At 48.4% G+C, this 143,221-nt stretch overlaps 4 protein-coding genes and 1 long non-coding RNA gene across 5 annotated transcripts in view; 3 read left to right on the top strand and 2 right to left on the bottom strand.

Annotated features, from left to right (window-relative positions):
* LOC135241687 (L-lactate dehydrogenase A chain-like) overlaps nt 1-3,966 on the bottom strand; it is a 10,483-nt gene extending 6,517 nt beyond the window's left edge. The window contains exons 1-4 of the mRNA XM_064312255.1: nt 3,807-3,966; nt 3,028-3,174; nt 2,345-2,462; nt 47-220 (exon numbers count right to left, since the gene is read on the bottom strand). Coding sequence (XP_064168325.1) covers nt 47-220; nt 2,345-2,462; nt 3,028-3,156 — 421 coding nt within the window. The 5' untranslated portion in view covers nt 3,157-3,174; nt 3,807-3,966. The remainder of the gene's footprint in view (nt 1-46; nt 221-2,344; nt 2,463-3,027; nt 3,175-3,806) is intronic.
* A 3,396-nt stretch (nt 3,967-7,362) lies between these two features.
* On the top strand, nt 7,363-29,409 carry zdhhc13 (zinc finger DHHC-type palmitoyltransferase 13). Its single transcript, XM_064312246.1, has 17 exons — nt 7,363-7,517; nt 10,543-10,760; nt 12,481-12,603; nt 13,824-13,901; nt 14,069-14,213; nt 14,963-15,027; nt 15,161-15,323; nt 16,968-17,093; nt 18,195-18,328; nt 19,686-19,792; nt 22,127-22,245; nt 23,619-23,681; nt 24,126-24,219; nt 24,506-24,589; nt 25,399-25,556; nt 27,384-27,481; nt 28,132-29,409. Exons 1-17 carry the CDS (start codon nt 7,494-7,496, stop codon nt 28,268-28,270), a joined length of 1,938 nt encoding a protein of 645 aa, XP_064168316.1. The 5' UTR covers nt 7,363-7,493; the 3' UTR covers nt 28,271-29,409.
* Nucleotides 29,311-37,037, bottom strand: csrp3 (cysteine and glycine-rich protein 3 (cardiac LIM protein)). The gene is made up of 6 exons (XM_064312247.1): nt 36,915-37,037; nt 34,966-35,108; nt 33,133-33,304; nt 31,987-32,116; nt 31,264-31,357; nt 29,311-30,522 (listed from the first exon to the last, which is right to left on the bottom strand). The coding sequence occupies exons 2-6, from the start codon at nt 35,075-35,077 to the stop codon at nt 30,449-30,451; spliced, it is 582 nt and encodes a 193-aa protein (XP_064168317.1). The 5' UTR covers nt 35,078-35,108; nt 36,915-37,037; the 3' UTR covers nt 29,311-30,448.
* Nucleotides 37,038-43,091: 6,054 nt separating this feature from the next.
* Nucleotides 43,092-106,545, top strand: LOC135242104 (uncharacterized). Its single transcript, XR_010326221.1, has 3 exons — nt 43,092-43,250; nt 45,057-45,667; nt 106,119-106,545. It is a non-coding gene; the product is annotated as an uncharacterized LOC135242104 (long non-coding RNA).
* Nucleotides 106,546-128,802: 22,257 nt separating this feature from the next.
* LOC135242613 (neuron navigator 2-like) overlaps nt 128,803-143,221 on the top strand; it is a 139,392-nt gene continuing 124,973 nt past the window's right edge. The window contains exon 1 of the mRNA XM_064313763.1: nt 128,803-129,839. Within this exon, the coding sequence (XP_064169833.1) occupies nt 129,606-129,839 (234 nt within the window). The 5' untranslated portion in view covers nt 128,803-129,605. The remainder of the gene's footprint in view (nt 129,840-143,221) is intronic.

Raw genomic sequence — 143,221 nt, 5'->3', positions numbered from 1 at the left:
GGAGAGCAGGCGGTGAGGGCGGGTGGCGGCGGCGGCGGCGGCTCACCCGGGTTCGAGACCACGAGCAGGATGGCGTTGGGGCTGTGCTGGGCCAGCGGGGGGACGATCTGCTTGAACACCTCCACGTTCCTCTGCACCAGGGCCAGGCGGCTCTCGCCCTCCCTCTGGCGCACCCCCGCGGTGATGATGCACAGCTTGGAGTCGGCCGTCTCCGAGTAGTCTGCAAAAAGGGGGCGGGGCGAGATTCATCATCGGGGTCTCCTGGGGGCTTTCTGAGGGGCGGGGGGCTCAAGGTGAGAAAGGGGCACACCGACCCAGACAAAACTGCCTAACCACACCCAGTTATTTTACAGAACACACTGTACCAAAATTAATGAATGAAAATGAATGACGGCAACAATAATACAAATATTACTTTTTCAAAAATCAAATCAAAAGGGAATATTGGGCACTTGAGGCAAAAGGGGCAAGTACCCCCCCCTCCCCCCACCACATCTCACCCCTCCGCATATGGAACTATTATTCCTGAAATTCATTTTCATTTTAATCATTTTTCTGAATTTAGAGGCTCTGTCATATACATAAGCCTGTCCAGTCAATGCAACGTCTGCCTTCAATCTAGGAAGGAAAGTGAGAGAGAATTGTGCCAGTGCATTACATCACAGCAGGGGTGCCAGACTCGAGTGCTGGAGGGCCACAGCGCCTGCAGATTTTCACATTTTTGTCCCTGTCAATTAACAAGAGATCTAGGCCTTGGAAACAAGGTGCACAGACTCTTTAGATAGTAAAATAAGCGTTTTAAGCGCTGAAATACAGCAAAAACAAACCAACTGACACAGTGGCCCATTGGGACTGGAGTCAATTACTCGCATATTTATCCTCCTGGGACCTGTAACCCTGTAGCTTGAAACTACCCCCCTCCCCCCACCCTTATTTATTTTAAAGCTGTAAACATGTCTGTATGCCTACTTTATAATGAAACATTTGAATCCATCCTGTTATTTGTGAAATCATTTGGCAGAAAAACTAGTATAAAGCATCTTGGTGCTACCTTCTAATGTTTGAATTCTACACAGCCCGCCCCATTTATTTTCATGTTAAAATGAGGTACGTTAGCTGTAGTCTGCAATGTGAAAAGAAGCAGCTGGTGACACCACGTGTTTGGGAGGAGAACTGCAGATATCTACACTCTCCTGAATCAGCTGTGGTGTTTGTGCTTGAACACAGCTGCAGTTACAGATTGGACATGTGCAACCCCAAGTTCAAGTAGGTTCCAAATATATATATATATATATATATATATATATATATATGCAGACATATACTGTAAATACATATAGTACTGTATGAACAGAAAACAAGGCCTACAAGCTCCTCGTTTTATCAGAGCACTGTAGTTTCCTCCCTGCCATTCCCCTCTCTTTTCTTCCTCTTTTATGCCCCCCCTTCCCCCTCCTCTCTCTCATTCCGACTTCCTCTCTCTCCCTGCCCTTCCCTCTCCCCTTTCTGACCCAGCCCCACCCCCCTCCACACGTGCAGGCATTCAATGAGAGCTGCAGCACTGAGTCACAGGGGAGACCCTCTCCCCTCGAACACGCTCATCTCATCCCGGCTCTCTGCCCCTGCTGTGATCGACCGGTCCAACGTTCCAAACATGCGCCCCGGCTCTCCCCCTAACGCGCCGACAAGGCCATCCACCGCAAGACAAACACGAGCACTGCGCTAGCTCCCGCGAACCGCGGCCGACACGCCCGCTCTTCTGTTCCGAGGCAGGGCTCCACCTCCCTGAGGAGGATTCCCCAGTAGTCCAAAGTACAGCGCAGTACCGTAATGCTCGCTGTAACTCACTGTGCAACAATAATGGGATGGCAGGATAGGTTGGGGAACTGGACTTGAGAATGCGGGGGCTTGCAGGTTTGATTCCCACACTACCGCTGTACTCTTGGGCAAATTGCTTCAGTAAATATCCAGCTGTATAAATGTATGTGAGCTGTGTCAGGGGCCTTGTATAAGCGCATCTCCTGAAGGTAATGTATTTACAATAAGAATTTCAACCGATTAATTATTTACTTAATTCAATCATTTACATTACTGGCTATAAAATAAGACCAGTAGCCCTGCTCAAGTGCATCTGTTCATTTCTTTAATGGGGAATTCACTCCATGGATTACGTAAGTTAACTCTACCATGTGATTGAGCCTTAAAAGCACAGCAAAATGCGGTACAGAGTGCTTCCAGAAGGCATATCCAGCCAAAGCAGTTAATTGCAATTTCACACGTCACGTGACTATTCGTCGCGTACGGCCCGGGCCCCGGGGACCGTGCACGGTGTCCTTCTGCTAACCTTTAGCCGCTCTGATCTTCGCGGTCTTCAGGAAGAGACTGCCGTGCTGCAGGTCCATCACCTCCCCCTGCAGCTTGTCCACCATTACGTCAATTAAGGTGACATCATCGGCGACGCCCTAAACAAAGATGGCGGAGTGACCACTCGGTTGGGCCAAGCGGGTTTGTCAAAGCCAAAACCTCCTATGTTATATCTAGGTCTACATATTGGTCTACATCTTTTTTTTTTCAGAAAAATAACTAAAAATGTATCCACAGCTAGATAGGGCTAATGTGGCGTGTTAATAAAGTAAGGTGGTCTTTCTGCCGTGAATCTGCAAACACTGGTCAAATCTCCATAATGCCTGGAGAGAAACAAAAAAAAAAACTGAAAGGGGTTTAATTATTTAAAACATTGAAATATTACTGACCTTAAGTGAAACAACAAAATACTTTTTCAATACCATATAATTTTGCAGAGTGAGAAACATTTACTTGCATTGTTTTTTTAACCAATAATTCTTTGTTTAACTGATGGCTCCGGTATTTCACGTGGATTTTCAAGGCATACTACACCAACAAATACACGCAATATTATCAGTATTTCTGTAAATATGCAGCGCACAAAAAAAATTATAATACAACACCGAGAATGTCCAATAAGTAACATGTGTGTAAACCGTCCTCGCGGAACGCTAGACTTACCGACTGCAGGATGCTGAAAGCGCAAGCCATCCCCACCTGCCCCACCCCGACGACCGTAACTTTTGACCTGGGCACTCCCACCGCGCCAGGCTGAGCAACGTGCAGCAGTTTCTCTCTCACCGATGCCATTGTCCCTGTCCAACACACCTAAATAATGGCAATTATGAAATTACAATTTTTGGGAATCACAGATGTATTGATTAAAATACAGTAAATAACGCTTACACTACTAGTAATGAGAAAAATGCGGACATTACATAACTTTACATCACGTAACCGACGTCCTACCAACCTATCTGCGAAGCATAGCCTAAGTGGAAGTTGTCCGAAGATAAATAAAAGAGATACATCCAGTCGTGAGGTTTATTTTCGAATTTAGACAATACTCTAGCAGACACTTACATAACATGTTACTATTCTGCTTTGATTGAAAATAGGCGTTTTAATACCGTTTTAAAGCATCTTATGTAGGCTATTCCAAGTTTTATCATGCGCACGCAACTATTACTTTTGTCGTTAGTGATAATTTTACAATAGCCAGGGATCGTTTTACATTCATAATGTCATGTAGCCTAATAACTATGTGATCATTTTACAATCGTCATGTCATAAGACATAGGTCAATGTTGTTTTACACACGGTAACAGCTACAATTTCAGTTTCATTGACAAGACTATTTGCGACAAAGGGTTAAAGCGTGTCTAAGAGCCGATGTCGAGGGACGAAACTGGGGCTAAAGTTCCGTTTAAATTGCGAAAAGCAAATAAAATCTGACCTACCTCGCAGCAATTGAAACCTCAGCGCCCCGTAGACATGTATATACAAGACAGGAAAGCACACCCTCAGCCTACCTAAACTGCGAAGTATCCGGAAGTAAGTAGGCTATATAGGCTACTGTCTGTGCTGTGCTCGCATAACGTCGAAGCTCCCCATTCAAGTCAATTAAGAATATCGGATTTTTAAAAGCAAAATAAACTTCCCTGGTGGTAGTCTGAACTTCGATTTGTGATTGTTACGTTTTTTTAAAGCAGATTGTGAGAAGATTTAGGCATATCTTCAGTAAATAAATCATTTTAATCGCCTATCTTTCCCCCCATGGGTATTTGCACCAACCATTTTCTATGGGTATGGAGTTTCAATAAAACGAGTTTAATAATTAATCGTAGGCATCACTGCTGTACTTAATCAGTTTTCTAATAGCAACAAAGTTAATAATTTGTGTCTGTTAAACCGCTGAATTTTATGATTTATGTTTGGTTTGCATTATGGCTATGATTAATCGTTTGAATAATGAAATTAGGATCACAAACACGTGAAATGAAGGTTTATTGTCTAGGCTCTATTTTAGGCCAGTGGTTCTCAAACTCGGTCGTTCACTTTTGTTTGCTGTAGTCATTCCAACCGCAAATGCACATGCGTTCAATAACCAAATTAGGAGTCTATTCATTAACCTCAGTCTTTAAATTTGATCAGTTAAAAAAATAGGTTTTTTTATGTAATATGTTTTTTTTTTTATGTTTCTTTTATGTAATCGTTTGCAATATAGCACAATAAGCAAAATGTAAACATGGAACTTTAATTCTTCATGACATGCATAGCTATTTCTGCATGGCTATCACTTTTACCAATTAGAAGACTATTGATTCACTTCAGCCTTGCTACACCTAATGAAATTATGGATCACAAATACGTGACTGACAAGGTTTTATTTGGTTGTCAAAGCAAGTATCTTGATTGGTTTCTACATTAAGTTTCAATGAGCAGCTAAGTTCTGTTGCACTCAGCATGCACACTCCCTGGGTGTGTCACTTCCTAGCCTCTCCAATATCTACATACGCTCCACGCTACGCCCTCACCAAAGAGTCATGACACATCACTTTTTATCATTACCATAAACGTTGCCAGGCGGATTTCACAATCCCGGAAACACGATGCGATCAATCACCCCAAAAAAAAAATCATGACATTAATCAGGATAAAAGCCAGCCAACACCCAATTTTGGGGAACAATTAAAACAAAATGCAGTATACTGTACTAACAACAACAAAATACATAGTAGAAACAGAAATGCTCACATCCATGCTCAAAGATCATCAAGTTCATCTTTCTGTTCATACTCAACAAGTGTTCTTCTTAATTTAAGAATCTAAATAAATAAATAAGCCAGTTTAAAAATGCCAGCTAGTTTTCAATGCCACAGATCAATACTAGCAAAAACAAACTTGCCAGCTTAAGGCAAATCATGTCAGCCCTGTTCACCAGAGGCCAACGACCTCAGATGTACCGTGAAGTGTCATCTTGGCTTTGTCTTGAGGGCAAAGTCTGAACGTGATGTTTTTTCTATGTTTTTTTTTTTTTTTTCATGGCTGGTTGACCTCTTTTGCAGTCAACTACAATTAACTGACCAGAATATATATATATATATATAATTTTACCAAAACACAATTTCAACAGCTTGTGACACTAACACACCTCTGCCTTTAAGGAACATTGGCATTATGATTACTGCAAATTTGAAAAGGATTGTTATTCTTTTTTTATCTTTCTATCTATGGTTTTATTTTGTTTATAGTTTTTACACTTTGGAATTCCCAAATGTATTTGCCTTCCTTGGAAGATAAGCAAGTCGGGGCATCATTATGACATCAACAGTCCTCCAAGCCAATGGATTCACAGCTTAGCATGTGGACCGTTGGTGACTTTTACTAACCCAGCTGAGCTGTTTTTGTGTGTGCCAGAGGAACTTCGTCCAGAGCTGCTGCAGGCAGACTTTAGGCACCCGGTTGTGCAGAGGAGACACGTGTGTGGTGAGGAGGGGAAATACGTCTGCAACAACCTTTCCTTCCTGTGCAACTCACATGCAACCCCTCCATAGCTGACACTGGCACACCATCCTGTGATGGGTTGGGCAGCATTTCAAATGTGCACATTTCAAATATGTATGCAGGTGTGTGTGTGTCACACGTAGTATGGGTTGCTTGCTTCTTTTTGTATGGCTGATTTAGTACCCCTCTGCCACCATTTTGAGTGTAGTTTATAGCTGTATATATTTGGAAGGCATTCTTTGCAACATTTTAGTGTGTATTTGCCTATCCTTGGGTGCACCACTGCACTGAGAATGGGTGCTTTAAGAGGACATGATGATAACTGATAGGCCAGCTCAAGATTGGTGCTTCCGTGCTTCTGGAAATAGTGTTTGGTTGGCCTGTAGAGGGCAGTCCTCTGACTGAAAGAAGCAGAGAAAAAAAAAAACACTTTTTTTGTATGAGATGTCAAATGGGAAATGGACTGCATGTATATAGCGCTTTTATCCAAAGGGCTTTACAATTGATGCCTCTCATTCACCAGAGCATTTAGGGGTTAGGTGTCTTGCTCAGGGACACTTCGACACGCCCAGGGCGGAGTTCAAACCAGCAACCCTCCCACTGCCAGACAATCGCTCTTACCTCCTGAGCTATGTCGCCCCCTATATGTCAAGGATACAGTGTGACTTCCTGGATCTGCTGTCTGTAACCCTGTCCTCCACCCTACCCATCACCCCTGGACCACCACCTCCATACCTGAAGATATTTAGACTTACTGAAAAAAAAAAAAGACTTGACCATGACTTTCCCCAATTGAACCCACAGTCTGAACTGCCCAGAGGAGGATGGGCTTGCTCTATTGAGTCTGGTTACTCTCAAGGTTTTTGTTTTGTAAAATTCAATACATAAATATTATTTGATTTCGGGTCACCGCTCTTTCACTTCCAAGTGCTTCTAGATAACGAGCTGAAAGGTGCGACGTAAATACAATATATTTTTTCGCTGACGACTTTCTCCCGGTTTCACAAATCAGGTCTACCTGTCACAAAGGCAGACTGCTACAGCCCTCTCAGCCACGGTGTGAAAACAGAAGTGAAGAATGCTGCCCCTCAGGCACCCTTCAAATGGCTACTTGAAAGGTAATACCTCTAATACCTCACAAAAATTACTGGAAACCCAACTTGTTAAGCGTATGAATACAAATGCACAAATTATAATAAGAATGTCCCTATATTTCACGTATCTGTTAATACTGTCAAAAGTGGACGACTAAATTCTCGTGTATTCTACAATTCATTTCAAATGGTTAAAATTAAACATTAACATACAGTATATCCGAGTACACAACTCACAGGCAAGGGGCATTTTTAATTTTTATAAAAATCTAAACTGTACTCGCCTCGACACACGGAAACTAACGTTCACAATGTTTTCACAAAGTACAATTGATCGTTTTCCAGAAATATAAACTGAGAATAATTTCCTTTAGCCATTAGCCATTCGTTTTCCTTCACCCTGCTATGAACCTTGAAGAAGAATTGTGTGTCGGAAATTGGCCAATCAGCGCATACCTTGTGCGACTAGTATCCAGGAAGTTCTGGTTGAAGGGAGGGAACGCTCTACTCAAAAAGGTTTCGTTTTCTGTACTTTTTTTGAGGATTATGGACTGGAACGAGGGACATGTGGTAAGTTGGAAAGTAGTTATTTTTCAGTCCTTATTCAATGAAAATGTAAGTACATTCTGCATAGTTTCGCTGGGCGTCTTAACCCAAAAACTGCTTTGATTGTAAACGTGGTTGCTTTCGATAAAGCTTAGCTACCTCTCTAGCTAGCTAACATTAGTTTGCCACATCTGTTTCTGGCGTAAAGTTTCCAGGCGCTAGCGTTGGCTAGAAACAGTTCATATGTTGCGGCAAAGCTGACATTTGATAGAACTTCGCCTAACAAGACAAGAAGTGACGTCTAACTGGATAGCTACTGATTAACTAGAGCTAATATACACAGTGATGTGGTAGTTAACATTAATTCAGCCAGATGTTTTCCCGATTTAGTTCCAATTTAAAGAGTTAACCGAGGTTGTGTTACTATGGATTGCTTTGACGTCAATTAGTTATTGTTATGTTAAGGTTAAGTAAGTTAGGTGGTTTTATTAGTTAGTTGACATTACAGTTAGGCAAACAATCTAATGTATAGTCCTAACGCAGAATGTCAACTAGCTAACCAATTTGGAATGTCGCTGTTTCTATGAGAATAGAGAATGAAGGTGTCCGTGTTGAGACCTAGCTAGAGAAACAGGTCAGATGATGTATCTCCCCTTCATTCAGCAAGCTAATTTAATGCTATCCGGACGACGTTAGCTAGCTAACCATCGTTAGGGCTAGCTAACACCAAGTAATGTGAAATATGTGGAAAGGTTGTTTGTTAACCGTCTACATAACTTAAATTGACAAGGATTTGGCACGCGTGGCGAGTGTTTGAATATGCATGTTAGATGTAGCTAAGCAGCCTGCTTGCATAATGCCTGGAGTAGTACTAATCTATTAGCTAAAAGCTAGCGAACAAGCGTCTGTCTTCATTTCGAGACACAGGATCTATAAAGACTGGTTATCTCAACCAAATGTGCACCCCGCTCCCGTTTTATTATAGTAAACCTTAAGACATCCCGTTCAACATCACACTGTCCATGATAGGGGCGTCCAATCTTATCCGAGAAGGGTCGATATAGGTATAGGTGTTGGTTTCAGTCCAGCACTGAGACACCCGATTCCACTCATTAACTAATCATGATCTGTTCTATCAAGACCTTGATAAGTATAATTATTAGATGTCTTAGTGCTGGGCTTAAACATAAATCTGCACCCACATCAGCCTTTTTCGAATAAGATTGGACAGTCTGGTATATAACTTTGGCCCGTTGGTGACAGGACAATTTGTCAACTGCTTGACTAGACCAGTCAGTGCTGTTAAACAGGAAAATTATATGGAAATTCCTACGACATTTTTTTCCACGTCACTCTGACAAGTTATGTTAGCAACACCGTGCATCAGTGTAGGTACTATTTTAGAAATACTGGTACTGGTGCCTTTGTTGGTGCGCGTGGAATTACGAAAGCAGGGGGTTTCCTTTGAAACTGTACGCTGTATGTTGTTTACAAGGGTAAGGACAAATATAAAGAATAGATGTATATCTGTTAAAAAGCAGTTAACTTGTGGAATAGTTGTGACAAGGAATTAAGAATGTGTAGCTCACCTTGCAAATTAAAAAAAATGTTTAAAAGTAATGTGGTAAACATATAAAACGGAGGTATGATGTGTATGAAACGTTTGGAACTTTTGTTTTTGTTTCTGATTTGTTTTGTTTTTGTATAGCCTAAACCTAGTCGTGAAAGGATTGCCTATTAGAATATGTTATGTAAAAAGGGTTGGTATAATAAGCTAAAGCTTCAGCCTACTCCTTTTTGGTCAATATTTTTTGTTTTCCTTTTAATTTAATGCCTTATTGTTATTGAATTATTTCCTTGTGCATTCTTTTTTAATTGTTAATAAGGACCGAAATAAATTACTACTACTACTACTACTACTACATAGAGCTATAAAAGGAATCTGCTTGAACCAGTGCATCGACCCTGCGCGTTTATCCTTGGCGTGAACTTCAACCTGAAGTTGGAATCTCGCCTTGGCGATAAGTGCTACCAAGAATGCAGATGGAAATTTCATTTCTAAGAAACTGAACCTGTTTGAAAAGGCGTGCAGGTGTCAAATATACCTAAGCAAAACAGTTACAGACAAGTCACAAGTGACTTTTTCAGTCAAGCGCTCCTAAACCCTTTTGTGCAGCCATGTTATGTTCATAGGAACAGATTAGTTTCATAGCATTCACAATTCAGCATATCAAGTTTTAGCCCATTTCGTGGAAGCTCTTCACTCTTAAAGACACGTGTAATAATGTTTGATATAGGAAGTTATGTCACTGTTTCCTTAAGTGTTGGGTGCATTCAGCATAAGAAATGCTTCCAACCAAAAAGAAGGTAAAGTTTCATTTTTTTGCAGTATAATTGGGCAATGTGCACATGTACAACCTGTGTAGGTATAATGTTGCCGTTCAAGCTGCTTTGGTGTAACTTGGAAATTTATGTTCCTGTTGAAGACGACCCTATATGAATGGCCCATAGCAGACATTAAGTCAGCAGGACACAAAACTGTCCTGGCCAATCAAGAACGTACAATAAACCTGAAATAATATATCCATCCGTCCATTATCTATACCCGCTTATCCTGAGTAGGGTCGCGGGGGGTGCTGGAGCCTATCCCAGCGTGCATCGGACGAGAGGCAGGAATACACCCTGGACAGGCCGCCAATCTATCGCAGGGCACACACACCATTCACTCACACACTCATACCTATGGGCGATTAGGGTCTCCATTTGGCCTACCTGCATGTCATTGGACTGTGGGAGGAAACTGGAGTACCCGGAGGAAACGGGGAGAACATGCAAACTCCACACAGAAAGGCCCCAAGCCGAGATTCAAACCCACGACCTTCTTGCTATGAGGCGACAGTGCTACCCACTGCACCACCGTGCCGCCTGAAATAATATATCTTAAAAATAATTTTAAAATGACCAAAAAGTGAACCATTTTACCATATACCTGTGTATTGATGCTCCCGTGCTTTTATTTACGTTGTTCACTTTTTTTTCACAATGGCAGCCTCACGGTCACATGGAGGACCACTGCCACAACCACGGAGCGCACGGACACGATCACGGTCACGGTCACGGACCAGGCGGGATGATGCACGGGTTCAGACCTGGTTTCCATGGGCAGTTCGGCCCCAGGGGTGACATCAGGACAGACCCCACACAGCAGCCAATGAAACGCTCGCATATGGATGACAGCAGCAGCTGGGACATTGTAAAAGCAACACAGTAAGATGTCAATATTGTTTTCCATTCACTAATTGCTTTGTAATGGGCATTAAGGATGAGGGCACCATCATATTCTATTGGTAAAATTAACCCTTTAAGGTGTAAGATTACAAGTAGGTCATTAGAATGTTCTTAACTGAACATTCTAATGCTGATGTAACAATGACTGCTGGTAATGGGGAAATAATGGAGTTGTAGCTAACTGACTTAGAATTAAAAAACTACAATTAACATTTCAACTTTTTTCTTTGACGGAGTGCTTTGAGATAAGAATGACATTAGATTGGCGTGTGTCAGCTTTTTAAAATTATTTTAAACAAAGCATAATGTTGGCCCTGAGGATGAATGTTTATATGCTTGAAGGGGCTCTTACCAACAACTGTTCAAAATCTGATGAATGAATGTAACATGTAACGCAGTTGGTAAGCTACCACCTTAAAGGCACTGTAGTTGTCTTTCAGGTAGAGGTTAGTATGTTGAATTTTTGTTAGTATCAGATAAACAGGAACTATGCCATTGCTGGAATGTTTCCGTTTAGCTTTGAAACCTTACGGTGACCTTAAGCTTAAAAAAAATAAAAATAAATAACTTTCCCCAGTCGGAATTTAATTTCCTCAAATTACTTAAAATGATGCAGCATTCCACCCTGCCGCCAGTTCACTGTGGTCATATTTCCAGTTTTAACTTAGCTTTTTTTAAGAACCTCTATTTCCATTTCTCATATTGAGCTTTGGCTGCAGTTCCTGTGTTGGAAAGGGTCTTACTGTCCATGAAATAAATTCCTTGAGTTTATAAATGGTTTGGCTGCCTTCCACAGCACCACTCTTTGGTGGAAACAGCTGTGTCTGGAGTGGCCTGTTTACAAATGAGAACTCTGTTTGCTTGTGTCCTGGAAAGTTCTGAATCCTGGACCACTGAAAAGGTTCTCTAGTCTAACCAGACAGTCAGCTCCTGTGTTCCTTTAGTCCGCCCTACTTCTTAAAGGTAAGAGGTTCCGGGAGCTGAGTATCTGGTGACATCGGTGAGTCTTTAAGCAGCGTTTCTCAACCCTGGTGCTGGGGACTCTCCGTATGCTGGTTTTTGTCAAAGCCAATCTCTGGATCCATTAAGTTTGTTGAAGATGTGTTTAAGTTCTACTCCAATTGTGTAGAACCTGGAGTAGAACTAGTGAAACTTGTTTTAACACGATACAGGTTTGGCCTATTGCCATCCGTCAGTTCCATTCATTTTCCACAGGTGGTTTCAGGTTCCCTCAGCAAATGGGACCCAACTGATTTCACCTGTCAGTTTGTAATTCCATTAAAATTGGAACCTCTTTCTATTGGAATTATGTGCCATATAGTCTGACTCACAGGATATAGACTGTGGGTATAAGCCTGCCATTGGCCGACTATTTCAGTCGGAATTCTCCTCCATTTCCGCTATCTGCGTGTTACCATTTTTGCAAGGGCGCTGTCGCTGCATCCTGAGCTTAGCGCCGCCCAAGACGATTGTGATTGGTTTAAAGAAATACAAACAAGCCAGAGAGTTTTTGTTCCCCTATACCAGAATGATAATGGGTTGAACCAGACCTTCCTCCAGCGCTGGCTCAGCACTGAAACAAAGTGTGGAGATAGGCCTAGCCTCGCATAGCCAGTCCTATGTGCCGTATAGCGCATACAGCACAGTACCTGAAAGCATAAGCTGGTCTGACCGACTGAAATTCCTGTTTCCGGAAAAGGTTCGGAGTGCTGGCGCGCTGCAGAGAGCTGGTGGAGGCGGGGTATGACGTCAGGCAGCCCGACAAGGAGAACGTGTCCCTGCTGCACTGGGCCGCCATCAACAACCGCGCGGAGCTGGTCAAGTACGGTTCCGTCTCATTACATTACATTACAGGCATTTGGCAGATGTTCTTATCCAGAGCGACTTACACAACTTTTACATTGTATCCATTTATACAGCTGGATATATACTGAAGCAATGCAGGTTAAGTACCTTGCTCAAGGGTACAACGGCCGTGTCCTTACCCGGGAATCGAACCTGCGACCTTTCGGTTACAAGTCCAGTTCCTTACCCACTGTGCTACACTCCGTCCTCTCACCGCCGCCGTTTATCCGGATTTACCGTCCCGATTTGCATGTTTGTTTTTGGCACTTTAGTCAAAGATAAGTGGGTATGAGGTAGTTTAGCACGGGACTTAACCTGCACTGCTTCGGTATATATCCAGCTGTCTGAATGTGTATAATGTAAATGCTGTTTTAAAAAAAAAAAAAATTGTGTGTGTAAGATGCCCTGGATAAGAGCATCTGCTAAATGCCTGTAATGTAATGTCAGATAATGTAATATATTTGAAAAAAATATATCATTATGATATTATTTCAATTTTGTGCATATATGTTTGATTGGCCCCAGATAGTTTTGTGTGTGTGATGGAGGATGTTTTACATATTTAGGTTTCTGTTTGTGGTTGTAAGTAAGAAAGTACAAGTAATTTCAGAGCAGCTTGTACGGTGATGTTAAGCTTGTTCTTTTGAACACGTTCATTTTATCATGTTTATTCACAGTAAGATTAATTTATCCATGGTCTGAGTGAATACTTGAGACTGATTGGCTGGAAGGTGTGCATTAAAAACTTGTATTGCACTAGTAGTTCAGGTCAAGTTTAATCACCATTCTAAATTCATATGCTGCCTGGCCCACTAACCAACCTATGTAACCATAGCAACATGATGATGAACGGGAGCAAGCCTAGTAAACAACTTTGTTGGTTGCTAGTGCCATCGAAGAAAAGTTTATATTTTGAGGGCAGTTTGCCTCAAAATATTAATGACCCCTCCCTATATTTTAATATTTTTTCAAATGGCCTTGCTATAAGCTGTATAATCCACTCTGAGGTGTGTGTTAATAAGCCTGCAGTCTATCAAACAAACCATGTCAAGAAAGCAGCATGTAGAAGCCTTTTCTAAAACATCTTTTATAAAAAGGGCACAGGGTTGGGGTCTGTTTCGTGCCAGTTCAACCAGTCTTGGAAAATATATTTGGTCCTAAATAATAATACGCTATCGTTGTCACTTTTCATTCTAGGTATTATATTTCCAAAGGTGCTATTGTTGACCAGCTCGGGGGCGACCTGAACTCAACTCCTCTGCACTGGGCGGTGAGGTAAGCGTTCGCAGCCCGTTCCCCGGCAACCGCGTTCCCCGGCGACCGCGTTTGTTGTTGTGCGTAGCGATACGGGAGCGGGCTTTAAGCGCGTTGTAGCGGGGAGGCTTCCCGGCAGGCGGATTAGTGCTAATCCAATCGTTTCCTGTCGTTTGAACGCGTGTCAGGCAGGGACACCTCTCCATGGTGATCCAGCTGCTGAGGTACGGCGCCGATCCCTCGCTGGCGGACGGAGAGGGCTTCTGCTGCCTCCACCTGGCCGTGCTGTTCCAGCACATGCCCATAGCGGCCTACCTCATGGCCAAGGGACAGGTGAGTCCCCCAGACGTGAGTCTAGCATAGGGGCCTACCTCATGGCCAAGGGACAGGTGAGTCTCCTAGTCATGAGGCTAGCATAGGGGCCTACCTCATGGCCAAGGGACAGGTGAGTCTAGCATAGGGGCCTACCTCATGGCCAAGGGACAGGTGAGTCTAGCATAGGGGCCTACCTCATGGCCAAAGGACAGGTGAGTCTCCTAGTCATGAGGCTAGCATAGGGGCCTACCTCATGGTCAAGGGACAGGTGAATCTCCCAGGTGTGAGTCTAGCATAGGGGCCTACCTCATGGCCAAAGGGACAGGTGAGTCTAGCATAGGGGCCTACCTCATGGCCAAAGGACAGGTGAGTCTCCCAGCCTCAGGGCCACACAGGCTAGAGAGGAGATGGATGCAGGGGGTTGACTGTTCTGGTCGGGTGAAACAGTCTTGTAGAAGCCTTTTAAAATTGAGTGGGATTTATGCTAGTCTGAGATAATATGGTCTTTCTGGTTCTTGCTGATTCTGAGGTTGAGCTATAAATCTGGAAACAAATGTGTGTCAAGTGTGTAACATCTTACACACCTTACAGTCCTTTTGGAGGGTTGTTGAGACCTTAGTGGTTTCTCGAGTTTGAATTAAACCAGGTTCTATTTTGGAATGTAACATGACATCCTGAGATGTGTCCTTTAAGTGTAAAGCTTTTATATAAATGCAAAATTGATCCTGAAAAGTAATGTACTTGAGTCTTTTTTTCTGCCATTTCAGGAAGTCGATAGTCCAGATCTAAATGGGCAGACTCCTTTGATGTTAGCAGCTCAGAAAATTATAGGGTAGGTACTCCTTCGCCCAACGTTACCTGAAATAGACTCCTTTGAAACTTTCCCATATCAAACAGTCTAAACAGTCTACTTTCCCTCTGCAGAGGACGGTTTCTAAAATAGCAACATTGTGGTTTGCTTGCAGGCCTGAACCCACTAACTTCCTTATCAAGTGCAATGCCTCGGTCAACGCCGTGGACAAGGTGAACGGGAACTCGCCGCTCCACTGCGCGGTGCTGGCGGGCAACGTGGACGCGGCCCACCTCCTTCTGGAGGCGGGAGCCAGCGTGAGCCTGCAGAACGCCAAGGTGCTTTCCCTCGCCATTTTAGGTGTCAGTCCTGTGAACGGAAGGCGGTTTCGGTGTTCCATAATGCGTCTGTAAAAGTGGAGCCGTGTTTGGTGTCTCTCCTGTTTGCGTGTGGCGACCATGTTTGTTCTATCCTGATGTTTGTGAAGGACGGGCATCTTCGGGGTTAGCGCAAGATCACACGGAGTGAAAGCACTGAATGCCATGGCTGATTGGTTATCATGCCTGACCAGTAGATGCCGTTAAAGTTCAAACCACTCTCCGCTCTCTAGTACTGTACTAGCTAGGATTCCGGAAACAAGGAAAAGTATCCAGTACCAACTAAATTTATTGGTTGAGATACCTGTAAAACTGCTGCCTATTGGTTAGACGTAACAACCAGCTTCAGCCTACCATGTTTCTGTACTTCCACTACGTTTAATCTCGCGCTGTTTGTGAAGAGCTGCTATCTTTGGTGTAACTCTGATGTGAGCAAGTGATAGTCCGTGCAAGCAACTCCCAAGTTAGGAAACACTAGCGGGCGCTGCCAGCCTTTTACACATGATGACCCGTGAAGACCGCAGCTTTCTGAAGGTCACACGAGCGTCAGCTGCAACTCAGTGCCTAGATTCTGTATTGCAGAGCTGTTGCTGTATAGCTTGCGAACGACGTCGGCAGTTATGTGGTTTACTCGATAACACAGAAATGACAGTTTTGCAGGTTTGTTGACATGAGGTTTTTAAGCTTGCTTCCCATGGCACAATTTGAATCAAGCAAACTAGAAAATTTGCAACCAACAGTGAACTGAAAGTTTGCAAGCTAAAACGGTTAGGAGGCTAACAGAGTTACCTCACTGATTTGCAATTCATATCAAGTAGATAACTCAAGAATGTAGTGAAATAATACATTTATTAATTGGCTCAGTACGTGAATAGCTGTCAACCCTTAAATTGTTTGGTCTTGCAGTAGCAGAACGTCATATTAGTCTGCCTGGTGTCTTTGGCTGAGAACCAAGATGCAAGGCTCCTCCTCCATGTTGGCGAAGAGCAGCCATGTTGGGAGTCACTTCTGTGTTGGTGAATGTCAGATCATGTTAAATGTGTCTGCTGGGACCAAAGGAAGCTTTTGCTTTAGCAGTCTATCCTGGCATGTTTATCCTAGCATTGCTACTCGGGATACTGGACCTGTCAGCTGTAGTGATTGAGCAGGTCATGGTCCAAGGATGTTCGGTTGTTTTTGGTTTACTTTTTTTTTTTGGTCACTTGCAGTTAGAGCTTGGTGTTGGATAGTGCAGTTCAGGAAGACGGCTAAGGTCTATGGGAGTGAAATGTGACTGCCATGCCTGCCATTGGTTTTACCACTGTGTAAATATGGAAACGCACCACTGTGGCACACGGCTTTATTCTCCAAGGGTCGACCGAAGAGAGAGTGTGTTAGTGAGTGAGTGAGTGAGTGAGTGAGTGAGTGACTGAGTGAGTGAGTGAGTGAGTGACTGAGTGACTGAGTGACTGAGTGACTGAGTGACTGAGTGACTGTCTCCTTGTGTCAGCGGTTGTTTCCTTGTAATTTAATGCCAAGCAATCAGTCATGAAACACAAGGGTTTTCTTTCTTTACATGTTTCTGCCCAGCTCAGCGTGTTATGCGTGCTCATTTCCTCATTCCAGGGACACACTCCCATAGACTTAGCCCACCAGGTGCACAGTCCTCTGCTGATTCACATGCTGACCCACATCAAGGAGGAGAGGATCAAGTCGAGTTCGCCCTGCTTCAGGATAGTCGCCAAGTACGAGGTACGGTCCGCCATCTCCTCTCCTGTTAAAAAAACTTGACCGTATTGCGCAAGCGAACGCTAAACGGAACCGTTCTTTTAAAAAACAAACGTTTTTAAGAGGCGGTTAATTGCGGAAGGCAGACATCCTGTCCTCGGTCGGTTGCCGTGGCACGCGTGGCTTCCTGTGCCGAGGAGGGGGGGGTCGTTTGCGGTCTCCGTAACGAGGGGTTCGTTTGCGGTCGCCTCCGAGCTCCGGGGGAACGATTGACCTTGGAACGAGAGGGAAGCCGAAAACAATTCGGGATTCCTTTACGTCCGGAGCCTCCACAGGAGAATAGCCCGTTCGCTGCTCGATCTTGCATCGTTTGAGAAAATGGCCGCCGAATCCGTCTGACCTATATTTCTAACGGCTTTTCCGAAAAGTGGTTTGAATTCTCTTCGGACAACCGGTGCTGTTAATCCTGAATTTAATTTAATTTTGAAATGGGTATCGTTAGCGAAATCACTTTAGGCAGTTAAAGGAGGCTTTGTTATTCGCTGGATCGTTTGCTTGGTTGTTAAAATGTGTGCGGGCTGTTGTTTGTAGCTGATAATGCTGTGCATGTGGTCTTCAATGACTTCTGCAGATAAGGATGGAGATGCTGTGCAGGGTTTAGCATTATTCGTACTGGCCCAGTCAGGCAAGTTGGTAAGGAATGTTCTTGCCCAAATTAAATTTACACTTGCCCGGGTAAGTTCACTTGTGACACGAAGTTCATAAAAAAACGTTTCGCAATTCAGCAAACTGTCAACCAGCCCAGAATCCAGAGTTGTCTTTCGGTTTTACCTTCAAAAGGACGTGTTCTGCCATCGAAACAGACAGGACCCGAGCAGCATAGCGCGTCTTCTTATACGCCATGTCAGTTTGCACAATGTCAAAAGTCCTTAATTGGATACTGTTGATGCGTCCTGGCGGGTTTTCGTTGAGCCCTCCATTTTAAGTTGCGTTAGGCAGTGTCGCTAACGCTGAAGGGATTCTGGGTAGGCTAAGTGTTTCGGCGGGTTTTTTTGAGGCTTCCGTTTTAAGAGGTGTAGGGCAGCGTCGCTAACGCCTAGCGGACTCCGTTTTCTCCGTGCGCAGTTCCACCTGCAGCTGGCGTTCAGCGCGGTGGTGATGTGGGTGGTGGGCGCCATCGCGGACATGCGCTCCGAGTCCTGGCTGCTGAAGGGCCTCCTCCTGGGCTGCGTGCTCGGCGCCGTCAACGTCACGTCCCGGTAAGAGTCCCGCCGCGCTCACGCACGCCCCCGCATACGCGTCATTACGGGCATTTAGCGAACGCTCTGATGCACAGCGACTAACACAATGTCTTATGTAGCATTTACACTGCATCCATTTATACAGCTGGATATATGTACTGAAGCAATGCAGGTTAAGTACCTTGCTCAAGGGCACCACGGCGGTGTCCTATTCAGGATTCGAACCTGCAACCTTTAGAATACAAGGCCAGTTCCTTCTGTTTGGTGCTCTTAATTTGCCTTTATTCAGCTCAGTGAATGCACTGAGAATTCCCATTGAAATTCACAGTGACGACTTCCAGACTCACAATGGGGAGGAATGTGAGTGATTGTGTTAGCCAATCACAAAATAATGCTTTAAATAACGTTAAGATATATTTTATATATTTGTGGCGGTAAGCTATCACCGTTTCCTGTGTATACCTCAAGACCGCACTACAGCTCATATATTCATTTTCCACTTAGAAGTATACGTGTGAAATCTGTGTGAATTTCCAGTGAGCTGTGTGCCATTTATCCTGCTCAAATGGCCTGTGGGTTTTTTTTCCCCTCATAGGAATTAGCCTACAGTAACACCCTCTTCCTCTAGGTGGCACTGTGGGGCTGAATGAAAAACCATGCCTATGATTGGAAAGGCTGCGTATCATTTCTGTGGCATCTTTCCGTGCATTACTTTACATGCAATTCAGAGTAGATGGACTTACAAGCTAATTAAGACCACAACAAAACATTATACAACAAATTTATTGTTTTGGCAGGCTCATTTTCTTTCACAGGCAAGGAAGTTAATCACAAAATGCTATTAAAACATAGGCATGCCCTGTAAAAATTATTTTGCAGTATTCGAATGAAAATTTAATTTGAAAGGAAAGATTTGTGTCGTGGATAATGAATTACTTCTACTACATGTAAAAATACATTTAAATAATTGATGAAGGCACTTTGCTGTTGTGGTTTTTAAAAATTAAATCTATTTTGTGAATATACTGTGTGGCCCTAAGACTGTATTCAATTGAATGGGCCTGTACAATTATCTTATTATCAGTACTGGACACTAGCCATTACTGGCCTTTTTTAGCTATTTTCAAACCTGAGCTTTTCATTTCAGTTGGACTAACAGCCTGATCGGACATTTTAGGCTTTTAAAACTGTGCCTGTCAAATCATGTCTGACTGCTCCATATTTTAACATGCAAAATGGCTAATGCAGTGCAGCAGTAAACCTGCTTACATTGAATAACATTGGAGTTGGTGTAATTAAATAAATTATGTGTGTGCTTATTATGTGCCTCTGTGCGTGTGCGCGTGTGTGTGTGTCCATGCGTGTGTGCATTCAGGCAACTGTCTGGACCCTCGATGCAGGAACTCCGCCCTGCCTCCGCCCTCATCGCCTCCCTCCTCTGGATGGTGGTCACATGGTGCCTGTGGTTCCTGCCTGATATCCTTTACCAAGCTCTTCAGCTCCCACAGGGCCTCACAGGGCCCGCTTCGTCTTACCATGGGCCACAGGCCAAGCTTCACCTGTTGCTCGTGGCTCCGCTAGCTTCTCTGTACTCCTGTGGCCACACAGAGCCCACTCAGCTTCAGCTCCTGTAGGCCTCACAGGGCCCAGCTTCACTCTGTTAGCTCCTGTAGGCCTCACAGGGCCACAGCTTCACTCTGTTAGCTCCTGTAGGGCATCACAGGGCCACAGCTTCACTCTGTTAGCTCCTGTAGGGCATCACAGGGCCACAGCTTCACTCTGTTAGCTCCTGTAGGGCTCACAGGGCCACAGCTTCACTCTGTAGCTCCTGTAGGGCTCCAAGGCCAAGCTTCATCTGTTAGCTCCTGTAGGCTCACAGCCACAGCTTCACTCTGATGGCTCCTGTAGGGCCTCACAGGGCCACAGCTTCAGTCTGTTAGCTCCTGTAGGGCCTCACAGGGCCACAGCTTCACTCTGTTAGCTCCTGTAGGGCCTCACAGGGCCACAGCTTCACTCTGTTAGCTCCTGTAGGGCCTCACAGGGCCACAGCTTCACTCTGTTAGCTCCTGTAGGGCTTCACAGGGCCACAGCTTCATTCTGCTAGCTCCTGTAGGGTCTCACAAGGCCAGAGCTTCAGTCTGTTAGCTCCTGTAGGGCCTCACAGGGCCACAGCTTCAGTCTGTAGCTCCTGTAGGGCCTCACAGGGCCACAGCTTCACTCTGTTAGCTCCTGTAGGGCCACACAGAGCCACAGCTTCAGTCTGTTAGCTTCTGTAGGGCCTCACAGGGCCACAGCTTCAGTCTGTTAGCTTCTGTAGGGCTTCACAGAGCCACAGCTTCACTCTGTTAGCTCATTTCACAGCTTGATGCGTTTTACATAATTGAACGGTCAAGGCGTACCACCTTCTGTGTAAGCTTGTACGTTTTCATTAGCAATTTTAATCATCGTTCCAAAATTCAACGATGTCACTTACAGATTTGAGTTTAATTTCTTCGTCCGTCGGCCGCGTTCCGTACCGCGGAACCGTCTCAGCCGGCTTACGTTTCCTTTTTACGTTTCCTGACCGCCGAACGGCCGCGGTCGTTTGTGCGTTATCGCTATGGAAACGACCGGGGCAGGGATGAGGTAATTGAATCCCCTTCGCGCGTGACTCGGGCGCTTGTCTTCCTGTCCGGCGCAGCCGCACATTGGAGCGGGCTCTCGATTGAGAGATACGAAAGCAGCTTATTTAAAAAGTGAACCTCCAGACAAACGAACCCCTTTACAGAAAAATAATTAGAGATGGCTAACTTAAGGGGCATTGAGGTGGGGTGGCGGGTGGGGTGGGGGAGGGGTTGGGCCTGCCAGATGCGAGTTTCGTATGACTGGCACCGTACTGACGAGCTGAGCTCACCTGCAACAAAAGCATCGCGGTAAATCTCTGCACTTCCTGTTAGAGATAAGATGCAGTTCCTGTCCTGCTTTATTGTCTGTTACAGGACCATTCACACTGGATATGTAGCTGTTTGTGTGTGGAGGATATCCCCATCCTTATAGTACTGAGCTTCTTTAACTCAGGTGCTGATATCCCCATCCTTACAGTACCGAGCTTCTTTAACTCAGGTGCTGAAACCCCCTCCTTACAGTACCAAGATTCTTTAACTCTGGTGCTGATATCCCCATCCTTACAGTACCAAGATTCTTTAACTCAGGTGCTGATATCCCCATCCTTAAATGTATGGATGGATGGCAATAACTCAGGTTGATATACCTTTATCCAAAGCGCTTCTAATCTGTGCTTCATTCCCGCATTGGTTATGCTGTCAGGACACTTCACATGCCCAGGTGCGGTATACCCACCTCCGATGCCAGACAATCTTAACTCTGCTGAGTATCCCCATCCTTAAGTACTGAACTTCTTTAACTCAGGTGCTGATATCCCCATCCTTACAGTACCGAGCTTCTTTAACTCAGGTGCTGATATCCCCATCCTTACAGTACCGAGCTTCTTTAACTCAGGTGCTGATATCCCCATCCTTACAGTACCAAGATTCTTTAACTCAGGTGCTGATATCCCCATCCTTAAATGGTAAATGGATGGATGGTAAATGGACTGCATTTATATAGCGCTTTTATCCAAAGCGCTTTACAATTGATGCCTCTCATTCGCCAGAGTAGTTAGGGGTTAGGGGTTAGGTGTCTTGCTCAAGGACACTTCGACATGCCCAGGGCGGGGTTTGAACCGGCAACCCTCCGACTGCCAGACAATCGGTCTTACCTCCTGAGCTATGTCGCCCCTTACAGTACAGAACTTCTTTAACTCAAGTGCACATATCCCCAGCTTTACAGTGCAGGTTCTCTTCAGCCTCAACGCCATTGGTCTGGCCTACTACTACTTACGGAGCTGGAGGACGGACCCCGGGTACATCAGGGCCACTGAAGAGGAGAAGAAGAAGGTAATCATACCGTCCGTCTCCAAACGCTGACTTTGCTCAGTCACAGAAAAAGCTGAGAATTCAACTCAAAATTTAGTAAAGATTTCAGATAATTAAGGAACAAGAAATGAGAGATTTAAGGAAGTAGCATGCATGTGACAGGACTTAGCTGCCGGTTATGTGTATGAAGTGAGTAAAGCAAACTATTGCAAGATGCAAGGATGCCGTTGTATAATAAAGAACACAGGTCGAGATGAAACTTTCCAGTCGAGACCTACAGCATATCTAGCAGGCTCAGGTATGGCCAGGTAGATCACAGGTTAAATGACTGTCCCAACGGGAATGTAGAAAGCTTCCAGGAAACGTATACAGACAGAGTAAAGTGTAACGCTGGGTACGGTTGTAACGGTCAGCCATCTTGTACACAGGCTGTGTATACTTGGGCTCTCCTCCACTATGAATCTCTTTAGTCGACTGTAAGACATCCATGTTAGTGTTAATCAGTTTAACCTTCAGGGTCCAAGTTACATTACATTACATTACATTACAGGCATTTAGCAGACGTCTCCACGTATCCAGAGCGACGTACACAACTTTTACATAGAATTTTACATTGTATCCATTTATACAGCTGGATATATACTGAAGCAATTTTGGTTAAGTACCTTGCTCAGGGGTACAACGGCAGTGTCCTTACCCGGGAATCGAACCTGGGACCTTTCGGTTACAAGCCCAGTTCCTTACCCACTATGCTACACTGCCGCCACAAGTTGAACTATGCGGTTGTTCCCTGCACTTCTCTCTAGGGTTTTCGTCATACTTGTTCCTGGTTATGGTTATACACTTTGTTGTACGTCGCTCTGGATAAGAGTGTCTGCCAAATGCCTGTAATGTAATGTAATTTTTGCTATTAAGTTGACTATAGTCATTAAATTTAAACATTTTTTTCATATACATAGCCTATTTTGATAAATGAAATCATTCTGGCTCTCGGTAAGATAAAATTACTCAATGGAGACTCAAGAGGGCACATTATTAACCTGTAAGTTAGCGATCTAAGGCCATTATCAAGGTATTTGCACAAATAAAATAATTTAAATTAATTCAGCCGTTAATGGTTGACAGAGTGAACTCACTGACTGTCCGACTAGAAATTCAGCACCAAACACGTCTAAATTAAGAGCCCAATGACTAATTAGTCGACTTATCTACTAAGGAGGGTCCGCCCTACCGTAAATATTGTAGAAGGCGGGTAAGCAGTGGGTACTGCCCCTGCTCATTCATATCCTCCATCGCTGGCTTTGCTCCGTCGCGCTGGTAAAACCGAGAGGCTCCTCTCGGCGCGAGCGCCTGTTTTCCTGTCGGTGACACGCTCGCCTTCGCTCTGACCGCAGAACGTGGTGCTGCTAGCCGAAGCGGGCTGCCTGGACCCCCGGATCTTCTGCACCTCCTGCATGGTGAGTGATGTCATCGATCAGAACCGAGCGATGTCATCGATCAGAACCGAGTGATGTCATCGATAAGAACCCGAACGAACGTTCGGTTCACCCTGAAATAAAGGGTTTATACGTTCATTTCCTTTCCCCAGGAAGTGTCTTTTGGTCCTGCAATTACAGCTGTTTTTTTCTGATTTGGTTTGCCCGTCAAAAAACCGCCCTAAAGCCTGATTTTAAAATGAAGGAAGCTGTGGTTCTGCTTTAAGGTAATATGTGGGAATGTGAACGAGAATATATATTGTCCCTTCGTCACGTTTAGTTCAAATTTTTTGACCTTAAAAGCAAAATTATTCGTGATGAGATCAGGCCGTTCTACTGCAGCATTATCTTGTTCGGTTGGCTGTAAATCTTGTTATAGTTGGAACGGTGACTCAGGTTTGCGTCGTCTTGTGTGCCGTTCCGTAGATGCGGAAGCCCGTAAGAGCCAATCACTGCTTTTCCTGCGACTCCTGCATCGCCAAGCAAGACCACCATTCCATGTGGATCAACGGCTGCATAGGTAACCGCGTGGCGCTCGGCGTGAGAAGCAGACGTCCTTGGCCTGCTGCCCAGGAAGCAGCTGTGATAACAGAAGACCTGTCAGTATTAAATTTGGGGTGGGGGCAGGGGGTGGTCAGGATGAAGGCACATGTATATGCAACAATCTCAACACATACACACACACACACTCACACAGTGGCATGCACACACACACACACTCACACAGTGGCATGCGCACACTCACACACACACACACCAGAGTCAGAACTGTTGTATTGATGCGTAGCGTGGCGCTGTCATTCCAGGGGCCAGGAACCACCGCTACTTCGTGATGTTCCTGCTCTGCCTGACGCTGATGGGCGGCTGGATGTTCTACGGCAGCATCGTCTGTAAGCCACCGCGGCGCTCGGCGGGACCGACAGCGGCGAAACATCGCTGCTCCGTCCTGGAGGGAATTTGTACCGAAATCCTACCGGGCTCATACCTGCTAAACCTGCCATCGATGCTACCCCTCGTTTTAAATTCGATGTGTTACTTTGTCTTTCAAACAAGGTTTTGTGGTTGCTCCAATGACCGTGATATGCAGTTTTGTACGTCGCTTTGGGTAAAAGCATCTGCCAAATAAACGTAATGTAATATAAGGTGCATGCAGGCGACAGTTGCCCATAGAAAGCAGACTGTATCAGCAGTTCCCAATAAGATTATTGTGAATCGGTTATGAATGACTTGAGAAGTGAATGGAGGACACTTATTGGGGGTGTAATGAGTGTCATACTCCACTGGTGCTCTTTAAACACAGGAGAAACTGCAGATATAAAATGCAGTGAAGGCAAAGTTAAGGGGAGTCAAAGTTTTAAAAGGCTTTCATTCGGTGACCTCATCATTACGACCTTTACACGAGTGACCGTGAAGGTGAATGTCTTTTACAAAACAGTTAAAAATGTATTTTTTTTCAACCTTGGATGTTGGCTTCGGCTCCAAGTTTTTTAAAAAGTTGCTTCCTGCTGCAAAATGGCCAACGTGAGGTTGACCAACGGTCGACTCTCTGCCAAAAAACCGAGATTATCAGATTATTTATTTATTTATTTTTTTTATTTTTAAGTCAACTCATTCAACCAGTTATTTACATCAGCTCTTGACAGTCTCGTCCAATTGCGGCTGAGCTGAGGTGAACCCCCTGCCCGTTTCCTCCTTCCAGATTGGTCGAAGCGCTGCTCGCTGAGCTACCGCGAGGTGGGCGCGTGGGGCGTGCTGACGGAGCTGGTGGGCTGCTCCCCGTGGGTGCTCTACGTGTTCGGCATGACCTTCCTGCACACCTCCTGGGCCTCGGCCTCCCTCCTCATGCAGCTGTACCAGGTAGGGCGTGGCCTCTGCGCGTTCCCCGGGGGTTACGGGAAGCGCACTGCTGCAGCGGGTTTCTGACATCGCAGCTGCATTATGTTGTAATGTAGCGCGTTGTGTCGTTCAGAAAATCGGCTTTACTATTGGAGTATCGTTACATGAGGGCGGCGCGGCGGTGCAGTGGGTAGCGCTGTCGCCTCACGGCAAGAAGGCCCTGGGTTCGAATCCGGCCGGTTTGAATGAACGGCGCGTGTGCCCTGCGATAGATTGGCGGCCTGGTCCAGAGTGTATTCCTGGCCTCTCGCCCAATGCACGCTGGGATAGGCTCCAGCACCCCCGCGACCCTGACCAGGATGAGCGGGTATAGATAATGGATGGATACTCAGGATAAGTGGGTACAGATAATGGATGGATGGATGGATGGATGAATGTCCCTTGTAGTGTAGGTTTCAGCATAGTAGAATATAATGAGATTATGACCAGGGACTTAAATGCTGCGTCTTTGGAGGTTAAGGTTTGAACCCTGTTACCTGGCGTCAGATAAGGATGGATGCAGGATAGGGTATAGATAGGATGATGCCAGGGTAGCGTACAGATAATGATGATGCCCAGGATAAGCGGTACAGAATGATGATGCTCAGGATAGGTAATAAAGATGGATGCGATAGCGGCATAGATAATGGATGATGCCAGCAAGCGGGTATAGATAATGGATGGATGCCAGGTAAGTGGGCATAGATAATGATGATGGATGCCAGATAGCGTATGATAATGATGGCTGTCGATAAGGGCATAGATGTTGGATGGATGCCCAGGATAAGTGGGTACAGATAATGGATGGATGCCCAGGATAAGCGGGTATAGATAATGGATGGATGGATGGATTATATTATGAGTTGGGCTGCCAGTTGGCCTCATATGCTTGTTTGCGCATATGGGCCTCATTCTTCCAGTTAGCCACTCGGTTGTGTAATTAGCCACTTCACTGTGCCATTTAAGTGCCTGCAAGGACCCCTGGAGGATAACGGTTGTAATATTGGTTTATATCCCTGTGGGTCTTATGATAGAGACAAAATGGCGGACCTAATTATGAGCAGCGCCTTCCCAGACGATTCAGTACATCGTCTGTTAATTATTTTGACAAAAGGTCTTTATAATAGTCATTTCATTTCTCCTCTGCCAGAGTTCTTGGGACAAATTGTGATTTTGCTAGAGGCAGTGTTGACTGCACCTGTTTGTGTTTTGTCATTGTGATTGTGTCATTATAATATGACAGGTCCCCCTAAAAAACAGATGTGTATCTCAATGGGGCTTTCCTGGTAAAATAAAGGGTAAATAAAGGTTTAAAAAGTAAAGCATATTACCGAGATCAGATATTGCAAGTTTATTACTTCATAGTGTATGAACAAGAATATTGCTGCTTTCAGATGTTACAACACGTTTGTTTTAAATACATTTTGGTGAACTATATTGACCATTATATTTTCCAGAAAGTGCATGTTCTTGCAGTAGTGTAGTATAACGGGTAAGGAATTGGTCTCCTCGTAACCTAAAAGTCACAGGTATGATTCCCAGGTTAACGACTCACCCGAATTGCTTCAGTGTATATCCAGCTGTATGAATGGATGCAGTGTAAATGCGATGTCAGATGTCGTGTAAGTCGCTCTGGATAAGAGCGTCTGTAAATGCCTGTATTGTAACGTTGCAGTTATGTTCCGTTTCCTTGAGGATCGTCTCTAAATGATTTTGGGAGTATTGGAATGCCTGGCTGCCAGGGAAGGAGACAGTTTTTTTTTGCAGTGCTGTGCTGACAATGTAAAATTAAATTTCTGTTTTTCCAAGATCGCCGTCTTTGGACTGACTACGACTGAGAGGATGAACCTCATTCAGCGAAGAAGAAGACACCAGCAGCAATTCTCACTCCGAGAAAACCCATACAAGTAAGCGCCCCTATTTCTGGCCAATCAGCAAACGCCTGTCAGGCTTTGTCATTTTCTTTACAGTCTGCATCAACAGACAATGCCTTCAACCCCCTGCAACAGCACTAATCATTAAGTTGTCAAAAAATATGGTGTCTTTTACCCAGTATCAAATGTCCCTCTTCACTTTGGAAGATATTGCTTGATGTTGTCATTGATATTGGATTTTTCTTATCTTCAAGACTTTGTTGCTCTAGTTAGGTTTCCTGATCTGTATAAAAGGTGCGATTAGACGTGAAGTCTGTCACTTACTTGTGTGAGCCAATCAGAAACTGTGGGCTGTCCACAGGAAAATATAATGACTTATCCAAATTAGTGAAGTCTTGCCTTGCAGATGATGGCTCTGCCCATTTTTTGTGACTGAGAAACCACATCGGATCGCCAGCTCTATCACCACGTTTTCAGTTGGAAGTGTTTTAAATAACTAAGGGTCAGATGTACTAAGACCTTCGCCTTTTAGCAAAACTAATAACACACCCAACGATCGGTGCAAAACAAGTACCGTGACCAATCGCCGGTCGTGTTATTGGTTCTGCGTGTGCTTGAAAGGTTTTGACTGTGCTGAAGGTCTCAGTAAATCGGGGCCCTAAAGCGCTCTTTTCCTCCGGCAGTTTGGGTTTGGTGCGGAACCTGGTGAACTTCTTCCAGCTGCGTTGCTGCGGGCTGTTCAAGCCGGCCGTGGTGGACTGGACCCAGCAGTACTCCTCCGGGCTCGACATGGCCGCCGGCGAGGACTTCCACACGGTCTGAGCCGCTCGAAGTGCACCCCCCATCCCCCAACCACCACCCGAGCTCGGACCGGCTCAAAGTCCCCCACCCCCGCCCCCACCCACCGCCCGTGCTGGGACCGGGCCAAAGCCGCTCGGGGGGGGGGGGCGGAGAGCTGACGCTCGCGTGGATCTGAGCCAAATGGCATATTTTACTTTTTAAATAATTTTTCGTAACTTCTTTTCCGCTGTTAATGAGCATCCGCCTAAAAAAAAAAAGATCAGTTCAAAAACGTTGATTTGAGAAAAGTGAACCGGAGGACTTATTTTTGTTTGCACAAACAATTGCCTTGTACCGGAATACGTCCAGCGAAAGATCTCGATAATTTTGGCGGTGGAAGTTTTGAATGTCCCTTGTCACCGTTTGTTAAATTATGTGTAAAGTGTGTAGAGAACATTGTTTTATACATAGCTCTATTTTCCTAAATAATGTTTTTTTTTTTTTTTGCAAGAGATAAGGGAACAATTATATACAAACTGAATATAATATTTTTGTTTTTATAAAGTTATAAATGAATGTTTTATATGAGCTGGCAAATACATACAAACATAACAATAACATAGCATACAGTTATCGCACTGCTTAGAAAGTATATGTTCGCTCTTCATGCCGAGCTTTAAATTCTTATTTATTGCCTGTTTTCAGTGGAATGGCAACATTATGTCTTCTCGGTTACATTGGATTCATTTTTGGTTTGTTTGTTTCTTATTACGCTCTCCATACTTAATGAGGCGTCTACTTAAGTGCCCATTTCTGCAAGTCTAAAGTATGGGACAGAATATTAGTATATCAGGTAGCTTCAAAGGAAAAACGGAGAAAGCCATAATATAATACGCCAAGTGTAAAACTCGGTGATAAATTTTTTCTTTAAGATCTGTCAGGATTAAATTGGGACTGGTGGGTTTCTGGTCAAAGTTTCACCAAATAGACATCAGTAAGCAATCCTTTAATACCACTGGTACAACTTCATGTCAGTATGGAAAATTGTTGTTTTGTGTGGAAACAATTCTCATGACACTCCCTTGGGTTTTGTACTTTTTAATTAGAAAACGATTAAGCTTGTCCAGACAGCTGTGACACACGAAGTAATGGCTTCAGATTAATACAAATGTATTTGCTAATCGGTGCTGTGGTGTTTATTTTGATTATGCTCGCTTATTCATGACAACAGATTGAGTCTGATGAATAATGGATTAAAAACTGTCTGTGCCGTGACTGTGATCTCCCCAAAGTGCCTGACACGTCAGGGAAGACTGAATTTGGTTCTCCTTCTTTTGTACCCTCTCAGAAAAAAAGGATTCTTTGGCTTATCTCCATAGGGGAACGTTTTTATTTCTTTAAGGAACCCTTTATGGTTGGCGTGAACTGCAAAAGCTCCCAGATTGAACCATTTTGCCTGACAAAGAACCCTCGAACTAGACAGGGTTCCTCTACGGAGACACATAAAAGCCTTTTGGACCCATGTCTTTCTGAGAGTGCAGTGCAGAATATATGCCTGTTTGTCATCTTCTGAGTGGTTTAAACTAAACTAGAACTGGTGGTTACGCTTAACAAGTAACATTCCTTTGTCCTTATTATAGTGGCTTCATTGCGTAAAAATGATGTCATAAATAATTAGAGATCTGACTATTGAATGTCATAGGGCCTAGATCAGGGGTGGGCAAGGAGGGCCCTATCTTGTTCTGGATTTCTTGCCAGCTTCTGGTCTTTATTATTAGCGCTAACAATGACGCCATCTGATATTTTAGCTACATTTAGCAACGCGAACGAAGCCTGTTCCTGTGTCCCTATATGAAACGTTTTACTTCGACCTAATCTATGAGTCGACCAGTGTTGGGAGGGTACAGCCAATTAGCTCATTTAGACAGGGTAACTGTGGAAACAGAAACCCGCACACACACTGGCCCCTCCAGGACCAGAATTGCCCACCCCTGCTCTAGGTCTACCCTATTGTAAGGAAGGAACAAAGAACATCAAAGGAACTACTTCATGTCTGCCTAATAAATCTGAACTAGGTACTGTACTAGCTGCTTTTTGACCAAGTATTTTTCCAACAACTTAACATTTAGCGATAACCAGCGATTAGTGTGACTTTAATAAGATCATCTTCGTCCCGAAATGGCTGAACGTTGGATTCCTCATGGCGCGCCTCCACAGGCTTCAGCCCCTGTCCTCCACCATTCCCAGATTCCCGAGGCCCATTCCCTTCGGTCCAAAGTTTTTGGCGTAACAAACTAAAAGAAAAAGAAAAGACCGGAAAATGAAACGGTTTAAGCACGGCCGTGAAGATGTCACTCCATCGTTACAGCTTTCTGAATAGCACCACTGTGGTTTCGCAGTCTTGTGTTACCTGTCACTGTCCACTTTAAGGGATCTGTTAACCCCCAGATTATTGCACTAGTGTTTAATAAATCCCATCAGACCAAGGTACAAAAATATGGATAGTTTAGAAAGTTTTCTTCTGTTGATGTCCCATTGCTTTCTCATACTGCCATCTGTAATGCATTGTTCCGACAGTATTCGAATGCAAAAGAGCCTTCAAGGACCATTTTTAAGCATGGTATTGGTAAGTTTATGATCTTGCACTTAAGTGAAAAGTTAAGACCGTTTAAATTTAAATTGCACCCTCTAACAGGTTTATCGGAGGGTGCTTCTATCCTTTGACGTTGGAATCGTCATGTTATCAAATTCAATGGGGTTTGTACTGTAAACGTTAAGGATTACGTTCTGTATTACGTAGTTAGAGAAAAGGGTTTTCTTGTCACGCAGGTCATCAGAAAATATGGTCAACGGTAAGCCAGAGTTTTTAGCCGTCAGCTACAAGCGCAGCGATTTAATCGCTAAAAAAATGAGTGCCTTCCAGTGGCCCGGTAACACCGCCTCCGCACCGCCGTTAGGGGCCGAAGGTCGCGGGGCGATGTCGAGCGCTTGAAGAGGACGCCGGGGGCGGCGCGGGCTTTCCGCGCTCGTCGTACCTTTGCAGTAGATTTCCCCGTCCTTGTCCGTCACGGTCGTGGACTCCAGGCTCTTCCCACACAAAGCGCAGCGGAAGCAGGTCTTGTGCCAGGGCTGTGGGCAAACACTCGGGTAAACCAGCGAACGTTCAATTCAGTTCTATTCAATTTTATCTGTACGGCACGTTCTACAGGGGCGCTGTTACAACGACGCTTTACTCAGGGGAAACGAAGGAGAATTGGGTAAAAACATGTGAAGATGGTCCCGTTGGGGCGGCACGGTGGTGCAGTGGGTAGCACTGTCGCCTTACAGCAAGAAGGTTGTGGGTTCGAATCTCGGCTTGGGGGGCCTTTGTGTGTGGAGTTTGCATGTTCTCCCCGTGTCCATGTGGGTTTCCTCCGAGTTCTACGGTTTCCTCCCACAGTCCAAAGACATGCAGGTAGGCTAATAGGAGACTCTGAATAGCCCATAGGCATGAGTGTGTGAGTGAATGGTGTGTGTGCCCTGTTATAGATTTCCGGCCTGTCCAGGGTGTATTCCTGCCTCTCGCCCAATGCATGCTGGGATAGGCTCCAGCACCCCCCCGCGACCCTGCCCTGGATAAGTGGGCATAGATAATAGATGGATGGATGGATGGATGTCCCTTGTAGTGCAGGTTTCAGCATAGTGGAATATAATGAGATTATGACCAGGGACTTAAATGCTGGGTCTTTGGAGGTTAAGGGGTCGTGGAATACCGTTACCTGGCCGCCGCCCATGACCTTCTCGGCCGCGTACACTGCCTTTGAGCACCGCGGGCAGCGGTCCGACCCCCCGAACTTCTGCGCAAACTTGCCGGAGTTCGGGCTGGACGACGGACGGTGGGGCTTGGATCTGAAATGTGAAAATAGGAGTGAGACGTTTCTCTTTGACGAGATTAGATGATGCCATTTTGGTCTTTTCAGCTGTAGCTATAGTGACATTGAAGATACACTCTAGCGTCCGTGTGCGACCCTTATTAATAATGAACTTATTCAATTAAAATTATAATTAAAATAATTAATTATTCCTCAATTAAAATTATAATTAAAATAATTAATTATTCTTTTTGGGAAGATCGGAGGTACCTCCATTTAAAGGTCTTTACAGAAACATTTTCATCCTGCACTGCTGATGGCAGTAATTAATTGGGATGAATATTTGAGTGCCAGTTGAAACGAGAGATTTGGATGATGTCCTTGTCTGTCTTGCCCTTGTTGCACATGCCCCTCTGTGTTTAGGTTCTGTAAACACGGGGTCTCGGGGAAAATGAATCCAGACATGACTACATGAAGCCAAATTTGTGTTTTGACTGCTCAATGGCATATTTTTGCATGTTTTCTCCAAGGTTAAGATGTGGTTCCATCCCTGGAGGGCCTGTGTGTTTGCATATGTTCCAAACAGTTGTCCCAGCATTGTTTTGTAAGCTGGTCTAGTCTAGGCAGGCCAATGGTAAAACGTTTTCACCAAGGTGCAGGGAGTTGTTGTGTGGCTTATCCTGTTAAGGTACTGTTCTAGTGCATGGATGGGCCCCACAGTCTGGTATCTGTTAAGGCACTGTTCTAGTGCATGAATGGGCCCAGTCTGGTATCTGTTGGCACTGTTCTAGTGCATGGATGGCCCTAGTCTGGTATTGTTAAGGCACTGTTCTAGTGCATGGATGGGCCCCACAGTCTGGTATCTGTTAAGGCACTGTTCTAGTGCATGGATGGGCACCACATTGAAATTGTCCTTTCGAATCGATTGCGCGGGTTGCAGCTACGAACGCTCATGATGGGCAGTTGCCATGACATCCAAAAACAGATCTGCCCTCATTGTTTTCCCTCCTTGGTTAGGAGTTAATCCCTAATACGTGGGATCGTGACACCTACTCTTGCTGCTGAAGGTCCAGGTTCCTGGAAGGAGGGTCAGAGCTCAGTGCGCCGGCTCCCTGCCCGTATCCGTAGCCTTTGGGCCCGTACTTCTTGCCGTAGCAGGACTTGCAGTAGATCTCGGACTCGTGGGCGGCGACCGTGGTGCTGTCGAGACCTTTCCTGCAGGCCACTGCAACGTGAAACACGGTTTCAACGGAAATAAACAGAGCAGACCCACAGCCACACGACTAACGAGCGTTCTTCCTCAGTTTTCTCAGGATTTACCACCTGTTGACCACCGCGGTGCTGTCGAGAGCTTTCCTGCAGGCCACTGCAACCTAAAATATGGTTTCAGCAGAAATTAACGAAGCGGTCCTAAATTCACGTGACTAGCGAGCGCTCTCCCTCGGTTTTGTCAGGATTTACCACCTGTTGCCGTGCTTAATTTCTGAGGCGAGGCGGGAAATGCGACCTTCGGATATGCGGTTGCACGATTCCGCTCGACAAATTTCGAGGCGGGCGGCGAGGAAGGAGCAGGAGAGGGAGATTTACGAGCTCACGAGCGGTTCGACCCAGCCGCTCGGAAGACGGACGTAGCCGTTCCACGGGGCGCTGGAGCCCCGCGAGGCGAGGTTTTTCTGAACGCCGGCTGTAAATCTGTTGACAGAGCGATGTGGCCCCCGGGGCCCCGGGCTGGGTTAATGGCGCCGCGCGTTTCCATCAGCGGGGCCACTTTTCTGGGCCGCTGCTTCCATCAGCTGTTCCAGCCCCACCAGGGGTGTGGGGGTGGGGGTGGGGGGCAGGACTCGGATCGTGATGGGAAACAACCGGAGCCTATTTCTGTAGTCCTAGGTAATGGACGGGGGGGGGGGGGAGCTGGGCGGGGAGGGGTGGCTGTGGAAGGCTGGTGGAGAATTCCAAATTTGCCAGACGGGAAAGCACACCCAGTTGGCGGCTTTTCGCGCAGACGCTAGGGGTTTCCTGGCGGCAGTGCCTACCCGTCACCGCTCCTGAAACCCGCCCCTGACCTTTTTGAGGTTTACAAAGCGCGACTGACAAGTGGCATTTGCAGAGGGCAGTTTTTTGAGAAAAGCTACCGTTTCAAGAACCTGTCAAATGCTTTGTTTTCAGTTTTAGCCTTTTTACGCTGTTCAAGCCGCTCAACTTAGTGCAGCAGTTGGCCTTCATTTCAGCAAACGATCTCTTGTTTCAAGTCTTAAACATGAAATGCTTCCCTCAAGCTACACTGCTGTATCCAGACCATTTGCAGTGAATGAGTATGGTAACGGCAGCCAGCTAAAACAACATCAGAAGAGAATCAGTAATTATGCCACTAGACTTACTGATTAAAAAAATACCTGTTGCGTTGCTACCATTATTCCCTCAAATACAATACTTACTTCAAACTGGCTTCATCAGAATCATGCAGCATAAAAGGTCATTAAAAAGCAAAAAAGATTTTAAAATACTGACATCATGGGCTGCCCCTTGTTCAGAGGGCAGAGGCTCAGGTACTGCTGGTTGGTTTTCACCTTAAAATCAGCAAATCAGCAACCAATCCAGACCCGGGTATCGACACAACCCTGTACCAGAGGTGGAACATCCAGGTTCAGAAAGTCCTCCCCAGTGTTTTGTTCCAATCACTTGGATTTGCTAACTAGCACAGTTCTTCAGCCAGAAGGTAGAACTGATTAGTGAAATCAGCTGGGCTGAGTTAATGGGAGGAAGAAAAACATGGCAGGACTTTTGCTTTCTGACCCCTGGACTTTCCGCTTCTGTCCCATGACCAGCCATTGGCCGGCTCCCCGTTGCTATGTAACTGCATCGGCCCCTGCGCCGCCGCTCACTCACTGCAGACGAAGCAGGTCTTGTGGAAGCTCCTGCCATTGCACTGGATCTCCTCAGCGTGGTAGACGGTCTTGTCGCAGGCCCCGCACTTGGCTCCCCCGCCCCAGTTTGGCATCTTCACCCCTGGCCCGTTACAGGACACCGCTCTGTGGGGGGGGGGGGGGGGGAGAGAGGGGACGGTCATGTTGAGTCCAATCCGCCAAAGGCTGTCGGTTCGTTACAGGTCATCGGGATTACGTGGCAGCTGCGCCCAATCGTTGATATTTATATTGTCGAGTTAAGCTCGTCTAATCCTATTGCTGCTGTCGGTCTATATCAGGGGTCTGGAACCCTGGCCCTAGAGAACCACAGGGTCTGCCAGTCTTGGTTTTTACTCTAAAATGAGCAACAAGTTCAAACCCAAGAAACCAGGTAAGGTGGGATAACTGAGTGCCCAACTGCTTTATTTGATCGATTAACTTATGAGGGACTATGAAAACTGGCAGACTACACCAGGGCTAGGGTTCTGATCATTTAGATAAATATCTAGACCTGACAGAAAAGATTCAAGTATTCTTATTTTCTTGACATAATACAAGTGTCTTGGATAAAAAAAAAAGCAGTGAAAATATTTTTTATTTTGCAGCATATTGTATGTTTTTTTGCAGTGTAGTAGAATGACTCTTGAAATTAAGACTACAGGAGACATGGATCTGGGTTAGCTTAAATAAGAATTTAATTTTTTCTATTAATTGATCTTATCTTTATTTAACCTGGGTGATCAACTGAGAACCAACTCAGCAGTATTTAGTGAGAATAATCAACACTATTTTGTGCATATTCAAAATTCACAGTATAAACCTAAAAGTGACTCACATGTTTTTATTAGGTTCATGGTGATAGAGCTTTGATGTTAAGCGGTTGTATCGTTTCGGCTGGTCCAGCAGTTTTTGCTAATGAAATTATGAACTCCCAAGCAGAACAAAATCAGTAAGTCATAAAAGTTTCGCTGACCACAAAATGACAGTTTTGCAATGGCTATCTGAAACCTGATCGTTCGTAGTTTGAATTGAAGAGGGCAGTTCACAAGCAAAGACTGAAGGAGTCTGTTGGATAAAGATACTATATGAAGGAATGGTCAAAGATCCCACCCAGTATATTCACCAATCTCATAAAACAACATAAACAATGGCTTGGTATTGTTATCCTTCCAGAGGGAGGGTGCAGGAAGTAAGAGTGTGAGTAATACTGAGGCATATAGTTTTTTGGGGAAATATCAGTTGTTAATCAAGAAGAGCAATTGTATTATATATCATAAAAAGAATATAATTTTCCAATTTTTTGATCAAACAAAGTTACTCACTACCAATACAGCTCCTCAAAGGGTTTTGGAGGACAGTATTTGCATGCGTATTAACATACCTGGTGGCAGTCAGACAGGACCTCCCCCCCCCACACGCACGCACGCACACACACACACACACACATTGATTACAGTGACATTCTCACACGTGATTCCAAGAGTAGTGTCACCAGTGAATGTGTGCCTGACCAATCACATTCCAGAGATGATCAGATATCTGTTTTTGAATGGCTACAAAATTGTAGGATCCTTTTTGTCAGTTAAAAAGACATAAAATTGACCCACACAACAGGAATGTGCAAATACAGCAATACAAATAACAACGTATAATATCACCCATATCAGACATGGCAGATTGGGCAAACTCAACAGATTAATTTACACCAGGAATACAAAATAACAAAAACACCAAATTATCTTCTGGTGTTCAACATCCCTGTGGACTTTCCCAAATCACGCCTCTGTAGTCTCTTCAGCAAAGACTTAATTTCTCAATTTTTCTGACAGGGATACATGTCCATTCAGAATGTGAATCGAACAGCCATCACCACATTTGTACACTGCTGACCTTAATCGAAGAAACCAGAGGAGTTTTTTCGGACGTACTTACCCAATCGGAGATGTTCACGAGACGTGTTGCTGAGTCAGCAGAGTCGAAGTGTGTGTGTGTGTGTGTGTGTGTGAGTGTCTGGAGGGACTACGGGGGCCTTTAAATACCAGCCACCTTTCATTCACAGCACTTAGGACACAGAAACGGGGGTGACGTCGAGATTAAACCATCTTCCCAAAATAAGTGGTGACAGGGACCCGGGCGGGCCATGAAGCACAGAGAGGCCCCCCCCACCCCTGGGCCTAAACTGGAATCTCGGCCTTAAGACAAGCATCTGTTCCGGACTTAGCATGATTCATGGAGGGGTGGGGGGGGGAATCACGAAAGATCTCAGCTAAGAGTCACAGCTATTTCAGCTGGATGTATGGGAACAATTTCTCCGGAGAAACATTTGTTGACGCACAAGTGTGCCAGAGAGATGGGAGGACAACAACTCCTCATGCGCAACGACGACTTGCCAGTTTGTTTGCTTGATGTTTAAAACTGCATGTACGTTTTGACAAGAACAGGTTTTTAACTTGGTATATTTTTTTATAACTCGGGTTTCAACATGGTCTTACTTCAACCAGTCAGGATATTCCCTAATTTATTCCCAATCCCAATATTCCCAATCCTGCTTTTTGAAATCCCGAGCAAACTCAGCTTGACCGCTCATTGACCTAAGAACCTTACTCGTTACTTTAATTCAACACATAGCTCTCTGACAGTATAATCAGTGCTTGTGGCACTATCAGTTGTCAGACATGAAAAAAGTCAGTTAATGTTCTAATGTCAAACTAAAATTAAACCATAATGCCTGCTAATTGAACAATTTGTGATGCAATCTTGTCTAATTCCATGCCAATTTCAAACCTGTCTCAATACATATCATTTTTGAAGTGGCACATGACATGGTTATAGTTCCGTGTTCAGTCTGCATGAACAGTGTAAGGATATCTCAATCAATGACAGTGCCGGTTCAAAAATATTTTTGAATCAGTTGTTTTTCCGTAATTTATCCCTGATAAAATAAGACCGATTAGCCTGGAATAAGAAAGAATCGTATGATTCTTACAACTTATTATGTGCAAATATGATGACAGTAGAATAGAGTTTGCACTATATGGTATATCTACCATGGTTATCAAACTGTTATTTTGTTTAGGAGTCCTTAACATTCAGCATGAGGGGCAAATTCCAAACAGCTCAACTCAGTACTTCAATATCCACCACTAAACCCCAGCTTTGACCCCGTAGTTTTATTCATCAGAATAAGATATTTGCCATTTCCAAGCCTGCAGTATGTACAATAGCACCCTTTCACAACACAAAATCTCACAGTGCTGATTGTAGCTGTCATGTTTTTTTTTGTTTGTTTTTTTTTTTTAAACCAGGGCCCCCCAGTTTGAAAGGACATTCATGTTCAGGTCTGACTTCACAGCTGGTATCTCTTAGGTCTATATTAGGAGGTTACTGCAGTTATGACACACGAGTCTTATTTGTGTCGGTAGTTCTGTCCCAGACGACGTGCGATTATCTGCAATCATGACCGTGTCCAATCAGCTCCAGAGCCAGCAGGGACCCTAACTGTACAATCAACAGAGCATCAGGGCCGCCCGGTGTTGTACGCAATCAAATCAAACGCAGAATGTGGGGCACAGGCACAGGTTTAACGGCGGCCTTCTAGGAGTCTCCTGGGCAGATATGTGGCTTCCTCTAGAGAATATAGACGGGCTCCTGGATGGCGGTATCCACCATGGTTGCATGCGCAGCGGCGGAAGAGGCCGCGCCGACCGGGGGCGGGTCCCTTCGGGCGTGGTCGTCTGGTCGTGGTCGCTGGACCTGAAGCGCGAAGCTTTCGGGTTAGCCGACCGCACCTCGGTCAGCCGACCGCACCTCGGTCAATGCAAACAACAAAAAACCAAATCCATTTACCCCCATTCCTTTCGCAGAATGGACCATAAAAATGAGTCTGTTTGCAATTCTTTGTGCCCCATCTTAACCATTAGGAGATCACGTGATTAGAGTTCTTAACCCCCTTTCTGTTCATTTTAGGTTTCGTGATATACATAAGGGTTGCAAAGAATGACATTCTTAGAATTTGATTACACAATTAGGCCAGTGAAGGTTCCTGAAATAATTTAGATTCGATTTCACTTTAATATTGACTCATAACGAGGTTAAACGAACATTCTAATGCTGATGTCACAGTCACTACTGGTAATTGAAATCAATGGAGTTCTAGAACACTGACTTTTTGAATTATGAATAAACATTCCAAAAAACTTACTCCTCAAAGGGTTAAAACAGATCGATTCTGTCAGTTTAAATCTATTAATTGAAACCCCCTTAGCAATAGGTTTTGAAGAACCTCTGAAAATCACACAGCAATGAACAGTAAGCTGACCAACTGAAAGCAAAATGGCTTTGAATATTTTATACAGGTGTTTCTGAAGGCTTTGTGAATGGTAATGGACTCATTATAAGCTTTATCAGTTAATGATCTCATTCACCAGCAGTTAGGGTTGGTTCTTAGAACCGACACCATCGAGATACGCACTCCATGCAGACATCACTCTGACTATGTCATATCAATCATTAGAAACACAGGTCTTAACATTTCATGTTACTAATTAAAAGACACAGAGCTATTTGAGACGTAGTATACACCAGGCCTGCAGTAAGTTGGTAAAAATGTTTTTTTAACATTGTTTTGGCTGTGTGAGAGCCTTTAGCCTAAGGGGATGTGTTAGTGAAAACATTTGGCACTCTGCTAATATGGTCCCAAATAATTTGTTTTCATTTTAATCCACCTAAACCAGGAACCTGTTTCACAAAGCTGGGTAAAGCCCGGAACCGTCTCAAATCTGGAACACGGACTGAAGTAAAAAGGGCTGTTCCGGGTTTTACACGGCGCAGTTATCCAGCTAACTCGCTAATCCTGCTTCGTGAAAATACCCCCCCAGCTCTTAAGCAAAACACAGACACTCTGCTATTTTTGGCAGCTGTGCTACTGCTCACAGATGAATGCTGAGCATTTGGGGTAAACAGGCACTGTCTGATGAATGCTGACTGCAGGCATAAGGTCAGCCTTCTACCACAGGGAGAAAATGGGTTCAATTAGGAGGCGTCTATGGACGGAGTGTAGCACAGTGGGTAAGGAACTGGGCTTGTAACCGAAAGGTCGCAGGTTTGATTCCCGGGTAGGACACTGCCATTGTACCCTTGAGCAAGGTACTTAACCTGCATTGCTTCAGTACATATCCAGCTGTATAAATGGATACAATGTAAAATGCTATGTAAAAGTTGTGTAAGTCGCTCTGGATAAGAGCGTCTGCTAAATGCCTGTAATGTAATGTAATGTCTATATGCTTCAGTTTGAGGTATGGTGTGATTTGTTAAGTATGTTGTTCAACCAATTGAGCATTCAAATGTAAAAATGCTGTGAAATCAAAATAATAATTTTTAATAATATAAGTTGTGGGTAAAGAAAATAGATACTGAAATAGTCAGGTATGTTTCCTTAGCAGAGATTTTAGACTAGTTTTGAACCGGAAAGCTAAAAGGTTCTCGCAGGGAAATTTCTGATTGAAGTATTTTCTGAAATTAAGTGTTCTTGCAATATTGTATTTTTTTAATTTATTGTCCATAGACATTTGGAAGTTATTTGATAACACTTATCATTAGTAGCGTTTGTATTAATGGGCTAATGATGAAACCGCATTTTTACAGTGCTTATCAACTACCAGCTTACTCTCTGAGGCTTTTTCATCACTTACACATTTAAAAAACATTTAAGTCTGTATCCTAGAACAATATCTTGTGCTAAACCTTGTATATAAATTTGTCTTCACAAATAAGTAAATTTTGAACTCACCAAACTGTATGGTCTTGTGATGGGGTTAGGGTTAGGGTTAAAGAAAATTCTTTTTAAGCGTGAGCCAGATCCAGGCCCATTTGCACACCCTTCCACTTGTGTAGACAGAAGCCTTTGAAACACAGGGAGCACCTGCAGGTTTTTATAGGTCACCTCCGTGTGCAGGAGTCAGAGAGGCACGGAAGTCTGCAGGTACACAGCTGGGACCGGGGCATGCCCTGCGTCACTGTCTGGGAGCGAGACTTTCGCCTCCTCCTCCTCCTCCTCCTCCTCCAGGAGGCTCTCCGCCCTCAGGTGTTGCTTCAGGGCCACACTCTAGGGGGTGCTCATGAACTCTGACTCCAGGTGCAGCATGCGGGGGAGGGGCGGTTGGACGCCAGGCTCCTGCCCACCTTCAGCGGGGTCCGGATGGCCTCGCTGACCCCCACAGCCCCACTGAGGATTTGGTCAAAAGAGAACAATCGCCACCGGGCGAAATTAGCAGCAACATCACCATTCGGAGGCTTTGTTCCACTTCTACCGGGGAACTTTCCAGAACTGACACAAAAAACTATACGGTGAGAGGAAAAGTGAAAACCAACATTTACAGTAGAGTTCTGACACAATGTCACTCCAGCAATATATATATATTTTAAATTCAAGTTAAAAATACCGCACAATGTTCGTGAAATTAAAAAAAAAAAAACAAAAAAAAAAAACACTTCCTTGACAGAAATACAGAAAAAAGAACATATTTGATAGGCTACGTAGTGTCCCTTACTAAATTGTCCACCGACGTCATCGAGGCAGATAGGCTACCATTGTTGATGGCAACGTTTGGGTAATCGGGAAACCGTGCAAGGCGTTTATAGACTTTTCTCTTTTCGGATTATTTCCGGCTCCTGGCGGCAAAACGGCAAACTTAGAACATGTTCAAGGTCAGCTGTCACAATAAAAGTATTCTCTGCAACTGGGACACTAATTACAACTGCCATCCTCCTTAAATCTCTGCAGCCCAGTTGCGTCAACTACAACAACTTCAAAGGGACTAAGAGAAAACGGAAGCCAATTAAGTTGGGTCCCTGCGGAGCGGAGCGGGGCAAAACGCATGTTAATCACAAAGACCCCACGTTAAGCAATGCATTGTGGGAATAACATTCTCAGATCTGATCGATTGTATTTTTAAATTTTTTTTTTCCACCTGGGAAATGTTGGCAGACTGATTGCAGGATTGTCAACACGCAGTTCCTTCTCTCTGTTCCCGATCTCACGACTGGCAGCACAGATCAGAATTAAGGGTAGTGGTTGGAGTCCAAGGTTTACGAGCAGGAACGTTCACTCTTTTTGAGGTAAAAGAACCCATGTTTCGTTGGGAACCCGACGATACCGTCTGAGACGTTTTTCTGAGACGCTTCTGTGAGGGACAACGGCTTTTTAAAGGCTTCATCCAGTTTTATGGCAACATAGGTTGTTTTTTTAATGTTTGTCATTAGTTTGTATGGTAATGCAAATACTCCCTTTTATATGACTTTAATTAAAACTGTTAGATTATGTTTTAAAGGGAAGGTCCACAGTGTTAGATAAATTGGCAATAAGTGTACTTTATCTACTTGTTTGCAATAGTCTTATCTGCGCGTATTACAATTAAAGTCGGAAAAGGAACATAGATGCCTACCTACATAGACAAGAATATTCGCATACATGGCTACAAACCTTCCATCCACTGTCCTCCAAAGTGGACACCAAAGCGCAATATAACACTTGTCATTTTCGTCTACATGTTAACAAAATTCAAGTCAGGCTGGTATGTTCTTGTTCGTGAATGTGATAAACAGTGAAAAAATAACAAAAAAAATCAAAAGCAACCTAAGGGAAAAAATCATTATATTACCTACATATTTCCTTTTTGTGATTATGGTTAGCTTACTGTATGTTATGTTCAATGGCATACAGGCATGTATATAGACCTGAGTGTGTATTAAAGACATTTGCTTTAATTTAACTTTTACAGAGCAAAATACACAATGGAAATAAATATCAAAATATACGTTCCGATATTAGTGTTTGCACTGACAGTCAAATGTAGCCTAATCTTAAATCCTGTGTAGGCCCCAGATCGTGGATGAATGAAATATTCTGCACAGGCTATATGTTGTTCCTTTTAAATTTTTGCAACCCCTACCGTGTCTTGATTTATGTCCAGTGTCCTACCCAACATCGGGAATAAAATTTATTGTTGAAAGCTAAATTACTTTTTCTTTACAGCATGAAATTCTATCTATGGGACACTAGATGGCACCAAATTCATTTCTCCAAAAAAGTTTCCATGGAAACGCACATCGCCAAAAACTGGGGAAACGACTGGCGCGCGGAGCAATGACGTAATGTGATCAATTGAAAGAGGGGGTTCGAGCTGGGCAATAATGCACCGACTGCAGAGAGAATAGATAGCATGTGCTGGGTAGCTGCCTGTTCTCAAAGGGGATCTGTGGTTTTGTTTGGTGAGTAGTTTTCACGTTATTTTCTGGTTAAATGCCTCCATAGATTTGCGAGTAAAGGTGTAAAACGAACCTAAATGCCTACATATCTATATAGCTAGATGTCGGGTATGTCTTAACTTAATGTCTTTTTACCCCACCCATTCATGTTGAGGTGAACTGGTGATGCTGAAATTGGATTTATTTTCGGGCAGCAGCTTGCAATCTCGTAGCCTACTGATGACCGATTGTTATCTCAGGATAGGTGGCACGTGAGACTTGGCTAATTAATTGGCTGTGAGTTCTGTACTGGGATTCTCAATTTGGGAGCTCTGGGGTGCAGAACAGTAGTGAATGCGTCTGTGGCTTGCATCTTGGGTGATGCTTTTTCTGTTTTCTCGCGAGCTACATTTTTGTACAGGTCCATTAAAGTTCAAATGAAATGGGTTCCTATAAATGATTATAGAGTCAAGTGGTATTTTAAACCTCTTGTCATGCTCAGCATTTATGAATCTCTTAAATCATTTGGTCAAAATTGGGCATAGTTTAGTTTTAGTCAGTTTGGTTTTGTAGTTAGGCAACCTGCCTTGCAATAGGTTCCCGGCTAGTTGGCTAGCTAGCTAGTTATCTACCTTGCTAATAAATGTAATGTGCATTGCGCGATTTGTATCTTGATTGGGAGGAGCACTCGTTTCTGGACAAACTGACAGAAAGGCTTAATGTGGCAAGCTAAGTTACAAACATTAAACCATCCATTGCAGCCATGCTTGGTCCATGCATGAATTTTGTGTAATCAACTGAAAGCTATGAAGTGAACTAACGTTACCTCCGATAGATGTGGACACCTGGGATATCCGAATTGATAACCTTATTGCTTGATCTTGCATTTCATCTAGCCTAGTAATTATTGATTACCATTTAGGTACACCAGTTGTATCAAAATGCATAGTCGCCAACCATCGTAGTTTTTGGCACTTTCAGAGACCTTACGACCAGTTTCACAAAGTTATGTATGCAAACCACTCTCCTGTTAAGTGACACGGCGGGATCACAGAGCCTCCGCCGGCGCTTCGAAATGAGGGGTGAAACTAACTGTCAATTAGCCGGATTGTTTAAAACCGTCCGTTTTCAGGTTTGGCTTAAAACCTCGTCATGTGCTGAAAGGGTTGAAGTTGGATTCTATATCTAAAATCTGTTAAGCACTTAAATTGGAAACGCTAGTATTTTCAGAAACGGGAAACGTGCTAATTTCAGAACTGGGAGACGTTGTCTGAAATGTGTCGGAGTAGGCCTATGCTGACTATTTGGTGTTGTCTTTAAATAATGACAAAGTATTAACTTAAACTAGACTACTTAGCAAATAATGGCTTTTATTTAAGAATAAAATACAGGAAAGACAAACCCTACCATTTTCTTCGAGTAGCCTACTATTTTCTCTTACATTGCCTATTGCCTGTCTGTACAGGTGGATATAGGCTATTAAAAAAATCGATTTCATTGTAGGCCTACCACAGCAGTTTCTTGTTAAAGATTTGAGCCGGTGGCATTCTGACTGCAAGCCAATGTTTCCTAAACAGCATATTTCAGCCCTGGGTTTCTAAGATGAATGAAAATGGTCAGCACTCAGAAACACTTCTGAGCATGCACGTGCCACGCAAGAACATCATTATCTCTCCGTCTCCTAGGCTATTTATTGAGTCCCAGCGTTGCCAATTCAAATGTTGAAGCATCACATCATCCTCAGTCAGTTTTTATTCCAAATGCAAACACTGCAAGTGTTTTGAATTGTTTTTTGTTTTCTTTCTTGAAACACATCCGGTGTGTAAGCAGGGGAGTTCAGTCTACAGAGCGCTGAATCTCGGCGCGCTTTTGTGGGATATACCTGGCGCGCGGAACGCTGTCGCTCGCGGATTCACAATGGGAAGAAATTTAAACCCGTGGAAGAGGCCATGTTGATCTTATCTCCCAAGTGGATTAAAAAGCACACTGTTACCATGAAGGCGGCGAGGTGCAAGCGGCCCTCGCCATCATGAAACAGAAACGGCCTCATCCCGGGACCAGACTCTCCTCCGCTACCTCTCTCAGGCCGGCACTCTCGGACTGCATCTGAACTGACGGAGTCATGTCGGACGATCCGACCGACTGAGCCGAGAGCCGCTCTGTTTGAGATCATCGATGAGATTTCCTATTTATTTATTTATTGGAGAAGGGCGATGAATTGAGAACTTTGCCAATGGAAGAGACGTGGGCCTGAAGTACTTGGGGATTTCCCTTAATTTTGGGAGATACACTGGTTGGATTAGTCAAGGGGATAAAGACTGAGGATAGCAAGGAGGCAGAACCTGTGATTTTTAAAGGACATGGAATCAGGAGCCGAGGCGACCCCACATCAGCAACCGAGGCGGAAGGCGGTGGCTCACGGATTAGAAGACCAGAAACGGGTAAGTGGAGGAATATTTATGTCTTTTCTTTCTAGTCAGTGAAGGGGATCTTTGATCGGGTTATCTGAAGAAGTGGAGATTTGTAGATGTCAGGTCACCAACGCGTTGTCCCAGTTTCTGAGTACAGTGGCCTTCCTTTAAGAGCTTAAGGAGTGCGTCATAGATGCAAGTGATGAAATCGTGGAACCCGTTGAAGAGGTGCTGCCAGTTCACAGTGGTCTTTACTTGAAAGTGGTTCTGTTCGTCTTCCAGCAAGCTTTATGACTGTGCAAAAAAGCTTTAGACAAGCTGCTTTGGAGTTACTGAAGCGTAGGCCTATATTATTGGCTTTCTTGACCAAACAACCCGGAAATCCACACGTCCCCGTATACTAGGCATTGTAAAGATGCGAGGTCATCACCGACTTCTGAAAATATAGGCTATAAATTAACGCTAAAGTGAAATATCATCAACAACAACAAAAAAATCCAGGAAGCGAACTGTCCCTTTAAGGTCATAGAACATCACAATACTGAGACACGTTTGGGAATCAAATTCATGTCAAATTTACTTCTATTGTCCGAGGTCCCTTTCTGTGGCTAAATTGCCTTTTAAACCACCAATTAGAGACGGGCTCATGCTCCCCGGCACAGAGAAACCCTGGCTATTGTACTAGTAACAATAACATTAATATGCATTTGCAAAGGGGGGGAGCTGTGTGTGTGTGTGTGTGTGTATGTTTGTGTGTGTGTGTGCATGTGCGCGTGTGTGTGTGTGTGTGTGAGTGAGTTGGGGGCAGGACTCTGTTGTGGGAGCACACATCACCCATCTGTTCTGGCTTTTGACCAGAGAACGCGCCGGTGCGGTGCCGCCAATTGGTCACGCTTTAACGGAGCTCGCTTTAACTTGACCCTCGCAGCCGTCGTAGAGATTTAGAAATTTGCAGCGATTTAGCCCGATTTGCGATTGGCCGCAATGTCAACTCAGCCAAAGAGCGGCGCAACCCCGACGCGTCTCACCAGTCTCCGTTCCTTTTGCCTTTTTTGAATTTAAATAAACTTATCCTACGTTTTGAATATGAACTTAATATGTAAATGGATCTGTCTCCAGGTTCGAGTGGTTTCCACTATTGCAGCCTTTCTCCATTGTTCCTTATCCACAGAATGGTAATATTGAATATCTAGGGTGCGTTTCATGGATCGGGTGTGTCTCACGCGTATTGGGTCGGTAGTACAGACGAAGTTGGAAGGTTGTATGTTTTCATACTGAGGATCATATTTTATGGATTTTAGATCTGCAGTGTTAGAAAGTTCGTCTCCCACTAAATTATTGCATTATCAGGTTCGGTAAATTGATCACCGGGGATTCCGATGGCATAAATATTAATTATTGCGACAAAAATCACAGCTGTTGTTTTCCGATTTTCCAGATTAGTAAACCCTTGTGGAAACGTTAAGTGCCGGAGCCTCGCACACGAACCACATTGGATGGTGAAATGAGGGGAAAATTCCATTTTTAATACCGTTGCAATAAAAAGTTAGGCCACATTGGGACAGCAAGTTATACTGCAGGCTGTATATTTACTTCCCAACTTTCACAGAATTCACAGAATAGAATTGGATTTTGACGCGCATATTTTGCCTACTGAACATTTTCTGAATAATCAATATGCCGATGATAGACCCGTATTCATCATCAAAAAGGTCATCTGCCACATCTGTGCACAAAGCATTCAGCGTTTGGCACAGCATTGTGGGAAAGTTTTGAACCGGACAATTTCACATTGAGTTGGCCTGCTTCACAACTGAATAGCAGTGCTGTACTATAAAAGGGAATCCTACGACTGGTGATAAAATTGGGGGCCTGTTGCAAAATGAACTGCTTGTAAAAAGTTCCGTTGTCAGAGAAATTGGCAAACCATCCGTTTTATAGACTGCTTATTCCTGGTCAGGGTCATGGGGCGCGTGGGGGGTGGGGGTATACACCTTCCACAGGTCACCAGTCCATCACAGGGCAGACTATTTATTTCTTTATGGAAATATTAATGATGTATTAAGAATGAATATAATCTCATTGTAAGGCGTTCTGGATAAATCTGCCAAATGGCTATGCTGTAATGTAATATTTCCTAGCCTGAACTATAATTGGATTCTTTTGTTGGTGATTTTTCAAGTATAGAAAAAAATGCATTAAAGACTCTCACAGACGCGAGTTGGAGGAAGACACTTTGTGTGCGGTTCAGCAGGAGGACCACTGTGGGTGTCTGATTGACAGGCAGGGGCTCAAAAGTGCATGGTAAGACTTGGGGGGTCATCCTGTGACTCGGTCTGAATGTTTCAGCATGCTGGACCAAAAGCAATGCCAGCACTTTGATTATTTATTTATTTTCCTTCTTGGCAGCTGCTAAGTTTTGGTCAAGCGTACTGCACAAACGAGCATTCTCAGGACTGCTCCGGCTGTAGCCTCTGACGTTTAGTACGAATGGCTTTCCAGAGTCGCCGAGCGCTAACGGCGCGCTGCTAACGGTAGCGCCCGCCCGCCAAAAACCCAGCCCGCCGCACGAGGGTCCTTATTCAGCGTTCAGTGTCTTAATCTGCCTTTGGTAATGCCTCCGCCTTCACAGCTTGCAGCTGACAAGATTTGAGTCGTGCCATCTCTTCTAAGAAGTGCTTCTTGTATTGGACATGGTTTCAGTTTATATGGGAGCACTGTCATAAGCTGTAATTGTGTTCTTTGTTTGTTTTTTTTGGTCTGCTAAGGAGCTTTGAATTGCAGATTTTAGTTGGAGGTGATGTGGTCTGTTTCTGTCCCTTGAATAGAATAGAATTTAATGGAGTAGAATAACCTCATTTCCCATGGGGAACCTCAGGTATACAAGACGAGAGGAAAGCCCACGGTGGACGATGGTATTTTGGAGCCGGTGTTAAATATATTAAGTATATTCATGTCACACCTCACAAGCTGCCTTGTAGATAATTTACTGTGAGCTTATTTTCCTGAGGTGAAATATAGTCTAGCCAGTATTGACTTTGGTTCAGGAAGATTATGTATAACTGAGTAAATGTAATTCTTCATTACATTTCTTGTTTTCGTTGTGAGCACAGAAAGAAAGACAACCAGCCACAATGAATCAAATCCAAGTGTTAAAATGTTGAGTGTGTTTTTTTGATTTCCCACATTGTTATTTTGTTCCTCTACATCGGTGTTTAAAAGTTTAAACAATTCGCCGCTTCTCCATTCCGCAAACGTTAACTTTTTCCACGGTTCCGCGTCCGGTCTTGAACGATATCGAAACGTTGCAGCCGAAGGGGCTCTAGCATCGAAAAGCAGAGCGACGATCCTCGGCTGACCTCTATTGAAAGGCACAGATGGATTCCTCAATTAGCCAAGGTTAACAAATTAACCCAGCGGTTAGGGACCGGAGAGTGAATGCTAATTGCTAAATCCAAGCCTTTGCCGGGAGTGAGAGTGCCTCCTGATTGGCCGATTCGTCCCTGGCTTGATTGTGCAGTGTCACGCGCTAGCCTGCTCGGTTTTCTCCGACCGCGTGCCTGGGCAAGGAGGACGTGCCTGTAGGTTGCGGTCCAGCCTCTCGTTGTGTTAGACCACTGCGCCGGAGGGGCCGTTAATAGCAAGGGGGGGGCGACGAGAGCTTATTTTTTGTGTGTCCCCCCCCCCCCCCCCACCCCCACGCAGAATGGAGCAGAACTAATATTCCTCTAACATGCGGACGCGATCATTTAGGCTCCCTTCAACCGAGGCCGTGAATATTTATGGCGTCTGCGTCGAGCCGGAAGCTAACGAAAAGGGCTCCCGAGCGGAGCGGCCCTGATTTTTGGGGGGGGCCGTCGTTCGGCTCGCGGACGGGCACGTTCTCGCGCGGGACGGCGCCCTTCGCGTTCCTTACGGAAAAGGCTCGCGTTTCAGGCTAACCTCGTCGACGTCCGCGCGCGACCGTTTAAAAAAAAAAAATCGATTTCAAACCGATCTGCGTCGCTTAGCGCCTTTCTCTCGAGACTCGTCGACGGCTCGCGGTGTCCCCGGCCGCGTTCGCTCCCGGGGAGGAGGCTCCTGGGACGCCGTTTCGCGCGGCTCCGTTTTGGCGCGATTCGTCGCTGGCCGGGTTCCCGGAACGCGGCGAGGGCTGCGGCTCGTCGCTGACGGCTGTGATCGATTGCGCCCTCTCCGGCTGCCAAATGCCCGCATTTGAAGCCAGTTTAGCGTTAATATCTAAAATTGGTGCCAGAAATTCAAAGACACCTGACCCTCTTTTGTTTGATTACTGAAAACTGCCCGTTCGGTCACCAGTTAGCCTCGACCTGTTCGGATAATATGAAATTCTTGATTAGTCTTGATTAATACTCTTCTCTCTCGCGTCTTTGGTTGTGGAATTGCTGCTAATGTCCCATTCTTCCGAAGGTGCGATTCGTTAATGTTCGCCTCGGTTGGCACGTCGTCTGAGAGACCGCGGAATGTGCGATGTCGTCGTTCCAGAGGCGTGGCCTCTGCCTTTACTGCGGAGTTAACAGTCGGGTCGTAGGGCATGTGGTTTGGGCGGAGGGGTGCAGCATGCCTTTGCTCAGTTGAGTTGCTCTTGTTCTCAGAGCTGCTGAGCCAGTGGGTTGGTATGTGTGGGGCTGGGTGTCATAGGTTGGTCTTTACTTAAGATTGGGGCGACATAGCTCAGGAGGTAAGACCGATTGTCTGGCAGTCGGAGGGTTGCCGGTTCAAACCCCGCCCTGGGGCGTGTCGAAGTGTCCTTGAGCAAGACACCTAATTCCTAACTGCTCTGGCGATTGAGAGGCATCAATTGTAAAGCGCTTTGGATAAAAGCGCTATATAAATGCAGTCCATTTACCATTTAAGAGAGGAAAGGGGCGTGTAGGCCAGCGGGGGTTTGGTCACTGGCTTTCCAGAGGGCTGAGCGCGATCCGTCAGTCCTCCCTGTTTGAGTGCGGGTTAGGGCTGGGGAGAGCGAGGTACGGGACCCTGGGGTACGAGGAGGGACGCCCCAGACTGTGGCAGGAGACAGTTTAGGCTACAGAGGAGGGAGCAGAACAGCAGAGTAGGGGTCCCTGAAGCGCGCCTCTTCCTGTACCCCACAGAGCCTCTCCTGGTTCTCAGTCCCATTGGGGTTTTCTAGAATAGTGCTGGTCTGCAGCGCTGCGGTGAACGTCCGAGTCTCTGTGGATCAGAACCTGAGTTAGGACGGAGTGTAGCACAGTGGGTAAGGAACTGGGCTTGTACCGAAGGTGCAGGGTTCGATCGGTAAGGACACTGCCGTTGTACCCTTGAGCAAGGTACTTTACCTGCATTGCTTCAGTATATATCCAGCTGTATAAATGGATACAATGTAAAATGCTATGTAAAAAAAAGTTGTGTAAGTCGCTCTGGATAAGAGCGTCGACTAAATGCCTGTAATGCTATGTAATGTAATGAATGAGGGGCGTATGCGATGTTTCTGGTGGACATCTCTGCGATATACTGCGTGTCTGTGAACAGGTGGGACTGCTCGCTCCACGCTGCGATGGGATTCGCTCCTGGCTCGCGGCCCTCTCGCCCCCCCCCCCCCCCCCTTTCCCTTACGGCCAGACAGGTGGACAGGTGTCCCCCTGGCTGTCGCCTGGCAACTGTCTTGCTTGACGTGCTGTAGAGCGCACGATGGCCAAGGCTTCGACGCGATGATTTCAGGCTGACGATTCCTTCGCTGACTAAATATTTCTCGGTTTTCAGTTTTCATTCTTGAAGGACACGGCTTTCTATTATGTGTTTATCATACTTTTTTTCCATTTGAAGTGTAAACCTGAACCTCAGCTAAAATGTCAAAAGAAACAAAAAAAAAAAGGAAATTTAAAGAAACCTCTGAGAGATTTAAACCTACCTCAGCAGACGTACATTTGTGTAGTCCGTGATGAGAATACGGCCTGCGACCGTTTGCTAATTCCTCAGCATTGTCTCCCTAAGTTTGCGCACATTCAAACTGATGTCCTTACGGCTGTTTTCGCCGTCTTCCGGTGAGTTTCCTCTGCAATGCTAACTGGAAGCTAGCGCATGAGTAACCTGAATCTCCCTCCTGTCCCATATTTGCTCCCAGTGGCGCGTGACGGTGTTTCACTGGCGAAACGCCGTTGGCTGGTTGACGGCTCGCGCGCAGCGACGACTAACAGGGGCCTAACTGGGGCCCCCGCGAAGGCCTGAGGATGCAAGGGCCTCCCGGGGGCCCTCGGCGGACGGAGAGGGACCTGGAGAGCGAACGCTCCGCGACTCTCGTCCGTCTGTTTTTTTTAAAAAATTATCTCCGGACGCCCCTAGCAACGGGCCCGCCGGAATTCAATTTTACACTCGAGGGAATTTTTTCCCGTGATAAGGGGATCAGTGTTGAATGCTGCTTTTTTTTTGGCCTAAGCCGCCAAGTGTGGAGGTAGACAACTACCCCCCCCCACCCCCCACCCCTCCACACACACACACACACACCCTCTACGGCCCTCACACGCGTTGGGAATCTCAATTGCCTGGCTGCAGACCTTCTAGCCCGGACAAAGGGGAGCGGTCGAGCCCGGGGGAGGAAGGGGTTAACTGAATATTTTGAGCCGCTTTGCCGTGATGTACGTTTTGCGATAGGAATCCTGGGAAGCCTTGTCTGACGCTGGGGTGGAGAGGTGGTGTGGGTTGGGGGGGTGGGGAGGTGTGGGTGGGTGGGAGGTGGTGGGGTTGGGGGATGTGCTTAGCGTGGCGACAGTGAGGAATTTCCCACACGGAACGGGGGGGGAATTTTTATTATTTTTTTTTATCCCTACTGTTTTTCCCGTCCCTGTTCCTTCGGTAGTGGGGAAAATGGATACGTGTTATTTTTTACCGTTACGTAGCCTCTAGTCGTTTATGGATTAATGTATATCCTGTCACAAACATCGATTGTTTAATAGCAGAATAACACAAATCCTTCGGGTTGCTTCAGGTTTCCTTTCGAAGGCTATCCGACTCGGGTGACCGGGCGACGGGATTTCTCCCGCTTAGCGTTAATCAAAACCGGAAAGGCTCCGCCCAATCGGAGCGGGCGCTCGGCGATTAAGCCGTTCGTATCGAAGGAGCGCGCCGGTTAGCCTAGCGCACCCTGCCCGGATGCGGTTGGCCTTCGTTCGAAGCCCCTCCAGAGGTAATCCCATCCCATGCGGGCTCCGGGCTCCTCTCTGAGTGAGAGATCCATTTCAATTAGAAAAGCCTCCTGCTTTTTTTAATTGAACGGCGCACGGCGAAGGAGAAATAATTGTCTGCGCGTCGCTCTCGTTTTCTGATTTTTTTTTTCCCTCCCCCTCTCTCTCCACCGTGTAATATGCCGAAAATGAAGGCAATGCATCATCAAATGATTTTCTGCCACCGGGCGTGCCCGTTCCACGCTTTGCATTTTGATGCTTGTTGGGTCGGGGTGTGGGGGGGTGGGGGGTGGGGGGTGTGGAGGGGAGGTAGTGGAGGGGGTTTAGGGGACGGGCGGGGTAGAGGGGGTGGAATGAGAGATTCCAGCAGAGTGCCGGAGCACTGCACTGTGGAGTAAGCTCTGAGATGCCCTGCAGTGTGTTGTTGGGGGCCCTGGTTTACATGTGTGTGTCGTGTGTGTGTGTGTGTGTGTGTGTGGTGTGTGTGTGTTGTGTGTGTGCACTGTGTGTGTGTGTGTGTGTGTGTGTGTGTGTGTGTGTGTGTCTGTGTGTGTGCACTGTGTGCATGGTGTGTTCTGTGTGTTGTGTGTCTGTGGTCTGTGGTGTGTGTGTGTGTGTGTGTTGTGTGTGTGTGTGTGTGTGTGTGTGTGTGTGTGTGTGTGTGTGTGTTGTGTCTGTGTCTGTGGGTGGGTGGTTGTGTCTGGTGTGTGTGTGTGTGTGTGCGCGTGCGTCGACAGGAGGATACCGCCCATCCAGGTGAAGAGAGGACAGACCAAGCAGATGGGACCCCTCTCTAACGTCCCCCGGAGGACCCCTGCGTCCGAAAGTAAGCCCCGCCCCCCCATATGGAGTCGCGGCTAGGCTAATTAGCGCAGGGTAGCTGGCGGGACACAATTTGCAGCAGCCTCCAGCAAAAATGGCTCCACGGCGGACTGGCTCATTAAGTAGTTTCCACAACGTGCAGCGTGTAGCCTACTTTACAATGCACACACACATTAAGAACCTGCTTCCTGTGTCGGGGTGTAATCAGGGCAAATATGGGCCGGTGGGAGCGGCAGATAAACAGGGCCTTCCCTGCCGCCGCAAAATGTCCTCGCAATGGCAGTGGAATGTTTTTGTCAGTGTTGTAACATTGACGCTACCCGGCTAACGACGTTTTGTTGTTGGCTGGGTTACGACCGAGCTGGACTGAGCCATACGGGAGCTGAGAGGAGGAGGGGGGGGCCTTTTGTGATCTGTTAGGTAGCCGCGCGCGTGCGATCTCTCCCGCAGGTATTCGTAATTTTCCCAAGATTCCCCTCCCCGAAGGAACACGCCGCGGACGAGCCCCGTCTGTGGGGGGGTGGGGGTGGGGAGGGGAGCGCCGCTGCTCTTTAATGCGGACCCGCCGTTGCGTGGAATTAATTAGCCCCTCCCCCCCACACATCCCCACATCCCCACATCCCCCACCTGATCGGAGCCAGTGCCGTATTTCCATTAGCGCCCCCCCTGCCCCCCAGCCCCCTCCCCCCTCCTGTAACGGCCCCTCTCAGATCACTTACAGGCATGATCAATACACCCGTCCTGCTCCCATCGATCTCCCCTGCGTCCCGACTGCTGTCCCGGAGTGGCCGCGCCTCCAGGTCTGCGCCCCGCCCTCCCCCTTCTCTCTCGCTCTCTCTCTCTCTCTCTCTCTGTTTCTCTTGGGGTCTCTCTCTTACACTCTCTGTCCTCTCTCCCTCTCTCTCCCCCTCTCTATCTCAATGTCTCTCTCTCTCTCTCTCTGGCTCACTCCCTTTCTCTCTCTCTCTCTCTTTGTTTCTCTTGGGGTCTCTCTCTCACTCTCTCTGTCCCCTCTCCCTCTCTATCTCAATGTCTCTCTCTCTCTCTCTGGCTCACTCCCTTTCTCTCTCTCTCTCTCTCTTCTCCCTCTCCCTGCTCATATCTCTCTGTCTTGGTCTTTCTCTCACTCTCTCTGTCCTCTCTCCCCCTCTATCCCTCTCTATCTCAATGTCTCTCTCTCTCTGTCTGCATTCAACCTGCAGTATGTTTTCCTGCCTTTTCCTGTGGCTTGTGGCGCATGCAGTCGCCCCATCAGCAGCCAGAGAAACAGCGCTCCACAGCGGACGTTCAATACTGCAGTGTTTCACCTCAAATTAAATTTTACTGTTTTTCTTCTCGGACAAAGACTCCCACTCCCAGCCCCTGTCAGTCAGGACCCTGCCCTGAAACACAATGAACCCTTTAAGGTGTGATGTCACAAAGAAGTGATTAGAATGTTCTTGCCTGAACATTCTAATGCTGATGTCACAATCACTGCTGGTAATCGAAAGCAATGGAGTCTGAATCGATGGCTGTTTGTCCGTGGTGGGGTTTGTCTGTCCCCACCCCTGTTCCTCCAGAGCACATTCAGTGATTGGGAGGAGGGGGGGGGGGGTGAATTTATCAGGACGGACCTGAGATTGATTAAAACAGAGGGAGTTCAATAATGTTTCCTTTCTGTGATTCTGACGGTGATGCAGTGGTATTCCTCATTCGTTGCTGTGGACGCGATGCTACACGGGTCATCGTGTGTTAAAGCACCTGACCAGAAGCACGTGCCCAGTGCATTCAAACAGCTTTCCCTACCCCAACCGAGGTGGTGCTGCCACTGAATCGTCCCCGGTGCCTGAGATGAGCTCTACTGCCAGCGGAGAGGAGAGGAGAGGAGAGGGGAGGGGAGGGGTGTAGCGCGTTCCCGTTTGGTTTCTCTGACTGCACGGCGCGCACACACACAGGAATATTGACGACTCTGATCGTTCTCGCCTCTGAACCCTGAAGAAGCCTTCGGGCTGAGTTCGGTGCTAAGACGGTGTATGTCTCGGTAGTGTCTTGTTTACCCCCCCCCCCGACCTCACGGGGGAAAAAGCATCGCAGCGACAAATGGGACGGTCACGCCGGACATTCCTGTGGCGGACGGAGAGCCCGGCGGAGTCGGGTTCGAATGCGGTTTCAAAAGCCCTTAATTGCGTTAACAAAGCCCTTCCGCGTTACCGTCGGGAGTCCCGAGTTCCCAATTTTAATCTTGGTCATTTTGCGAGGGGGGTAAAGTGCTTGTCTAAGCACAAAGAGGAGGGTCGCACCGACTGACGCTCAAGGGCGCCGGTGTAATGTGATCTTCACCATTAGCATGTCTCTGAGCGGGCAGTGGAGGGGGTGATGGAGAACCTTTGGCTCCAGCGGGAGACCCTTGAAACCGGATCCGGCCGTTAAGCAACGCAGGCCGACGCTTCCCAGCCGCCGGCGCGGAAGCGCGCACTTAATTTAGCGGGTCGCGTTTTTCGACCGCGGTCGGCCTCGCGGACGCCCCCCCGAAATGACCGCGTTCCCTCGCACGGCTCGCATCTGCGCTCGGGCGGGGGGACTCCGAGCCGGGGCACTTCTGTCTGGCTTTCGCTCGACGCGGCGCTGCCGAGGTTATCGCAGGAATCAATACTCCTAAAGACCGGAGTGTTCCGGTGATCAAATATTTATTTAGTCGAGGGTGGGGGGGGGGAAACACCAGCTGTTGTCCGTCTTCTATGTCTGTGCGGGTGCTGGGGAATCCAATAGAACAGGAGCTCTTTTTATTAACCCTTTAAGGTGTAAGATAGTTCATAATACATTTTGCTGTTTTTCTCACCTTGAACAAAGCTTTTCCACCTCTCCACTCACATTCCAGTTCACTCAGGATACTGTTCCCAGAACATAGTTAACCCTTGAAGGTGTAAGATCTCAAATGTGCGATTGGAATGTTCTTAGGTGAACGTGCTAATGCTGATGGAACGATGGAACAATCACTACTGGTAACTGAAAGCAATGGAGGTCTAGAACACTTACTTAGAATTTTGAAAAAACGTTCCAAAAAAAACCTGCTCTTCAAAGGAAACCTCCTCCAGGGTGCTGATCCGAAATGAGGGGCGGCTCTCTCGCTCTCTCGCTCTCTCTCTCTCTCTCTCTGTCCCAGCTGACACAGGCAGGTGGAGGCCTTTTGGTGAAAACTGTCCCTGAGGCTGAAGGTGAATTTGATCGGCTAAGACCGAGGTAGTCCTCCTAGTTTCAGCCTGTCTGGGACAACTCTTCAGAGTACCCAGACAAGACAATCTGACACGATCAACCGAAACGGGATGTTGTCTTCTGTACGCTGCTAAATTGAAATTGGGTCAATTAAATGGGACCACATCTTGTTGTTCAGTGTTGCGTCTCATTTGCTTTCTGGACACTTCCTGTGATTTTTAGGACGCCGGTGGAGGACGTTACATTGGATGGGCGCATACATGGACTGATCCAGTACAGGCTAGCTGGGATGTTGGGGTGGCCAGGATGTAAAATATTTGTGACTGCTGTAGTTTTTTAAAAATCTTTTTTTCTTTACCAGCCACATATGCATGTTGTACACACACACACACACACACACACACACAGACACACACATACAAGCAATGTGTGAGTATGCCCCTTGTGTAGATGACTAGAAAAATGAAGTGCAGTTTAGATTTTCTCCTCTGCTCACGGAAAATGCAGTGCGTGACACATTTGATGAGAGAATCAGTTGGAAAGAAGTCTCATTGAACAAATAAATTGAACAAATTGTCAAATAAGGCTGTCTAGATCCTATTGATGAAGCAGTTAACCGTAAAGCACTAGTTATGGTGGCATAAGAACAAAAGGACATTAATAAGATTTTGAGGACAACAGCGTATTATTTTTTCCATCAATTAATGGTCTCTTTCCCTCTCAGTCGTTACATTTCCATAAAGCGTGATTGCTAACGTGTGAAATTTACAGCATTGCTGGCATCGTGTCTGTGAGAAGGTGTGTGAGATCTGAACAGCTGCGCGGTAGCACTTAGCATAACTGGGAAAACCCGTTTCGATTTGCCAAATGCTTTTAACCGCATCTAACTTTCTATATAGGCTGTATTCTGTGGATTAAACTCAAATACCTGGCAAAAGGAATCTATATTTAGGTAAACGGAGCTCAGCAGTTACGGTTTTGAGGATGTTAGGCCTACCTCACGTGGTCTTTTAACCTCTGGGACGCTGTGAACGGAGGTTTTCTTCTCGTGTCAAGCTGTTGGTTAATGCAGTGTGCGGAATTTTATGGCGAAAGTTCAATGGAATTAAAGCTGCGTTGGGCAACTTTCTCAATTGTTGCAATGTTGTGAAAACAAGAAAAAAACGTAGAGTCAAGTTGTAAACGACTTTGATCTCTGACATTATATCTTCTATATATATATGTGTGTGTGTGTGTGTGTGTGTATGTGTATATATATATATATATATATATATATATATATATATGCGTATATGTTAAAGTCACAGCTTCTTTTTTTGTTGCAGTACGTTTAACGTAAGCGGAGAGCAAGTCTGTGGCTAAAAGGCTAACGCCAAAGGCGCACGGGAAGGCGTGGCCGTGCCGGGTAGGGGCGTCGTCCCCGCGCCGCGTGGCTCATGCCGATTTCTCCGCGCAGACGTGCACTCCTTATGTGGAACTTAAATGTGATATGCTGATTGTTTTTGTAACTTCAAAACTCCCATTTTTCCAACATTCCACCAATGATGAGAGTAGAACCCCTGACAATGACTTGAATAACAGCTGGCTGAATTATTTGAAGAAAATGCACTAAAGCTGCGGTTAACTGCTAAATACTTGAAGGCTGCATTCCACTGTTCGTTTCTTTTTTTTTTTACACCGTGGTATTGAATTTGGTATTGAGAATCATGGAATTTCACTGGTATTGGTATCAATTGCCAAAATTCTGGTATTGTGACATTCCTAACATGCACATATTTCAAACGGACACACATACACACACACACCAGTGCGGTCCTGCCTCCTGTGTGTTGAATTCTGCCCGTACCATCCTTGTTGGGACCTGGTGTCACTGTGATGCCGTTGCGAGGACCGGCTTCGGGGCTGCGCTGACGCCGCGCTAACGCCGTGCTAACGCCGCGCTAACGCCGTGCTAACGCTGTGCTAACGCTGTGCTAATGCCGTGCTAACGCCGTGCTAACGCCATGCTAACGCTGTGCTAACGCTGTGCTAACGCTGTGCTAATGCCGTGCTAATGCCGTGCTAACGCCGTGCTAATGCCATGCTAATGCCGTGCTAACGCTGTGCTAATGCCATGCTAACGGTGTGCGCTCACTGAGGACGTATTCGCAGGGCCGTAACAGACGGCGTTTCGACAGCGTTGTCAGCCGTCAGCCCTCAAGTCATTCTTAAAAGGCTCTGAGCCATGGTCGCACTATTATAACACTGTTTTGGAAATTGTCGCATCAATGCAGGTTTAGCCAATAAGCACGAGAGCTATAAGGTGAGTAATTGGCGTGCGCAGACTTCGCAGTCAGACTCGACTCTGTACGGTAATTGGCTCGATTCGACCGCTTTGTACACCGAGCTAACGTAATGTCCTCCCCCCTGGCGACTCCATAATACACAAACTGGCTGCAGTTTAAATGGAAATGGGGCCGATTTTTTTTTTTTTTTGTAAGACGGGGGTTTCGCGAGAGCCGTAAAAAGTCCCTCTCTCGGGGGGGCCCGGATGGGGAAAACGGCAGCAGCGCCGCCGCCGTACGGCGAGATTTAAGCTTCTCCAGAGACCTCCTTTATTCGCGGCGAAGCAATAAGGAGCCACTTTGGCTCGCGCGCACCCCTGCTTTGAACGCGGCGTTGTGAATATTTACGGCCAAATTAAAATTCCACTTCAGCGAAACCTGTAGGACCGTCTCTACACACCACACACACACACCCCACACACACCCCACACACACACACCACACACACACACACACACACACACACACACACACACACACAGACACACACACACACACACGAAGATAAGCCGCTTCTCCAGCTGAAACAATGCAAATAAGCGCGCGTGCATATATTTGTGATGCCCGGCTGCCCTCCTCCTGACTCGTTTATCGTACCGCGGGAATCGTTCGTAAGCCCTGCAGATGTTAATTAAATCCGGGCCCGCGAATAAGACGTATCGCACCCCCCCCCCACCCCCTTCCCCTCCCCCCCCGTGCCCCTACCGATATTCCTCTCCGGTGACCGGGGACGGCGGTTCGTCTTCATTCCGACCCCGTTAAGATGGTATCTCGCACTCGGCCTGTAATTGCCTTTTCTCTCCTCGATCACGGTGGGAAATTGTGCCGCGAGGGGTTTCCCGGGAAACGTCCCGCTAAATCAACGGAAGCGCGGACTCGCGGGCCGTGGCGGTTTTATAGAGGGGGGGCGGAAAGGGGAAAAGGGAAAAGGTTTAGGGGGGAAAAAAAGCCAGTCGATTGCCTCTTATTTTACAGATTTTTTTTTTTTTTGGACCTTACGGGGATGAACCCGGGACGGCTGGAAGGGACGAGTGTAGCACAGTGGGTAAGGAACTGGGCTTGTAACCGAAAGGTTGCAGGTTCGATTCCCGGGTAGGACACTGCCGTTGTACCCTTGAGCAAGGTACTTAACCTGCATTGCTTCAGTATATATCCAGCTGTATAAATGGATACAATGTAAATGCTATGTAAAAAAGTTGTGTAAGTCGCTCTGGATAAGAGCGTCTGCTAAATGCCTGTAATGTAATGTAATGGACGACGGCTCGCGACCGGAAGGGATATCCTGGATTTCGCCGTCGCCTCCCACCTCTCGGCGGTTCCCGTGTGGAGTGCTTAGCGGGTTTTGGGTGGCAGCGGCGGGGGGGGGGGGAAAGCCGCTAAGATGCCGGCTAATCCTGCGAAAGGGGCTCGAGGGGTTCACGGGCGGTAATCCACTGGCTTCGCGCCCGCGGTCGACGTTAGCCGCAGTTCGCCGAAAGAAAGACGTTTTCCCCCCACAAGCCCCTGCTTGTGGTCCTGGTTTCTGAGCTGTGGCTTGGTCCTCAGTCTTTCTCATAGGCAGCGCTAAGCTGTAGGTCTTGTCCAACTGGTTGTCCTCAAAAATGGCCACTGGGTATGCAGTCTTTTTATACGATCCTGCCAATGACTATTGAATGGCGCCATCGCCAGGCTCGATGTTAGACGCCCTCGGAGTCCGTTGAATCGAGCTCTTCCTGGTCTCCCGCCAGTCGCGAACGGCCTTCTGAGCGAGTGCCGGGTGGCCACTTCCTGTCTCGAGTTAGCGCTGCACCAGCCTTAACAGGAAGTCGCTTTTGAAATCACACAAAGCAAAGTTGGTCGCAGGCTACCGTAGAAGCAAGCGCCCCGGATTGCTGATGCGGCGTTCTTAATGACTTGACTTAGCTACAGCCTGCTCTGCTCTTCGGGTCCCCCAGCATTTGGAATTCACCCGAAGATGCGTTTCCAGTTCATCTCTCTCCCAAGTGCAGTGCAGGGGATTTGCCAGCCTTTTTTTGTCAGTGTTCCGTTTTGAAGTTCGGCGGTTTGGAGCCGCAAAACGTTTTGTCCCCGTTTTTTTAAAGATGTTTCGCTTTCTCTCTGAAACGTGAGCGAATCCTCTGCCTCCGTCTCCTCAGGGGGAGGAGTCCCGTCAGAGGCAGTCGAAAAGCGGGAGGTGCTTTGCAAACACGGCGGCGGGGGGGGGGCTTGGGGGGGGCTCTCTACAGGCATGGGGAGAATCCTGAGGCTGTAATCGATGAGGCTTGATGCTGCCACCCCCCCTGACCCCCACCCCCCCCTCCTCGGCACTAATGACTTCCACATCTTCATCCTCTGTGTGCTCTTCCGATGTAAAGTCCCCACGATTCGAACCTTAAACAGATTATATTTGAGCCCCCCCCCCGGGGACCCGTCAGTCTGCGAGCTCCTTCAAGTAGTATCGATCCCCCCCCTCCGAATCGGCCGTTTATCGCCGGACCCGTGTTCCCCGACGCTCGAGAGCGATTAATAAACAAGCGTGAAACATGCTGTGAAACGGGATCAGGCTAGTCTTCCTTCGCCCCTTCCCAGAGAGAGAGACTGGGGCTCCGAGTCCCCCCCTAGTGGCCAAACACGGTTTGTGTACGCGATCCGGACGCCGTGGTAAATATTTAAGTGGAGGCGTTTCTAAATGGTAAATGGTAAACGGACTGCATTTATATAGCGCTTTTATCCAAAGCGCTGTACAATTGATGCCTCCCATTCACCAGAGCAGTTAGGGGTTAGGTGTCTTGCTCAGGGACACTTCGACACGCCCAGGGCGGGGTCTCGAACCGGGAACCCTCCGACTCCCAGACAACCGCTCTTACCTCCTGAGCTACGTCGCTCTCAGAGGATCTCGCGAATCTCCCCGCTTGGTTTGCGAGTCTTCGCGTTTTTCCCGCCTCTTAATTCGTTCCCTCCGCCCCGCGCCTGACGAGGCTGGTAAGCGTATTATCGATCGTACGCTGCCGCGGAACGCTAACGGCGCAGGGCGAGCGGTTTCCTGACGCCTACGGACGAGCGGTCGGAGGGCGGCCGCTCCGTGTCCTTGACCGCAGATGTCGGGGTCCCCCCCCCCCCGTCTCCTCCGATCGCCCGCGGCTCGGCGGCTAACGACTCGGACGAATCGCGGGAACGGCGCCAGAGGTGGACGCATCTGCGCGAGCCGGTTCCCCCGCTGTGCGCGCGCACACACACATGCGCACACACACACACACAAAGCAACCCCCCCTCCCCTCCCTCACCCCCCCGCCCCCTTTTTATGGTCTTTTAATGGAGCGAGCGGATTAGGGGGGCGTTATTTACGACGGCGGCGATGTCATCGGAGGAACATTCGCGCCGGAAGAACATTAATTAATAATCGCGTCCGTCTGAGGCCGGCGGCGGAGCTTTCTGGAAGCGCTTCCTTTTTTTCCCGCCGTCCCTTTGAAGGGGGGGGAGCGGGGGGCGTCTAAGCTGGGGGGGGTCAAGCCGGGCAGGTACAGCGGAGGGTTAGAGAGGTTTTTAATTCCACACAGATCAGAGAGGAAAACACCCTTAACGTACTCAGCGCTGGTGTGCTGGTGTATTGACGTCGCTCTCTTTGAAGCTACTGCAAGACTTCATATTCCCCTCTCCAGCAGTTTTTTGAAAAGGATCTCTCTCTCTCTCTCTCTCTCTCTCTCTCTCTCTCTCTCTCTCTCTCTCTCTCTCTCTCTCTCTCTCTCTCTCTCTCTCTCTCTCTCTCTCTCTCTCTCTCTCTCTCTCTGTCTTTCTCTTCTCTGTCTCTGTCTCTGTCTCTCTGTCTCTGTTCGTCTGTCTTCTATTTCTGCTGCTGTGTCTATATCTGACCCGTGCACGCGCACCGCACGTGCGGCGCCTTTGGCGGAAAGGTTTATCTAATAACCGCCACTGCGGTTTGGAAGTTTCAGAGCATTCAAATCCATAAACGCTGGGGCTGGAGAAAAAAACAATATCTTTTATTATTTCTTTCCTTTAGGCCTGACACAATAGACTTGTGTAATCATCATTTTTCAATGTGCAGCATGCACACACACACACACACATACACACACACAACACACACACACACACACACACACACAATCACACTCACAGCCCATATATATATATATATATATATATATTTATTTATTTATTAAAGGTGTCTGTGTACTGTGGATATTGCAGAAGCATTACTTGGCATGGGGATGCTTGCTTGTGAATTAATACTGTATTATGACCAGGAGATATGCCCCTCCTTGGCATGCTTGGATATGTAGTTTTAAAGCCCCACATGCTCATCATCAAATGAGTCTTGGTTGATGGAATAGCTTTGTCACCGTATGCGCCTGTCCCCCCCCCCGTCTCCTGTCGTATTGATCGACCGAACCCAGGAAGTGACAGAAAGCTAATGAAATATTAAAGACGGCGGAAACGGTCTGTCCCTGCCCGTAAAAAAAAAAAAAAGATCAGCTGTGAGAGGACCTCACTAGGTTTCTGTCACTTCCTGGGATCGGTTCGATCAATACGAAAACTACATATCCAAGCATGCCGAGGAGGGGCATATCTCCTGGTCATAATACCAGTCGGGCTCTTACCGTTTCGGAAGCAGGAAAGCACGTGCAGCTTATCGACTTCCTCGCGTGCAGAGGAAACCTCCGGTCCGAACACGGAGAGGTCCTCCGATTCTCTCGCCTTTCGGCTTTTTTTTTTTTTTTGTTTGTTTTTCGCGAAGATTAGCCGCGCCCGAGTCTTCAAACCCTTAAAGCAAAACCCACTTCGAATCCGCGATGTTTGTTCGTTGCAAGTCGTTGCGTGTTCTTTCCGGAAAATTCCCCCCCAACCTCCCCCCGCGGTCGCACTTCGCCGAAAAAGCCGCGCGCTTCTGATAACGAACCGCCGCCGTTAATAAGAGAACGCGGAGACGCGTCGCGCGTTATAAAAATAAAAAATAATAAAAACCGGAGCGGAGTCGCCTGAATCCGTCATTACCATTCAGCTCGGGCGTGTCTCCGCCGCCGCCGTCGTCTCCCCCCCGTCGAGGGGGTTTTCATTTCCTCCTCTGCTCCGACGACGACGTCGCCGGGAACGCGGGAGACGGTCCCCCCCGGGGACGCCGACGCGGAGAGCGGGAGAAGAAAGGCGTTCGTTATCGGAGACGCCGTTTATTACCGAGACGCGGTCGCTACCCGCGCGAGCCGACACAATGGCGCTAGCGTGCGTTACCGTCGAACAATGAGGACCGGCCTCGGGCCCTCCCTGTGCCCGGCTTCAGTGCAGCTAGGTGGGGGGGGGGGGTAGTGTTAAGAAGGGGAATATATATATATATATATACTACAAACACATGCACATACACACACACACACACACATGCATGCATATAGTGTAAACGGGGCTTTTTGGAAACAAAGATGTGCATATAGTTATAGCATGGATTTCCCCCTCAGTGGAAAGGTCTTTCCTTTTTGATATGAAATTTTGTGAGTTTTTTTTCCCCAAAGCAGAATAAAATAATATTAAATATTATGTGACATAAATACACACACACACACACACACATAATTGCATGCATTTCCCTCAGTGGAAAGGTTTCTTTTAGTTTTTTTTTTTTTTTTTTTTTTAAAGCAGCGCACATACAGTTGTTGGATGCCTTTGTGGAATTACCCACAACCTCCCTTCTCTTATTGCTTTCACCAGATATTTTGGCTCGTTCTCATTTTTCAGTAGCATTTCCCCGCATCTTTCTTTTTCGATAAAACTTTAACAATAACGAGAACGGCGGAGACGGCACAGATATCTGAATTGGTATCGAACGCGAAGCCCGGACCTTTTCAAAAATCGTTACGGTTTAGGGTCCGCGACCTTTCGGGGGGGCCGACGGCCGGGGTAACGGCGGGTGATGAAAAGCAGGCCGAGCCGAAGCTGATCTTCCCGCCGGCCGCGGGGCTCGCTCGCGGAGCGCGGCTGAAATGTCAGGAGCGGCTGGGTGCCGGCGCGTCGGTGGGTTATTTATGGGCTCTGTGATTGGATTAATCAGGCTGGTGATGGGGAGGGGGGAGGAGGGGAGGTGAGGGCTGTCCCTGGTGAGTTGGGTTCCTGTGTGTATGTTGCTTTATCTCAGCCTGCAGGACCGCTTGGGTATTGTGCCCTCTTTCCCTGCTCTTGTCATGGAAATCGGGGTCTCTCTCACTCTCTCTCTCTCTCTCTCTCTCTCTCTCCCTGTCTCTCTCTTTCTGTCCCCCCTCCCTCTCTCCCCCTCTCTCTCTCTGTCTCTACCCATCTCTCCCTCTCTCCCCTCTTCCTCTCTCCCCTCTTCTTCTCCTCTCCTCTCTCTCTCTCTCCTCCCCTCTCTCCCCTCCTCTCCTTCTTCCCCCTTTCTCCCCTCTCTCTCTCCTCTCTCCCCTCTTTCTCCCTCTCTCCCTCTCTCCCCTTCTCCTCCCCCTCTCTCTTCCCTCTCTCCTCCTCCTCTTTCTCTCCCTCCCTCCTCTTCTCTCTCTTCTTTCTCCCTCTCCTCTCTCTCCCCCTCTTTCTTTTTCTTGCTCTCTTCGTCTCTGTACACTAGAGGTGAGAACTAGCGCTCGCTGAGCAGCTGCTGTGTGAGTGTGTGTGTGTGTGTATATGCCTGAGTGTGTGTGTGTGTGTATATGCCTGAGTGTGTGTGTGTGTGTGTGTGTATGCATGAGCGTGCGTGAGTGTCTGTGTATGTGTATGTGTATGCATTCTGTTTCTGTCTCTCTCTCTCTGAGCTGACCATTGCTCTTTCCTTTCTCCCCTCTCTCTCCGTCCACCACCCTGTCTCCCCCTCGGTCTTACCGAGCCTCTGTCCGTCTGTGTCCGTGTGTCTGTCCCCAGTAAACTACGCTCCTATTGGACAGGCTCCATCAGACTTTACCCCCAGCCTTGTGGCGATTGGGCCGGGGAAACAACCCGGACCTGACGCCCGACCCCCAGACTCTGAAACGACACCGTCAGCCTCAGTCACATGACCTCTCCGCCACCCGTCTCACGCACAGCCTCACGGGCACGCGCCCGAGCGCTTCGTCGTCACGGCAGCCGCCACCCGCAGTCCCGCTCGCAGTTTAAGGACCCCCTCCTCGCTATCGCTTGCCTCACTTGTGTGACTCACGGCGTCAACGGTGCGACCGTCAGGGGGCGAAATCATACTGACGGGAGCGGGCCGCCATCAGGAGTCGCGCTGGCTGACCCTTTGACCTTTCGTCTCCTTCTGTGAAACGAGGCCCCCACCCAGCGCCTGTCTGTCACGGGGGGCCTAATTAATTCCCACTTTTGATTGTCACCGTGACACCTCCCCACCCCTTGCCTGCCCCCATCCCGTTGGGACCAGGGTTGGGGGATTTAGCCAGCCCCGTTCCCGACGGCAGCTAAACCCCGTCACAAATGAACGTGTGCGTTCTGAGGGCCTGTTGCTCGGAGACGCAGGAGGGGAGGAGCCTATTAACAGGCTTGTAGGGGGCGGAGCCGGCCCTAATCCCATGCTTTATTACATCGTCCGCCTCGGCTGTTCCAGATTAACCGCCATCGTGTGACCTTCAACCTTCCAACCGCAGCCGGCTGTTGGCATAAACACTTTGTGGCCACATAGGGCCACAAACATCCCCGGGCTTCGCAACTCAAGTTTAAATGGTGTGTGTGGCTTACGTTGTACCACTTTGAGGCCACAAGAGCGTTGTTGTTAAGGGCCGACAAAAGCCCTCGGTCCGGCTCTGCTCCTAACCAGGAGCCAGCCGCACATCAGCCAGTGACTTATGACCAGCTCCGCGCCACTCTGAGCCGCAGTTACTCTGATGCATCGCCGGGCGGCGGCGGCCGCTAGCAGGACTAGCGGTTAGCGCCGTTAGCGTCAGAGCGATGGCTTTCATTACCGGCGAGGGACGGGCTGTTCGGTTCGGCGGCGCGTCCAGTTCCGTCGAATTCCGGCATGGCGGGCGGGGTCAGGATTTGCCGCGCGTCTGCCTCCTCTTCGGAAGCCTTGTCGGCGCGCTGGAGTTCGAGGGCGGGCGTGCGGAATCGAGCGCTTGGTACCGCCGCCGCGTTCGTTTCAGATTCTTCTCGTGCCGCGTTTCCCTCTGAACTTCAGTTCTCTGAACTTCCCAGTGTTTGCTTTCGGCTCGCGCTCTTGGAAGAAAGGTTTCCGACAGGCTCCTCCGTGTCGTAGAGGGAACCCTGTGTTAGCTCAAGGATTCTTCGTCAGGCGATATTAGTTCAGTCGGGGAGTTCTTGCACTTTTAACTTCCAGAAGATTCCGGAAAGAACTAGAAAGGGTTCCCCCATGGAGACGAGACAGAGATCCCTTTTTTTTCCCGGAGAGTGTACCCGAGGTGAACTTCTGCGTTCAAGTTAAGGGGCGGGTAAGACCGATTGTCTGGCAGTCGGAGGGTTGCCGGTTCAAACCCCGCCCTTGGCATGTCGAAGTGTCCTTGAGCAAGACACCTAACCCCTAACCCGTAACTGCTCTGGTGAATGAGAGGCATCAATTGTAAAGCGCTTTGGATAAAAGCGCTAGGCTATATAAATGCAGTCCATTTACCATTTAAACTCAGGAGCCCCGGAATCGTCTGTATGCAGATCCGCTCCTCTCTATCGCTGAATAGAAGATTCTAGAATCCCGAGTGGAACTGTTGTCTGCTAGCATCACGCTTGTCTGCTGTGGCTGATTTGACCTTTTTGCTTCCAAAAACGCTCTCTGATTATTGGACAAAAACACAGAACTCAGCAAAGACACGTTTGTTGCCAATTTAGGGTAATGATGCTTGAAAAGTTGTCCTAGCAGGAAAATTCATTCTAGCATTACTGTGGATGCAGGCCATTTTTTTTTTTTTAAGTAAGCAGTTGCCGATGTCTGGTGTCTTTGAGGACTTAATGGCAATGTTAAAGGCCCATTATCCAGTTTAAATAAGCCAGCCTGTCCCTCTCATTGTGAAATGACGTGGCGGTAAGTGTACTTCTTACATTTATCGCCCTAAGCAGTTGTCACGGCGGCCCCCGATGATTTCTTCCTTGTGTTGAAGCTGAACACTTAATCATGTTTTCTCCATTTTAACAGAAAATGTTACCAAATGTTACCGACATGTATGTTGTCTTGCTCATAGAAGGTCAAACACACACACAGGCAAAAACCGAAGTTCTAAGGGATGCCTGGAGATTCAATTGTGACTTTCTTTCTTTAAGGTCTGAGACCCTGTTGTTTTGACCTCTTGTCCTGGAGGTACATGTTTACAAACCTTTAGGAGTGCTTCCTCAGCACGACGGGCCATCGGTGAGCGAAGGTGCGGTCGATTCCGACCCTGCCCGGGGTCTGTCAGCCCACTTTCAGTCAGACTTTCGGTTTATTTCTGTGTGCTCAAATCCCACGTGCCTCGCTGCAGTTTTCTTCTTATAGAACTCAGTTTCCCACAATCCTCAGCATTCCCAGGTCTCGGCAGCTTGCGAGGGAAAAGGAGTTCTGTCTGGGCAGGTGACAGGAGCGAGTTTCTCATTAAAGGCTGTCGAGGACTCTGGGGCTCCCTGTCAGTCAGGAGGGGACAGCAGCGAGGCTGCTGATGGGCTTCCCTGTCCTCCCTATCCCAGAATTCCCTCGTCTGTTATCGTGGCCCACATACAGCGGCTCAGAAATATTGGCGCTCGGAGAGAAGCCGTTCTTCTCTCTCCGTCTGGCGGCGGGGAGACGGCCGTTTTGAGCAAGGCTTCCCCTGTGTGTGTGTGTGTGTGTGTGTAAAATTCAAACGCATCCCCTGCCAACGGCGCAGGCGAACGAGCATGTGTCTGTGTGTGTGTAACAGCAGCTATTAGGCTTGCTCACAGTGCGACCGCCCGGGGTGGGTTTTCGAAACCGACCGCAGATTGGAGCGGGTGACCGGGGCGAAGCGTCCCGGCCCCGTCTGCCAGCGCCGCGGAGCTGGCCGAGCCTCTCCGTCTCCCGGGACCGCGTTTCCCATCAGGCCCCTGGAGTCCGGGTCCGGGAGAGGAGGAGTCCATCTGGAACCGGGCCTGTTCAGCAGCGCTGTTTGAGCGAGGGGCCTGAGCGCGGCTGACCGGCCTGAATACTGTGGGGTCTAGAATAATGAGGACGGGCCCTGTGTGCAGGGGGTGTATGTGTGTGCAGACTGTGTGTGTCTGTGTGTGTGTGCGTATGTGTGCAGAGTGTGTGTGTGTGTCTGTCTGTCTGTCTGTCTGTCTGTGTGCGCGCGTGTGTGTGTCTGTCTGTCTGCAAGTGTGCATGTGTGCAAGTGTGTGTGCAATTGTCATTTTTGAATGTGTGTATGTATGTTTGCGCTTGTGTTTGTGTGTGTAATTGTCATTTTTGAGCCTGTCTATGTGTGTGTGGTCCCTGCATGTCTATAGGGTAATATATAGTTAGCATCATATTCTGACAGAGAATCATAAGTCATTTTCTCCAAATTTGGACATCCACAAAATATTATTTTTTCATCAGACACTCCCCCCCGCGCTCCATGGTGGGTAGCGCTGCAGACGCCAAGCCGCTGCTCGAGCCCCCGACGAGCCGGCCGGTACAGGTGCGCGACGCCCCGCCAAAATCCCCCCCCGCCCCCCCCGCGCTCGTTATGCCTCCTGGGCGATCCATCCTTCCTCCGGCAGACGGGCTTCCCCGGGCCGCCCCCGCCTTGCCTCGCGTTCCACTTTTCCGCTGATTTACCGCGGCGCGCCGCTGAGAACTGGAGCAGCGGAGCGTCGGGCTGGACGCCTCCCGTTCGCCGCGTCCGTGGCGACGACTCTGCCGCGTTTGAGAGTGCGATGGGTCCTTGGGGAAGCACGAGACTCATGGCTACGATGGGGCCAAGCCCGACGTCAGTTTGGGGTCGGGGTTTCAAACGCGTGATTGGTCACTGGCACTGGCGAATGACAGCCGCGGCATTGGACAAGATGTACAATTGTCCAGTGAGTCTGAGCCATCAGATCTGAATAACGTGCTCTTTGACTCTTGCTTTTGGAAACTAAGATGGTGAATTTAGTCTAAACTGAATTATAATCATGCCATTAAGCAGAAGGGGATTTTCTGAACACAGTGTGGACTCCCCTCCTACCCCATCTCCTAAAGATTGATCTGAAATCCTTCCTGTTACTGGGGGTTGGTAGTAATGAGAGAGAGAACTAGTTCATGTGTTTTTCTTGATATCTTCCTCTAAACACACATGCATACACATATAGACACACACACAGAAACGTACACAAACACGCTTACACACACACACTGAGACAGACACACATGCACACGGACGCAGACTCACAGACACTCTCTCACACGCGCGCACACATGCAGACACACTCTCACACACACGCATGCACACACACACACACATGCAGACACACAGACACACTCTCTCACACACACACGCACGCACACACACACGCAGACACACAGACACACTCTCTCACACACACACACACACACATGCAGACACACAGACACACTCTCTCACACACACACACACACACACACACACACACACACACACACGCAGCGTTTGTTGGCGAGGCGGGCGGTGTCTGGATTAAGGGATCAGCTCCTGTAATCCGCCCCGTCGGCTCTGACCTGTAACCGAGACGCGGCGGACCGCGAGGGGACCCCGTCCCAGCTGCCCCGGCGCACCGAGGGGCCGGGCCGCCCACCCGCCACCGCCCGCCGCTTAATCCCCCCCGACAACGACGGCGGTAGCGGCTCCTAGGGTACGGACAGCAGAAACAGGGCCCCCAAATGAGCCCGCCTGCGTCTGTCCCCCCCGTGGGGGGGGACCCTGGCTGGAGTCTCGACGCAGCGAGGCCGCGTCCTCCGCCTGGTGTGGTGTAACGTTTTTCCGCGAGCGTGCCGCAGGGAACCGAGCAACAGAAACCGCCTTGAGGAGGGGTGGGGGTGGGGGTGGGGAGGGGGCGTTACGCTCAGAATGACCGCGTTCGGCGTTTCTCTCCCTAGCGGTGTTTGGCGGGCAGCTGCACCAGCACGGGGCGAGACGCCGCTTATCGTGTTTGGCAGCTGCTCGGTGGGGGGCTGGGCTGGGGAGGTGGGGGGTGGGGGGATTGGGTGAGTGAGTGGGGGCTGTACTCGGTAAGCGCTCTTGAAGGGATAACAGGAAAAACCCCTTTCCGTTACAACAGCCCCGCGACTTGAAGTGATGTCGCGCAGACACGATCGCCGCGGCGACCCCGTAGCGCGAAAGCCGCTGGTTCCAAAAGAGATCACCATGGCGACCGTGGGGCGCACCTGCCTGGCGACTCCGGCACGTGCGCCCAGCAGCTGTCCCATGGCGGTAACCTTCTGGAATGGCGGCCGCTGCTGTGAAACAGCTGGCCCGGCCGCCCCCGCCGTCGCGGGAGACTAACGACAGCGGGCGGGGGCTCCGCCGCCAGGCCCCCCTCAGCCCCTCCCCGGGGTTAACGTCCCGCGCGTACGCGGCTGCACCGCGGCTAGTGAGGCGTAAAGAGTCACAGGCCGTTAAACGCTCATGTGGAGTCACGTGACCGCGGCGGGAACATTCGTTCCCCCCTGACGGCGGGAGATCCGCTCTGACACTCCACATAAAAAATCTCCCCCTGCGTCCCCGGCAGTACGGTAAAAACCGTATCAGCATACCGACGGTCTTCCCCCCCCCCCCGGCATACAAAAAAGTGTATAACCATAACCAGGAACAAGTATGACGAAACCCCTAGAGAGAAGTACCGGTCCAAGTACAGGGAACAACCGCATAGTTCAACTTGGACCCTGGTGGTTAAACTGATTAACACTAACAACGAGAATGGCAACAACACAATCTATCAATTAAATTTTTTCCATAACGGATGTTCGTCTGAAGAAAATCTGTGCTCTGAGATCTTTTTGAGGGGCAGGTGCTCAAAGTGAGAAAAAGGGCATTCCAATCTAGAAAACTGTTTTACAACACACCCAGTTATTGCTGAGAATATTGAGAATACTATTGAATGAAAATTAATGACAGCAACAACACTGATACAAATAAATGGGGGAACCGTGAGTCAAGAGGGCTGCAATTCCTCCATGTTTCACCAGATTTGGATCCTAATACCAATTGAATGAATTAAAGCAGACAGTCTGCACATTTAACCTCATATTCACTGTTGTATACAGTATACACACACACACTCGTACACACGCGTGTATTTTCGAAAATGAAAGATGTCGCGTGCGCGGGTTGTAAAAGCGTGGCGTCTGGAAGACGGTCCGTGGCTGATCCTCTGACACGTCGCCGGTAAATCCTCTCTGAACGAACAGCCGATTTACCGTTTACGGCGAAAGGAAAGGAGCCTCGGGGAAGGTCAGGGAAAAAGGAAAAAGCCGCTCGAGAGAAGAGGGGGGTGAAAAAAAGAAAGAAAAAAAAAAAGCTTGCTCATTATTTATCAATTTGCTTCACAACGGGTTTCTCTGTTCAGGGCAATAAAAAGGTTTTTACGACCAGCCGTGACACGGTCGGAGCGAAAGGGCTGCAGTGTAGTATAATGGCTAAGGAGTTGGTCTTGTAACCTAAAGGTCGCAGGTTCGAGTCCCCGCTAGGACACTGCCGTTGTACCCTTGAGCAAAGGTACTTAACCTGCATTGCTCCAGTATATATCCAGCTATGTAATTGGATACAATGTAAATGCTGTGTAAAAAAGGGATGCACTTGTTGTAAGTCGCTCTGCATAAGAGCGTCTGCTAAATGCCTGTAATGTAATGTAACCTGCTCCAGCACGGCTTTTTGTTCCCGACCGCACGAGCCACGCCCCATTCCTCCGCGGCGCGGTTTCCGAATTCCCCCAGGGGGACTCCGGCGAGGCCGTTTCCGGACCGGAGCGGCGGCGACTCTGCGAGGGGTCTCCCGTGCTCATTGCAGGGGTGCCAGATTGAGACGGGGGGTTTTACAGACCCCCCCCCGTCTTTGCGCCCCCACGACAGCCAAGGCTAGAAACGCAGACGGCGCGCACGTCTTTTTTTCTCCGCGGGGGGTCGGCGGCGATCACGTTCAGCCCCCACGCGTCTGAGGCGGCTTAACGACGAGCCGTTTTACGCCAGGCGGCGGCTTCGGCTTCCCTTCCGCGCTCGGCTCTCGTATCACCCCGACCCTCCCCCCGGTGATCCAGCGGGCGGCGCCGGCGGCGTTTTTATGGGCGGGCTCCGCGGCGCAACGCGCAGCGCGCCTGCACGTAAAGAGACGAGCCGTAAATCTGGGCCCGGGACGGCGGTTTAACTGCTATTTTGCGCGGTCGTTCTGCGGTTTAACTGCTATTTTGCGCGGTCGTTCTGCGGTTTAACTGCTTTTTTGCACGGTCGTTCTGGAACGTTCGATCCTTCGCAGCGAAGGCTATTGATTATGCGGGATGATTACGCGGTCACGGTTAGCTTTTTATAGGCCGCAAACGAACGAGATGATGCTGAAGAAGAAAGTTCTTTTCTCCGGGCTTTCTCCTGTGAAGCCCCGAGAATGTTCTGGAAGGGTTGTGATGGCGGCACGGTGGAAGTGGTATTTATTTCAACGGTCCAAATGCGGGGGTTGATTTTTTTGTCATTTGCTGGCCTGTCTCAAAATCGGTTTGACCCATAATGGCGGCGTTCTCATTCTCATGAGCTCACAAAGACGAGAACTTTCTGTGGAATACTGAGTAAAATATGAACTGAAGCTGCTCTGAGAGGTAGCCCTTGGTCTCTGAAGCATGTTTTTTTTACCCCGGGTAATATTCCGGAAAGAAGATTGCGACTGTAAATAAGAGCGTTCTTTCCCAGCGTATCCCGAGCGGAATTCACTTTTATTTAGAGCCGCTTCCTCAGAATTCCCTTTCTTCCGCCGACTTTATGTATTTATTTATATACGTAGCCCGCTCTCGTGCGCCGCGTCCTTTTTGTAAGTTAAGGGTTGCGGTTGCCGTGGCAACGCGCCGCGTGACAGCTGTTACTTCGGGGGCTTTCCCCCGAGTCGCGCCGAGTCGGCGCTAATGGCAGTCAAAAGGCGCGGGGGCCAAGGAGATTCAGGCTCCGGGTCCGGACCAGCGCCCTGAACGAGCAGGTCCGCGAGCAGCAGCACGCGGCCCAATTAGCCTCTGGTTACGGCCGCCGGCTACTGCTGGTCGCGCACGGAACGCGACGCCCAAAAACGGAAACGGGACGCGCGGAGCGTTTGGAAAAAGCCGGACGCTTCGGGGGGACGGTTCTGAGACCCCAGTGGCTTATTGCACAGTCTGCCTCAGGAGATATCATTGGCGTGACCCAAAATGGCGTACGAAACCCGGACGGAGTGTAGCACAGTGGGTAAGGAACTGGGCTTGTAACCGAAAGGTCGCAGGTTCGATTCCCGGGTAAGGACACTGCCGTTGTACCCTTGAGCAAAGGTACTTAACCTGCATTGCTTCAGTATATATCCAGCTGTATAAATGGATACAATGTAAAAAATGCTATGTAAAAGTTGTGTAAGTCGCTCTGGATAAGAGCGTCTGCTAAATGCCTGTAATGTAATGTAAAAACCCGTGTAAGCACAGCAAGCCCGGCTGACACAAAATGTCCTCGCGACGTTGCCGGAATGTCTTTTGTCGATGTTATTACGGTTGCCGCTACGCGGCAGCAACATTGTGCGTTAAGTGGGAGCGAGGTCCATTGTTCAAGCAAAGGCCAACATTCATAACCCCTTTGTGTATAGTCATTGGGGATTTGTAAGAATTTTAAAAACTGAATGTCTCTTGGAACCGACACAGGCTCGTCATCTCCAGTCCTCATTAAGCAGTGAAATGGCGCTGTGTGTCAGTGCGCACCGGATTGTCACCGCCCCCCTTTTCTTCTCCTCTCCAATTTCCGGGGAAGCGATGGCATGAAAGGAAAAAAGCCAACCTTTACCTGTCTGTTCCTCGAGCTGGCATTCAGCTCAGAGTTTTGACAGGCCGGGGTGGGGGGGAAAAAAAAGGATCCTTCCCTGTCTCGCACGCCGCCTTTCAAACATTCCGTCGTAATTGAATTAGGATTCAATTCCGAGCCGGAGATGGGGGAACGAGTGTTCAATTCAACCCCCCCTCATTATTAAACGCTCGGGTACCTATTATCGTCATCTCCCCGGCTGAAAATATGCCATTAACTCTCCCTCTCTCTGTAATCCTTTGCCTGAGCGCAAAACGTCTGATCTTTCCCGCTCTTTTTTTTTTGGGTGAGTTTGCACAGTCGAGTCCGGGACTGTAGCAAACGAAACAAAATGAGCCTGCTAATGAGCTCTCCAGCCTCACCGTCTTGTGGCTGTGATTCCTCGCTGTGTATGGCAGCCCCCGATAAAACAGCAATTAATTAGCCATTGAGACTGTAATTATACTTGTTTTTTGTGAGGGTGGGGGGTGGGGGGTTGGGGGGTGGGTTCAGTATTTTCAGTATTTAGCTCAGACGGTCTGTAACTCGTGCGATTTGTCAACCCTGTGAAGCTGAGAGGCCTTTTGCGAGCGAGGTTGAATATGCTAACGTTTAGCGATTGGTTTCATATATCATAGGGTTAGCGAGTTTGGGTTTTGAATATGCAACGTTCAGGGTTCATTTGCTAACGTTAGCGGTTGGTTTTCATATATGCTAACGGTTTTAGCGAGGTCGGTTTTCATATATGCTAACGGTTTAGCAGGTCTATGTATGCTAACGTTTACAGTCGGTTTGATGTAGCTACGTTTTAGCAGCTGTCCTATTCCTGAGTACTAACGAGTCTTCCTGTTGGCACGTTGAAGTGCCTTACAGATTTTACCCTGTCCAATGCTGTGTCGTACCTCTTTCCACAGAGACAAACCCGTGGATTGAACCAGTTTAAGGGCAAGTGCAATTCAATCACACTTGACTTAAGTTTGGTTTGGTATTCAATCAAACAAACCTTAGAGCTCTTTAAGACTGAATTATTCAATTAAATAGGCAGGTCTGTAGCCGGACAATTGCAGTACACGTGTCGGAGGCGAGCGAACTTACTTTTTGGAAAGCGTACATTTGTTTGTCTCCAGCTTGACAATCCTCGCCGTTTTAATACAATTTATAGAATTTCATTGAATGATTGAATGATACAACATTTTAGTGAAAAAACTGTTCAATAATGGAGGTCCTATCCTGTTTGTACAGAATTGTTTTTCATGCATTAATGAAGAGCAGAGAAACACACATTTGTTTGTCATGTTAGTTGCTCTGTTACAACTGCAAACAAGCTTAACGCACCTGCGGAAGCCATAGATAATTGGTAGCTAGGTGATTTAAGGTTAGTTTCTGTGTAGCATAATACAACAGTAGGATACCCTCAAGGGTGCAGTCTTTTCTGCTAATTGATCTTTGTAGGAATGCAACAGAAACCTCACATGCATAAAGATTAGGCCTAATCTGTAACTGTGAGGAATAGCTTTTTTTTTATTGAAATAGGGAAAATGTATTACCATATTATCTACTTGTTTTGGAGTGTTTTCATATTTTATTATACTTGATGGAACAGTTTATTAAACTGTGACTTTCATCTGTTTTAGATCTGAATATTAGGCTAGGTTGTATTTTTAATGAACGCAATTTGACTTTGTTGAGGAGTTGACCATGCCCAGGCAATTTAAAAAAAATATTTTTTTGCATCGTCAAATGTCATCAATGAAACGCAATTCATTTATCAACTCCTTATTCTTATTGCAGTTCCAGCATAGTGGAATGTTCATCTTGAAGAAGCTGCAGCTTATCTTCTAACAGTTTGATGTCTTCCTGTGATCCATCTGATAGTGTGCATAATGTACCAGCATAACAGTTCCATCTGAAACGATATGTTGCACTCAGCAGATACTGTGCAAACCGGTTTGGTTTTTTTTAAAGCTGATTTATTATTGAAATCTTTCATTCGCAGCAAAATGACCGTGCAGAATCGTGTACGTCTGTATTCCAGCGAAACGAATGTCCAGATTTATGTAGCCTAGCGCTTAGCCGTTCCTTCTGGCGCCAGTGCTTAGCCGCAGCACCTTTAGCTGCTATCTATTTACCTTTGGGGGGCGACAGACTGCTAGCTGCACGTCAGCCTGGAAAGCTCAGTGCAGCCGAGGCAGCCCCCCGTCGCGCTTCATCATCTTAATATTTTCCAGTTGACTCGTAGTCGTTTGTGAAAGGTTTCTCGGCTGTGCGCGGGACATTGCGATGTGGCGAGGGGCGGTCACGCTGACAGGAAAGCGGACGCGCGAGTTGTTAGCGCCGAGCGTTAAAAATGACGCGCGTCTCGAGAACGTTTTCACGAGAGTTTCAAATCTGATTTTTCTGATTTTTTTTTGATGGGTCGAACTGTAAATCCTGGGCACTTTTAATACCCACGGTCACGATGTCAATGATGTGTCCTGTGCAACCTCCTTGGGGTAATTTAATTAATGGGGGACCATTAGCCTCCGATCAGCCCTTAACCTCCACGCCTGAAAGGCCATCTTCCGGAACAAGGCCTCCCCTCCTCCCTCACTGGGGGGGAAAGAAGGAGAAGAGGAGGAGAACCCCTCCCCGTCTTTCCTTCAGAGGGAAGGGGAAACGGGCGGATTCCGTAACGAAGGAAGCCGACGGGAGATCGAGGCGACGGCAACCTTTCAGTCTGCGGCGGGGACGGCGGCTCCCCCCCCCCCATCGCAACAGACCCGCCCCGGGGCACGGAGCGAGGACGGACGGACGGCCCGGCCCTCCCAAGCTCTCCGCAGGTGGAACCGTCGAAAGGAGCATTAATTTGATTTCAAGGTTACCTTGCGTCTCTCTCGCACGCACTCCTGTGTGTGTGTGTGTGCGTGTGTGTGTGTGTGTGTGTGTGTGTGCGTGCGTGTGTGCGTGCGTGCGTGTGTGCGTGTGTGCGTGTGTGCGTGTGTGCGCGTTGTGTGTGTGTGTGTGTGCGTGCGCACGCAGGCGTGTGGGCGGGCGCGGAGGTTCGGTCGCCGTAGCGACACGACGTCGCCGACGGAGATCATAGTTCTGGATGTTCATTTGACGCCTCCCTTTGGTCTGGCTCTGGTGAGATTTGGGTTTCGACACCCCCCCCCCCCCCCAAACCCCAGCCGCTCGCCGCACTGGAGTTGCTTTTAATTGGAAGTGGGGACCCCCCCCCCCCCTAGCACACTCTTGAATGAATTTAGCACGTGCAGCACTTCAAAGGTGAGTTCCTGGAAGAAGCGGAGCGTGCCGTCGTGTCTTTGAGCTGGGCTCTGTGTGATGTACCCCCGTACTGTTGGCAAAGATCCCCTCTCCTCCCCTCTCTCTCTCTCTCGTCTCGTCCTCCCCTGACGGTGCGAGGAAATGGACTCTAGGGGGGTGTCCCATCCCAGGCCGAGACGGCGCTGTGAAGTTCGCCCCCTTCTCCCATCTCTGTGAAAATGCAGACTCTGGAATTTGTCTCCGATTCCCTGGGTGATGCTCCAGATATTCCTGAAGCTCTTCTTTCCTCTGCTGAGCCTGCGTGCACGGCTCTCTCCCTCTCCCCCTCTCTCTCTCCCTCTCTCTCCCCCCTCTCTCTCTCCCTCTCCCCCCCCCCCTTTTCTCTCAATCCCCCCCCCCGTATTTCACACTCGATAGGGAGTCCTATACATAGAGCCCTACTCGATTTCCCGCCTCGGCCCCTGTCAGCCTCCCTTCCTGCAGCTGTGAGAGAAGGCCGGTGTGGGGAGGAGCAGGCCGGTGTGGGGAGGAGCAGGCCGGTGTGGGGAGGAGCAGGCCAGTGTGGCGAGGACAGGCCGGTGTGGGGAGGAGCAGGCCAGTGTGAGGAGGATCAGGCAGGTGTGGCTAGGACAGGCCGGTGTGGGGAGCCTCCATTCATTGTGCTCAGCAGCGAGATGGAGCCCTAACTGGGGCAGAGACACTAACGTGAAACTTCAGGGACTTTTCCCAGTACAGTTTTCCTTATGCGCTGAGGGGCTGGATGTAGCAAGACCTTCATCGTGTGCAAAACGCTTTAGCGCACACACTACTAATAACGCAGCCAATGATTGGTGCAGAACCGATAACCTGAGCAATCACTGGCCATGTTATTGGTTTTGTGGTTTTGCACATGCTAAAGGTCTCAGTAAATCAGGCCCTGAGTGTCCAGAGCATCGCCCGCGCTTTCCATGACATGGACCTACCATGTGACTCTTGGGAAATGAGACGATTCCTTCTTGATTCTGCCTGTTAAAGCTACTCCAGTTCATGGAGATGAAGGGCGACATAGCTCAGGAGGTAAGACCGATTGTCTGGCAGTCGGAGGGTTGCCGGTTCAAACCCCGCCTGGGCATGTCGAAGTGTCCTTGAGCAAGACATCTAACCCCTAACTGCTCTGGCGAATGAGAGGCATCAATTGTAAAGCGCTTTGGATAAAAGCGCTATATAAATGCAGTCCATTTACCATTTACCAAGGGGAGGAGATGGTTGATTCAACCACTGGCCCTCTGTTGACTGGGTCCTTTGGGTGGTGGACCATTCTCGATACACACGGGGAACTGAAAGTCCAGCTGCACCGCGTGTTCTTCAGAAACACAAACCAGAGACCACGACCATACCGCATTCAAAGGGACTTCAACCTTTCGTCTTGTCCGCCCCCCCCCTCTGAATGGTAAACCTACACAATCCATGTCTCAGCTACTCGAGGCTTAAAAATCCTTCTTCAACCCTGTCCTCCTCCCCCATCATCTACACTGAAGTGGATCGAACAGATGAAATCCTGAAGGGACTTTGGCTTTTACACCGATTGACCTGCTCAGTCATGGGAAGAGTAGCTGTCTGTGATGTTTCGCACACTCTGTGGGTTTATACACAGCTCCGTAGAAGCAGCAGCTACGACATTCAGCCCAACGGTAACAGCTGCCACATCGTGAGGCTCCAGAGATTCACAACGAAGTTGCAGTTCAACATTTTTATGTTGGGGGTCATGTGTGGATGGTGACGTGGCAACTATGTCTTAAAGAGCTTTCAGAGAGGAGTTTAAGAGCTCGGGAGTCATTCAGAAGTGCAGCCAACACTGTGGAGAGAGTCTTATGGTTAACCCAGAGTGACAGACTTGACCAAACCGTTTGTATTATCGCTGCTCTTTGGTTTTAGTACCACGTCCACTGTTTCCAGCCACATTGTCTTGGGCGACGCAAGCCGCGTTTTTTACAAGACGGATCCAGTTGATTCCACGCCTGCCCCCTGATTTATACTGCTGTCAGCCGGGCTGTTTGCCCTTTGAGCCTGATTTATGGGCGAGACAGCAAGGCAAAACACATCAGAGAGTAATAGAGGGAGGGAGAGGGAGAGAGAGAGAGATTTCAGTCAAATCAGAATCAGTACGCCTGGCCGTCTGCTCCTCAGTAGCGACTCGGCCTTCCTCTCGGGATCGGGTCCGGTTGGAACGTCGGTCCCGTTGTCGTGGGAACGCGCGAGGCTGTGACGGGGGAGAATTTTTCTCTCACGCGGAACGTCGACAGGGAAGAGGCCGCATTCCTCAGCTCCCCGAACCCGTTAAATACTGAGGGAAGCCCTCGTGCGGAACCGCCCCCTGGCAGGAGGAGAGATATTTAGGTTCCTGGGGATGAGAAATCGCCGTGACGTTCCATTGTGTCGCTGTGTTCTCCTGTCTCTTCTGATGCTTTTCACGAGAGTTTCAAATCTGATTTTTCTGATTTCTTTTGATGGGTCGAACTCTAAATCCTGGGCACTTTTAATACCCAGGGTCACGATGTCAATGTTGTGTCCTCTGCAACCTCTTGGGGTAATTTAATGTCTGTAGTCGGATCTTTGTCCTTGCTTGTAAAATGTGCTAACCACACAGTACAATTCATTGTTGTATTGAATGTAACGCTGAATATTTTAACTGGAGTGTCACGTGATGCAAATTTAATCGAAAAGCAACTCCGTCATCCCATTTGAAATGAGAATTTATTGTTTTGGTTAGGCTGCAGTAGTTATCTCGCGCGGGCGGTATGTACACAGTAAAAACCAAAAGCCGTTCTGCGGTTGGGTGTTTACGGCCAGTTTCAGAGGCGCGAAATCAACGTGGGTATCCCGGTTAGACCGAACGCTCATCCCTTCGTTACTCGCTCTGGGTTTAGACGCGTCTTTGCAGTCACCTGACACCCCTCCGCTGCCTCTGATGTCAGCGCGGTGCTGAAACTGTCCGCGGGTGACAGTTTTGAACGTCGCAGCTTTCAGTTACGGGAACGTGACGGCGCAGTCAGCGGCGCCCTGCATGTCTGAGAGAGTCCCGCCGAAGCTAATTGAAAATGTCAGTTTCGCCTTATTTGCGGTTATTTAAGTCATCAGCCGAACATTAAGACTCCGTTGCGGCGTAGAGGCTAATTAATACTACGCGGATTTGCATTTCGTGGAGTCAAGAGATTAGCAGTCAAATTCCAAAGCAGAAGCCAGCACAAGGAGCGATTGGATTATTTAATTATCTTTATTTGAAACCAATTTGCTACTGTGTCTCACATCGTGCGGTAGATAGTTAATTCAGGATTGCTGATAAGCCGCTGCTTACCCTTGTCTTCCCGGAGAAACAATGACGCATTTTGTCCCCCGGTGGTTTGACGAATGGTGGCTGAGCCCATTTTTTAATAAAGTTGCAACATATCCAGGTCGCCGCGTTTCTATAGAAACGGCCGTCGTTTACGGTTTGTGTTTTGCAGCAGGTCGGCTTTGTTTGTTTATCTTGCGTTTCATCATACCCCGTGGTGTTTATTAAAGCTTTTATTTACCGTACATTTGCCAGTACCATCTGGGGAATCGTATTTCAAGTGAAGAGTAATTATTGTGGCTTTGTTTTAGAAACAAGTACTCAAAGCATGAATGGGGGAAAGGGAGGGAGGATGCAAATATCTCCGTGTGTGTAAATATGGAGACATTTGCATTGCGTTGATTGGCACGCGTGCTACATAAAGGTGCGGTTCATATGCCAGTCAAGAGCAGGATGTCATTACCCGTTACTCAAAAAAACAAAAAAAACAATGCGCAGATGCAACCCTATAAAGAACAGAAAGCGATGTTACAGAATGCTGACAAATGCATATTTTGAACAATGAATTTTTAAACCTCATACGTTAAGGGTGCATTCACCACTTTCTCATTTTGAGAGCTGTCGGTGAGCGTTATTATCCTGTACTGTTACGGGTAGCCTTTTGGGGCCATTTTGTGTTAATTCCAAGTTTTCTAATTTAATATTCTCTTGTTGACAATTGCAGAATAATGTCCTTTTCGTCGCTTAAGTCAGTGGTTCTCAAACTCGGTCCTGGGGGACCCCTGTGTATGCTGGTTTTCATTCCAACCTCAACAGCAATCCCAGAATTTTAACAAGCTGTTAATTTTTCTTAATTAGGTGCTTTTCATGTTTTGGAGCTGGGGTCCCCAGTCTTATCCAGAAAGGGCCAGTGTGGGTGCGCCCACCTGATCCTGATTCTACTAATCATGATGCTTAGCAATGACTCTAGTGATTGATTAGTAGAATCAGGTGTGTGCACCCACACTGGCCCTTTCTGGAACCCCAGCTCTAAAACATGAAAAGCACCCAGTTAAGAAACATAAACAGCTTGTTAAAATTCTGGGACTGCTGTTGAGGTTGGAATGAAAACCAGCATGCACAGGGGTCCCCCAGGACAAAGTTTGAGAACCACTGGCTTAAGGGGGTTTAAGGCGGCTTGCACGCGCTCAGATGCGACCGCGACTTCGCCCGTTATGTCATCATGTCTCCGTGTGGGCGTGTCCCACAAGAGGGGGAATCCCTCTTTTTAAAGTCTTTTAGAGCCTTTAGTGGCTCTGTTTTCCAAAGTAGGATTTCCGTGAGGTTTAAAAATGTATCGGTACATTTTCCGCAAATGTATTGGTATGATTAAGAACAGCTACAGAATTTAACTTCAGAGCCGCCTACACACTTAGTGCAGACAAAAGCTGGATGGAATTTTAAATTGCTCTATTTCCCAGAATGTATATTAAGATTTAAAGCACACCAAGTGGATCTTTCCCATATGTTAATCTTCTGGTGTTAACCTTGTATTGAGCTATGTATATTAACAAGGGAAAGCATTGGCATTTTAGCGAGGGTAAGCATGTAAACGTGCTGCTTTAATGAATTTCGAGGAAAATAATTGGGGCTGCGCTTATTTGTGAACTGGGCCATGATTGGCCCGTTGGCCATACGCTCTCGATAGATTTTTTTCCCAGTGCAATTCATAACCGGTGTTCGGCTTTTATTTGTCTTTATTGGGAAGAGGCCCGGGGTTTGCTCGGGCCGGTTTCTTGAGGGAAAGTGAAAATGAGTTTGGGGTGGGAGGGGCGGGGGACGGGGGCGGGGGGAGCTAATCGCGGGAGCGTTTTTCAAAATTTCCCAGAGTCGGCGGCGGGGGGTGGGCGGGGCCCCGCGTTCGACGATCTGGCCCTCACCTCTTCCCCATCCCCGAATCCTTGAGTCGCGGCGCTCGGATTGACGGTGAAGCGCGGCGGGGGGTGGGGGGCATGGGGGCGGAGCGTGGCGGGTTAATCATCGCACTGCTGGGGAGGGAGAGGGCGATGACCCGTTTTAAACGCGGGCTAGCGACTGCGGGAGAACCCGGCGGCGGCGGTGGGGAGGTGTGAAACCGCGAGGCGCGCTCGTCTGTCCGTGGGAGGCACGGGGAGAGCGGGCCGTGTGAATGGATCTGGTTAATGTGGTGTGCCCCCCCCGCCCCCCCCCTCAGGTGCCCCTCAGTGGTTCAGTGGTACTGGGAAGATGAGGGATGCTTTTTCCATCAGTTTTTCTCTCCTGGATGTCTGTTGCTATTCAGTGGGTATGGCGCAATTAACTCCTTGGGTGAATAAAACCCTGTAAGTCATTGGATAATGTGGTAAAGGCCCTGTAAGTCATTGGTTAATGTGGTTAAGGCCCTGTAAGTCATTGGTTAAGGTGGTTAAGGCCCTGTAAGTCATTGGTTAGTGTTAAGGCCCGTTCTTGTAAGGTAGCCCTTCATTGGTTAATGTGGTTAAGCCCTGTAAGTCATTGGTTAATGTGGTTAAGGCCCTGTAAGTCATTGGTTATGTGGTTAAGCCTGTAAGTCTTGGTTAAGTGTAAGCCTGTAAGTCATTGGATAATGTCAGTAAGACCCTGTAAGTCATTGGTTAATGTGGTTAAGGCCCTGTAAGTCATTGGTTAATGTGGTTAAGACCCTGTAAGTCATTGGTTAATGTGGTTAAGACCCTGTAAGTCATTGGTTAATGTGGGTGAGACCCTGTAAGTCATTGGTTAATGTGGTTAAGACCCTGTAAGTCATTGGTTAATGTCAGTAAGGCCCTGTAAGTCATTGGTTAATGTGGTAAGCCCTGTAAGTCATTGGTTAATGTGGTTAAGGCCCTGTAAGTCATTGGTAAATGTCAGTAAGGCTCTGTAAGTCATTGGTTAATGTGGCTATGGCCCTGTAAGTCATTGGTTAATGTGGTTAAGACCCTGTAAGTCATTGGTTAATGTGGGTAAGACCCTGTAAGTTGTTTGTTTAATGTCAGTAAGGCCCCGTAAGTCATTGGTTAATGTGGGTGAAACCTTGTAAGTCATTGGTTACTGTGGGTTAGGCCCACATTAGCTAATTGAACCAGGGTAATTAATTGAAGCCAAAACCTGCACGCACACTGGCCTTTCAGTGATTGGCGTTGACATCTTACACAGTCGTGCAGTGGTGTGTGGGTAAATGTGTTTTTCCCCTCTCCGTTTTCCCTGCTTGAAGGGCCTGATTTATTCCGTGTTTGTTTTTCTCATCTCGCATCTGTTCTCTGCTGCGCTGCTGCCGTGCACCATTATGTCACTAACCATTTTACTGAGCAATCCGTTACATTGTGATGTCACTGACTGTTCCACAGAGCAAACAGTTTATGAGCAGACAGTTACACTGTTTGAGCGGCATTATGATGTCACTGACTGTTCCAGAGAGCAAACTGCAAACCGTAAATGAATGGCAATCGTTTATGAGCATTTAAGTACCCCCTCCCCCCAGTATCACACACACACACACACACACACACAAACTTTACACCCGTCTTTATGAAGTGACCCCTTTTGGGTTTTTTTCCTGCTCTGCGCCTCGGTTCCAAATGTGTTAATTATCGGAGGGCTCGTGTGTAATTAACGTGTTGAGTTTTAATTAACACTCACTGCGAACAAACGGTGTGAAAATTAAATTCAATGAGGAGTCTGTGTCTCTGTGTGCATGTCTGCGTGCGTGCGTGCGTCTGTGTGTACGTGTGTACGGTGTCTCTCCTCTTTCAGCTCTGGGAGAGTGTGAGAGAGCTGGGCTCTCGCCGCTGTGTGAAAGCGGCCTATGGCGCTGATGATATCACATCTCTCTGCTGCACCGGTGGAGACAGACACCTCGGGGAGGGGAGGGGGGAGTGGGGGGGAGGGGGGAGGGGGGAGGAGGGTGCAGTCAGGCTGCTCCATCAGCACGTTATGAAGGTCAAGCTGTGTGTGTGTGTGTGTGTGTTGTGGTGTGTGGGGCTTGTGGATGCTGCTTACATTGATGCGTTGTGGACATGCTACTGTGTGTGGTTTGTGTGAGTACATGCCTTTACATGTATGTGTATAAATGTGTGTGTGTGTATGTCAGCTTGCGTACATGTGTGCGTGTTTGTGTGTCTGTTCGTGTGTGTGTGGGTGCCTGCCTTTACATGTGTGTCTGTGAGTGTGTGTGTTTGCGTGTGTGTGTGCGTGTTTGTGTTTGTGTGTGTGTTTGTGTGTGTGCAGGCGTGTGAGTGCGCATGTGTGTGTGTGTCTGCGTGTGAGAGTGCATGTGTGTGTTTATGTGTGTTTAGGTGTGTGTGTGTCTGCATGTGAGAGTGCAGACGTGTGTTTAGGTGTGTGTGTTTTGATGTGTTTGTGTGTGTGCAGACGTGTGTTTAGGTGTGTGTGTGTCTGCGTGTGAGTGTGTGTGTGTGTGTGTGTGCAGGCATGTGTGTGTGTGTGTGTGAGAAATGGAGGGAGAGAGATGGGATAGTGGGTCAGGATCGCCACCCTGCCTGACTTCTAATATGGGTGCTGTCAGCAGGCTGGGGATTTATTACCCCCTGGGGGCTCGTTTCCTCCTGGGGGCTACTCCAACTTTAGTCCCAGGCTTCTCTCGTAATGGAGGCCGTCTTTTACCCTGCGACAGGGTCACCTCCTCGGGGGACGGGAGGGTTTCTCCCCGGGGGGTTTCACGCTGTGGCTGGGTTTACGGCGCCATGACCCACATTTCCCCACACGTACATCTATCAGCACTGTGGGTACGGCCGTCTCCAGTGACCTCGGGCCCCGTGCTGGAGAGCGGTACGCGAAGCGGCTTGCGGTGCATGCTGGGAGTAGCTTCTCCTTGGCCGCCGTCAGCTCTGTGGCTGGATTCGGGAAACCGTGAACCTGATAAAGCGTTCAGCCGGCATCTTCACCCACACATAGACCCGCTTCTCACAGAGCTGGACAAGGGTCACCGTTAAAATAGGCGTCCCTACTGCGGTTCACTGAAGAAGCGGTCCAACCGCCGCCCCACCGATTGGTCAGTTTGCCAAGGTGAATATTTTAGGTGGAGCTTTGCTGCAATCTTTGGGAAGAAATCAGGACTTCTTTTTGTTAAATTTCTGACTGAATCATTTTCTTTGATTAGCCTAACTTCAAAGACCACCATCTTGTGTAGTCTGTCAGCAGTTTCGGCCAATTCGACCTTTATAGAACCGCCGGAACCTATGCTCTCAGTTTCAGTGCTGAACCCTACCCTAGCGATCACCCCGAGAATGTTCTAGAAGCCTCCTTATTGAAAGAGTTAGGTGCTATACCTCGCGGAAGGTCCTCGGTGGAGATCGATTCGATTTTTCGGCCTGCCGGGAGCGAAAAGCAGCTTCCGGTGTCAGGGCCTCCGAGGGGGGCGTCCGAAGCCCGAGAGGAGCAGCGACGAGGCGAAGCCGCCATCGTAACTCATTTGGGACCCCCCGCGCAAAAAACCCCCCCCCTCGTCGAGTCGTTGGGTGCGGAGAGCGTTCCTGCCCACCGGAAGAGCAGGAATTAGCCGGCGTTTGGTTAGCTGGCCAGCGTTCCGACTCTCCCGCTCCGGCCGCCAGGGAAGATCCGATCTCCCGCGAACCCCGCTCTCCGGAGCGAAGCCGCCGTAGCGACTTCGTCCCTCAGAAAACCGAAAATAAAAAGGAACTACAAAACTGTCCTCGCCGGGGCGTCCCGACAGTTTTCCGGACGAACGCGTGAGGTTTTATTTTCGTTTGCGCAAAAAAGTGTGAACGACAGTTGGGAGAACATAGGAATTTCCCTGCTGTGCGCATTTGGGATGTTGGAAATGGACCCAGACTTGTGAAAAAGGCTTTTTCTGGAGGGCTCCAAAATAAGAGCCCTCTGACTAACGGTAAATGGACTGCATTTATATCGCGCTTTTATCCAAAGCGCTTTACAATTGATGCCTCTCATTCGCCAGAGCGGTTAGGGGTTAGGTGTCTTGCTCAAGGACACTTCGACACGCCCAGGGCGGGGTTTGAACCGGAAACCCTCCGACTGCCAGACAATCGGTCTTACCTCCTGAGCCATGTCGCCCGCTAATCCGATTTAAAGCTGCCGCTTTCTTTTCTGCGGCTTCGTCCACAGGCCGCACGCTCGCTCTCCCGCTCGGGCCTGGGCCTTCAGGCTCAGAGGCGTTCCTCCTTTCCGGAGTCCGGTTCCTTCTCCCCCTGAAGGACCCGTAAACCCGCCATTCTCTGCAAGTCAGCAGCGCTCTCTCTCCCTCTAGACTTAGGTTAACGTGTAACGACCTCCGTCGTCGGAGTGGTAAACCAGGTCCTGGATGGGGGGGCGGGGCGGGCGGGGAGTGCAGGTGATCGTTTGTGGTCTGCGTGGGTCGTTCTGGGCGAGTGGGAAGGTCGCTGGGCGAGTGGGAAGGTCGCTGGACGGGGTGGGAAGGTCACTGGGCGAGTGGGAAGGTCACTGGGCGGGGTGGGAAGGTCACTGGACGGGTGGGAAGGTCACTGGACGGGTGAGAAGATCACTGGGCGAGTGGGAAGGTCACCGGGCGGGTGGGAAGATCACTGGGCGGGGTGGGAAGATCACTGGGCGGGGTGGGAAGGTCACTGGGCGGGTGGGAAGGTCACTGGGCGGGTGGGAAGATCACTGGGCGGGTGGGAAGATCACTGGGCGAGGGGGAAGGTCACTGGGCGAGGGGGAAGGTCACTGGGCGGGTGGGAAGGTCACTGGGCGGGGTGGGAAGGTCACTGGGCGGGTGGGAAGATCACTGGGCGAGTGGGAAGATCACTGGGCGGGTGGGAAGATCACTGGGCGAGGGGGAAGGTCACTGGGCGAGGGGAAAGGTCACTGGGCGGGTGGGAAGGTCACTGGGCGGGTGGGAAGGTCACTGGGCGGGTGGGAAGATCACTGGGCGGGTGGGAAGATCACTGGGCGGGGTGGGAAGATCACTGGGCGGTGAATGCGCTGCGATTGGATGGGCTGCCCTGTTGGTAGTGGAGCGTTCGTTCGGTGTCACCGGTGCCGAGAGATTCACCCTCGTGCTGCCGCCCCGCCGGCCTCAGCCTCCTCCACCCCCCCCACCCTCGTCTCCAAACCGACGACCTTGCTCGTCCTCATTACATCCCCATTACGTCTCCCTCTGTGATATCCGTGCTCTGCCGGGCTGTCTGTCTGAGGACTGGGCAGCAGTAAACGGCGCAGAGCAGACCAGACTAGACGATCTCAGAGTAGTCGGGATCAGACTGTGGAACTTGGTGCAAAGAGCAGACCAGACTAGACTATCTCAGAGCAGTCGGGATCAGACTGTGGAACTTGGTGTAAAGACACCCCCCCCCGCATCCTCCCTCGTCCCCCTACATCCCGCCTCGTCCCTCCTGTCCCAGACCCGCGCGCCGTGACGTTGAGACGGACGAGCTCTCGCTGTCAGCCGCTGGTATCGCTAAGGGCCGAGGGCGCGACGGGGGTCTACATCGCCGCCGGCTGAGAGATCGACTTTTGTCAGAGCAAAATTGAGAGTGATCCATTCCGGGACATTACGGAAAAATGGGCTGCAGTGCCACCCCTCCTCTCCCCTCCCATTTTAGGAGAAACATAACAGGGGAAGAACCGAGGCTGAACGAATCAATACGCCATCCAGGCTGAGGAAACAGTGTTTTCTGTAAGGCGTGTACGGCGTTAAGGGGATTTGGTTTCTTTCTGTCTTCGTTTCGTCTCCGTGCGGTTTATGGGATGTTCGCTCGTTGCAGACGGCGCTGCCCCAGAACTGCGGTTCTCGTGAATGTCCCTACGGTGCAGGTCACGTGTCAGGCTGCGTGTGTATCGCCTTGCAGAAAGTGTGTGTTCGCGGGGAGGGGCGGTGAGCTCGTGCCAGACCGGGGGAGGGAGGGTAGGTGGGGTTTGGTTTGGGGGGGGGGGTCGGGCGTAGGAAATGAGCTGTGAATTTCATCGCACTGGTGGGGGCAGTTTTTTTAAAGTTTTTTTTTTAACGAAGCGCTGGAACAGGAAGTGCGAGAGGCAGAAGTGCTCGGAGAAGCCCCGCCCACCTCAGTGCTTTCCCCGTCTGGCAGCGGCATCGGCACACTGTCCGCAACCCCTGTAGTGTGTGTGTGTGTGTGCATCAGCATCAGCACCGGAATCAGCATCAGCACCAGAATCAGCATCAGCACCAGAATCAGCATCTGCACCACAATCAGCATCAGCACCAGAATCAGCATCAGCACACTGTCCGCAACCCCTGTAGTGTGTGTGTGTGTGTGTGTGTGTGTGTGTGTGTGTGTGTGTGTGTGTGTGTGTGTGTGTGTGTGTGTGCGCATCAGCATCAGCACCAGAATCAGCATCTGCACCAGAATCAGCATCAGCACCAGAATCAGCACCGGAATCAGCATCTGCACCAGAATCAGCATCAGCACCAGAATCAGCATCAGCACCAGAATCAGCATCTGCACCAGAATCAGCATCAGCACACTGTCCGCAACCCCTGTAGTGTGTGTGTGTGTGTGTGTGTGTGTGTGTGTGTGTGTGTGTGTGTGTGTGTGTGTATGCGCATCAGCATCAGCACCAGAATCAGCATCAGCACCGGAATCAGCATCTGCACCGGAATCAGCATCAGCACCAGAATCAGCATCAGCACCAGAATCAGCATCAGCACCGGAATCAGCATCTGCACCGGAATCAGCATCTGCACCGGAATCAGCATCTGCACCAGAATCAGCATCTGCACCGGAATCAGCATCAGCACCGGAATCAGCAACTGCACCGGAATCAGCATCTGCACCAGAATCAGCATCAGCACCGGAATCAGCATCAGCACCAGAATCAGCATCAGCACCGGAATCAGCATCAGCACCAGAATCAGCATCAGCACCAGAATCAGCATCAGCACTAGCACCTGCATCAGCTTAGACCCAGGGGACTCTGAGGTTGTCTAGAGCATATGGAGCGTTGCTCCTAGTGGAATCACTCTGGGTAGGGTAGACGGGGGAAGGCAGGTGTGCATGTGTGTGTGTGTGTGTGTATGCGCATGTGTGTGTGTGCGCACACAGCAGGGTAGAGCAGAACGGAAGGTTCGTCCAGATGTGTGGTTATTAGTGCAGTGTCGGAGGGGGGGGGCGCTCTTTCTCCCATCCCAAACGGATACACCCAAATCCAATCAGCTGCATATCCAATAACGGCTAACCGCGTTAGCGGAATGAGATTGGGCTGGGATAATTCCACACTGGCCCCCTGAGCGCTTCACGCCGGCGGTTTCAGCGCGGGGCGCTAGGAGGGGTGTACCGGGAGAGCGAGGCCTTCTGCGGGGGCAAGAGGAGGGGGAGGTTCTGATTGGATATTGCCGAGGGGCAACTGCCTGTTTCTTTCTCCCCCTGTCGGAGTCCCCGAGAAAATCCAATGCCCACCTGTCTTCTCCCATTTCTGAAATTTGACCAGGCCTTTTTGTTTTTGCTTATCTGTGTCTTTGCATCAATATTGTTCTTCCCTCTTGGTATGGGAATGTGTGTGTGTGTGTTTGTGTCTGTGTGTATGCACTCGTGTGTGTTTGCGGTGGTGTGTGTGTGTGTGTTTGTATTAGTGCTTGTCTATGTGTGCACTCGTGTATGCATGAGCATGCACTTGTATGTGTGCGCTTGTACATGTGACCTTGAGGGCGTGTATGTGTGTGCATGCGTGCGTGTGCCTGCGTGTGTGTGTGTGTGTATGTGTATGTGTGCGTGTGCCTGCGGTCGTGCTATGTGTGTGTGTGTGTGTGTGTGTGTGTGTGTATGTGTGTGTGTGTGCGTGTGTCAGGATGACAGGTGTGTAATGTGACTCTCCTCCTCTCTCCTCTCATCATGGCCCAACCCGCCCGCTCCCGCTGTGACAGCACCCAGGCTGGCCTCCCTTGCGGTGGAGGTGAAAGTGCCTCGCAGTCTGTGCTCCATCACCTGTCCCATTGGGGAGGGGCATCAGCGCTAATGGCCTTCTATAGGCCCCCCCTCAGCCCCCTGCCCCCAAGGCAAACGCACAGATTGCCACTCAACCTCGGGTATCGCAGGCTACACTACAGGAACCTGACCGCCTTAATCACCCCAGGCCACAGCTCAGCCTATCAGCGTCTGCCAGGCCACAGCCCGGCCTATAGGCTGCCTGCCAGGCCACAGCCCGGCCAATCACCTGCCTGCAGGGCCAACAGCTTGGCCTATCAGTCAGTCAGGATCAATCCCATCTCACTTCAGCCAACTTAACTGCATTTCAGCTGACTAATGGTTTTACGGGGGATTTTTTTTTTGTGATTCATTAACTGAATTTCAGTTAATTTCCCGAACTGAGCGAACCGGAATGTGACAGGCGCCGTTCCTGCCGTTAGCTTAGCTCCCTGACAGGGCCGTCCCTCACGTTAAATAGGGGCTGCCGTCGACGTGACGGAGAGACCCGTCTCACCATTCGCCGTTTACCGCCCCCTGGTTTCATTACGCTCTGCCCCCCCCCACCCCACCCCACCCCCACCCCACCCCACCCCCGCTCCAGGAAGGCGCAGGGGGCCGCGCTTCATTATTTCTCCGCGGTTTATAAAGACCGATCGCCGCGCCAAAACCTTAACGAGGGGGAATGTGTGCCTCGATCGCTCCTGCTCCCTCTTTTTTTTTTTTTTTTTAGGTTTCCAAGGCTACCCCACTCACCCAGCCGACCGCAGCCTCTGAAACGGCACCGCTGTCTTTTGATTAGGTTTTCCCCTCTCTCTCCCTCTCTCTCTCTCTTTTTTTAAAACTGAAAAAAGACCCAAAGAAATCTTGCCTTGTTTTTTTTTTCCAGCAACCCTCGAAAGGCGCTTGACTGTGTGGCCCGGGCAGGTTTAACAGACCTGGTAACAGCGACATCAGGGAGGGACGTGGAGAGATGCCGACTAGGCTCCTCCCACCCTGGGGCTGGATGCACAAAGTGGGCGTGGTCCCAGGGAGGCATCCTGATGGTCTTACCGCGACCAGCGCTCAGTCTCAGTCACTGATTTGTATTCTCTTTGGAGCACAGCTGCCTGTGTATTTTTGGGGTTGAGGTATGAACCCCCCCTCCCTCCCCCACCAATCACTACAACTGTAGATTCCACCTAGTTTTCCCTTGCCCTGATTCCCGCCATTTCCCACGGCAGTTTCCCGCTGTAAAATGAGAGTTGCCGGCAAGCCTTCGCCCGACTAATGTTGTTAAAGAAACTGACTGACTGACAGAGGCAGCCCCTGGTCCAGGCTCTCGAGGAACGACGCTGTTCTTACACTCCAGACTTGCACGTGCTGCCACCCTATGGCCGGTTTTGGTAGTTGTACTATCCCATGGGCTGTGATGCCTGGGAATTTGTATCGTTTTGAACGATAACGTTTGACACAATTTCAAAGGATTACAAATGTTTTGATTTCTAAATTGCTGTGCCTGATTGATGTGGCAACTGAGAAATCTTTTGCCAATTCCGGAAACTGTTGAATACAAAGTGGTTGCTTTGTCACGAAAACTTAAACTGATTGAGGACCTCTATTGAGAACAGCAAATAGCATAAGCACATGTCTAACAAAGATTGTTGTCTATGTTGCAAAGATATTAGTACAACAATTGTGTGTTGTTGTTCATGAGTAATGGTATTATATGCAGAATAATTTATCGGTGCATTTTTAAAAGGATATATTTGAGGTCAACCGATAGAAAGTGCTTTGTTAATGTTTCACATTTTGACGCAATGCAACACTTTCAGGTAGACATTGGGGCTTACGTATGAAGCAACGTAGTAAACAGTGCTTGCGTCTAGACATTTCTTATTCGTGTAAAGCCTTACAAATGTAGTTACAAAATTAAATGACATGTCGCGGAATCCCTTTTGTTTGCTAATACCGGAGGAAAAAGTCCCATTGCGGGCCGGTGTCTTAACTTCACTGTATACTTTTACTACAGAAAATCAGTCGCAACTGTGTGACATCATGTAGCCTATATCATCACAGAGAGGAAATTGGGTAGCTACACTTAGCTAACCTGGGGGAGGGCGAGGTTCTGGCGGTGTATCTGGCTAAATCCCCCTTGTCTCTGGGTTTCTTACAATGATTTCGCGCGGAACCACAGAAACGACTGTCAGAACACTCCGTAGCCTAAAGGAGGTTCCCGTGTTTGAGTTCCACGGCGGTGACGCGGGCACCTCCCAGGCAGACGGGTCACCGCAGAGCGCCTGTCTTTCGTTGTGACACTCTCTCTTGGTTTCAGCTGGCTAACATTAGCACATTGGTTTTGTCATACTGGGGAGTTTACTAGTGCTCTTTTGGTGTATTTGACTAGTCATCTATCGAAGTCATTTTTTTCGCGTTAGAAGAATAATTAAAATTTGATTAACACTCTCCTTTTCTGTAAGCCTCTGTGTCAGAGCCGAACCTAATCTAGACATTTCAATTCCTTGCAGTCTTTGGAAATTAACGGATGCGAGTGAATTCAAATGAACTCATTGGGCTGAAATCGTAATGTCGTTATTGAATAAGTCATAACAATAGTCAGACAAAATATCCCATCAGTAATTCATAGCCACAGTCAAGTTTATTACCGTGTTAGACTGGGGTGCAGTTACTACAGTCGGCATCAGGCGGCGCTGGTGCTACAGGGCAGCCTTTCCTCAGACAGGCGCGCGATTGAGACGTCCGCAACCGCTGCAGTCCAGCTGATGCACGCGGCGAAGTCGCACCCGGTGCCGCTGGTGTGACCGCAGGCGCGTGTGTTGTGTCTAATCCAGTTCATCTGCATTTGAATGGGAAGATGCCGCGTGCTTTAAATCCATTTGTCTGGAAAACAATGCACGTGAAATTATATTATGCCTGGAAGTCTTTAGCCGGAATTTAATCGCGTTATGCGTGAATGGTGAGAGAGAGCATAACATTGTAATGTTTTAATTAAGAGGGTTTATGAATGCAAAGTGGGTGCTAGTTTTTTCCATGCAGACTGTTTCCAATTGTATCCAGTCTTTTCCGGTTTGATGCGATTTGAAAGCCTTATTTTGATGTTGGAATGGCTTAATTTGTTGAAGCAAGGAGCTAACCAGGGCAGACGTATCGCATTATGAACACAAGTTCAGCATTTGCCAGTAAAGTGTTTTGGTGGAAAACAGGATAAAAATATCCTGAATTTCTTGTCTTTCTGATTAAGAAAGCATGTCTTGGTTTGGAAATGTGTTCTCTGAAATGATTACAATGTTAGCAGATTAATTCTCAGTTTGGAATGGAAAGTAAATAGTTTTCCTCCTGTTGTTTTCATGTGGTAGACCCATTTGTTCTCTAAACATAGGTATTTCAAATAGATGTACTCTGATGCTGATTGTTGTAACATTTGGCCTTGTTTGTGTGTGAACACTTTCTCTTGCAAATTCATACGGTTTCGCAATACAAACGTTTACATTTCTCCCAGACTCAGAACTGAGAGAGGTTATTGAAAGTGCAGTACTGTATCTTGTACAGTGTATTTCAAAGGAACTGTCAAAACTACTAAATTAGTACATATTACAGATTCAAATAAAAAATGAAAACTGATCATATGTTGGATTTAAAGAACATCAAATGACACATGCAGTGATTCAGAATCAGTACATGAATTTATTTACTGTCTATACGTGTTTCTGGATTCTTTTCCCCTCTGACATCATGGAAAGTGCAGAGCAAGAGAGAGTGTAACATGGCACTACAAACTGACAACCCTGAGCTTTAGCCCTTTGAAGAGTAGGTTTTTTTAGAATGTTTTTTTCAAAATTTTAAGTCAATGTTCTAGAACTCCACTGCTTTCAGTTACCAGTAGCGATTGTGACATCAGCATTAGAATGTTCAGTTAAGAACATTCTAAGCATTTGTGGTCTTACACCTTAAATGGGCAAATAAGCCAGAATGTCTTTTTCCTTGGGCAGAGAGACCGTTTGATGTCCATTTAGGAAAATATTAGAGGAAGAGGAAGCAGTAATCTGGTTCTCTCCGAGGGGCGGGGAGACAAGTGCGCGATTCATTCCCAGGTAGTGACTCCGTCAGTCTGGCATGTGCTAGATCAATAGCACCAAAGAAAAAACACATGACCTCACGGCTCGGTCAGCCTCCAACTTTTTTGATTCCGTTCCTCCCGAACTTTATAAAGGCGGGGGATGAAGTTTGTTTTAGCAACTAGGTCAATTTTGGTACAAACGAAGCCGATTCGCTTTCAAAAACTATATATTTCAAGTTGCAGTTTTGTTCTGACCACAAGGGGGAGATGTAGGCGTCCTCTGCGATAGACGTGACGGCGAGTGAATAGTGTATTTAAGTGATTGCCCTTGGCATTTGTAGTCTTTGTTTTGCTATCTTTGTTTGTCTGTAGTTGTTTACTGTTGAGATTTTTCCCTTTGTTGAAGCACAATTGGCCTTGAGCTCTGGGTGATGTTGTTTACTCAAACTGTGAACACTTGTGGGGTGGGGGGATGGGGGGAAAGGTATTCCAGGGTCTCCTAGGAAACGACCCTTACAGCGTTAGGCTCTTTGTTTCTTAACCCTGACAGCCCGGCGCTCGTGTATGCTAACTGAATAATCTGCTGATGACAATGGAAATCATGCTATGAGAAACAGGCTATTCAAACCTTTATTACTTTTTGAGCCTCTGCCTGATTCACACAGAGCCCGCCCGAAAACAGGATGTACCTGAACAAAAACGTTCAGCTCGCGTGCCGCAGACGTTACGTCTGCTTGGCATTAAGCTGGTACGGGGCACGGGGATCAGCGTCTTGCTGTCTGTGCCCGTTTGAACAGCTACATTTTTACAGGAACAGTCCAGCTTTAAGCTCTGCTTCCACCAGGCAAGCATCTGGCATCAGGGCAGCACATCCGATTCCAATTCACAGCGCTGAATAGGATACCTCAAGCCTACTGCTGTGGTGCAAAGCCTCTTTGGTTAGCAGACCTGAAACCACGCACATGCATAATGTAATGCGCTTTACATATTTGTACAGTAAGCTTTATTGTTATTGGGCGAAAAACTTGAATTGTACATCATGAAGCCTATATAAAGCTGTCATAAGCATGGAATAATGTTTGTCATAACCAGACACGACTGAGTGTTAGAGCTTGCGACAGATGTCATTGGACTGCCATGACGTTTGTGGTGTTTTGCGATGGTTGTTTTGAAATCTTTTGGAAAATTGGCTGCATACATAATGGCAGTTTTAGGAAATTTGTCATTGTCTTCAAATTTATCATCTGTGATTTACTACCATTGCAGGTGTTATGGCAGGTTAAATAACGTACCTACGGCTGTATAATGTAGGCTCTGTGGCATACAGTTAATGCAGTCTTGCCTATTATTAGCTATAACAAGAGGCTGTTTACTTGAAGTTTTTCTGACCTGCAGCACAGCCACTTGCATATGTCTCTCTCTGGTCTTTGCAGTTTATATACCCTCACTTATCAAAAATAAGAAACCACAGTCTTGCCAGAAACATTATTGTTATCGAATATAACAATCCCAGAGAATGTTACATTATTGTTATAGAATGTAACATCACAATCCCAGAGAATGTTACATTATTGTTGTAGAATGTAACATATCAATCCCATAGAATGTTACATTTTTGTTATAGAATGTAACATATCAATCCCAGAGAATGTTACCTTGTTGTTGTAGAATGTAACATATCAATCCCAGAGAATGTTACATTATTGTTGTAGAATGTAACATAACAATCCTGGGGTATGTCGAACACATAAATGAGGCCTGTGCTTTTCCCCTTTTGGCCAGGTTGCGGACCGAACGGGGGGGGGAAAGACGTAACGCGGGCTATTCTGGGAACCCCGCGATTAGCAAAGCGAGCCCTGGCGTGGGTAAAGTTAATCTTGGCTCTGGAAAGGCGATGGGGTCAAGCATTAGCCATCCGGGCCCTCGTGAAACATTGATAAGGGCCACATGCACTGCCCTCGGGGGACTGGGAGAATTATGGGTTTTTCTATAATGGTGTTTCAGGTCTTAATAAGTGGGGGGTGGGGGGGGGAGGCTGAGCTTCACCTCGTGTTACTGTCTCCCTTTATTGAGGGGTCCCGAGGGAGGGGATGAGATATTGGAAGGTGCACCTCCGGGGTACAAATAGCTAGATGTTTAGCAGACCCTCTTACCCAGAGCAGCTCAGACAGCTAACATTCATTTTTTATATCTCCGCTTGGTTCCGGTTGATTTTTATTGGCAGGCCGCAGCAGCTGGGGAGACCGGGAGCCCTCAGCCTCGACACCGTCCGCATTGCTGTCATCACCGCTCGCCTCCGTAGACCTCTCTTTCTGACTTACCTCGTCCCTGTCTGCGTGTTAAAGGGACCATTTTTGATGTTATGACCCACGTCACGTTTGTGTCGGTAACATAAGAATTTTATTTCCCCCATAATGTCTCTCATTCCCTCACATCTTCACTGGGCTTAAAAGTTTTAATGGCCATTTAGTCCCAAGCAGGCTTCTTCTGAAATTTTAAATGCATGACATCATACGTGATCGGGGTTGCCAGAGTGGGATTATGTCACCTGCTCTGGCAACCCTGGCATGCCTGGGAAAGTTAATGCAGAAGGGGTCCCCGGCCTCTAACCACAGAGCAGAACTTGAGAGCTTCTATAATTGATTAATTTGCTGTCACTGTCTAATGGAGAGGAAAAAATCTAATAATTACTCTAAATAATAATGATTTTGCAGACCCCATAATTCTGCTACAAGATAAGAGGAAGTTTAATAGGACGGGTGGCAGTGTAGTATCATGGGTTAGGAACTGGTCTCGTAACACAGGTCACAGGTTTGAATCCTGGGTAGGACACTGCCGTTTGACCCTTGAGCAAGGTACTTTCATTGCTTCAGTATATATCCAGCTGTATTAATGCATGCTATGTAAATGCCACATACATGCTCTGCTAAATGGCTGTAATGTAATGGAAGTTGATTTTTGCATTTGATTGAAGGGGAGAGCTGAGGCGCTCCTGGTTTCTTGATGTTCTGGTGTGTAAGGAGCTTTGGTGGTGGTCCGGCATGTTCTGTGTTTAATATCCCGACACCACAGCAAAACGTCCTGGTCTATAAAGCTGGAGCGGATGGGAGACGAGAGACTACGTATATCAAACAGGCCAAACCCAGCCCGGCTCCTTTGGGTCAGTCCACGCCATTGTCTGTCTTCATAGAGACGGACAGCAGAATCCCATCACTTTCGGCCAATTAGGGATCACTCGGGCATCTGAACGGACCATAATTACAGGCTTATACGTGTCTATTAATTGAATACGTTTGCCGTACTTCAGCGATCGTGAAGTTGCTCGTGGCTTAAGCTGTGTTTGCCATTCCTCACCAAATTCATGCCGAACGAACCCTTTGAAGACTAGGTTTTTTGGGATTTTTTCTTCTTCTAAATACTAAGTCAGTGTTCTAGAACTCCACTGCTTTCAATCACCATGAGTGATTGTGACATCAGCATTAGAATGTTCAGTGATGAGCGTTCTAATGGCATATCGGCGATCCCGCACCCTAAAGGGTTACTGTCGTGTGAATTCGCGCGCCTCCCGCCTTTTCTTTCGGCGCCTTCGACGGGGCGCGCGGCGTCGCTATCGGAAACGCTTCAAAGCGGCCGCGTCTTCGAGGTCCCCCCGGAGAAGAAAGGGACCCCGGGTCGATCGACCCCGTCATTTTCGAGGCGCCTGCCCCCCCCCTCCCCGCCCGCCCGTGGCGGATGCGTCTTGCCGGCGGGCGAAAGCTTTGATGAAGAGCAAATGAATTTACGGCGCACGTGCGCGTCACATGTTTAACGAGCCTGATTAGTTCCACACCCGTTCGTCAACGCTGCAGGCCTATCGGGGCAGGGCTGGCCTGCGCTTCTGTGTGTGTTTGGACTGCGTCGGGACGGATGGGGAAAGGTGGGCCACGGCCACCTGAATAGTGTCGTGGCCCAGCCCGTTTACCTTGGCTGAACCACCACACCCCATCGTGAATGCCTTCCTGGGTGGTTCTGCCCCACCGAGTTCTAAGGGTGGCAGTGTAGTATAATGGGTAAGGAGCTGGTCTTGTAACCTAAAGATCACATGTTTGATTACCAGGTCGGACACTGCCGTTGTACTCTTGAGCAGTGTACTTAACCTGCATTGCTTCAGTATATATCCAGCTGTATAAATGGATACAATGTAAATTCTGTGTAAAAAAAAAAAGTTGTGTAAGATGTGCTAAATGCTTGTAATGTAATGTATGAATATTAGAATATTTATGTCTAAGCTACATTTCCCTTTGCGATTTGCTTAATCGGCGGCAAAGCTACTCGTGCTAACGTGCTAAGCGATGGGAGTTGATGTGGGGCAAAGGATCTGGAGAGAAACAGGAGAGGAAAGGGTTAAGGCGCTCGCCGACCGTTTCGTGCGGCCCCAACATGTGGAACATGTGCCACACGCACATGTGCGTGCGTTTCCGTCTGACGTGTGTTAACACGAACAAAGGAGGCCTCCTCTTTAATGGAGATACTAGAGCAGTGACAGGCTCTCAGGATGTCCGGGCTAACTGTATCGGGAGTATAATGAAAACAGCGTGGTGTAATATGTCTTGTGCGATTCCCATGGTAAGGTTGGCCCCCTTTTGAAGCGCAGTGCAGACTTCAATAACGTATTATTTATTGGCTTGGCAGACTTTATCCTCCGCAATATGCAGAACTTATGTATGATATGCCATTGGTTGGAGCAGCTAGTTGTAAATCAACAGCCTTGCTGCTTGCACGTTGGCAGAACCAGTCGATCCAACCGTACGATTGTCCTCGCCAGTTACCGAGCACGGAATGTTTTTAGCGCTCTGCGCACAGAATATGTTCAAGGAAAAACAATTAAAGAATGAGTTCAAGGTGACTTTCTGCACAGGCCATTGATCCCCGTCGTCTCTACGTTCCGAATGCGAACACTTAATTCCCTCCGTTGTTATGGCAACCGCTTGAAACAGTTTCTTGAACTTTAACATTTCTTTATTAAAAAACGGCTATCTTAACTGTCAATCAGTAATCCACGTTCATTATATTTCAATGAGGCTCACAGCCGTACTGAGTTTCTGCTGGAACATGCTCAAGCTCGTACTTGTGAAATCGATTCACCACACTTCAAATTAAGTATTCCTTTTCTCAATTATCACACCAACAAAACTGGTACAGCGTTACGCGTCTCTCTTAATCTCTGCAGCTATCAAAACATGCAAATTTACACAATTCTGTTGGAACACCGGAGGTTCCAGTACCACCGGAGCGGCAAAATTGGTAGTTCTTTGTTGTAAAACCGTAACGCACGTGCGTACACTTCCAGATTAATTACTTTTTTTTTTATTTGTTCACCGCCTCCATTCATGTGGGGGTTCGCGCGCCTGTAATTATCCATCTCTTTATAAGCTCTGCCAACAGTGCGTTTTAATAGCGAAATCCCAAACAACCGCGAGATACGCGCAAGACCCTCTCAAACACAGACACATGCCCACCAGGTCGGCTTTTCTTTATTCTCGAGTAACACGTGCTAGACAGAGCGTTTCCCTGGGATGCGTAATAACTCGCCAGGCTCGGAAAAGTAGGACAGGGCGGTCTCAAGGGCAAGGTGCCACGGAGAAAGCCCGAAATAGTCGATACCGCGCTACGCTAACGGGAGGAAAACACACCCTTCATGTTGCGGAACGAAAAAAGAAAATTAAAGGAACAATGCGCGCGGTGCGTCTTTTACCGACTGCTGCAATCTCCAGCTGTTTCTTAGCGTTGCTTTCTTTCGTACGGGTGGCAGGACCGCGTGGCGGTTGGAAATGTGTGCTGCTTGTGTGTACGTCTGAACCCACTGTTGTAATTTCGAAGATAGCACTTTAGCATAGTCGCTTTGATTATGAATGGATTCCTATGAAATATGTGAATGCAATGTGTCTAGGTAAACATAGGAATGCTTAGGAATACACAAGTTATGTACCTAAATTATATAATCGTCTTGCTTTAGGGTGTCTGTAAATGACATTTATTAAATAAAATATATCCAGAGCACTCACTCTTCGTACTTTGCGATTTCACTGTATTTTCCTCCATTTTCATGAGCGAGCTACTACTGCTGTATTTACTTAAAGTGGGCTGTGTCTCGTCTCTCAGTTGGGTTTACCTCATTTTCCAATCAGCGCATTTCTCTTCTCTGTTTTCCACTGTCTGCTCTCGCCGCAGCCCGTCCAACAAAAGTTTCCCTTTCTCAGGTACTCACGTTGATAATTGTGATCTAAAGCAGTGGTTCCCAACCCTGTTCCTGGAGATCTACCTTCCCGTGCGTTTTCATTTCAACCCGAATTTGCCACATCTGATTCTGCTACTTAGCAGCTCAACGAGAGCTCTAGCTGTTGAATGAGGTATGGAGGACGGAGTGTGGTACAGTGGGTAAGGAACTGCGCTTGTAACCGAAAGGTTGCAGGTTCGATTCCCAGGTAAGGACACTGCCGTTGTACCCTTGAGCAAGGTACTTAACCTGCATTGCTTCAGTATATATCCAGCTGTATAAATGGATACAATGTGTAAAAGTTGTGTAAGTCGCTCTGGATAAGAGCGTCTGCTAAATGCCTGTAATGTAATGTAATGTAATGAATGAGGTATGGCTTTCTTAGGGTTGGAGTGAAAACCTACAGGACTGTAGATCTCTAGGAACTGGGTTGGGCAGCCCTGCTCTAGCTGTTGAATGAGGTGTGGCTCTGTTCGGGTCAGAGTGTAAACCTACAGGACGGTAGATCTCCAGGGGCGGGGTTGGGAACCCCTGACCTAAAGGGGGCAGTCATGACTTCCTTTCCTCCTCCCTTCTCACCTGGCGCCTGCTTCAGCACTGGTTCCCGCCGGGTCCTTTTTGGCCTGCTGGGGGGGACCCTTCCCTCCCTGCAGTGACTGCAGGGCGGCGCAGCGGTACCGTCGCCCACGGCCTGCAGCCTTGAGGCTCCCGCCCCCCCCCCCCCCAGCCGACGACGGGGGCGGCCCCCAGAGCATAAGTCTTTACGGATTTATGTTGAGCGTGTCACACGATATTCCTAAAACGCTTCCAAAAAATCTGCCCCATTTGCTCACAGGATGTACCCTTGATTTCCCCCTACCCCGTACCCAAATCCGTCTCGCGCAGAGCGCAGGCTCTGACGCTGCGCAGCCGCGTCGCAGCCGCACACAGGGAGGGGAGCACGGCGCGTGTGACTCGCTCTCCGGCCGCGTGCGTTCTAACCGCCTCAGCGCCGCCGCGAAACGGAAAATCTGAAGTTTCTCATTCGTGGCTCGGAAAGTTGAATCCGCCCGGAACGCTTTTGGCGGGCGGCTTAATTTGAGTCGCTCAGCGATGAGCTCTGACACTCCGTTTAGACACACGCGGTTTTTTTTTTTACTCTTCTCATCATGAAAGCCAGGTGGGCGGGTGGTCTGGCGGTCAAACTGCGACATTACCGTACAGAGTTACGCTCGAGCCGTCGTCGGAGTTACTGGGATTGCGCGTTTGGCGAGGAACGTGAGGAGAATTCTGGGTCAGAACGCTTAACCTACGTGGTTGGTAAGCGTGTGGCAGCGATGTGAAATTAATTCCAGTTTATTATCTGATATGTGTAATATCACTGTATGGCTATTCGCAATTTTCACCTGCTATCCTATCGGGGTTCTTCTGGATCTGCTCCAGTGTGCTATTTTCCTACATTACCCAGAACTACTTTTGCCACCCCCTTCATTCCCCAGTCTCTCTTGCTCTCACCTCAATCCGTCTCTTCAAAAAAGGTCATGGCTAGCTAGTTTGTAGTACTAGTAGTAATAAAGTATAGCTGGAGATAGTGGCCATGTCCACAATCCCCGTGAATCCGCGCATTGTCACATCCTGGACTACAGAGGCTGCCATCTTGGCAAAAATCTGGAGGTCCTCTTGATAAATAGATTCCAGACAAAACCTCTGACTTGTTGTCCCTGAGGGGCTGAATCGAATATCTGATACACACTCATATTCAACTGCACTGTGCCTGCTTGTGAGGCCTCTGGACCCCACCCCCCCCCTCCCCAACACTATGCTGAGGCACACCCTTGTGGAAATTATTTTGTATTCCATTACTTTTCCAGCACGTCTCTACACATCCGGCGTCCTGCTGCCCACTGCAGTAACCCTTGACTTCGCCAGAGTGCCAGTCTCACTGGGACGATAAGCACAGAACATCTCATTGTTACAGGGTGGGGAATGCAGGAAGTGACATCACAATGCTTATATTCAGCGAGGGGAAGTGCCGTACATAAGCACTCCGTTCGCCTTTGCAGAACGGTGGACAGCCGTTTCTTGTGCTTATGTTGGCCTCGTACCTGTTTTAGCCTGGGCCCGGACCACACCCCCTTAGGTTTACCTGTTCACCTCGTACCTGTTTTAGCCCAGACCACACCCCCTTAGGTTTACCTGTTCACCTCGTACCTGTTTTAGCCCAGACCACACCCCCTTAGGTTTACCTGTTCACCTCGTACCTGTTTTACCCAGACCACACCCCCTTAGGTTTACCTGTTCACCTCGTACCTGTTTTACCCAGACCACACCCCCTTAGGTTTACCTGTCCACCTCGTACCTGTTTTAGCCCAGACCACACCCCCTTAGGTTTACCTGTTCACCTCGTACCTGTTTTACCCAGACCACACCCCTTAGGTTTACCTGTTCACCTCGTACCTGTTTTACCCAGACCACACCCCCTTAGGTTTACCTGTCCACCTCGTACCTGTTTTAGCCCAGACCACACCCCCTTAGGTTTACCTGTTCACCTCGTACCTGTTTTACCCAGACCACACCCCCTTAGGTTTACCTGTCCACCTCGTACCTGTTTTAGCCCAGACCACACCCCCTTAGGTTTACCTGTTCACCTCGTACCTGTTTTAGCCCAGACCTACACTGTCAGTGTCGCCCTCGCGCCTTCGGACTCCCGCCCCTTCCCGTTCGGCGGGGCCGGCCAGCGTAACGCACGAGCGCCGCTGTTTTCATGACTCGTTTCATGTGGCGGCCCCGCACCTTCCCGCCCATTTCCTGCGCTCTTAACGGTCCGCTCGGGATGGAAATCGCTCAAATATAAAAAGGGGCCGAGTGTCGGTTGCGTCACGGCTGCAAGCGAAAACAGTAGCGCCCGCGCCCGCCCGCCCCTCCCATCCTGTCCCCGTCCTGTCCCCGTCCCGTCGTATTTTTAGCGGTTCCAGATGCGCGGCGGTTCCCCCGAGCGACGCTCTGTTCGGTAAATGGGGTCGGACGCACGGGCGTGGGGTTTCGCTGCGACTTTGGGGGGGGTGAGGAACGACACTGGACCACCCTGCCTGGCACAGTCAGACATCTCACGAGCATACTAACCAGTACAGAGACCTATTCAAATGGAACATATTGGGGGGTGACATGTCTCCCTGTGGCTCACAGCAAGAAGGTCGTGGGTTCGAATCTCGGCTTGGGGCCTTTCTGTGTGGAGTCTGCATGTTCTCCCCGTGTCCGCGTGGGTTTCCTTCGGGTTCTCCGGTTTCCTCCCTAATTGGAGGCTCTAAATTACCCATAGGTAACGGTGTGTGTGCCCTGCGATAGATCGGTGGCCTGTCCAGGGTGTATTCCTGCCTCTCGCCCAGTGCACGCTGGGATATGCTCCAGCACCCCCCCGCAACAGGGTAGGCGGGTATAGATAATGGATGGATGGATGTCTCCCTGTTTCCCCCCCCCGCAAACTTATACATATGAAACGGATCAGTGGGTTCGTCTCCGAAATGCCTTTCTGTGTGGAGCTTGCATGTTCTCCCCGTGTCCGCGTGGGTTTCCGAAAATGAGCTCCGCCGTTTCACAGGGGCACGGCGAGAGGGGTTTCTGTACCTGAGGGCGAGGAACGGGGGTGGGGTGGCGAGCGACAGCCGGGTTTGACCCCCCCCCGCGCCCGTGCTTTGTTTCCCACTGTCGCTAACCCATGCTAGCGAGGGGGGGGGGGTACCTTTCTCGCTGAATAAAGCACGCTGCCACACCTTCAACCTTACAAGCACTGGAATCTGCCGCAGTGGAAACGTCTCTCTCTCTCTCTCTCTCTCTCTCTCTCTCACTCCAAGGCTTGCTTCCATCCTTTCTTGCATTCTCTCTCCCCATGAGGCAGCTGTTAAAGTTGTTTGTACATCACATTACAGGCATTTAGCAGACACTCTTATCCAGAGCGACTTACACAACTTTTACACTGCATATGTACATTACATGAAAGGTAGCCTAGATGGAAAAATCAACAGAAACTACATGAGGTGTATCGCTTTCTTTCCCTCTTTCTTGCATTCGGTCTCTCTCTCTCTCTCTCCTAGTTTCTCTGTCATATTCTCTGTCTCTCTCTCATATTCTTTCTCTCTCATATTCCCTGTCTCTCTCTCTCCCCCCCCCTCCCTCCCCCCTGGGACAGGCATTATGGAAACCATGAATAGAGCCCCCTTCTCCCCTCTGGACCCCATCAGCTCCGAGCTCCCCGTCCTCGAAATTCCGCGGGGCTGGGAGCTCGGTGGAATTCCTGGAAGAACAGGGTGAATCGCGTCTGGTTTTTCTTTTTACGCCGTCTGCTCTCGAGCAGAAAATAAAACCGACGCGACACTTTTTCCACAGGAGTCACGGCAGGAGTCCCGTTCGAAGCGGCGGGGGGGGAAGAGACCTCCAAGCTGGCATCCCCGTGGGGGCGGGTCTCCCCCCCTTTCCGAATTTCCCTGGGATCGCCCTCTCCGCGTCCCGTCAGGAGAATTTGAGAGTGGTTTCTACTAAGCAGAAAATGGGGGATTAGCTTTAGGGCTGTCATGACTGCTGCACAGCTGGCCTACCGCAGTTATGAAAATCCATACAGTTAAATTTCCATCGCCTTGGTGACAGGTTTTTCTTTTTTTAAAGGTTATGCAATTTTTCTGTTTCGTTTTTTCGTTTCATTGTCAGTGTCTCCTGTTCTGAAGCAGTGGCGTGTGTATTTGCAATCGCAGAAAGGAGGAATAGCCTAAATGTAATGGCGCCCGATTCCGTCCTCCATCCGCTGAAACGCCCTCCCGCTTCCGCGCGTGGCTCTCCCCCTGTAGCCATCGGTTAGCGGAGGGGTCGGCGAAAGAGTGACGAGGTTCGCAGTTGCCCCGCCCCCTCGGAAGGGGGAGGAGACTCGGCGGCGAGCTGGTAGCCGCCGTCGTCTTCCTCAGTAAGGTCACCACGAGAATAGTGTTTTTTTTTGAGAGCAAAGGACCGTGGGATGGGGCATTCGGGGCAGCCAGAGGAGCTGATGTGGGCAGCTTGCCCGTCTGTTGGCGGTTTTTAGGCTGGGGTGTCAGTATTTATGACCTTTCCTGGTTAAAAAGAAAATTACCAATTTTAGGTTTACTTTTAGCTCACGCACACACTCACTCACTCACTCATTCTCTCTCTCTCACACGCACACACACACACACACACACACACACACCCAGAGGTTCAAAACTGACAGCTAAAACTAGGTGAGAGTGTTCAGCGAGACATTTGAGTGCTTGTGGCACCACGAGACAAATCGGGAAATATCACGTCCCTGTTAGGAGAAACACGCGAGACTTCAAAATGGGCAGAGATATCAGAGATGATTTGAATGGTTGTGCCTCTGCTGTGGACAGCAAAGCGTTGATAGGTTCATACAGGTCACAATGTTGCCCCGCCTAGTTTTGAGGGTCAAGGAACCTCTCTCCCATTGGTTGACATGATATTTTGTTCCATTTTTTGGAGCTATTTTCCCCAATATACACTCCTTATTTTTGAAGTTTACTCTTAATAAATCATTATAGTGTTGTGTTTAATTGCTATAATCCTAATAATGAGCAGGAGCTTATGGCATCTGAACGGTCGAGTTCCACATGAGCTCTTGACCACCTTATTCAGCTGAATTCTCCCTGGAGGATGAATTGTTCGGCAGCGGTAATGTGATACGGGCTATGTGGGCGGGCACAGAGAAGATGAGATCGTAATTTCCTTTTAATTGAAGACACGCAGCCGTTCATCTGCACGCTAACCGCGGGTGTTTATTACGCTGGGGCCGATGACCGTCATCGCCGCCGCGGTCGCAAATCAAGAACGGCCATCGTCAACGAAGCCAAAATTGCTCTGGCGGTGGGGAACGGAATGTACGGTAGTCGCCATGTTCTGCACTTTGCTCTGCCCGGAGGAGCTGTTCAAATCACGGTCCCTTCTTTTTAAGTTAATTGGAGACAGAATTCAAGAAGGAGCACTGCCTTCGTCAGGAAGTGGCACTTAATTAAAAAGCGCCTAATTAATTACAACAACGGGGTGTGTTTGAGCACGGCTTTAAAACCTACCAGTCATGCAGCTGGGCGACGGTTTCATTTTTAGGGCCGTGTTGGGTATGCGCGTGTTCACTCACTGTACAGGAGCGCTGGACATTTAGAGCGAGCTCGCCGGTCATTTAAAGCCTGTTCATTTCTGGCTCGTGGCAATCTACACACAGATCACCGGGGCTTAGCTCCATTGGCAAAATCAATAGTAACGTTTTTAAAAATACCGAGAAGGGAAAGAACGCAGCACGCATGGATATTTGTTTCTGGGTTAATGCATGCCCCGAGGCCGTGAAAATTCGCGCTTTCGAAAAATGCGTATCTGTCTTCTTGGAAATTCCACGTCGATTTGGGCGGAGGGGGCGGGGTTGCCTCGCTCGCGCACATCACTGTCAATAGCGGAGTTGCGCTTTGAACCCCGGAGGGAATCGGACCAGAAGCCCGACCACGCGCCTTTGAAGCGCCGTAGCGTTCGCTAAGAGATCCACCGCGTTACAGCGGCACTTAGTGCCGTTGTCAAATCGATTGCTTATAACCTGAAATAGCCCCTTTATGTTATCGTTGGCCTGGGATCTGCTTTCTGTTGTCATGGAAACTGTAGGCGAAAGTAAACGGGGAATACATAGGAGGAAGAGATGCCTGTCTTGTGGGGGTACACACTTAGAGTAGGCTACACGCTGCTTGTCTTATGACTGAATACAGTTTATCCACAAAGCTAATGTATGTCAAAGACACAGTATTACTGTTAATGGATTGTATTTTTTAAAATGCTATGGATTTAGCCTTGAGAGCTATAGCAGGCTTAAGTAGACATTATGTATATAAGTTAGTATTGGCCTTGCTGGTGATTTGCACTATAATCAAATCATTTGTCAGCTTTAATTTTCTCTGTGATTTTAAAGGACACACACACACACACCTGCACACACCCGCGCACACACAGAACTGGATGGTATGTGTATTTATAGCAGCTATATTTGCATATCTGAGACACCTTTTAAGTTTATGGTTCACTTGAACGACAATTGGTTCAGTGTTTCAAAACATTAAACAGCATGCAAATTACAATAAGATATATATGTGAGAAACAGGATTGATCTTTTTGTTGTTTTGTTATTTTAAATTTTACTAATTCAGTAGACATCTGTTCTTACTATTATGTTGCAATTTATGGTTAAAATTGGACAAAATATCGGCCATCTTCCAGGTTTGTGCATTAAAACAGGCAGAGCGAAAGTCTCTGAGTTTCCAGTATTGAAGTGCGATTCATTATGGTAGAACATTCTAATGAATCGTCTTCCTAAGCAATCAGCGAGATAACAAATCTTAATTATTGTAATCAGTCCCCTACCTAGATCTGACACTGTACACGGGCTGCACCTGTCTCAGTATCAAAAAATATTGAAATACCTTAACCCATTAGACCAGAGGTGGGCAACGAGGGCTATATCTGTTTCTGGTTTTCACTTTTAACCAACTGGCCAGCTGTAATTGGCTTGACCCAGGGCAGGTGTGGCTGCCTAAACCAGCCATCCCCACACCGCAGTCTGGCTTAAATCTCTTCCGCGGAGCGTTTCTCTGTGACCTCCCCAAGCCGCTAACGAGTCTCATCCTTCTCTTCTCCGGTCGCGGCTGGGCTGTATAAATCTCTTCAGTGCCACTCCAAGCGCCCACCCCCCCACCCCCCCTAAACCCAGGTGTTTATTCCCCCCCCGTCAAATCGCTCTTCTTTACCGCCTCCATTTCACGACCTCCCTCGCCGACGGGGGGGTTCCGATGTCTGCAATCGCTCTGTCGGGAAACGCATCGAAGGGGAAAGAAAGCGGTTTTTACGATCGTCCGTTGCAAAAAAAAAAAAAAAGGGCTGTTTATTTTTTCGCCTGTTTTTTTCTTCCTCGCGTCTCCCGTGCTGTTGGAAATCAGGCCAAAGGTGTGTCCACAGTTGGCACCAGCGACGTCTGGTTTTGAGCACATTGCCGTACTCCGCCCGAGTGCCTTACTGTTGCCCTAGTGAAATAAAACTTCATGTTTTAAAACATAGTTGAGTAGAAAGTCAGGGCAACGAAGATGAGGTCGTTTTGTTTTCGATAATTTAGTTTCAGTGGGACGTGTCTTTCTGTTTTTGGCTGGACCGCAACACCGGGGCCAGCCCTACAAACGGGAATGTCTGTGACTGAGTGATGGAGTTACACCATTGGTCAGCCAGATCACGTGTGTTAGGTCCAGCCATATACTAGGTTTCAACCTGGTCTTGTTTGTGCTGATGTGAACTCTGAAGTTTCAGTTGACTGTTAGAAACTCCATTTCAAGATGTTCTGTCACTCCCAAACCGCTTGGTGAAATCTTTTATGGCTACCATGGTGACGACACGTTCACCGCGAATGCTAAGTTTCCCCTTACATTTCATTATGATTCTGCTTCCCAAATGGCTCACATTCAGAAGCCAATGGAATCATATTGATACAGTTCAGTGTAAAAACACAGAAAGCACTTTCCAGTCAAAAGCCGCAATTACCATAACAAGTCCCTAGTTTTTATCGAGGCACCTGTAATTCAGTATCTTGTAGCCTACAATGTTGAAATGAAATTCTCATTTAATTAATAATTTAACGTTGAGGTTTTGGCACCAGGGACCGAGTCACTGTAATTTGCGTTTAGCTTTAACATAGTATTTAACATTTTTTTAAAATTAAAATGGTTGCACGTAGCGTTTTACACAACCTTTAATTCCAGCGGACCATTTGCCAAGCTTCACAGTAAAATGTTGAGTGTTAAGTCAACTCTTGCAGAGTGCAGACGGTCCCAGTTGGACTCTCATGTGTTCTGCTAGTTGAATTAACACCGGACGTTTCGCTGTGTCGAATTCGACAAGCCAATCTATGAACCCACTCCTCCTATTTGTATTTGCCTGGCCACAGCTTAGCTAGTGGTGTTGTAGCCGTGCAAAGGAAACCACTACGAGAGAGCTGGACTGGTGTTCAGACAGGATTATAGAGGCGGGGATGAGACCTGCTTTAGTTCCCTTTGGCAAACCTCCTCCATTTTGTCTCACTGCAGCCCTTAACCAGAGAGGGGTCCCCCTGGCACTCAGGAAATAGATGAGATGAGGAATTGTGGCCTGGGTTCATGGCTGCCGTTGGTCTGGCAGAGGGGTGATGTCACACAGGGCTCTGCGATAGCCTTCATCGGGGGGGGGGGGAGGGCGGCTCGTGTCAGTCTGCCTGGAGCGCCGCCTGTTCCACAGAGAGCCATAAACAGGGGGCTGCGCTCGCGAATCGACCCCCCCTCCCCCTCTACTCCCCCCCCAGTGCAGCCTTTGATGGAAACGCTCGTCCTGCCACAGCCTCTGCCTTCCAGCGGTGTAATAATATCAGCCTCACGCCGCTTACGAACCATCGGCAGGGGCGTCGAGCCGCCATCCTCCTCAGCCGCGACGGCTCGCGGGGCGTCGGCCCGAGACTCGAGGGGCACGCGCAAGTGCCCCCCCCGCGAAGAGACGCGCGTCAGCGCCGACGTTCGTTTACCTGGCGCCGTTTCTCTGGTTGCAGCTCCCGCCTCCTGACGAGCTCAGATGAATCACGCCTCGCCAATAAACCCGTCTGTCAAACGCTGGGCGGGCTTCCGAAATAATGTTTTTTTTATAAGCCCTCAGTGTTGCCAGCGCCCCATAAATTGATACACAGGTGCTCTTCAATAATAAAAAAAGATTTGATTCTTTTCAGTGCCAGTAGTAATCTCTCTGTATGATATATTGTGCAAATAAATTCAAGTATTGTATTGGTAATATTAAAAAAAACAAGGATTTATGGTCAAGCTTGAATAGCAACATTGGCCTCCAATGCTATGAACTAAATGTTGTTAAATCAGGACTATTCCCTAGTGACACACTCCCCCAACCCCCGCTTCTACATTTTCAGTATGACTTGTAGTCGCGCTGAATATGATTTAGGCTATTTACAAGTGAAATACTTTCCAATTTGTTGCATTAATATTTGTTTAATGTATCGAGCGCATTTTTGGCAATATATTTCTGTGCTTTGTCCTGTGAGAGGGTGGAAAATATTGTTTGTCACCTTTAAAAATATATATTTCTTTGCTTTGTTTAAAAATGTCCACCAAACTACATAAGAGACATATGATATATTAACACTTTTTATACCATTGGAAAAGCCTCATCTAGTAAAACAATTATTAATTAAAGCATGTATTAACAATTAAGTCAAATGAATTAAAATATGAATTTAATGAATTTCAACCCCACCAGTTGAAGAGCTGTTCCAATTCACTTCAAAACTCCAAACATGAGAATATTTAACCCTTTAAGGTCTAAGATCACAAATATGTGATTATAATGTTCTTAACTGAACATTCAAATGCTGAAGAAACAATCACTACTGGTAACTGAATGCAATGGAGTTATAGAACTCTCACTTGGAATTGTGTAAAATCATTCTAAACCGTTCCAAATCTACTCTTCAAAGGGTAAAATATCGTTTTGAAACATTGTTACAAATTTATATGTTATTCTCTCTCTGGGGGAGGAAGTCTAATTGAATGGGAGCAGCCAGTATTTCAAGCATTAGCTTTGAAGTGCCCTTCAGCTGAGTTCCTTGAAATTGGTGAATCGCTATTCTGTCAAAAAGATGCACGGGACTTGTGTGTCTTAGCATCTGTCTGTTGGTCTGTCTGCCTGTCTGTCTGAACAGGCTCTTCCTAGTTTCCTTGATACCACTCACTGCAGAAAGCAATTACTCTCCCTATACTCTCTTCCCCTGCTAAACAAGTCCTGCATCAGCTAAGGGCGAAGCCAAATTGCGTTTTAATAATGAATAGGGCAATAGGATAAGAAGCAATGCACTGCCGCTTCAAATGAATAGCAACACAGAAAACCCTTGAACATGTATTGAGAGATGAAGCGTATTAAGCAGAATCTTCTGTGCTGTGCTATATAGGGATGGATCTATAATGCCCAAAGATGATTTAAAGCAGTCCCTGTGCCCTACTTACCAATGGCAGCCAGGCCAGAGTACCTGCCAGGCTCAACACAAATCCCCCTTTCTTTGGGGATTCCAACTGCCTTGCTGTCAGAGTTTGAATCAGTGAGCCATGCTTCCCCCCCCCCCCCACCCCCGCCTTGAAATATCTATCAAAGTCCTGTGGACTGAATACATCTGGTGGATAAAAACAAGAAAATATTGTTCAGTGGACTGAATGCAGTTGGCTTACATAGAGCAAGGTAGTATTTTCCAGTATAATATTTACATTTAAGGAGGGGTTGGAGTATTCAACCTGAAAATATCACCGGAAGATCTTAATCATATTTAGGTTGATTTATCTCATTCCAGCCATGGAATGCAAGGAACATAAAAAGAGAATAAATCATATAAATCCATGCTGTTCACCCCTACTTCTCATTGTACCTGTTGTGATTTTCCTACACCTTTTTTTATGTGTCTTGCACTCCTGCTACCTAATACAATTGAAGGCTAACGCTTAACACGCGTGAGAATGGCCTGTAGCAGATCTTCACCGTTAGGGCCAAGCCTTGGCCTGAGCAGGGGCCCACACCCTGCTGCTGCATTGGAACGTGGCCTGATGTTTGAAAGCAAGCTCCTGGCACCTGTGGAACTCGCTGCATTAAGCTAAAAGGGTGGGAATGGGGAGGGGGGGGTGAAGTTTATAGCAGAGCCCAGGGTCGTTACGCGCAAAGAGTCGAAAACGAAGGGGAGCGCCAAATTAGGTCACGCGGTGAGGTTATTAAAACGAAACCTGCGGACGAGGACCGCGTGGCTCTCCCGACGCCTCCTCGCTGACGATAAGCGGCGCGGCCGGCGAAACCGCTCAGCTCTTCACGTCCATATTCGGCAGCGATATGGGGCTAATGTATTCATTAGGTTTGCAGTTGCAGGTAATCCTTTTGGATGATCTTGTAAAAATCAATAGAACATTTATGGAACAATAATTACTAGGCGATTAATTAATAATATTTAGATGTGCAGATTGTATGTGAAGTGTTAGAGCAAGGTTGCATCACCTTGCTTACGCCTTATCGTGATATAAAATGGATCGCTCAAGCCCTGTACGCTGATTGGCCTATATTGTGACATGGAAAATACTCTAGGTAGTTCAGGTCCTGTCTGCTGATTGGGCCATACAACGTTCTATCCTTAATGTAGTAGGCAGTATAGAAAAGGCTAGGCCTGCTGGTTGTTCTGTGTTCTAAACAAAAAATTACTATGGAACATCAGAAAGGTGCAGTTCTACTGTACGTTTATTGGAATAAGCTTGTTGAGCTACTGAGCTGTAAAACGTGAGCGCGGTGTGTTTTAATGCCATAGGTGATGTGGGGTGTGACGGACCGCGGTGGTACATGGCCTGGAAGGAGGGGTAGGGGGAGGGGATTACAAAACAGACATGGAGCCTGTACCTCGCTCGTGAAATGCACGAGTGTCAGCCCGCCTCTAAGCCGTTTAAGGGATTATTCCCAGACCGGACGCTCGGCTTGTGAAGCGGTAATGGGATTGGGACACCGCCAACGCCGCTCTGTCCGCTGCAGGTGGAAAGGCTCCTGCTTTAAAAAAACTTGAGGCACGTGCCGGGCCAAACTTCCACCCTGGCCACCTTCGCTGCCTCTTTTCAGGCATGGAAATGGTTACCGTCATCCAGGGAGGGGGGATGTTGCTCGAACCTGGCAACCCTGAGGTACCTGAGACTGAAGGAGGTCACTTGAGGTCAATGGAGGCCAATCAGGATTTGTGTGCTTGCACCGTTTCATTGGATGGTGCTGTACGGTGGCCATGTTGCTACAGTGAAGGCCATAAGGATGAATTGCTTCTTCAGTTACGCGCACATGCGAGAGCTTTTTCATTTTAAGCTGGCCACACCCCTGCAGGGTCCTCTGTCATGTTTTGGGGGGGGGGGTGTCATCTGCCATTTTTTATAACTGTGCAGTTGGCTGAGGCGAGTCGCCTTCGCGCGCTGGGGTGGGAAATGTCTTTCCGTCTGGGACGCTCAGGGGCCCGCAGAGAGTGATACTGTTGTCACCGTAGCAACCGGGAGCTTGTCTACGACACCTTTAAGGGCATTACTCTGTACTGGTCATCAGGTTCAGCACGTAAAAGTCTGTAGAACTGCAGAACCACTACAATCAGCCATGAGTCTTAGTGTAGAACTGCTGAAAGGCCATTTCCGCGTGTGGACTCATTGAACCAAGCTTATGCCACCGAAAGCCTGCCCAGGCCTAAAACCTTCCAACTGTCATTTTGTTCATTATTTCTATAAAAGCGATGTACTCGTAAGTGGCTAAGCAGCTATTTAGCTTTATTGTGCTTACGTAGTGACTGCGTGTGGGTCCTGTATCCTAAAACCACATATAAAATAAGTGCAGCTTGCGTAATAAAGGCCCTAATTGTCGACGTCCCGTTTTTATTAAAAAACGACATTCCGGGTTAGCTCGCGGCGTTGAGGTTTTCTCCTCACGGCCCTGTAAAAACCGAGCGCCCGCGCTCCACATGAACTGAACGAACTGACGACCAAACTACGGCGGAAGAGGAAGTGAGGAATTGAGTGAAGATCGGGGCGGTAACGAAGACCTCGCTAGCTTCGTCTCAACGCGGTGGTGGAGTTAGCGTTCACTTTAGCCGTTAGCAGTCACCTTGGGCGACGGCTCCTCAAACCTGCTTCGGCGTCGATACTGCTTCTCGCTCTCTTCACATAAGGCTCCGCTGTGTATAATAACAAAAGGAAATGAGAAAAAGCAGCTTCGTAAAGAGTTTCAATAAATCTTGAATCTGGAAATGGGAAAACGGTTTCCTCTTGGCTGTCCGCTGTCTGCGTCTATACTCACACCCACACAAAGTTTCAGTAGGACCAAGCTTGGTATCCTTTTTACCTGAAAAGGACATACACAGATTTGGACATTTTTTTGGTTGGCTTTTGGGTAAGACGAAGACATGAAAAACAAAAAGATTTCCAGTTATAGTCACGTGTGTTAGTTCTTAGTGGAAGTGTTTTTGTATGTTCCTGCAACCATGACTACGTTTTACGAGGCCGTTCCATTTTAAACTTGTCAAACAAAGACTAACAACTTCCAGTTCTGTGAGAAGGGTGTTGCTTTTTATTTACTTTCCATAACATTAAAACTACTTCAAACAACGTAACCTCTGGCATGTTTTACAAGCGCGCTGTTGGGAGGTATTAGCGACTCGGTGGAACACATTAGTTCAGGAGCACTGAAATTGGTTGCACATTTAAAAGCTGGCAAGTGAATGTCAAACAAGTGGTGAAAGATGTTGTTTGAAGGCAGTTTTTATACAGCAGCGCATTGGAATTGAACACAGCCAGGTCAGTAGCTAATTATTAGCTCTCCTCCGCTGTGCTCCCTCAATTCAAGCTGTACTTATGAAGATCCTCTACACTGCTCCACAATCTGCTAACTGCACCAGGGGCCCGTAACAGCACCAGGGGCCCGTAACTGCACCAGGGGCCCGTAACTGCACCAGGGGCCCGTAACTGCACCAGGGGCCCGTAACTGCACCAGGGGCCCGTAACTGCACCAGGGGCCCGTAACTGCTCCAGGGGCCCGTAACTGCTCCTGGGGGCCCGTAACTGCTCCAGGGGCGCTGCACTGTGTCTGGTCCTGCACTCTGATGTCTCTGATGATACAGTGCATGTATGTAGGGGGACTAGCAATGTAGGGGTGCCATGTATATGTCTGTATCTAGGAGAGAAGAATGAGAGGGAAATAGACTAATTCCAGATACCAAGTGGCAGTAAAGTGACTCTTGCGCATATTCTTCCTGATGCTGCTGTACTGTTGTACGTGGCATTAGGCCTAACTCCTATAAGTTTACTTCAAACGCAAAAGGCTGAGCCTCATCCTGGATTTCGGGTTCCTTTGGCCCACCGCCAGTGAACTCACAGCCCTGAAAATAACACCTTGGCCCAAGGCGAACAGAGAAGCTTTTTTCCGGTCAGAAGGGGCGTGTGGTGATGGTGGTGGTGCTGGGGTGGGGCGCGTAACTTAACACCGCTCTGGTCCCCGCGCACCACCGCCCCCCCCCCCTCCCCGCCTCTGAGCTTTTTCGGTGCGTTTGTGGCTGAATTCCCCCCCGCTGACTTGCCCTGAATTTCGTCTGCAAAGCGCTCCGGGATTAAAGCCCAGAGTCGCCCCTGCCGTGCGCTGTCTGAGGGGGTTCTGCTCCTCTTTCACGGCGCTCAGTGACACTGAAAGTAAGACGGCGCGATTCAAAGGCACGGACAATGCGCCGCCAAGCTCGGCTGCCTATCCAGGGCAGCACTGTGAAAGGGCTGGGCTGAGAGGCATCTTTACGCACAACCGCCAGCTACAGCGGCCCAGCGTTGCCACAATGTTGCTTTAACGTTTCTGCTGTAGCACGACACTCACAATGTTAGTGTAATGTTTCTGCTGTAGCACGACATTCTCACAATGTTGCTTTAACGTTTCTACTGTAGCACGACATTCTCACAGTGTTGCTTTAACGTTTCTGCTGTAGCACGACATTCTCACAATGTTGCTGTAATGTTTCTGCTGTAGCACGACATTCTCACAATGTTGCTTTAACGTTTCTGCTGTAGCACGACATTCTCACAATGTTGCTGTAATGTTTCTGCTGTAGCACGACATTCTCACAGTGTTGCTTTAACGTTTCTGCTGTAGCACGACATTCTCACAATGTTGCTGTAATGTTTCTGCTGTAGCGCGACATTCTCACAGTGTTGCTTTAACGTTTCTGCTGTAGCACGACATTCTCACAATGTTGCTGTAATGTTTCTGCTGTAGCACGACATTCTCACAATGTTGCTTTAACGTTTCTGCTGTAGCGCGACATTCTCACAATGTTGCTTTAACGTTTCTGCTGTAGCACGACATTCTCACAATGTTAGTGTAATGTTTCTGCTGTAGCACGACAGTTTCACAATGTTAGTGTAATGTTTCTGCTGTAGCACGACATTTTCACAATGTTAGTGTAATGTTTCTGCTGTAGCACGACATTCTCACAATGTTGCTTTAACGTTCCTACTGTAGCACAACACTCTCAGCAGTACTGCTATAGCAGAATTCCTTTCAAAGTTCACGTAACTTTCCCGTTGGAACTTTTATTGCCACAGTATGAAGTAGGAGGAACTCTACTGCAGTGCAAAGTTCAGCAGCTTTTCTTAGTAGCTGTTTGTAGTTTCAGCAGGGCTTTGACTAGAGTGTGTTCTAAGGGCAGCTGCACACAGTAGCCAGATACTTACATTACATTACAGACGCGCTTATCCAGAGCGACTTACACAACTTTTTTACAAAGCATTTTACATTGTATCCATTTATACAGCTGGATATATACTGAAGCAATTTCAGTTAAGTACCTTGCTCAAGGGTACAACGGCAGTGTCCTACCCGGGAATCGAACCTGCGACCTTTCGGTTACAAGTCCAGTTCCTTACCCACTGTGCTACACTCCGTCCTACTCCGTCATACTGTAGCAAAAGGTCCTCACAGTGTTATTGCAGTGTTTCTCCTGTATCACAAGGTCCTCACAGTGTTATTGGAGTGTTTCTCCTGTAGCACAAGGTCCTCACAGTGTTATTGCAGTGTTTCTCCTGTAGCACAAGGTCCTTGCTATGTTACTGTCACATTTCTGCAGTAGTGTGGTGGAAAGTGCTCTCAGCCGTGCTCAGCACAGCGTGCTACGGAACAGCTCGCTATCTCATCTGTCGGCTGCGAGAACGATACTTTGTGTATAGAAGTTCAGTGCACTTTTCTGCTGCAGGCACTGTTCACAAATATCACCTAATCTGTGTGTTTCTCTTGTTTCCGGTGCTGGGTGCCCTCCTGTCTGATGTGCTGGGTCCACTCCTACAGGTAAGCTAACCGGCGGCTATCCTTTTCTCGCTTCAATTTATATGTAGTGTTCCAGTGCAGTTGTGCTGTATGCAGTGTTCCAGCACAGGTGTGCTGTATACAGGGTTCCAGCACAGGTGTGCTGTATGCAGGGTTCCAGCACAGCTGTGCTGTATGCAGGGTTCCAGTGCAGGTATGCTGTATGCAGTGTTCCAGTGCAGGTGTGCTGTATGCAGTGTTCCAGCACAGGTGTGCTGTATGCAGTGTTCCAGCACAGGTGTGCTGTATGCAGTGTTCTAGCACAGGTGTGCTGTATGCAGGGTTCCAGCACAGGTGTGCTGTATGCAGTGTTCCAGCACAGGTGTGCTGTATGCAGTGTTTTAGCACAGGTGTGCTGTATGCAGTGTTCCAGTGCAGGTGTGCTGTATGCAGTGTTCCAGCACAGGTGTGCTGTATGCAGTGTTCCAGCACAGGTGTGCTGTATGCAGGGTTCCAGCACAGGTGTGCTGTATGCAGTGTTCCAGCACAGGTGTGCTGTATGCAGTTTTCCAGTGCAGAGGTCGTCTATCCCGAGTTTGAGTGCTATTTGGAGGGGTGCACTGTGTATTGGGCATAAACAGAATATGAAATATGTACCAGAATAAGAATAAAACCAGACGAATTACCATTGCGAAAAGAGATGTCACACTGACGATATGGGGCATGCATTCGAAATGGCTCGGAGCAGTTGCCTCAAAGTCTTAGCTCGTGCAAAATACTTGCTCCTCCCACTCGCCAAATTCAACCAATCATTGGTTTTGCCCATCCCACCCAATTCAGAAAAGAGAGCTGGCAAACATGATGCCCCTTCAAGACTGTCAGTGACTGGGATGAAGGACTCTCAACGTGCGCGTGTGTGTCTATTTCTGAAGCACGGTACGGACTGTGCTCCATATCTGCTGTGCTGTAATTGGCGCTCTGGGCCCTGTCAGGAGCAGGTAGGCCGTTATCGGCGCTGAGAGCCGCGTGGAAGCAGAGCTGAGCTGGCGGACGCTGAGCGCACGGCCGGCTGGCCGGCTGGCCGCCAGAGCAGGAAGTGGGTCTGTGATACAGCGCTCGTATCTCCACAGGGCCGCTCGCCTCACCAGGGTCATTACAGCTTCCTGTGTGACCGCTCTCTGCCAGCTTACACACTGAGACACACACACACCCACACGCACACACACACACACACACATATACACGCACCCACACACACACGCACCGACACACACACACACCCACACACACACACACACACACACACACACACACACGCGCAGACACCCACACACACACACACACACGCACGCACGCACGCACCCACACACACACACACGCGCAGACACCCACACATACATACACACACACGCACACAGGCGCACGCGCACACACACACACACACGCACACGCAGATACACACACACACACAGATACACACACACACACACACACACACACACAGGCACACATACACACACACGCGCACACACACGCACTCGCAGCCACACACACACTCACGCAGAGAAACACGTGCACACACACACAGATACACACACACACACGCACACGCAGATACACACACACACAGATACACACACACACACGCACACGCAGATACACACACACACACAGATACACACACACACACACACACACAGGCACACATACACACACACACGCACACACGCAGACACCCACACACACACGCACACGCACACACAGACACCCGCAGACACACACACACACGCAGGCACCCACACATACACACACACACAGGCACCCGCGCACACACACAGGCACCCACACATACATACACCCACACACACACAGGCCCTCTGTGATACCCACACACATACGCACACACAGACACCCACATATACACATGCAAACGCACACACACACATACACACACACACACACAGACCCTCTGAGATACCCACATACATAAACACACACACACACACAGGCACCCACATATGCACGCATGTCCGGATCAGTCAGTGCTGTGCTTGTGGATCATTGCTGTGTGCGTGAGCATAAGAGACAGCAGCAGTTTGGATCACAGCTTGAGGTGAAGAGTGCCACTCTTCCGTGTGATTACAAAATGATGATTTGGGGGATAAGGGCGGGAGGTTCTATGGTAGATTAGACACATCTGTCTGACAGAAGCCGAAGTCGCTCTGTCACAAACACATCCTACGAACTCCCACTGTATGTTTCAGATCACACGCTGTGAATCGAGCTTAATGAGAGTGATTTTGAACATGGATTCCTTTAAGCTCGCAGTGGGTATGGAGCTCATGCTCACCATGCCTCCCTCCCCACTGAGCCTACGTTCTTCCGCAGTGCAGCTCGCTCGCATCGCCCGCTACGCTAATCCCAGAATTCGGAGCGCTTCGGTCTCGTGGCTACCCCAGTTCACGTTTCCTGAACGGAGACGTGAATCCTTAATGAAACAGTAAACGTGCCACTTAGATACACGACCGGTGTGTTTACGCACATCCCCGGGGTATCGCGGACGTGGCCTGGCATGCGAAACAGCGAGTGCTCTGTCTCTGGAGAAGCGTACCGAATGCAAACAGGGTCAGGATGCTATGAATAATGCGTCTCACTCCCCGAGAAACGACGCTAACCGCTTTATTACCGCGTCCTTTGCCGTACCGCCGTTTAACGCTGGGTTTTTTTCAGAGCCGCCAGTCAGTTTCACGTCCGTCCTCCTCCTCCTGTTTTATCGGTTAATTGCTGCACGCGTGAGAAGCGTAGATCTTTGATATTCCGTGTGGCCTCGGGCTGGGGAGTTCAGAGAATCGGTATCTGCATTCGGCCTCCGCTGTTTGTATTTTAAATACATGTGTATCCGGTACCCCAACCCCCCACATAGTCGCTGTATGTATTTGTATTGTAAAATGTATTTGTGTGTAAGCAGTAAGTGGCTGTCCACTGCGGAGTTGTGCCAGCAATGGTAAATGGTAAATGGACTGCATTTATATATCCAAAGCACTTTACAACTGATGCCTCTCATTTGCCAGAGCAGTTAGGGGTTAGGTGTCTTGCTCAAGGACACTTCGACACGCCCAGAGCGGGGTTTGAACCGGCAACCCTCCGACTGCCAGACAATCGGTCTTACCTCCTGAGCTATGTCGCCCCTATGTCGCAATATTAGACATACCCCTCGGGCGTTTGAGCCCGTGTTGCGTGACCTCCGGCGGTTCGGTGAGAAGTTGTGCATCGGCGCTGTAATCCCCCTCCCCCGCAGCTCCTGTAGGGGGAGCGTGTTTGCCCGGCGATGCCCCGAATCGTGGCTGACCGTGCGCCGCGCTGCGCACGGATTCAAGACAGGCCTGCTCTCAGCTCAGGGTGGCCCGAAACTGAACAAGTGAACAGTCCTGCAGCCCATTGACGTGAGGCTCTATGTGGTGCTACGATATCGGTGTTGTAGCAGGAACAGCATTTGTACTTATAATAAGTGGATGTTTTATCTTGGGTGTTTTATACACTGACTCCTCTTGCTCCCTCCCCCCCCTCTCTCTCTCTCTCTCTCTCTCGCTGTCTCTATTTTTCCCTCTCTCTCTCTCTCTCTCCTCTCTCTCTCGCCGCGTTTCACCGCAGGAACTAGGTTAAATTTAGTTCTGGGGCTTTATTTACCCCAAAAAAGTTCCTGCTCGGGTAGTTACTTTCCAAAAGTACCGGAACCTTTGGGGTGGGAGCAAGCGCTGATCTCTCTCTTCTCTCTCTCTTTCTCTCTAATGCATTAGAATAACATGCATGAATAGGAACACTGCTTTAGGTCTGTGCCCACTGAGCTTTTCTGCTTGCTGACTTCGGCTCTCGGGTGAATATGAACTCTGAACGCCCGCGCTTTGTTTCATTACGGGAAATCTCCAGAATTAACCCCGCCCCGATTCTGCAAGCTTTGTAATTGCGATCCCGGAACATTGCGACCCTTGCCTCGTTTTGCTGCAAGAGGGGTAAATTAACAGATGGGAGAGAGCACCCTAATTATTACCCATTAATTATGTAGGCTTCACTGGAAGGGAGCGCGGCGCCGCCTCGTAGCGCGGCTCTCTGCAGGGGTTTGCTTATCTGTGTACTTGCTACAATATTGCCACGACTTAAATCTATCGCTATCCATTTCCAAATATAGGTTTTTTTTAATTCAGCAAAAAATTAGCTTCTAATGTGAACGCTCATGAAACGATGTGCATGAAGATGTGTGAGTCCCGAATAGCTCGGTGGTTTGCAAAACGTGGACGAATGAAGACAATCCGCAGAGTTGATGGAGCCGTACGTATTCTGTAGGCTATTTGCACACTACTGCCCCCACTCCTGAACAATCAGAAATCACCACCTTGATCAAGGTCTCATCCTTTAACTGAGTACGCATGTGATTTGTTAGCCAACTTAGTGGAATTTCTGGATTAGCTGCGATTTCAAAGAGAGTTTTTTAATGGTGACGTATTGGCAATCGCTTTATTGAGGCTCGTCTTTAGATCGTTGGGATAACGGGACGCGGGTTAGCGCGTGGAGCGGCGACCGACATGGACAGCAGGACCGGAACACACCGCGTACTCACGGCAGAGAGCAAATACACCGGAGTATCTGGAGCTATTCCTCATCAAACTGAGGACCGCAGAATGTACTGTTCTGTTATGTAGCCTACTGTCGCCTACCATATAGCAGATGAACTGCGTAAAAAATTACACGTTTACATTTCACTGCTTGTGGATTGGCCATGGACACTAAGGGGGATGGAATGAACTCATTAGCATTGATTGGCCTATATCCGCCTAGCTCCGGGCAGAAATAAGTTTAAATATTTTAACTTGTTGACATGATGCAAGTGTCTCCGATGACAAACACATATTGCAGAGAAAATATTTTCAATAATATTGTTTTTTTTTCCATTTAATTGATTGTCCCAGGCAGTGTAGGTTTCAGCATAGGAGAATATGCGGTTCTTGACCAATGACTCGTGTCCTCTACAGGGGACAAAACGAAGTACCGGGTCTCAGTAGGATAATTGCAGAGGGGTACACGTATTCATTGGCTGGACACAAGCGGGCGATTTGATAAGAGGTCGAACTGACTGATCAGAGCACACCGCTCCACTGGCCGCGTGTCTGGTTATTCTGTTACAGGAGTGAGATGCGTTGTGTGGTTGGTTGGCAGTTAGGTTACAAGCCATTTTATCTGCATCCTACAGTGTCTGTACCATTTGTTAGAGCTGCTTCCTTGATTTTGGAGCTTCTCAAACTTGCCTTGCGCAGTTTGCTGTCATGATATTTAGGCCTACCGTATGTTTCCAGCTTGAGAGCGTGCGTGGGATTTTTGAATGCGCACATTGGTCGACTAGTTTCTCAGTGACAGCGCAGGTCGTCTCAGCAGTCTTATCAAATTCAAATTCAAAATGCTTTATTGGCATGAAATACACTTGTACTTATTGCCAAAGCGTACACATAGAAACAGGAATAGGAAACATGAAATACAAACAACATTGTGGAAACGACAACAATTGTGGAGATTCTCTCTCGATTAGAATCTCCGTTAACAATACTGTACATACAGTTGGGAAGACATTAAAAAAAAGTCACATGAAGACTGTTTCGAAATGCAGTGAAGAAATAACTAACCCTCGCGCTCCAGAAATATGTTACCAGATCAGTATGTCAGGTTCTCAAAACAATGAAGTGTAGATTTGCGCTAGAAAAACATGTCATATTGCGTTTTGAGGTTGCGCTGTTTTAACCGTCTAAAAAAAGCGACCAAGCGAAATAACACGCAGTGAAATTCCTACTGCTTCTTCCGGCTACCGCAGCTGGAGAGAAATGACTTTGTATCGCTGCACGGAAGCCCTTTCCGTTGTTATTGAATGTGTTTTTTTTATTTCCACCCAACAATATCTTTATACGCTTTATCGACGAAATGGCAAATGCTGATAATGGAGTATTGTTATAGCACGTAAAGCTGTCACGTGTCTTTCAGTTTCATTGACGTATTGATTTTCTAATTGTCCTCGCTTTACACCGCATGCTGGAGGCCGCGGGGGCCTTTTATTTTTTAGGTCATATTTACAAATGTAATATTTATCATATTATATATTAGAAGTCATATTTCAGTATTTTATACATCCCGACGGCCTGCCAGAGAGATTTCCCATCGGCAGATTGTGACAAAATTGCGCTGCATCCCCAATTGGGGGGGGGGGGGTTCTGTTGAATCCATGCACCCAATCCATCCGGTAACATCCGGAGCTAAGTAGAATTGGTATATGCATGTAGGGCTCAAGGCTATTCAATGGCTCAGTAGCAACGAGGTCCCGCAGAGCACTCAGACCTAAGACGGTTCATAACGGTGGAGGCAGGATGAAAACTGGATTCGACTCAGAGAGATGTCGATAGCACACGTCGCATATAAAATGACCGAAATGAATTCATTCAGCCCTCGGATGTCGTGGGAGGCGTAGCCTATAGGAAATAGACGTGACTCGAAAGCAGTGGGGATTTAGCGCATGTTCTGTTTGAGAGGCCATAGCTGGTGACCACGTTCCCTTCCGCCCGTTTTGAACGTTTGCAGAGATTTAATCGTACTCGCTCATAGCTTTGTCTTAAACAAAAAGGCTACTGTTATTTTTCCTTCTTTCGCAAATGCAAGTTTGGCTTGGTATATCAGTGGTGGCTACACTTGGCTGAACTGTGTTTCCGAAGGAACAAAAACTGGCGCTTGCATTGGATCGTGAGTTAAAGTTAATGATGAACATCAGTTAAATTCGGGCCAGGGATGTTTAAAGATGTTTGTCCCGCTGGAATTCTGGTTTACGGAGGCTTCGGGCTGGCGGGTTACCAGCGAACATCCCCTCTCACCCTTCACTGGACTGAGAGCCACGAAAGTCACCGTCAAGGTCGCGTTTCTGGATTGCGACGCTCCGATGACCGTAAATTACGCCCACAGGGAGCCTGCAGTTCAAGGAGAGAGAGTGAAAAGAAAGGGAGAGAAATGGAAAACAACCTCAAACTGAAAGGGGCAGGGGGGTGAGGGGGGGAAGAGGGACCCCATGACTCGCTGCTCGAACGCAATTATTCTGCCGCCTTGTTTTCTGGCCGGCTAGTGGAGTTTTGTTTGATTAATAAAAGCACAATCGCTCAGTGTAGCATGCAGTTGTGGCGTAACAACATGAGCCTGTGCAGCATAGGCGTGCACAACAAACGCGAGCACGGTCCTCTCTAAAAATGACGATACATTCCCAGTCATTCTTTAAATTGTTTTGAAAGCGGAGCGCAGTGCGTCCGTGCCATATTGCTGTCCGCATCCTTAGGGAGGCGGCTGCTGTGAATCACGGGCCGATCGCGGAAAAATCCTCGCGTCATGGGAACTTCTTTCTTCCTGTACAGTAGACGCATTACACAGTTCAACATACGTTTTTTCCGATAACACCTCAGTGCAAGGAGCCAACTGGTCACAGCCAACAGAAAGTTTACAAAAATTTAACTCTGAAATGTGTTGCTGTCATATAGTGTCAATGCCCCTTAAAAGTTTACAAAAAGGCAACAGGAAGGGAAAAATGTTTCTGAAATCTTTGTTTACATAACACTCTGCCATCATTGGCCTGAGTAGGTACAGTCCTAGGTAGTCTACAGTGTACAGCATGTAGATCCAGAGTCAGCCCAAGGGTTTTGGTGGCTCTTAACACGAATGTTGTTGTGACCCCACCCCAATGTGCTCCAACATAATTCACTCCCACCATTTAAACTTGGGTTATGTGGTCCAGGGATGGCTGTGGCCCTACACAATTGCATAGAGTGTTTATGCCAGCGGCCAGCTCTGGTAGATAGCTTACCACGCTTGTGGAAGCCATGGTCGGATTTTTACCATGCTAGTTGTGCAGAAGACACCAGTATATCTTATGGAGGCCACTCACACGGGTTTGTCAAAGACCTCTCTGGAAGATTCTCAAACGTCTAGCAGGAGATCCAGACGGGCTGTAAAATGAATGAATTCAGCTTTGCTCTTTGTGATTTTTGGCACTTTCAGGATGCCGTAATCGGCCTCCGTGTGACTTGAATTAGCCAGAAACCACTGCATGGGAACGGGAAGATGTAAACCGGCACTCCCAGGTTGGAGGTGGTATTGATTTTAGAAGTAGAATTGGCTGCCTGTCTCTTGCCCGCTATCTCTACCGCTTACTTTTTCCCCCCACTCTCTCCATCTTATCCCCTCCCGCTGTATTTTTCATTCTTTTTCCCCCTCCCCACCCTCTTTTCCCATCTCTCTCTCTCACTCCTTCTTTCAGTTGGTGCCTTTTTCCTTTCTCTCACTTTCTTCTCACTCTCTCTCACTTTCCTCTCACTCCTCCACTCCCTCTCTTCCACTTTCAATGCAGTTGTTCAAGATACATCTCACTGCTTTCTCTGATCTCTCGCTTTCCCTGTCAATCTCCCTCTCTCTCTCTCTTTCTCTCTCTCTCTGTATAATTTGGATCCACTACAGTGCTGGTCTGATATAGATACTGTCAGCTGCAGTGTGTTCAGCCAACCCTTCCCCCCGCCACCCCCAACGGACCCTCTGACAGAATTAACCCACGAATTCCAGCCCAGCGTCTCTGCGCGCGGCACGGAGCCTTTGCTCCAGCCTCCGATGGGACCGGCGCACGCGAGAGAGAGCAGAGAACTCGCGCCTCTGTACCGCCAAACAGACGAACGGAACGAACGAGTCGTCTCGGCGACGGGTCGCGCGCACATTCCTCTCGCTGGGGACACGGATCACGCGCGGTCCCAAAATAAGACCCGTACGCGGACTTCCATTACTTAAGATTACAGTAACCGGATTAGTGCGAGACCCGGGAGAGGCGGAGCCGGGGAAACGGAATTTTCCTTCCGCTACAAAAAACCGTGCCAACAACCGTGCTACATCACTCCAGGGACGCCGAATCTGCAGGCGACTGTCCATTTGCTAATTGACTTTTAAAGGCTTTTTATCATAATGCTCTGTAATTGCACTTTTAATCTGTCGGCGCTTAAACCGGTTCTCCTTGAACTCCTGCACTGGTCCATAAGCAGCATATTTAGCATATTACATATTAATATATTCATATTATTTTTTCATTGTATTTTTTCCACACATTGGCTGTCACTGTTATGTGGATATTTTGAAGTAACAGAAGCGGTGATATTTTCTATGTTGAGTTTAACGTTCTGTTGAATTATAGGTTGTGGACATAAATTATCGAGCGTGGAATGAAATATTGTGAAAATAAGCTGCCTTTACTGCTAAAAAATACATTGGGATTGTTGTGGAGGCATTTGTAAGCACAGAAAAACACTGTGTTATTTAGTTTAGAACACGTCCTTTAAACATGAGAGTACTTAATTTGAGTTAATTAGGAGTGAGATATTTGTGCACGTTGTGGCCAGTGTAAGCCTGATTGTGTGTAATCCTTACTGCCAGCTCCTCTCTCTCTCTCTCTCTCTCTTTCTCTCTCTCAGTCAGTCTCTCTCTGCCACCTGAGTGTTTCCTATCCAGCCCAGTGTAGAGCAGTGGTTCTGCTCTATAATGAGGTGACAGGAACTGTCTGTCCACCCCACCCCACCCCACTCCCCGTTCCCGTTTTCAGGGAACACGGCCAATTAAATCGCTGCACCCCACTGGTGTCAGATAGGGGCTTACTCCTGCTGCAGATAATCAGTTCCGTCCTCCAGCTCTGTGCAGAGAGAGAGAGAGAGAGAGAGAGAGAGAGAGCGAGATGAGGGGAGAGAGGAGAGAGGGCTGAGCGAGGAGACGTGGGGATAGCTAGGAGTGGAGAGAGAGGAGGAGGAGAGAGAGAGAGAGATGAGAGAGGGAGAGAGAGAGAGAGAGAGAGAGGGGGAAAAGAGAGAGGCAGGCTTTTGGTATGCCTGAGCGAGCACGTGTGTGGCTGCTTATACCAGCTCAGCTGTAGTGAGCAGAGAGAGAGAGAGACAGAGAGAGGGAGAGAGCAGGAGAGGGAGAGAGAGCAGGAGAGAGAGAGGGAGAGGGAGAGAGCGTGAGAGGGAGAGGGAGAGAGAGAGCGGGAGAGAGAGAGGGAGAGAGAGAGCAGGAGAGGGAGAGAGAGAGCAGGAGAGGGAGAGAGAGAGCAGGAGAGGGAGGGAGAGAGAGGGAGAGGGAGAGAGAGCAGGAGAGGGAGAGAGAGGGAGAGAGAGAGAGAGTTAGTTACTGGGCTGTCAGGGCTGTGTCGCCTCAGTGTCAGAGAGGAACCTCGCCGCTCGGAGCAGAACCCCGCGCTGAGGCCGGAGGACCCGTTTCGGCTGCGCGGCCCCCCGAGAGAAGAGAGGTGCCCCAGCCGAGCGCCGCCGAGCCCTAGGATCCCCCCCTCCCGCCCCGCGGAGCGGCACTCCACTCTTCCTTCATCCCCCCCTTTCCTTCCCTCTCTTCCCGCTCTCTCCCGGACTCCCGAGGCGGAAGGCGGATTGGGGGGGTCTCCCCTGGTTTTTCGGGGTCAGGTTAAGGGAGCCTCTCTGTGTGGCGGCCGCAGGGGGAAGCAGGTGGGAGGAGCCTCAGGACCCACCCTCCCCCCCCCCAGTGGAGCCTCGGAGTGAAGAAGAGGAAGAAGGGTCTGGCAGCCCTGTCTGGACTGGAAAAGAAGAGACACACGCTCCTGGACCTCCAGCACCTCGCCCAAGTTTTTCCTGCCGTGCGTTCGTCTGCTGTGTCAGCCCTGCCAGGACCGCCTTCTGGAGAGCCCTGCTGTGACCTTACTGGAGTCTCCTCTGCGCCTCCACTGTGTGTGTGTGTGTGTGTGTCCCACAGAGAGTGTGTGCGCTGAGAACGCGCTGACTTGCTCCCTGTGCTGAGCACCGAGTGTGTGTGTGTGTGTGTGTGTGTGTGTACACACGTGTGTGCGCACGCGCTCCCCCGGCCAGCCCCCCGGATCCGACCGTCGCCCGGTAACCACGGGGCTCGAAGATGCCGGCCATCCTGGTGGCCTCCAAGATGAAGTCGGGACTCCCCAAACCCGTACACAGCGCCCTGCCCATCCCGCAGGCGCCCGCTCCGCCCCGCTCCCTCAAACCGCCCCCCTCCAGGATCGCCTGCTCCGGCCACGCGCCCCTCAAGCACCCCCACCATGGGCCGGGGAGCCACGGGGACGGGGCGCCCCGAAAGATGATCGACCCCACGGAGAGCGGAGGGGACGCCCAGGTCAGAGCGCCTCCATTCTACGCTTGTGGGGCACCGGTACCCCCTGTACTCCATCATGCTGGCCCCCGTGACACCTTAGGATCAGACATGCAGCATTAGTGTCAGTGTTAACCGCGTGGAAAGATCCGGAAGGCTCTCTGTTGTCTCAACAGGCTGCATGTGGAAAAGAGCTTTTAGCCGAATATTGCAGATATATGGGCATATTTTATGTTGAACTGGTATAGTTTTATGTTAATCTTATACAGTTATATGCGGGTGGGTATAAACAGATGCGCTTCGGGACTGCGAGAGGCTGTTCAGTCTCGGCTCCACGCGTCCAGTTGTGTCTTGTACTGAATGTCCAGGCAGGCGCGACGTTCCCGTGGTGTTGTTCTGCGGGAAGCGTTTTGCGAAACTGAAATTAAACAGGAGCGCCCTTCAGAAACGGGTGCTCCGCGAAGGCGTCGGGGTAGTACCATTTAAGGCTGCGTGAACGTAAGCGACCTGTCAGTCCAAATAGGCTACTCGGCAGCGCATCTGAATCAGCGAGTCGATTTAAAGAAACGGGGATCGATATTTCCGTTCAAGACTATCCGGAGTGTGTAATTAAGCGAGCAATGCTTATGAATTAAGTAGGCAACGGTATGTTTTAGTGTAAACCATTTAAGCCAAAGCTTTCTCTGCTGATGGTGATAGCACGGTTTCACTGATAAACGGTAAATGGCAATCATCGCAAGTTTGTGGACACTGTAACTCAATATAGATCGCGACGTGAGCTTTTAACAGCTTGTGGCTCTATCTCCCGTAAGCTTTTCGCGTTTCTACGCGAGTTGTTTGCAGCCGTCTTCGGTGGTCGCGAACGACGACTCGACTCCCCGTAGTGTTTGGCCGCGCGTTTTCGCCCGTTGCCAAAGAACTTGGCACATCTATTTAAAGATAACGGTTCCGAAAGCACTTGCTCCCTCCCGCTGGAAGAAAATGTAGTGCTGTAAGGAAATCCGTTTCACTTAGCTCAGGGAGTGTGGGCGAGGTGTTAATATTAATAGATGTTATTGGGCAGGAAAAGCTCAGCTATTTCACACCTGCTCTGGGGAGGGTTTATACCGCAGGTGTTTTGACGCTACGCGATTTAAACACTCCGCTGTACATTTACAGAAAGGGGGGGGGGGTGTATTCTAACGTGTGACGCATTTCGACGGCAGTCATGCAAAATCAATCAATTCATCAATTAAGATACAGCTCTCCACAAAAGCGCAACGCAGGGATCTGTAACCAGTATCAGGCTTGCTGAACGTAAGGGGAACTGGCAGCTTTGACGGCTTGGCGGATTTAATGACCGCGCGGGTCACGGTTTGGTCTCACATTAGCGTGCTAAATCTTGTTTACCCAACGTGATGCTCCCGGGGCTTCCCTCGCCAGCCTAATTACAGGAGCTGACCGCCTGTGACCGTTACCTCCTCACGCGGCCCTCTCCCGGGAAACTGCGGCGATCGGGTGCGACGAGGAAGGAAATTGATGCCCAGGTTCTTGTTGACACAGTCTTCCCGTGAATGTCCGTGAACCTCCCCCCTCCCCCCACGTCTGGCTCGTTTCCGGATGGATTTAATTGGCTTTATGAACGTAACGGACTAGCACCTGCACTTTTTAATGCGCTGAGGTTCTAGGGTCTGGTGGCTCACGTGTGTTTAGCGTTTAAGCATGTAGGCTAAATACGGGTTAGGGTTAGGGTGCCATTGGGTGACTTCAGTCAGTGTTTGTTTCAGTCAGTGTTTGTTTCAAGACGACGACCGCCGGTAAATTAGCCCGTTAGAATTTAAACGATGCTGAAGTGGTCCAAACCCTTGCACAAAACACCAGGTTTCGCGTTCATTTCGACACGTTGAAATAATGTCTGTCTGTTGTTGTCTAAGTGTGTGTGACCTGAACAGACAATGGCCTATCCTTTTTAGTGCCACACTAATTCTAGTGACAGATCCTTGATGTGCACTATTTAATTTGAATTTTGCCTCAGCTAACAGAAAACACGTCCACAGATAAACTCAAAAATATGCAGTGTTGGATTTACTCAAAACTGTTATGTCGTGTGGTTCCACTGGTGGTGTGTGTCCTTATCAGACACACTGGCTGAGTGAGTGTGTTGTTATCGATTCACAGGTGAGCGAGTGTGTGTCCTGGCTGATGCACAGAAGCAGCAGCTCTGGTTCGCGAATGATCCTGTTGCAATTTGGACCACATTCACTCATAATTATATGATTAAAAAATAAGATGGCAGAATTTATGTATTTTGAATTTACCCAAAGGACATTCCCTTAATGTTTACATGTGACACACAGCAGGCATTAAAAACATCCAAGACTGGTCCCAGTTAAAGTTGCCCCAGATTCAAAATGCATTACTCCAAAAAAGTGTTGCGGGAAAATCTCTATATAGCAAATTAAGTGCTGCCACCTACTGGAGGCGTTTTCCTTTTTTTGTGTGGCAATTTCGCATTGCAACAGACTACTATTGCAGGTGGTCTGTACTAGTAAAGACATTTCTTTTACGCCTGACATGATTTCAAGAGGAAAAAACGCTAAGCTTTTACGTTGCTTGCCGTTTCAAAGCAGTATGACTCATGACAAGTACCCCTTTCTGTGATAGCTGGGGGCCAGAAAGTACCACCCCGCTCACTGGAAAAGGAAAAAGAACATTTTGTACAGAACACGGCGTTATTCGTTACTGTATCAGAGATTAGCATAGAATCGTTTCCCACGCGCGTAGCACAGCTTGAGAACAGCCGGCAGCGGTCCGTTGGATGCCGCGGTAGCGGGTTTATCGGGAATGAGGCGCAGGAGAGGGCACCGTTTGCGCTCCCGTGGTTGTGCCTTTAATTAAGACGCTTCCCCGGTTTCCCATAGAAAGCGCACTTCGGCAGCTGGGCAAACAAACGCCCCCCCCCGCCCTCGCTCGACGACCTTGACCCTGCCCTCGTAACCACGGCAACGCCCGAGACCCATGGCCTCGTAAAACCAGACCTGGGTCAAGTGCCCGTTCGTGAAATATTTGAACGGTTTAGATGCTGGTACAGTCTGAAATTCTTCGGCAGATCCCTGATAATTCTCAATCAAATTTTGCTAACCCAAAAGCCATGATCATTTGAAAGAATTCCATTCTGAATATTGATGAAAATGGACGTTTCTTTTAGCAGTCTTAGTAATTTGCAGGAAATTGTGTAAAATCCCTTCCTTGATGGCAAGGGCATTGTTGAACTGTTTTTTTGGGGGGGTTTTTTACGCTGTGCACTTGAGGGTCAGGGTTCTGTGACTGGGGCGTTCAGGTTTGAACCCGGGACAGGACCCTGTACCCAAGCTGCACCTCGGGTGGACAGAGGGGGTGTTGTAGGGTCACGGAATATATCCGAACTCTCAGGACGTCAGCCCAAGACTGTCCGTCCCAGAGGAGGGAGAGGGGTTGTTATGAGGCTCATGAATAATGCAGACGTGCGCCCGGGCCCAGATAATGACCTCGCGGAGCGCAGACAGCGCTCATGAATACAGGAGTGTTTCAGTGATTCAGTGCAAACGCGCGTGCAGACGGTTGTCTGTAACATCCCCCCCCCCTTAGGACGCGTGAGGGGATGGCTGTACCCACGATGCCTTGCTGCGGGAGCAGGCCGTTATGCTGCCGCGACATCCTCGGCAACCCCTGTCCCACTGACACACTTGAGGAGGAGCCGGCTGTCTGCGCGCGTCTCTGTCGCCCCCTGGTGTTCGGTGGGCGCCACTGCGCCCCCGTTGCCGCTGGATTTGCAGAGTGGAGCGCCCTCCGCCCCCTGCGAAACCGGTCTGCGTGTCTTTTGTTTTTCGGGAAAAGCCGAAGATCGTTTGGAGCGACGGCGTCAGTCCAATGAATAGCGGTGCTGCTGTTGTGCTGCGATATGTGTCAGTGCTGTCTGTCACTCCTGTAGAATCTGCCACGTTAATTAAGAAGTCACATCTCTATCTCTCTCTCTCTGTGTCTCTCTCTCTGCCGGAGGCTCCTACCATGCGGTTGTACGCTCGCGTGTCTGCATGTGCGCTCCTCAAGCGTGTTCGTGTGTGCCGCCTGGCGAAGCCTTGATCTGCGAGCTCGCTCTGCCGCCCTTCTCCCCCCCCCCCCGACTCCCTCAGTGTCGCTCGACGGATCTTTCATCCCACCCCAAGAGTCGAACACGGAGCTCAAAGGAGGAACACTTTCACTGGGGCTTTTTTTTCAGGTTGGGGTCTTTTTTAAAAATTAAAATCTCTGCGCGTGCTCGTATAACAAATTTATGGTAAATGGTAAATGGACTGCATTTATATAGCGCTTTTATCCAAAGCGCTTTACAATTGATGCCTCTCATTCGCCAGAGCAGTTTAGGGGTTGGGGGTTAGGTGTCTTGCTCAAGGACACTTCGACACGCCCAGGGCGGGGTTATGTTCGTGAAATGTGTTTCGGTGTGTGGGTGAATATATTAGCCTACACACACACGAGCGCGTACGCGTCCCTTTCAGGGAAAAGGTTTAACCGAGATATTTCTCAGAGAATAAAAACGTTTAATAGAGTAAGAGAGTGAAGACTCCGTTTTGTGGTAAATGGTAAATGGACTGCATTTGTATAGCGCTTTTATACAAAGCGCTTTACAACTGATGCCTCCCATTGACACACACACTCACACACCAACGGTGAAAGGCTGCCACGCAAGGTACCAATCAGCTCGTTGGGAGCAATTAGGGGTTAGGTGTCTTGCTCAGGGACACTTCGACACGCCCCAGGGCGGGGGATCGAACCGGCAACCCGACTGCGACACGCCTACCCTGAGCTAGCACCCTATAACCGCTCTTACCTCCTGAGCTATGTCGCCCCTATAACCGCTCTTACCTCCTGAGCTATGTCGCCCCTGTAACCGCTCTTACCTCCTGAGCTATGTCCCTGTAACCGCCTTTCTCTACAGCACCCTTAACGCTCTTACCTCCTGAGCTATGCCTATAACCGCCTCTCCTGAGCTATGTCGCCTAACCGCTCTTACCTCCTGAGCCATGTCGCCTATAACGGTCTGTACCCTGAGCTATGTCGCCTAGTCACCTCTGGCTATGTCGCCCTGTAACCGCCTACCTCCTAGCTAGTCCTGGCTGTGGTTTCGGATCTTTCGCCGAAGCCTGGACCGCCCCCTGCGGGATCCTGGGAAAGAGACGTACCACTAGCTCCCGCCTCCTGACAGCTTCCTGTCCCGGAGCCAACCTCACTCCTGATAGGACAGCGCATTTCACAGTCTGCTTATTCGATAAGGCCCTTATCTTAATAGGAATCCTGCGGATAAGAGCCCCTTTTGTCGTTTAAGGAATTGATACTTTATTTTTTTTTTTTGCTTAATGGAGGAAAATATATTATCCCAGAGCGTAGCTCAGCGAAAAAAGGGGAATTTGTGGTCATAATATTGAACGGGAAATATCCATTTACACAGTTAGCCGAGAAGGACTATTAATTTATAAGTGAGTCGAAAGGAAGGCTTTGAAAAGGCAGACATGAACCAGAAGAAGGGGGAGAAATAAAACTGGGACATGCGTTCGATTTAATTTTTGTTTAAGTCTCAGGTTCTCTTCGAGCTGCGAATGGCGGTGCAATTAGAGGAAGCGCTCAACTGAATTCCGATTCATATCGACAGCGCGTTTGCTTAAGTTAGCGTGGGTCTTTAGCGCAGATAGCGATCTCGTCTGCAGAAGAGATATTCACGAGCACATTCGGCGGGCATCGATTCCAAATCTCTCTTTTCCCACCGCAAGGCAGGAATTAAATTAAAGTGATGTGGGAAATAATGAGGAGAACAGTAACTCTTAATTACTTCTAATGGGCCGTCATTACCTGATTGGCAGTGGAGATACGGAGAAGGCGTAGAGTTAAAGTAAATTGGCTCCGTTTAGGGGAGTGCTTGTTCTCATGCTGCACAAGTAAATTGGCCTAGGCCAGTGGTTCCCAAACTCAGTCCTGGGGGGGGACCCCCTGTGTGTGCTGGTTTTTGTTCCAACCACAGTTGCGATCCCAGAATTTTAACGAGCTGGTAGTTTTTCTTGATTAGGAGCTTTTCATGTTCAGAGGGATTATTTATCCTCTGAAGGCACATCTTCCGCGATAGCTATGCGTGCCACTAAGAATCGAGCCCCATGTTCATATTCTGCTCATTGTGCTGTATTGCAAACAATTGCATGAAAAAGGAGGTACCAGAATTTTTCAACTGATCAAACTAAAGACTGAAGTGAATTAATTCAGGCTAGGTTACCTCGCTCAAGGGTCACGACGACAGCGTCCTGTCCAGGAATCGAACCTATGACATTACATTACAGGCATTTAGCAGACACTCTTATCCAGAGCGACTTACACAACTTTTTTTTTTTTTACATAGCATTTTACATTGTATCCATTTATACAGCTGGATATATACTGAAGCAATGCAAGTTAAGTACCTTGCTCAAGGGTACAACGGCAGTGTCCTTACCTGGGAATCGAACCTGCGACCTTTCGGTTACAAGCCCAGTTCCTTACCCACTGGGCTACGCTGCCGCCTTACCCATGGAGTTTAACGGAGCCCAGTCCAGCCCCCGTTTCCATGTCGGGGAGCAGGCGAGCGAAACAAAGGGGGCGGGGTCGACCCCTGACCTTTCTCATTCATTCCGCAGATCAAGCGCAAGTCGGGAGTTGAAGACACGATTTCCGTTTTTTTATTTAGTCACGGGATGGTGCTGAAACGGTAGAGACAGAAAGTGTGATGCACAGGCCTTACATTACATTACATTACATTTACTTGGCAGACGCTTTTATCCAAAGCGACGTACAAAAAGTGCATTTCGTGGTCATAGACAACTGCTAAACACAGGTTCAGTAAGGTACAATACTTATTTTGTACAGCTATTTCTAGCCAAGAACACAGTTCACACAGTGAACACTATTCTGACCTAACCTCTGCCTTCTATCGAGAGAGGCAGGGGGTTTCCTCTGAGAGAGCACAGGGGCTTCCCTCTGTGACACCAGCCTTCCACACCAATAATATTTCCAGACTTTATGTGAAAACTTTTTTTTTTTGCACTCCAGGTATCAAAAATGGTTGAGAGCTCGAAACATTCGGCCAGGTAAATTAAAGCTGGCTCGAGCCTTTGCCACAAGAATGAAAAGCAATGCCTTTTTTTGTCACCATCTTGTTGCCTGGGGGGTTTATCCTGTACTGAGACGTTCACCAGGCCCCGCCCACTTTTGGTAGACTTTGATTCAGAAATTGAAACGCAAAATTTGCATCCACTGTCCAACAGCTGCTGCTAAGCAAATGCAAGTTGGCAGATTTATCAGCATAACAGTTCACAATTACAGAACAATTAGTTAATTATTTGAGGTTCAGTCTTCTTAACACCACTTTCTTAGAAAACCACCTAGAAACACACACACACATGCATAATGAATATCAGGAGTGGTGTCAGTCCTCAGTCTAGAGGACTGTAGTGTGTGCAGGTTTTTTGGTGTGTTGTTCCTGATTGGCTATTGGTTCCTGTAAGTCCCTGATTGGCTTAGAAAACCACCTAGAAACACACACACACACACACACATGCATAATGAATATCAGGAGTGGTGTCAGTCCTCAGTCTAGAGGACTGTAGTGTGTGCAGGTTTTTTGGTGTGTTGTTCCTGATTGGCTATTGGTTCCTGTAAGTCCCTGATTGGCTTAGAAAACCACCTAGAAACACACACACACACACACACACATGCATAATGAATAGGCTATCAGGAGTGGTGTCAGTCCTCAGTCTTGAGGGCTGTAGTGTGTGCAGGTTTTTTGGTGTGTTGTTCCTGGTTGGCTGTTGGTTCCTGTAAGTCCCTGATTGGCTAAGGGACACCCCTGATGCAGGGAAGGCGTACTCTGTTTTTACCTCCCCGGAGTTGGCTGAGGGATCTCCCTTGATCTTCCTGCACGCTGTTACAGTGCCGACAGCTGCTGCTGGGTTTCGGATGTATCGGTTAAGCGAGAGCATCTGCTTTCTTTTATTTTGCTTTTGGTTTTTATTAGCAAACGTTTTTTTTTCCCCCTAGTCACCGTGGACAAAATCAGTTTTTTTTTTTTCAAAATCAAGGGCCTTGGTTTTACCGTGTGACCCCTTTTTTGATCCTCACGTGTTACCGTCACTCAGGTGTCTCTCCACAAATAAATACCACACACTCACACCCCCCCCCCACCCCTACACCTTTCCCCCAGGAACACGATGAAGGTGAGTTTTCGCCATTACAGGAAAAGTCAGTTTGCCGCCTATGCTAACAGGCCTTACCTGTAGCCCGGAGGGAAGAAGGTCGAGGAAGCTTGCTGACGGTCATGTGAGGTCACACTGCTGTCTCATATTTACCCAGAATGCTCTCTGCGCTGACCCATCCCTACAACACGGACGTACTGTACCTTCGCGTTTAAACAATTGGAATTTAAATGATATTATGGGCCTTTTCGTGCATTTTGGTTTAATCCGATGCTTTAAATCTCTGACCAGCTGAAGCCAAGCCTTTGATGGTAATGTGAGCAAATTTTAAGTGGATTTTTTTAATGTGTGTGGCGGGGGAGGAGGTGGAGAATGATGTGGGTCCTCCCCTTAGCGTGTCTGGACACCTGTCCCTGGGGGCTCCTGTCCTCCGACCGCATTACAGGCCCATACGTCTTCCTCCGTCGCACCGCAACATCCTGGGAGCCCGACTGGCCCCCCAACAAACAGGCGAGTGGGCGTCTCCAAAAACAAAGAGCCCCCTCCCCCCAAAGCAGGGTGGAGGGCTTCATTGTCCACAGTTACACGGATTTCCGCATCCAATCCATTTGCTTAAGAGCAACCTAGACTCCATTACATTACATTACAGGCATTTAGCAGACGCTCTTATCCAGAGCGACTTACACAACTTTTTACATAGCATTTTACATTGTATCCATTTATACAGCTGGATATATATACTGAAGCAATGCAGGTTAAGTACCTTGCTCAAGGGTACAACGGCAGTGTCCTTACCCGGGAATCGAACCTGCGACCTTTCGGTTACAAGCCCAGTTCCTTACCTCACTGTGCTACGCTCCGTCGTTCAGAGCACGTGACTCCACGTTCAGAGTACCGTTGCGCTTAACGAGGTCATTCGTCACTGCTGAAAAGCACGTCCGTACGCGCGGCGACGATGAAGGACGGCCCCGATGTAATTACTCGACAGAGCCCATCGTTCTCTTAATTTCTCTGGCCAGTAATTGCAGTCATTAACAGCCTGGCGGCCATTCTTGATTAGACTTTTTATGGCAATTATGACTGCTGCGATGGAGTGAATCACCATACATTTACGATGGTTTATTTGCTTAAAGTTGTCCAATGGAAACGGTACACCCGGAGCACTGCATCAGATGTCAGCTGCTCCACGTTGCACGTTTTCTGGGATTCGTGGACAGGCTCGCAATCTTAGAGGCGGCGCTGTTTTTCGGACTAGTCTGAACATTCGAGGAAAGGGACATGGAGAAATCAGTATGCCGCTTTTTACAGGAACACTGTCGAAAATATGCTTTTCTGGGATTCGTGGTACGGAATAAGGGAGTGATCTTCATTCCTGGTCCTGGAGAGCCGCAGTGCCTGCTGGTTTTCGTCGTTACTCTGCACGTGATTGGTGAATTAAAGCAGTCGATTACACTGTTACAGTGACACCCCCCTCACTTTTCTTGGGTCGGAATTGGTCGCTGATATTAAGATGAAAACAAAACCCAGCAGGACCAGGACTAAGGTCTAAGGTTACCGTGGAGCCGAAGGGCCTTTGGTGAATGGTGCCCTGCGCATCTCCAAGGTCAGGCGAAGGTCAGCGATCGCGGCATCCCGAACCGCCGCGGTTCTCAGCGGCCCGCCATCGCTCGGCGCGGAGACGCGGCAGAACCGGCAAGCGCCCGGCCGCCATGGCCTCAAAATCAGCCTGTAATTTTTAGGCTGGGGCGGGTTTGGAGAACTGGAGGAGAGGGGGTCCTGTTAAAGCTCCCCCTGACTGCCAGCTACAAACTTGCACACCCCACCACATACCCATCTGAAATGCTTCTGTTTATGGTAGTGGTGGTGGGGGGTGGGGGGGAGGGGTGGAGTTTAAAAGATTAAGAAAGGGTGAAGTCAAAGAAAAAAGGTTGGGGATTGGGGCAGGCCAACAGGGCTTCTCCAGGAGATGCAGTGCATTGTGGGTATGCAGTGAGGGGCATGGGCAGATTTCTGAGAGGGATCCTTTCTTCTCGCTTGTGACTGATGGGTCGTTTAAGCGGAGACAGCTGATATGAGCAGGGCTCTCTCTGGCTGCACGGGGGGGGGGGGTTAGGGTGGGGGGGGTCAGAAAAAGAGCAAGGGAGGGAGATGAAGAGAGAGAGAGAGAGGCGGGGAGTGAGAGACAGAAAAAAAGGGGAGAGGGGGAAGCGGAAGATAGGGACCGGTACTTCTCTCTAGGGGTTTCGTCATACTTGTTCCTGGTTACGGTTATACACTTTGTTGTACGTCGCTCTGGATAAGAGCGTCTGCCAAATGCCTGTAATGTAATGGGTGTGAACCCTTCCTCGTCCTGACTTGAGCCTTGCCCTGCGGACACCTCTCCAAGCTGTGCCACGGTGGAGCATTTCTCCTCTGTGGGGAGGGGGGGAGGAGCGGAGTGGGGGGGAGGCGGGGCTTGATGCAGAGCCCAGCCCAGCCCAGCCAGTCAGCTGTCAGCGCCGCGGAACGAGCAGCGGGCGGGAAGGAGCGGGCGGCGGCACGCGGGGGACACGCGAGATGAGCGGGATGCTCTGGCGTTGGAAACGGAACAACGTCGCCATGAAGCTGGTAACCGTGCCGCTTGTCGCTCAGCAACCAAGCTCACTCAGCCAGTACGCATGAGAGAATCTATCATAACATACAAATACGCGATATATATATATTTCTGTATGTATGTAAATGGACTGCATTTATATAGCGCTTTTATCCAAAGCGCTTTACAATTGATGCCTCTCATTCGCCAGAGCAGTTAGGGGTTAGGGGTTAGGTGTCTTGCTCAAGGACACTTCGACATGCCCAGGGCGGGGTTTGAACTGGCAACCCTCCGACTGCCAGACAATCGGTCTTACCTCCTGAGCTATGTCACAGGCATTACGCGATACTCTTGAGCTTCAGGCTTGTTCTAGTGCGATGCATTTATAAGGACTCGCTGGTAACTTGTATTTAAAGATTAGGGAAATTAGAGATTAGGGAAAAGTCTGCTGGATTGTTTCTGCTTCAGCTTCATCTGTTGTTAGTAAGGGCTTTTATTTCTGTGTGGAAAAGAAGAAATAGGCTTTCTTTGGTCTGAGCGTTTTTTTTCCCGTTTTTTTTTCTTGTTGCGTGAGAAGACGCGATTTATTTTTGTTTCCTTTTGTTTTCTTTATTTTTGACGTTCGGAGTGACGGTTGAACGGAAAGCAGACGGGTTTCCGCGCAGGTCCTCCGCTTTGCGTCGGGCGGTCGCGACGGTTAAACCTCGGGCCCGCGGCGCGACGACGAAGTGGAATCCGCCCCGCCCGGCGACGCGCCGTCTGCAGGAAGCGCGCCGCGTCCGAACGCCCCGAATATCCGCAAAACTGAAGAATTAGAGGTTGATTTAACTGGTTAACTGAATGACTGAATTAAAGAGAAGCAGCATCGTTCCAGGCTTTAAACTTTTATCTGTGCCCCTTACGGGGATCTGCGCGAGGGGCAAAATCGGCTGTAGCTGTTTCCGGTCTGGAGATAAGACCTTGGTTACATTACACGCTCTCCCTGTCCTGCAGCTGACGCAGCAGAAGTGTAAGGATAGGGGTCAGGTGTGTGTGTGTGTCTGTTTGTGTGTGTGTATGAATGTGTGTGCTTGTGAGTGCATGTGTAATTGGACACAGGGGGCCAACACTGACCACAGACGTAGAATTTCTGGTTTACTGTCGTCGGCTGTTTATTAGAATCCGATTTAGCCGGGGATGGGTGTAACCCACATGCTTAGTCTCTTTTTAACCCTGTGAGGTGTGATGTCTCAAATATGGGCGACATAACTCAGGAGGTAAGGAGGTGAGTTTGCCTGGCAGTCGGGGGGTTGCCGGTTCGATCCCACACCCTGGGCGTGTCGAAGTGTCCCTGAGCAAGACACCTAACCCTTAATTGCTCCCAACTGATTGGTACCTTGCACGGCTGCCTTGAACCATTGGCGTGTGAGTGTGTGTGTGTGTGTGTGAATGGGTGAATGAGAGGCATCAATTGTAAAGCGCCTTGAATAAAAGCGCTATATAAATGCAGTCCATTTACCGTGTAATCATAATGCTGGTGTCACAATTACACCTGGTAATTGAAAGCAAATGAGTTCTAGAACACTGACTCAGAATTTTTAAAGAAAACATACCAAAACACCTAGCTACCCTACCAAGGGTTAAGTTAAGGGTTAATGCGTCTGTTCAACATGCCATGACTCACTTTTTTAGCCGCAGGCCTGGCTCTGATGTGGAGGTGCTTGGGTGCCTTTCCAGTTAGTGAGCTGCTCGGTCCCTGCCTGCTCTGTCCTTTGGGGTGACCTCCCTACCCGAACTGTGCCTTGTTACCAGTCACTCCAACCCATAAGTCTATGCAGCCGTGCCATTAAACTTTACCAGCTAGCTTGTTAGCCAAGCACCTGAGAGGGGTAGGCTCACAATCTGAGAGGCAGCACTGTTTCTCGGACTAGTCTGAACATTTGAGGAAACGGACATGGAGAAATTGGTATGCCGCTTTTTACTGTCGAAAAGATGCTTTTCTGGGATTCGTGGTAAAGAATAAGGCAGTGATCTTCATTCCTGGTTCTGGAGAGCCACAGGGTCTGCTGGTTTTTGTTGTTACTTGTAACTGATCGAGTAAAGCAGTTGATTATGCAGTTAACTCACATCCCCTGGTTTCTTTACTGAGGAAACAGAAAGGAAAATTATGCAAAAACCAGACCTGAACCTCTAGGGGGGAAAGAAGTGAGCAAGTGAGGTGGAAATCTCCCCAGAGGGGAAAAAAGCACTCAAGCACTAATGACACCAAATAAACAGGTGGAGGCGGAGAGAAGTAATATGGCCTTTGGGGGCGGGTGGTTCAGCTTCGGACCACATTGTTGAAAACGTAATCGTACTACCGTACGCCTGGTGCAGGTAAGCCACATTTGGCATTGGCTTGCGCCAGCCTGGTTCCAATCCTGTGCTGGAAAATGGGCGGAACAAAATTAACTTGCGACTGCAACTGGTTCAGTTAAAGCAGATGGAATTAGATGCTCATTCGGTTAAGGCACTGTTCTAGTGCATGGATGGGCCCCACAGTCTGGTATCTGTTAAGGCTCTGTTCTAGTGCATGGATGGGCCCCACAGTCTGGTATCTGTTAAGGCACTGTTCTAGTGCATGGATG

Source organism: Anguilla rostrata, chromosome 16 (genome assembly GCF_018555375.3).
Source record: "Anguilla rostrata isolate EN2019 chromosome 16, ASM1855537v3, whole genome shotgun sequence".
NCBI classification, from domain to species: Eukaryota; Metazoa; Chordata; class Actinopteri; order Anguilliformes; family Anguillidae; genus Anguilla; species Anguilla rostrata.
This window is presented reverse-complemented; position numbering and strand designations above follow the sequence as displayed.

What these genes read in the sequence shown, in the direction of transcription:
- csrp3 (XM_064312247.1), bottom strand. Translation starts at nt 35,077, where the DNA reads ATGCCAAACTGGGGCGGGGGAGCCAAGTGCGGGGCCTGCGACAAGACC. An exon ending in AGGTCATGGGCGGCGGCCAG is followed by an intron (nt 31,358 to 31,986) that starts GTAACGGTATTC and finishes GTTTGCCCACAG; the next exon opens with CCCTGGCACAAGACCTGCTT. An exon ending in CGGGGAAATCTACTGCAAAG is followed by an intron (nt 30,523 to 31,263) that starts GTACGACGAGCG and finishes TTTTTCTTTTAG; the next exon opens with TTTGTTACGCCAAAAACTTT.
- zdhhc13 (XM_064312246.1), top strand. Translation starts at nt 7,494, where the DNA reads ATGGACTGGAACGAGGGACATGTG. An exon ending in AACCGCGCGGAGCTGGTCAA is followed by an intron (nt 12,604 to 13,823) that starts GTACGGTTCCGT and finishes TTTTCATTCTAG; the next exon opens with GTATTATATTTCCAAAGGTG. An exon ending in CCTCTGCACTGGGCGGTGAG is followed by an intron (nt 13,902 to 14,068) that starts GTAAGCGTTCGC and finishes AACGCGTGTCAG; the next exon opens with GCAGGGACACCTCTCCATGG.